Source organism: Dendrobates tinctorius, unplaced genomic scaffold (assembly GCF_039654945.1).
Source record: "Dendrobates tinctorius isolate UK_male_01 unplaced genomic scaffold, ASM3965494v1 ptg000086l, whole genome shotgun sequence".
Taxonomy (NCBI): Eukaryota; Metazoa; Chordata; class Amphibia; order Anura; family Dendrobatidae; genus Dendrobates; species Dendrobates tinctorius.
The window spans coordinates 73078864-73216806 of NW_027361754.1; the positions used below are offsets into that span (position 1 = coordinate 73078864).

Sequence of the window (137943 nt, forward strand, 5' to 3'; positions counted from 1 at the left end):
AGAATGTTTGTGTCTGTCTCTTACTCCTCCCCAGAATGTCTGCCTGCCTCTAGCTCCTCCCTAGAATGCCTGTGTCTGCCTCTAGCGCCTCCCTAGAATGTCTATGTCTGCCTCTAGCTCCTCCCTAGAATGTTTGTGTTGGCCTCTAGCTCCTCCCTAGAATCAGGGCCGGCCCGAACGTATAGGCGAACTAGGCGGCCGCCTAGGGCGCCAGAGAAAAAATAGAAAAAATTATAAAAAATCTTTTCAAAAGGCAAAAAGTTTTAGGGATGGAAAGAAAAGTGTACATATTTAAGGGCAAATATGACGCAAGAGAGGTTGGTAGGGTTGGCAACAATTTCAATAGAATCTGAAGTTGCTAAACAAATTAATCTCGGTGACTTAGTGTCATCCTTTTAAAAATAAAAAAGGCAAGGAAACAAAAATTTTAATTACCTATGGTCGTTTTTGTTTTGTGTTATTGATTACTTTGTATATATTTGTCCTATACAACTTCTCAGAAGATTAAAGAGTTAGGAGAGAGTTAATTAATCATTGTTGTTGTGGTTTATTTTGCTGGTAAATTTATATCCCAAGTTTTCATCTACTGCCAAGAATAGTAGGGGCGCAACAAAAGTTTCGTCTAGGGCGCCGTAATCTCTCGGGCCGGCCCTGCCTAGAATGGCTGTCTGCCTCTAGCTCCTCCCTAGAATGTGTCTGTCTCTAGCTTTTCCCTAGAATGTCTGTCTCTTACTTCTCCCCAGAATGTCTGTCTGCCTCTAGCTCCTCCCTAGAATGCCTGTGTCTGCCTCTAGCTCCTCCCTAGAATGTCTGTCTGCCTCCAGCTTCTCCCTAGAATGTCTGTGTCTGCCTCCAACTGCTCCCTAGAATGTCTGTCTGCCTCTAGCGCCTCCCTAGAATGTCTGTATCTGCCTCTAGCTTCTCCCTAGAATGTCTGTATCTGCCTCTAGCTTCTCCCTAGAATGTCTGTCTGCCACTAGCACCTGCCTAGAACGTCTGTCTGCCTCCAGCTCCTCCCTAGAATGCCTGTTTCTGCCTCTAGCTCCTCCCTAGAATATCTATCTGCCTCCAGCTGCTTCCTAGAATGTCTGTTTGCCTTTAGCTATTCCCTAGAATGTCTGTCTGCCTCTAGCTCATCCGCAGAATGTCTGTGTCTGCCTGTAGCTCCTCCCTAGAATGCCTGCATCTGCCTCTAGCGCCTCCTTAGAATGTGCCTGCCTCTAGCGCCTCCCTAGAATGTCTGTATCTGCCTCTAGCTCCTCCCTAGAATGTCTGTCTGCCTCTAGCACCTCCTGTTATGAACACTCTTGACCTGACTTCTGAGTTTGGGCTCCCTCTGGTGGTTGCTGCGGGTAGTGGAGCTGGTCGGGTTGACAGAAGTCCATCACCTGAAGACGATGAGTGGAAGTCAGGTGTTACAGACTGGGAAGATTTAAGTGAGCAAGCTTCCCTCAGTTGCTGCTGGTGATTTTTTTTTTCCTGTGCATCTTGAAGTCTGTCCCCTGCTTGGTCCTGCATCGTTCAGATAAGTTATTTGTTTGCTGGAATCTTTTTGCATTTGATCCAGTTTTGCCTTTCTCTGCTTTCTGCTTGCTGTGTGGGATCAGCATTGTTCCCAGCTGGGACCGTTGCTGGACCCCGTTCCATATGCCACAGCTTATGTCAGTCTGTTCAGTAATGCTAATCCCCTGTTATATCAACACCAGAATGCTGATCTTGTGGGGGAGAGGTCATGTGGCCATTTTTTAGGGTTTTTGCATGATTGCAGACAGTATCTTTTCTGTCCTGTGCTATCTAGACAGTTTGGGCCCCATCATTTGCTTACTCTATTTTCTGCCTGTGTTTGTGCCTCATCTTGTCTCACTGGCAATATATGTTCGGGGGCTATCTATTCCTTTGGGGTTCTGCTCCGGGGCAGTTTAGCTTTCCCCTTTCTTGCTTTAGGCTTAGTTAACTCTTTGGCTGTGCCAACGCGTCTAGGGCACCATAGGTACGTCCCACGGCTAATTCTAGTTGTGTTGTTAGGTTTAGGGGTCTGCAATCCGCTAAGTTACCAACCTTTCTGGTGTTCTGGTTGCCTAGCTTATTTCCCGGCTATCCTCCTCATTACAGCCTAACTAGAATGTCTGTATCTGCCTCTAGCGCCTCCCTAGAATGTCTGTGTCTGCCTCTAGCTCCTCCCTAGAATGTCTCTGCTTCTAGCTACTCCCTAGAATGCCTGTCTGCCTCTAGCACCTCCCTAGAATGTTTCTGCCTCTAGCTCCCTAGAATGTCTGTATCTGCCTCTAGCGCCTCCTTAGAATGTCTGTCTGCCTCTAGCTCCTCCCTAGAATGTCTCTGCTTCTAGCTACTCCCTAGAATGCCTGTCTGCCTCTAGCGCCTCCCTAGAATGTGTTTCTGCCTCTAGCTCCTCCCTAGAAGGCCTGTCTGCCTCTATCTCCTCCCTAGAATGTTTCTGCCTCTAGCTCCTCCCTAGAATGTGTTTCTGCCTGTAGCTCCTCCCTAGAAGGCCTGTGTCTGTCTCTAGCTCCTCCCTAGAATGTCTTTGTCCGCCTCTAGCTACTCCTACTCCCTAGAATGCCTGTTTGCCTCTAGCTCCTCCCTAAATGCCTGTTTGCCTCTAGCTACTCCCTAGAATGTCTCTGTCTGCCTCTAGCTACTCCCTAGAATGTCTCTGTCTGCCTCTAGCTACTCCCTAGAATGTCTCTGTCTGCCTCTAGCTACTCCCTAGAATGCCTGTCCGCCTCTAGCGCCTCCCTAGGCCTGTGTCTGCCTCTACTTCCTCCCTAGAATGTGTTTCTGCCTCTAGCTCCTCCCTAGAAGGCCTGTGTCTGTCTCTAGCTTCTCCCACTCTCAATAGAACTTTAGGCGCATAAACTGTCATCTTGCTCAGCAATGAGGAAATCTGTTTTCTCTGAAGATAGATTTTACCTGTGAATTATTGATCAGTGCAGAGAGGCTGGGCACTTGCTGCCCAACATATCCCACCCCTTTGTCTAGTGCAATTTTAACTGTATTCAGAGCACCTGTGAATGGATCATATAATGCATGACATGAACATCAGACTTCTTAGTGAGCAGGAGATATTGGAGGGATTTAGCGGGAACTTGCAAATATCTAAACTTGTACCAGCTGAAAGTTATTCTGACACGAAACTAAGAACACATTTGGCTGGCGTCACAGTGCATCTCTATGCCGAGGATGCAGTTGAAATAAGGTCCCTTTATAGAGTCTCCATCAGCGATCAGCTGGGGTGCTGCGGATGTTCTGTCAGAGAAGACTGGAGCACGACTGGGGGACACAGCGTTGGACTCCAGGCCAGTTACGTACAGGGTTGTTTTTGTTTTCTATAACTGACGCATAGATGAGACCATGAACTAAAGTTTGTTGGCTTCTAATTATACAATGAATAGAAGATCTAAATTCCCCTTTTGAAAAAAGTTGTCAACTACTAAAGACCCTGTCTGCACTCTGGATCAGTAAATCCATTAACCCAAACCTATTTGTGATGTAACTGTAATATTCCTCCTGAAAATGTACAAGTAGACAACTGGGTGTTGCCATTCTCTTTGTCAATCAGGAGTGTTCCTTCACACAAAGACGGTCAGGTATAGGACAGTATTTATGGGCAACAATCAAAACGTCAGCTGGAACTCTCATCATCTTAAAAGAATTGCTTTGTTGATGCAGTAGCATGAAAAGGAACACAAAAAGTAATTGAACACAGTAGAACATAAATAAAAAAGGCAGAAAATAAAGTAATATCTGCTGCGCTCCCCAGCAACGTGTTTCACACGTGCATGGTCCTTTGGCAAGCCTTAACAATGCAGGTCTGAAACACGTTGCCTGGGAGAACAGCAGATATTTCTTTTGTTTTATACTTACAAGCTGCAGGCCCGATTCTAAAGCATCGGGTACTCAAGAATATGGCCAGCGGGAGATCAAAATAAAAAATGTGATATACTTACCATCCGACGGCCCCTGGAATCTGTCCCTGCTCTCCACGCTGCCGGCGTCTTCCATTCCTAGTACTGCTTTGCGCCAAAGACCGCTGCTGACGTCCTCTCGCGAGAACGCAAAGTCATCAGCGGTATTTCGCGCAAAGCAGTACTGGGAACGGAAAATGCCAGCAGCGTGGAGAGGAGGGACAGATTCCGGGGGCCGTCGGAAGGTGAGTAGATGTAAAAAAATAACTTTATTTTAGTTCTACGTTTATGGTGCCAAGGGTCCGAAGGAGTCTCTTCTCCTCCGGACCCTGGGTACCAGCTAGCGCCGTGCATCTCCAGCTGCGTCGCTGCTGACGCCTGGAGATGACCCGCGGCAACCGTCGGGAGATCAGCGGCTAGCGCCACTGATCTCCCGACGGCACGGTAACATGCGTCCTTCTAATTGCGCACTGCTCCTGTTGCTGATTGGTCGTGACCAATCAGCGCAGCAGGATTTTGGTTACAGGCAGACATGATAAGTGTTTATATATAGATGTTCAATTCTTTTTTTTTTTTTTTTTTTTTTTTTTGGGGGCGGGGGGCTTTTTCTTTAGACTACCAAAGCAATAGAGCAAGTCTTTTAATATATGATTGTCGGCTATTGTTTTGTCATTACTGGAGTATTTTGCACATGGACAGGTGAGCTGATTGCTCCTTTTACCACACAGTATGTATGGGATACACCCAGTGGGGAAGGGGGAGAGAAAGAGAAGAAGGAAGAAAGAAAGCCAAGACAGACATGTCAGGAGTAAGGACTTGCAGACGTATTCACAGGACCCTGGTTCATACTGATCTAGTTGCTGGACTGAGGTCCTGTGACTCAATCTGCTCATCTAGGCAGGAGTGATCACTGCTCTTCTATAACAACCTAATGTGATGACCATAAGGCTGAGGTCACACTCGCACGAATCTCTCGCATCAATACCCGGCACTGCTGCCAGCACTCAGACCGGAGCGCTCAGCTGCATAGTGATACATGCAGCCGCCCACTCCGGTCCCAAATGCCAATGGCCGTGCCAGGTACTGATGTGCGAGTTTCTCGCATTGCACTCGCAAGCCTAAGTCTGGGTTTACCTGTAGTCCTATGTGAAACCATAAACACCACTTTATGAGCCCTACCATGTGTTAAATTCAGCATGTCTGAATACAGCTTAATAAAGCCAAACATTGGCCAAGGCACCCCATCAGATAACATGTAGAAGTTCTATAAAAAGACAATTTTTTTTTTTTTTTTTTTTAATAAGGTTTTTCCAGGTGAGATCATAATAAGAATTAAGTGCTACAGTTTGAGTGCAAGATCACTGGACATTTGAGATTTTGCAGACAGTATTAGGGAGGTCACAGATTATTATGTGGAACAGCTGACCTAGACACACGGATGGAAGATGGAGCTCATCTTTAATCAGGTGCAAGTCGCAGGGGTGTTCCCAGACGCTGATATACAAACTCTCGGGTAAGTAATGGGCCTAATCTTTAAGAACCAGTGGGGCCTTTACTTGCTCAGCTACATCTTTTCCAAGCAAAGCTTCCACTACGGAGAGGGCAAACTCAAAGCTGGTGCCAGGTCCACGGCTGGTGATGAAGTGTCCGTCCAGCACCACCCGGTTGTCTGAGTACTTGTAGTGATCTGAAGGGATGCAAAAGAGCAAATAACACCATTAAGTAATATATACTGTGCCGAAAGCATAAAGAATCAGCGCCAAAGACCAAGAACAACTTCTGCAACCTTTCAAGTTTTCTTACCGTCTCTGTAATAAAAAAAATTTCTACAGCTCCTACGCATGCGTCTCCATGGCATCAGTATAATCATATCCTCCAAGCACTTTCCTTGTGTATGATAACATAGTAATGAAGTATAGGCAGATGGGAGGACGGGTGAAGGAACAGAATGCACTGGGTTTTTAAGTTGGCCATTACCATGGAAACGCATTGGTCTGTGATGGAGCTGTAGAAACAAAATAGTACGTTTTTTGATTTATGACCTACAGCCAAGATGGCTGCAAAGAGTACAGATCATGGCAGTGATGGTCAGATCACCACCGATAGCTCACTAAGAGATGACAAACCACCAGATTAATTGGAGAAGCGCCATATGATTTTAGTTATATATGATGTTCCTGCTCCGCTCTGACAGTTACTGCAAGCAATGAAGGCTGTGTATAGAAACCTCTCCATCACAGGGGGAGGATGTTCACCTCCCAAAGCCATAATGTATGGTCACATGGTGCTCAGCACACAGTACCTCCAGTCATCATCTTGTCCTTAGCCAGTGGGTGTGTGGTCACACTTCGCCCAAATCCTATTCCATGGGCCAGCAGCGCGGTGGGGCCTGTAAAGAGCAGAATACACAATAACCCTCTATAGGATGTCAGGTAGGTAGAGGGGGCTTGGGTGCAAATGCAACCTCCACCTCCTGACCCCCTACGGCGACACTCCTGCATGTAGGGTAAACATTTACCAGGATGATGATTGCACACTCTTATTTTAGGGGTGGGCTTCACATCCTAGTCCTCATTTGTTTTCAAAACAGGTCTGATAAATTCCCATCTGACAACCAGAATGCCCCAAACTTAGCTCCTCTCTATTTGAGGCTGGTAGGTTGCAGAGTGGTGAATAAGCCCCTGGACCTCATCTAATTACAAATGTTCATTCTTCAGAGGGAGAAGTCAAAACTAACAAAGCATTCAGGCCCCCATATATCTGATTTTTATCATCCATCCTGTGAATAGGTGATAAGTGTATTTTGTGGGAAAACCCATAATAAATTATTAAAAAAAAAAAAAAAAAAAAAAAAAACAACCCACACACCACACTGCAGGAGCCCAGCACGTGCGCACACTGACACTGCAGCAGCTTGGCGCAAGTACACACACTCAGAATTGCAGTAAGTGACTGCAGCAGACAGGAGAGATACTGCACTGCCAGGATGCACACAGTCAAGCAAGGAGGCAAGCCATGATATAAAGGGGACAGGATGGTGCACTCATCTGCACAATGAAGGAAGATTTTGTTTTCCAGGAAACAAGCAGAGAAAACCAGAAGTAGACATGATCATTTCATAGAGGCCATGTCCCTTATGTGACCACCAGCTTAGAGTGTGGGGTGAGGGACACCTGCTATAAGACCTTGTGCATAGCTGCACCACACAGGTACATCACAATGAAGCGTCCATACCTGCACATATGGCAGCGATCAGACCCTTCTTGGCATCTTGTTCTTGTAAGACCTCTTTTACTGCAGGAGACTGGGGGGGAATAAAACAGGAGCATGAAGTGCTGAGAACCCACCACCACCATTACGTGATACGTCGTGTAGAAATATCACCTCCGACAGGTTCTGAGCCCCCAGATTACCTCCCGGGAGCACCACCACATCATAGGGGCCCTGGAAGGGAAAAAATAAATAAATAAAATGTATACATATACTCTCCCTGAGCAATGAGGGAACTGCACATCAACACTGCAGACGCCTTTATTTTGAAGGTCACTAGTGCAGACCCCCCAGCAATCACCATGTGATGGGATAATCCCTATAAAAGCATATTCTTTAAGCCTGTCTTCAGGAGCGCACCACTCCGATCTCCCGCTTCCTGGGGGTGAAGGGGCACGCTCCTCCAGGCTATGCAGCAGATAGACCCCACAGCATTGCCTTAAAATTTAAACAAGTGCATTGACGATGTACAGTAATTAAAAGTGGATGACTAAACATTGCTTTATTCACTGGGCCTCGCTAATCAATCATTGTATCCAATCACAGCTCAGCTTTCATTTTTACAGCGCGGCGTACAAACTAAAACCTGAGCTCTGATTGGCTTTGCAACATAATCTAGCTGAAGCTTAGGGAGCAGACAGGACTCGGTCTAGGCAGCCAAGCATTTCATCTAAAGACAGAATGAAGGAGTAAGGAAAGTTTGCAAGGATTTCTCAACTTTCTAAAACCCCTTCAGGCCTGACCCATCCCATATAAAATCCAGGAGTCGCTGGGTTAAATTGCAGACCAGAGAATAATTGGCAGGAGGAGACTTCCTAAATTAGTCCAAGCCATGTCAGACAGTAGAGTGCCAGAAATTCTGACCTTTAGCTGCAGCCCACACCAGTTATGTAACAGCGCAGCGCCAGTCACTACAGGCTGAGCAGCCACATTGGAGAGAGAGAGAGAAAAAAAAAAAAAAAAAATATATATATATATATATATATATATATATATATATATATATATATATATATATATATATACACACACACACACACACAAGATCCTGCCATAGGTTTGCACCAGAACTCTGCACTGTGCCCTCGTCATCCACTTTCTTCAGATGTTCCCTAACATCCCTCTGTTCCATGGGGCAGCTATACTAAAGACAGCAACACCCGTCACTCACGTCTGCTGAGCATCAGTCTGTAGGACATGGCCGTCCCATGTTCATTAGACAGATTTTCACCACTGCAGCCCTCAAAGACGACCCATGACAGCTGCAGCCAAATGTTAGCTTCAGTGGTCTCATATTGACCTCAGTGATTGGTTGCAGCGGTCTCATGCTTTATGTGGGACGTCACCACTGCAGCATTGAAAGCCCTCCAGGGAGCAGCACAAAAGGAGGCAGGATGGAAAGATTGTCATACGTTCTACTCTTCCATGGTTCTGCCCCAGTTACTGGTTACCCCTGCGAGGATGGAGCATAGGGGAATAACTACAACCCAGGTGCAGAACACAAGAAGCTACAACTGTATCCATGTGACTATCTACATGGACACTACGTGTCAGAGCCCTTTGGCAGGTGGAGTCCAGCTTCCATCCAAAATTAAGGAATTGCATTACAAGCAATTGTCCAATACAAGCTGAAAGTCACCCATAAAAGAGAGCAAGCATGAGTATGTGTGTAAAGGAAGGGCCGAATTATTAACATCTCTGAATATCCTCCCCAATAAATAAATAATTATCTTTCATGAACAAGTTCATGCCATCAGTGGGCATACTGGACAAGCCACAAGAGCCTGTAGCTGGAGGCTTCAGAGCCCAGTAACCGCCACCAGTGCTCTATGGTAAAGGCGCTGTCCAGGAAAGGAAAAACATGGCCGTTCCCTTCCATGAATAGCACCGCACCAGGCCACAGGTTGTCTACGGTACTGCAGGATCAGCCTCATTCACGTCCATGAGCTGAGCCAGTGAAGCCCTGGCAGAGGGGGCAGGTGCAGCACTTGGGCGAGTTTCGGTGCACTGGATTACCTTAGTCCGGGCTTCCTCCAGGCTGGTGTCAGGACAGATGACAACGTCTCTGCTGCACTGCACTGGATCTTTGCCCTTCAGACCTGCGACAGTCACAATGATCTGTTCATTACAGAATAGAAGCGGGAAAAAGCCCAATAAATAAGTGGTTTATACACATTACAGCACAGGGGGATCCTGCAATTGTGGTCTGTAGACGAGTGCCATCACAGCTGGGTAAGGCCCATGGTGCAGACACCACTTTGCAACAACAAAAAAATCCCTTTAAGAAGCAGCCCTTTAAATGGTCACCACAGGGGGCTGCAGGCACTGCACTGGGGGCAATAGTGGCCCATGTTGGCACTGGGGGGCTCATAGCCCCCTTATGTTAGCTCCCTGTGGTCCCCAGCCCTCTTGTACTCACCCCAGCTCTCCTCATCACATCAGTGGGGATGACCGTCTCCATCTCCTCTGCCCCTGCGGCCAGGATCACCAGGGCTCTCTTACCGGCCATACCGCTGAAGAACACGGTGCAACTGAGAACCCCTCTGTCTGCAGAACCGCTGCACCGCACGCTGTTATTCTACAGGGAGCTGCGAGGAACAAACTTCCAAAACGCGAATCCAATTATACGACTGCTGCCACCTGGTGTTCACGTGTGATTATGACACCTTCTCCATTGTTATGAGCGCACGCGTTACCTCAGGCCTCGTTCAGACGTGACGACGTCAGTGGTTTTCTGGTATGAAAATAAAAAATTCTACATGTGTTATCAGTGTATCAGAGATGATTTTCAGGTTTGGATAGATAAATACAAATTACACTAAAGCAGTGACTACAAAAAAAATTACAAATAGTGATGAATCAGGGCTGTGTAATGTTTTTTTTTTCTGTGTATGGCGCACAGTTGATTTTTCCCATAATATCAGAAATTAATGATAAATTGCTTGCTCTAGACGACGAGCACACAGTCTGCATCCCCCAGTATTCCCAGCACTAGCGGCCGATCATGTCACCAAAAGACACATACTTGCCGTCACATGCTGAATTGAGTCTCCTAATTTCGATTGTAAGAAGCGGTCGGCATGTGATGGCCCCACTGGTGTTGGAAATACTGGGGAATCGTGACACTGTGCACTGACATATTGTGACTGCAGAAAATTATCTAGAGCCTGGAAAACGCCCTTAAAAATCTCCTTGTCTTATGTCAGGGGCAGATGTATGGAGCGGGCTCAGGAGCTGAGCCCGCACCATACCTAGGAGAAGGAATATGTCTGTAACAGCAGCGACCGGAGTCGGCTCCAATCGCTGCTGTTTATCCATATAAATATCGCCAGCAATCACAGCAATATAAAATAGCGCAATCCAATCACAGATACATGTGTTTAGCATCTCCCACCAGCCACCCAATAATGCTGGCTGAAGGTCCCGACGGCTGCCATCTTTGTCCTCCTGTGAAGCCCAAGCCTGTCGTTTTGTCCATATGCTGCAATACTCTTGTGTTAGAGGGTAAAGAACAAGCAATTAAGAGATCACAAGTTACAAGTCCCCTAAAGGGACTGATGAGTAATATAAATATACAGTATATATAATTGCCTTGTAATGTTTTCATTTCCTGTTCTGTCCAGATGTCACCGTATCCCAGAATTCCAAGCAGAAGAAGTTCACCGACCGCCATATTGGGACACCCAAGTGATGGGTGTCTCAATATGGAAACTGCTGCTGGTACCAACCTTTTGCACTGAACCACCAGCAGAACACCGTCGCACCACACACACACACTCTATATGCCGTACACACCACACACACATACACACTCACACTCACGCAGCCTCTTGCACGGTACCACCAGCGGAACACCGACGCACTGCGCCTGCGCAAATTCCGTGCAGGCGCAGTGAATCATTTGGCTGACCTCGGCGGCAGATGCGCAATGTGTCTACAGGCAGAGGAAGCCGGTCACATTAAAGGGGTTTCCCACGAACGAAAGTTCATTTTAAAAATTGTGTCTGACCGTGTACGGAGCACACCACAGCTCCTGGGCAGCGGAGGAAGCAAAAGACAATACTGACATTACAACAGGGGATCACAGAGGGTTCATTTTGTGAGGTAAAATATTTCACTGACTGTTTTTACACAATATTTTACCTCACAAAATGTATCCTCTGCGATCTCCTGCTGTAATGTCAGTATTGTGTTTTGCTTCCTCCCCTGCCCAGGAGCTGTGGTATGTTCTGTACACGGTCAGACACAGGGGTGAGAGAGCACAGGGGGGAGACGGCTGAAACAGAACAGCACATGAGGGGAGAACACAGCACAGGAAGGAGAGAGACAGCAGACAAGAGGGATCGCACATGGGGTAGACAGGTCAAAGAAGAGAGCACAGACGGGAGAAGTCAGCACATGGGGAGAGAGAGAGTGGATAGGTAGGTGAGCACATGGGGGAGAGATTCTCAATGCTGCAAAGCCTGCCCTCATCGTATCATTACCGCCCTCCTGATGTAATAGTATCGGGCCTCCATCTAGTGTATATATATAATTCAATAACTCCCCTTATCCCCATTAATAATTAAGAAATAAAAAACATATATAAAAAGCATATTTGGTATCTCCTTGTCCGTAAACGTCTGATCTATAAAAATAAGAAAAATAACTGGAACTGTAAACGTCATAATGAAAAACAAAAGCAAGAATTTTGTTTTTTTTCTGGCAACTACACCACCCTAAAAAAATCTGCAACATAAAGCAATCAGAATATTGTATCTACCCTCCCAAAAAAATGTCAATATATCTGCCAGTTTGCCACCCGAAAAAAAAGCCCTAATACAAGTCCATTTATTGTACAAGTCAACTGGAAAATCAAAATATTACGGGTTTCAGAAAACGGCGACACAAACCAGTTTTTTTTACATTTTACTACTTATACACGTTTGGTGTCACTGTGATGGTTCTGACATGGAGAATCACGTTTCTGGGTTAGTTATGCCACACAATGAACAAATGAGCACTATAACAACAAAACCCAAAAAACAATGGCAGAATCTTTTTTTTTTTTTTTTAACCATTTCACTACAGGTCGAATTTTTGTTCCCATATTCCAGTGCATTGTAAGGTAAAATGAAGGGTGCCATTTAAAAGTACAGCTCATCCCTCCCCAAAATATGTGCTAAAGTGTAGTAATCCCAGCCCATGAGGATGCATTAGGTCAGGAATGGAGCCCCCATAGGTGTACACAGAACAGAAGAGTGCAATTCAAACAAAGACCACTAGATGTCACCAGAGAGGTAGATGTCAACATTGTTCCCCATAGAGAAAAAAAACTAAAATAAAATCCTTGAGTTCTAAATGCTCTGCCCGCTCTCTGGACAGGTGCCGTTTGGGAAATACTAAGGGCCCGATTCATTATTGCATGTGTGTCTTTTTTTCTCTTATTTTCGGTCTTTTTCATTTGCACCTTTTTCTTTTATTGCCGAATTTGCGCGTTAATTAAAGTCTATTTTGCATATCTATTTTTTTCATGCTCATCCTTATGGGCAGGATTTAGGGTTTACGGAAGAACGTGTTCTATTTTGCGCAAAATTCATGAGCCACTGGAATTGTGAAGAATATAGAGCAAAATAAAAAGTCAATGAATATCAGAAGAAAAATACAAACAAACAAAAAAAAGCAAATTATTTAAATTCCTTCCAAATCAATACTGAAACCATCTATTCTAGATATCTGGGCCATCCCTCTGTTATTCTTACTGATTATTTCTAAAGTGACAACTGGGCGTCACCATTTCTCTTGTCAAACATGATATTGTCAGCACTGATTGGACGGGCACAGTTAACGCTCAGGAATCAATTCATTCATACATTTCCAGGCGGAATAAAAGAGGAACGGCCCAATACAGGCCTGTATGAAGAAGTCGCTCCAGAATTGTTATTTCAAGAAGTTTTTTTTTATAAAAATACACAGTTAAGGAGTCACGTCTCCCAGCAGGGCCGGACTGGGACTGAAAATCAGCCCTGGCACACATACCAAAGCTGCGCACATGCAAATCATTGGGGTCATCACTGTGGGTGGGCACTGAATGGGAATCCTGCTGTGCATGTGGAGAGTACCATACTTTACGGTAGCCATTAATGGGTTATTGTAGTGGGTGAGAACACGAAGGGGGTTCAATAGGGGAAAATGACTTTGTAAGTGCTGCAATACATGTCCCTCTCCCTGCCTTTAAGACCCAGGAGATACAGCCTTCTGTGACTGCACCTATGAGCTGTGAGCCCCATGACTTCTATGTATGCCCCTGGCTGCAGGAGGACCTACGGTCAGGTCAGTGATTTACCCCTAAACCTAATAACTGGTTAGTCCACCCTTAGCAGCAACAACTGCAATCAAGCGTTTACAATAACTGGCAATAAGGGCGGTCTGAGGACCCAACATCCACAGATAGGGGTTGTGCTCACAGCCCAACACCGTGCAGGACGCTTAGCATTTGTCACAGAAAACCAGGATTGGCAAATTCGCCACTGCCGACCTGTGCTCTTCACACATGAAAGCAGGTTCAAACTGAGCACATGTGACAGATGTGACAGAGTGTGGAGACGCCGTGGAGAGCGATCTCCTTGCAACATCCTTCAGCATGACCAGTTTGGCAGTGGGTCAGTAATGGTGTGGGGTGGCATTTCTTTGGAGGGCCGAACAGCCCTCCATGTGCTCGTCAGAGGTAGCCTGACTGCCATTAGGTACCGAGATGAGATCCTCAGACCACTTGTGAGACCATATGCTGGTGCGGTTGGCCCTGGGTTCCTCCTAATGCAGGACAATAGGACAATGCCAGACCTCATACAAGACCTCTGTGGCTGGAGTGTGTCAGCAGTTCCTGCATGATGAAGGCATTGATGCTATAGCCTGGTCTGCCCGTTCCTCAGCCCTGAATCCAATTAAATACATCTGGGACATCATATCTCATTCCATCCACGAACGCCATGTTGCACAACAGACTGTTCAGTTCACTGATGCTTTAATCCAGGTCCGGGAGGAGATCCCTCAGGAGAACATCCGCCGCCTCATCAGGCTTTGTAGAGAGGTCATACTGGCACGTACAGGCCACACACTCTACTGAGCATCATTTCCTTGTCTTGAGACATTTCCACTGAAGTTGGATCAGCCTGTAATTTGATTTTCCCCTTTGATTTTGAGTATCATTCCAAATCCAGACCTCCATGAGATATTAATTTACAGTGGGTATGGAAAGTATTCAGACCCTTTCAAAAAAGTTCATTTTTTTTCTCATTAATGTACACTCTGCACCCCATCTTGACTGATAAAAACAGAAATGTAGAAACTTTTGCGATTTTATTAAAAAAGAAAAACTGATATATCACATTGTCATAAGTATTCAGACCCTTTGCTCAGTGTTGAGTAGAAGCACCCTTTTGAGCTAGTACAGGCATGAGTCTTCTTGGGAATGATGCAACAAGTTTGTCAAACCTGGATTTGGGGATCCTCTGCCATTCTTTCTTGCAGATCCTCTCCAGTTCCGTCAGGTTGGATGGTGAACGTTGGTGGACAGCCATTTTCAGGTCTCTCCAGAGATGCTCAATTGGGTTTAGGTCAAGGCCCTGGCTGGGCCAGTCAAGAATGGTCACAGAGTTGTTCTGAAGCCACTCCTTTGCTATTTTAGCTGTTTGCTTAGGGTCATTGTCTTGTTGGAATGTGAACCGTCTGCCAAGTCTGAGGTCCAGAGCACTCTGGATCTGGAAGAGGTTTTCATACAGGATATCTCTGTACTTGGCCGTATTCATGTTTCCTTCAATTGCAACCAGTCGCCCTGTCCCTGCATGCAGCTTAAAAACACCCCCATAGCATGATGCTGCCACCATCATGTTTCACTGCTGGGATTGTATTGGACAAGTGATGAGCAGTGCCTGGTTTTCTCCACACATACCGCTTAGGCCTCTCACACTTCAGTTTTTTACAATCAGTCACAATCCGCCAGGTTTTGAAAAAAACGGATCCTCGATTTTTTTTTGAGGATCCGTTTTTTTTCCCCATTGACTTGCATTAATGGCGGATTGTGACGGATTGCTGTCCGTTGCATCCGTTTTTTTTGAGGATCCGCCAAAAGTTGCTGTCCGGCACCATCCTCAAAGATTTCAAAACGGAGCTTGTAACGTTTTTTTCTCTGGCGGATCCTCCAGACACTCATTTAACCCGAAATTCTTTCTGGGTGCCGGACAAAAACAAATATTCTCTCTCTCTCTCTCTCTCTCTCTCTCCCCGGCCAGCGTTTCCTTTAAATTTCCTCATTTTCAGGATCCGTCTGAAAACGGATCCTGTGCCATCCGTTCACATCAGTTAAGAACGGATCCGCTTGTCTGACTTTTTGGCGGATTTGAACTGATGCAAAAAACTGAAGTGTGAAAGAGGCCTTAGAATCATCACCAAAAAGTTCTACAGTGGGGTAAAATAGTATTTAGTCAGACACCAATTGTGCAAAATAAATCTTGCCAAATCAGACAAGGTGATTTTCTGGATTTGTTTTCTCATTTTGACTCTCATAGTTGTGGTCTACCTATGGTGTCAATTACAGGCCTCTCTCATCTTTATAAGTGGGAGAACTTGCACAATTGATGGCGGACTACTTTTTTTCCCAACTGTATTGCATTCATGTTTGCTTCAATGGAAACCAGTTGTCCTGTCCCTGCAGCTGAAAAACACCCCGATAGCATGATGCTGCCACCACGTTTCACTGTTGGGATTGTATTGGTCAGGTGATGAGCAGTGCCTGGTTTTCTCCACACATACCACTTAAAAGGGGGGGGCAGTGCTCTAGAATCACTGCGTTGAGAAACACGTGATGGTGTCTCCGCAGTGTCGGATGTTGATCTCCATGAGTTCATTCATCCTCCTCTTTATAGTCTTTTTACTAGGCATTGCTCCTACCAGCCAGTTTCCTACTCCACACTGATGAGGGGCAATACCCCGAAACAGCTGTATGTGGATGGATACCATGTTTTGGCATAGGTGGTTTCCTTCATTGGAGACTGCCCTTCCCGTGGTTGTTCCTTCCCGGGCAAAGACCTGGCTGGTCATTGCTTGCGTTGAGAAACACGTGATGGTGTCTCCGCGGCTTCTGTTTTGCATGCCACAGAGAAGAGGCTTCCGTCGGGTCACTTTGCCATAAAGGCCCGACTGGTGGAGGGCTGCAGTGATAGATGACTTTGTAGAACTTGCTCCCATCTCCCTACTGCATCTGTGGAGCTCAGCCACAGTGATCTTGGGGTTCTTCTTTACCTCTCTCACCAAGGCTCTTCTCCCACGATTGCTCAGTTTGGCTGGACAGCGAGGTCTAGGAAGACTTCTGGTGGTCCCAAACTTCTTCCATTTAAGGATCATGGAGGCCACTGTGCTCTTAGGAGCCTTGAGTACTGCAGAAATTCTTTTGTAACCTTGGCCACACCATTGCCTTGCCACAATTCTGTCTCTGAGCTCCTTGGCCAGTTCCTCTGACGACATGATTCTCATTAGGTCTGACATGCACTGTGAGGTCTTATATAGACAGGTGTGTGCCTTTACAAATCAAGTCCTATCCGTTTAATTAAACACAGCTGGAATCCAATGAAGGAGTAGAACCATCTCAAGGAGGATCACAAGGAAAGGAACAGCATGTGTAATGTTTTCGGACTTTTATGCTAGATCCGTTATCTTCGCATTTAGTGTGTCGGCCATCTTGTTTCCTGGACTGTGCATTGACTTTTGCCCTCAACCAATATGGAGTCCTCAGCTTGTCGTTGGCCATCTTGTTTCCTGGCATGTGCAGTGACTTTGCCCTCAAATAACATGGAGTACTCAGCTATGATGTCCCTGCCCTGTTTCCTGCCAATTGTCCTTTTAATCAGCTCCAGCTGATTCACCTGTGCTCCTGAATCAGTTCTATTCCCAGTTTGTGACTTGGTCTGTGAAGCCTGGATCTCCTCTGCTTGGAACCATTTGTGGACACAGAACCCTTCTGCTTGCCAGCTACTTCTGACAGGAAAGTAATGGACTCTGAATATCGTTGGTTGTTTGCCTAACTCTGCAACTATCCTGCTACTGCACTACTTGTATGAAGTAATACAAGAAATGCTTAAGAAGCTTATGTCTCACGTGTCTTATTATACCCATGCGTTAGACTCTAGATAGACTGTATACCATATGACAGATTCAGGAGCCATGATAGAGTCTGCTGGGTCTGAGACACCGCTGCAACCTGTATAGAGATTTTTTTTTTTTTTTGTTTTTTTTTTGTTTTGGATCTTTGCCGTTGGGGAGCCGCTGCAGGCTGTGGATCCAAGATATCGATATATGTGATAGTGGTTGTGGCTTCTCACAACCTTTCCAGGTGAGCACATTCCCTTCTTTTAAGTCAGGAGTGTTACCACAGGTAAACACTATTGTGCTCCTTTTCTTTCTTTCCAGCCTCTCTGCCATACATCTTCGGGGAATATGGAGGACTCTGTTAAACATCTGTGCGAAGTAACCAATTCAATCCTTGCCGATCTAAAGGCAGTAAAGGACAGCTTTGCAAGTCTGCGGGATCGGAGTGATCATAATCTACAGGTGTTCGGACAGACCACTCAGGACTTACGAATTCGGATTGAGGTTCTGGAGCGACAAGTCCAAACCCAAACTTCCACCCCGGCAATGGGAATCCCCAAGCTACCACCATTCCGCTTTGGCGGTGAACGGGAAAGATTCAGAGGATTCATTAATCAATGCAAACTGTTCTTTGCGGCTCATGCGCCTCAGTTCCTTACTGCGCGATCTAAAGTATTAACAATAATTATGCTGCTCTCCAACAAAGCTCTCGCATGGGCAAACCCTCTAATTGAGACTGACGACGACTGTCTAAATAACCTTGATGCTTTCATTTCAGCTATGGGGAAGGCATTCGATGATCCGAACCGCGGTGCTACAGCGGAATCAGCTATGTTGACTTTAAGCCAAGGTAAGCGCTCAGTAGCAGAATATGCTCTGGATTTCCGGAGATGGGCCCTCGACACCACTTGGGATAGCTCCGCTAAAAGATCGGTTTTTCGGAGAGGATTATCCTCTGTAATTAAGGACGAACTTGCTCGTGTCGACCCACCTACAGCATTAGGAGATTTTATCAACTACTGTATTCGGATCGATGCTCGGCTTACTGAACGCAGACAGGAGAGGTGGTCGGAGCTAAGGCACTCTAATCATTTATTCTCTCCCTCTCCAGCCAAGGAGTCCTTGAGCAGGATTATACGAGAACCAAAACCCGAGCCTATGCAGGTGGACTCTTTACAGAGACGGGTCAGTGATGCACGTAAGGAACAGCGACTAAAGGAAAATCTGTGTTTCTATTGCGGTAAGTCAGGACATTTCATCATCAACTGCCCCAGTCGTTCTCGTAAGACAACTGCAGCCATCATACACTGCGAGTGCTGTGAGAGGGGTTCTGTCAGGTCCGCACTACAGACCCCAGAGGGAGTAGAAGATACAGACATTGATTACTCGGACTTGAACTCCGTTATCTCTGAGCCCGATGCAGGTGTTACTGCAGCAGTTTTTCCGGTCCTCTCAGCGGTTTCCCAGCTGAGCTGCAAGAACAACAATTCTCATTGCTTCGTTCCCCTCAAACTCAGGGTTCACTCCGTTTGGGTATTTACCTCCGCTATGATTGATTCAGGGGCAAGCGGCAATTTTATGGACATCTCCTTTGCCCAGAGACATAACGTACATTCAGTAAAGAAGGCTACTCCTGTACAGATGGAGACCGTGGATGGCTCACTGTTAAACTCGGGACCAGTGGACCAGGAGACGGAACCCCTGAAGGTCCTCATGGGTAATGACCATCAAGAGAGTCTGTCCTTTATGCTCATCTCTTATCCTCATTTCCCTATTATTCTAGGACTGCCTTGGCTGCAGGCTCAGAATCCTACGATTAATTGGGAGACTAAAGAACTGCACTTTCCGAAGACACAGATAAGTCCAGAAGCTTCAGTCTGCTCCATCCCTAAGGGACCACCATCAGTCTCAGAGCTACCAGCAATATACCGTGAGTATGCTGATGTGTGCGACAAAAGGAACGCAGACCTACTACCCCCTCACCGTCCAATAGACCTATTACCAGGTGCAGGGATACCGTTTGGCAAGATTTACCCTTTGGCAGGGCCAGAGCTAAAGGCGCTAAAGGACTATATAGATGAACAGCTAGCCAAGGGCTTCATACGCCATTCTTCATCTCCCGCTGGTGCACCAATCTTCTTTGTGAAGAAGAAAGACGGATCTCTTAGGCCCTGCATAGATTATCGGGAGCTCAATAAGATCACGATCAGAAACCGTTACCCACTACCTTTGATTCCGGAATTATTGGAGAGAGTACGGCATGCAAAGCTCTTTACTAAGTTGGATCTCCGTGGGGCCTATAACTTGGTCCGCATTAGACCTGGGGATGAATGGAAGACTGCTTTCAGGTCACGCTACGGACACTTTGAATACCTGGTAATGCCATTCGGTTTATGTAATGCCCCAGCAACTTTCCAACATTTGGTGAATGACATTTTTAGAGATCTCCTGGATACATTCATTGTAATTTATTTGGATGATATCTTGATTTTTTTCTAACTCCACAGAGGAACATCACAGACATGTGAAGATGGTCTTAGAACGCCTTCGACAAAACCATCTGTATATCAAACTAGAAAAGTGCGAATTCCATCGGACGGAGATCCAATTTCTGGGGTATGTAATGACGTCACGAGGAATTAGTATGGATGAGAGTAAGATCCAAGCCATTAAAGACTGGCCGGTCCCCAAGAATGTAAAGGAGGTCCAGCGCTTTATAGGGTTTGCTAATTTTTATAGGCGTTTTATCAGGAACTTTTCTGAGGTAGTGTCTCCCATCACACGGCTTACCCGCAAGAACTCTGCTTTTACCTGGACCCCCCAGGCTCAAGAAGCATTTTCCCGCCTGAAACAGAAATTCACCACGGCACCTATTCTGGTGCATCCTAACCCTGAACGTGCCTTCATAATAGAGGTGGATGCCTCAGACAGTGCCATTGGAGCTATCCTCTCCCAGAGGACAGGCGAGAAAGAAGTCTTACATCCCTGTGCTTTCTTTTCTCGGCGGTTGTCTCCTGCAGAACGAAACTATGACGTGGGTAATAGAGAATTGTTGGCCATCATCGCAGCCTTCAAAGAATGGAGACACCACCTTCAGGGAGCTGCACAGCAGATAATCGTCTTGACTGACCACCGCAATCTCGAGTTTATCAGATCGGCTAAGTGTTTGACTCCTCGCCAGGCTCGTTGGAGTCTTTTTTTAAACCAATTCAGTTTTGTTATCTCTTATAGACCAGGATCGCGTAATGGAAAGGCCGATGCGTTGTCTAGACTCTACTCAGATGAAACTATCCCACTCACGTTTCATAAGACTGTTATCTCTGATTCCAGGTTCCTGGGGGTGATCCATAATCAAGACTTGCTTAACGATATCAAGGAAGCATACCATACGGATCCCTGGTTGGCACAACCATCTTGTGAAGTAAGTCTTGTATATAGGAATGGTGTGTGGATTCAGGGGCAACGCCTGTATATTCCTGAAGCGGCCAGAGGGAAAGTACTGCAACTCGTCCACGATTCTAAAATAGCGGGGCATAGAGGAGTTCTGAAGACTCAAGAATTCCTGTCTCGCTTCTTTTGGTGGCCCACGTACAGAAGAGACGTTCTGGATTATGTCACTTCTTGTGAAGTCTGTGCTAGATGCAAGACTCCACGTTCGTCGCCTACAGGTCTTTTACAACCCCTACCCATTCCCACCCGTCCATGGGGATCCATATCAATGGACTTCATTGTGGAGCTGCCAACCTCTCAAGGGAAGAACACAGTTCTAGTGGTGGTGGATCGGTTAACAAAGGCAGCCCATTTTATTCCGTGTGTGGGTTTACCCACTGCGAAACACACATCGGACTTGATCATCCAAAATGTGTTTCGTCTGCATGGCGTACCGGATGAGGTTGTATCTGATCGAGGGGTGCAATTCACTTCAAAGTTTTGGCAGCACTTCTGTGCTGCGTTAAACATCAAAGTTAATCTATCTTCTGCCTTTCATCCGCAGACAAATGGACAGACTGAGTGGACTAACCAGACCCTAGAACAGTATCTCCGCTGTTTTATTTGCCACCTACAAGATGACTGGGTGGATTTGCTCCCACTGGCTGAATTCTCTTATAACAATTCGCAGAGCGCTTCCACTAAGTTGTCACCCTTTTATGCCAATTTGGGTTATCATCCTAACATCCTTCCTCGATTTCCCATAGACACACCTCTCCCAGCTGTAGCCGACAGAATCACATCTCTACAACAGAACCTTGATCTACTTAAGAGGAATCTGGAATCCGCTCAGGACAGGTATAAAAAAATCGGCAGATAGGTTTTGTAAACCTGCACCAACCTTCAAGGTAGGAGATTTGGTTTGGCTGTCAACTAAGAACCTTAAGATGAGAGTACCGTCATCCAAATTGGGTCATAAGTACATCGGGCCTTATAAGATTACTAAGCTTGTCAGTAACGTTGCCTGTCGCCTTCAACTGCCAAGATCTATGAGGATTCACCCTGTGTTTCATGTTTCTCTACTGAAGGCTGCAACTCCCAATTCTTTCCCTGGTCGTTCTTCTTCCCCTCCTGCTCCGGTCCTCATCGATGGCCAGGAGGAGTTTGTCGTGGAAAGGATCCTGGACTCCAGGTTGCGTAGAAACGGGGTGCAATACCTGGTACAGTGGCAAGGCTATTCTTCTGAGGACAACTCGTGGGAACCAGCCTCCAATCTCCATGCGCCTCGTTTACTCCGCCAGTTCCATCAGAGGTACCCGGGAAAGCCTGGACTGGGGCCATCCGGAGGCTGTCCTTAAGGGGGGAGTAATGTAATGTTTTCGGACTTTTATGCTAGATCCGTTATCTTCGCATTTAGTGTGTCGGCCATCTTGTTTCCTGGACTGTGCATTGACTTTTGCCCTCAACCAATATGGAGTCCTCAGCTTGTCGTTGGCCATCTTGTTTCCTGGCATGTGCAGTGACTTTGCCCTCAAATAACATGGAGTACTCAGCTATGATGTCCCTGCCCTGTTTCCTGCCAATTGTCCTTTTAATCAGCTCCAGCTGATTCACCTGTGCTCCTGAATCAGTTCTATTCCCAGTTTGTGACTTGGTCTGTGAAGCCTGGATCTCCTCTGCTTGGAACCATTTGTGGACACAGAACCCTTCTGCTTGCCAGCTACTTCTGACAGGAAAGTAATGGACTCTGAATATCGTTGGTTGTTTGCCTAACTCTGCAACTATCCTGCTACTGCACTACTTGTATGAAGTAATACAAGAAATGCTTAAGAAGCTTATGTCTCATGTGTCTTATTATACCCATGCGTTAGACTCTAGATAGACTGTATACCATATGACAGCATGTGACTTAAATATGAGTGTCTGAGCAAGGGGTTTCAATACTTAAGACCATGTGATCAGTTTTTCTTTTTTTAATACATTTGCAAAAAAATTCTACATTTGTTTTTTCAGTCAAGATGGGCTGCAGAGTGTACATTAATGAGAAAAAAAATGAACTTTTTTGAATTTACCAAATGGCTGCAATGAAACAAAGAGTGAAAAATGTAAAGGGTCTAAACACTTTCTGTACCCACTGTATATTGATCATTTTTGTTTTATTCTCAACGCATTTCATTATGTAATGAATAAAGATTTGTAACTGGAATATTTCATTCTCGGATGTGGTATTTTAGTGTTCCATTTATTTTTTGTTGAGCAGTGTATCTACAGCTCTGGCAAAAATTAAGAGACCACTGCTAAATTTTCAGTTTGTCTGATTTTTCTCTCTATAGGTATATTTTTGAGTAAAATGTAAATCGCTCTTTTATTCTATAAACTACTGACAACATGTCTTCAAATTTCCAAGCCTAAATTTTGTATTTATTTTCAGAAAATGAGAAATGTTCAAGATAAGACCTCAAATAATGCTAAGAAAACAAGTTCATAATCATTTAGAAACAAAAAATACTAATGCTTTAACTCAGGAAGAGTTCAGAAACCAATAATTTGTGGAATAACCATGATTTTTAATTACAGCTTTCATGCGTCTTGGCATGCTTTCCACCAGTCTTTCACACTGCTTTTGGGTGACCTTATGCCACTCCTGGCAAAAAAAATTAAACAGTCCTTTGTTTGATGGCTTGTGACTATCCATCTTCCTCTTGACTACATTCCAGAGGTTTTCAATGGGGTTCAGGTCTGGAGATTGGGCTGGCCATGACAGGGATTTGATGTGGTGGTCCTTCATCCACACATTGATTGACCTAGCTGTGTGGCATGGCGCATTGTTCTGCTGGAAAAAACAGTCCTCAGAGTTGGGGAACATTGCCTGAGCAGGATTCAACTGTTTTTCCAGGATAACCTGGTATGCGGCTTGATTCATACGTCCTTCGCAAAGATTAACCTGCAATATTCCAGCATGGCTGTAGCATCCCCAGATCATCACCGATCCTCCACCAAACTTCACAGTAGGTGCAAGACACTGTGGCTTGTACACCTCTCCAGGTCTCCATCTAACCATTAAACAACCAGGTAAAGCTGAAAATTAGACTCATCAGAGATTACCTTACTCCAGTCCTCTATAGTCCAATCCTTATGGTCTTTGGCGAACTTCAGCCTGGCTCTCCTTTGCTTCTCATTGATGAAAGGCTTTTTTTCTAGCTTAATAAGACTTGAGCCCTGCCCCTAGGAGCCTGTTACGAACTGTTCTTGCCGTGCACTTCACCCCAGCTGCCATTTGCCATTCCTCTTGTAGGTCACGTGATGTCATCCTGCGGTTGCTGAGTGACATTCAAATAAGATGACGGTCATCCCAGTCAGTGGAGTCTTTTTCACCCTCTGCCGTTCTGTAACTTCGTTGTCCCCAATGTCTGCTGCTTGACCTTGTTGTAATGGACTGCCATCTTAAATTTTAAGGATGGAGGCAACATGACGTTCATTTTGTCCCTCTGCTAGTAAAGGCAGAATTGAGCCCTTCTTTTCCTCACTCAAGACTTTTCTTTTCAACTCCTTTGGCATGGTTAAAAGTTATTTTTTTCATTCCTTTTACTTTTGGGATATTGCTAGCACTTGTTTTGCCATCCAGCTTGTCCTAGTGCCAGAGGATTGTAAACACCACAGCAGGGTTTTTTATACTTTCCTTTGTTAAATGGATTTGGTACAGGTGAATGAGGTGTACTCTGGTTGGAATTCAACTGACACTGGAATGGAATGGCTGTCAGACATGTAGAGAAGCTGATTTTTATAAAACTGTGCAGTGGTCTCTTAATTTTTGCCAGAGCTGTATGTGTGTATTTCTATAATATAGCTGGATATGTGTCCTTCTGTCCGAAGCCCCAATGCATGCCAGGACATCGGTTGGAGTGTGTTACTAGCGGTAATGTTTGAGACTGTGGTCCCAGCTCTCTGAGGTCATTGACCAGGTCCTCCTGTGAAGTTCTGGGCTGATTCCTGACCATTCTCAGAATCATCCATGCGAAGCGAAAGCTTACATGAAACCCCAGACTGAGGAAGAATGACAGTCATCTTGTGTTTTTTTTCCATTTTTGAATAATTATGCCAACAGTTGTTGCCTTCTCATCAAGCTGCTTGCCTACTTGTCCTGTAGCTCATCCCAGTCTTGTGCAATTTTGTCCCTGGTATCCTTAGCTCTTTGGTCTTGGCCATGGTGGAGAGGTTGGAGTGTGATTGATTGTGTGGACAGGTATCTTTATACAAGTTCAAACAGGTGCAATAAATACAGGTAATGAGTGTAGATTAGGATAGCTTCTTAAAAAAATACTAACAGGTCTGTGCGAGCCAGAATTCTTACTGGTTGGTAGGTGAGCAAATTCTTAATTAAATTGCATCTTATTGCATGAAATAAATAAAAACCATACAATATTATTTTCTGTTTTTTATTTTTAGATTTTGTCTTTCATAGTTGAAGTGAACCTACAGTAAAACTTACAGACCTCTCCATTCTTTGTAGGTGGGAAAACTCAAAATCGGCAGTGTATCAAACACTTATTTTCCCCACTGTATCTATAGATTATATATTTATTAGTCTGGTATTTCAGTGCAATCCTATTCACTTTATTGGAGACAAGCTGCAATACCAAACACAACCCATGAGTAGGGGGGGGCGCTGTTTCAGGAGAAGGCAGACAGTTTTCCGATACTGGGCAACCACTTTACATGGAGTTATTTAATTAAAACCAGTTTAGCTGGGATGCAGTGGTGAGTTGATTTTCAGACACCTGCAGCCAGATGCAGCATACGCTATGACCCCTAATGCATTAGGCTGGGGTGTAGCAACCCTCTCTTATCTGCCACAAATGTCCTTACCACGGTGTTGTCATTTTTCATATGAAACCAAGAAAATAATCAGTACTATCCATCCGGTCTTTAAACTTTATCCAAGAAAACATCCTGATGTCAGTGAACTCCCTCCATGTACTGCACTTCGTGCCCCATTACATCAGGGGGTCGGGCTCTATTATGCCTTCCTCTTCAGCCTCCACCAAGCTCTGTTATGCATCATGCAGGAACCGAGGGGGAGGAGCATGACACAGATCATCTTATTGGTGACGTCCGGCTCCGCCTCCTCAGTCTCTGCACTGAACATAACACAGTGCAGATTTATTAATCTGGTCCTAAAGAGAAAAAAGAAAAAAGCTAGACCATATGGGCAAAAGCTGCGCAAGATTAATCTCAGTCGCTCACGTTGTGTATTAAAGGGGTCGTCCTTTAAATAATTTAATAAATATATGATCTTTGGGTGTCTGCCCATTTTGGGGGTTTTGTGTGAAATGATGTTCAATTTGCCGTTTTTTTTTTGTATTGAGCCAATACGCACAAAGGAAAGAAACATATGTAATTGCAATAAGTTTCTGGGAGAAATACTTAATTTTGTAGAACAATTTCAAGGGTGCCAACACTTTCGACCATGACTGTGTATCAATTTTGCTTCCATGTGTTCCCCCGAATTATGCTACTGCTGATCTGTTTTGCTATGGGTATTTTCTGGACAGAATCAGTCTCCTCCTCCCACTGGCATCTGAATTTATAACCAATTTTTATCTACTCTCTAAGAGTATTTTCAGCTATCCTACCATGCTACAGCAGATAATCTTCTGCTTACCTGACAAGCAGGACGGAAAACTGTTTCTCTTGGCATCCGGCCATGCTCCAACACCATTAGGTGGGCCTGTGCATGGCTATGCCCCATGAACACCAGGTGGTGCCCTACTATGCAAAAATGTAGGGTGGGTTTTTTTTTATGATAAACTGAATAGGAAAAATAATGATGGGACGGCCCATGAGGAACGCCCAAACAGCAGCAATGACTACGACCTGGAAAAGCAAGTTACAGGGCTGGATCAGGTTGGTCCAGTGAAGATTTGGTACCCTTACTGATGAATTTTCCTTCTAAAACAATCAAATAAACCCATATAAAAAAAAAAAAACAAAGACAACAGCGTCAAGTATCTGAGGATAACTTCTTTACAGCCTTGAAGTGCTGGAATGAAAATATTTCTCTAAAAGCTTGCCCCACACTTTAGAGAATTTTGGGAATGGAAATCAATATAAGTTTGGGTTACGCTGTATTAAGTGTCTAGTGATCACTACTCCTCTGCTTCAGACGGAAGCGACCAAAACTAAAACTGCAAGAAGTTCTATAAATAAAAGAGACGCATTCCCCTGTGTGTGAACTAGAGTTCATCGTGGTAAAAGTGCTCGTCTTGGAGCTGCCGCCCGTAGTCTGTGGCTTCGCTGGTTAAGAAAATGTCTCTGTTATGCAGAATTTCTGCTTCTGAAAGTCTCCCATCGCCGTCATTGTCAATGGACTCGATCAGGTGATTCGCCTGTGGAAAAGAAGGCAAGGTACAAATGAGACCAAACGAAAAATTATTGACAGTGAGGTTCCTGCTAGTCTTTCCAGATCCCCTCCATCCAGGGCCCTGGCCACCATATTCTTTTTTTTTTTCTCTAGGTAATGGGATTAGAAGTGTTAGTAGATCGGGCTGCATGTAGTATGGAGAAATTTTTAATTATATAGTGTGTACTTCTTGTTGGTCTGGTTACCGACCACCACTGCAGTCTATCAGTGGGCATAACAAAGTCATCTTCTTTCCCGTAGACTTGAAAATACTTTATAAATATATATAAATTTTGTCCCAAGTAAAGAGCCTTACCTCTTCCTCTGACACGCCGACATTGTTAGGGACAATCCAGGAAAGCAATTCCGTAGGGTCCAGCTTCCCATCACCGTCCTTGTCATAGTCGTTCTCAAAACGATCTCTTTCAATGATTAACCACTGCGGATCTTCAGTAGCTTCTTAAGGAAAGGGTAAAGCAATGACTTCTTTCCCGACAATCATCCACAAACAATAATGGGCAAGGCTGATTTCAGATGTTTCACTGCCCGAGGAGTAGCGCCTGCAGGACTCCTGACCCAAACTCAACAGCCTCGTATGTATGCCTTTAGGGCGGTTGCGTTCAGGTCAGGAGATCCATGCGCAGTCCTGAGAAATCAAGGTCCACCCTTCTCAGAAGTCTGCACTGAGCTTAAAGGGAACCGGACATGTCATCTTGTCCTACAAAACTTCCCCCATTGTGGTATAGGTCATGTAATGTGAATCTGTAAAGCTATAACACCCCACTATACAAGTTAAAAAAAAAAAAAATTACCCTTTATCCCCCTTAAATCTTGGGTTTTCTATCATGTGGGTGGTGCTGGATATCAGTCTCACTCCTCGTATAAGTAGTGACACCCACCACCATAGTTTGACGACCTGGACGTCAAGCCGCTGTCTGAAAAAACCCTCTCCTGGGCGCTAACGGCCGGCTAGCTGGTCATGTTAACTGAAGCTACCCAGCTCCTTTTTCAATCTGCGCATGCTGCGGAAGCTGTACGTCCAGCTTCAATGTGCATGGCTTGGTAGCTGGATGTCAATGCGCAAGCACTTGATTTCTTCAGCGAGAAGCGTGACATAGGGCCAAGCCAGGCCATCAAACTAATGGATGAAGGAGCATCACTGATTCAGCATCCATCGCCAGCCTCATGACTGGAAGCCAGGGATCTACATAGAAGGGTACTAAAGATTTAATTGTGTGGATGATTAGTTGTAAGAACCATTTTTGGGGATGATCATCACCAAGGGGTCCAAAAAGCTTCTCATCTTGGAAGGGCTATGCTAGGACTTCTATACAAAAATTCCTACTTTCCCAGTATATGATATAACATGTAGGACACAATATACCTGGATCCTGTGAATATTCGCCAAGATATTCATCTAAACTAACAAATCCATCACCATCCTTGTCGTGTTCTTCTAAGGCTCCTTCGATGACAAATTCCTAAGGAAAAGGAGATGGAAATTAGGGGACAATGATCCAAATATACTTGTACTTGATGGACAATTCCTATTTAGCGACATACAGCAGACAATATGCCGTAATAGGGTGTCATGCCCAGTCCAACATTCCCCCATCACTTAGCACTGAGAGGCAGGAGACACAATGAATGGCCAGCCTAAGTGCAGCATGGTGGAGTATCTCATATAACACATTGCTAGTACGCTCTGCTTCTTTACTCCACATTTTCATCTTACCAGCATATAATCAGTTTCTTCGGGATGTTCAAAGTCTGTAAACTCGTGTAAACTTAATCCAGAATTGTTATCCTGATCTGCACGCTCAAAACGCTTCTTGTCCTTCATGTGGATCTTCAGGAAAAAAAAAAACATCTTATAAATTAATATAGCGTCCGATGCCTTCCGGAAAATGACAGCACTGAAGAGAAGAGATATGGGCTGCAAACTAATGCAGGAGTACAGGAGCTGGAAAGATAAAGAAGATCTATACGTGAAGAAAATATTGCCCCTCGCTTGCTTGTTTGTCTGGTGAAATGAGCATTGTTCTCGGCAGCACATCGTCCTGTGTAAACAGGAGAAGTGCTGCCGAGAACAATGGCAGGCAATGTGCACCGAACAATCCATGACATATCGTTCAGTGCACAACTGAAACATGGTTTGCCTGTGCAAAACAGGCTGCTAAAAGGCCCCCGATCAGCAAACATGCTGCTGTCTGCTAAATAATGCGCACAGTGCAATGTAAATGGACCATAAAGGGAACCTGTCACCTGATTCATGCTGCGGGCAGCATAAATCAGAGTTTGGCTGCATCATTTAAGAAGACATAATTTGAAGATGTAGATTTGGATGGGGACCATAGCCGGAAACCAGACTAGTCTAGCTGACTTTTCCCAGTGCTGCCAGAGGTGATTGACAGGTTTCTTGTTATAAGAGACACCTGTCATTCACCTCCAGTGGCGTTTGGACAAGCTATCTGAATATTTCTGAGATAGTTTGGGCAGTATGGATAAGGTGACGCTTTCCCTTAAAGCTGATTTGGTTATTATTACATGCATCATCCCAGACAATCTCCGAGCCCGGCTGTGTGTCCACCATGTTCATGCTGATGATTGAGTAGGTGCAATGACAGAACCCACAAAACTGTTTGACGTGCATAGCCATCACGCAGCACTAACATTTATGTATAACAAATATGCATATTTCTGAGTGTTAAAGAGTAACTTGACTTTGAAAGTGTTTGTTTGTTTTTTTTTTCTCCATACTTGGCAGGCACTTTAATTGCCTGCAGATCGATAGGGTCTGGGTCCTGAGACTGCCAGTGACTGCTTAATAGACCCCAGAAGAGTGCACAGCTTCTGCCTGAGCGCACACACAAAGAGGGGTATAAAACCATAGACAAAAAAAACCTATGTTTTCTATTAAATCCATACCCTGTCTTATGAACACCAGACAGGAGCTGAGCTGAGCTCCTGTCTGCTGTTACACACTGTTTGGAGATCTACTGAGTAATCCACAGGGGTCTCAGGAACTAGACCCCACTGATCTACAGTCAATTAAAATGACTGGCAAACAGGTAAAAAAAAAACATGTTCAAAGTTTAATTTAATGCAACCTACGAATATCGGCAGAATATTTTGGGCATAGAGCCGGAGTATTGTCCCTCTAATGAATGGTAGCAATCTCCAGCTTCTCACCAGACGGAAAGATTCTTCCTCATCATCTTCAAGTATAGTATCTTCAGAATAGTCGATGATGCGATCATACATGTGGATGTTGTATTCCTCCCAGGTCACGGTACCATCCTTATCCAAGTCCACTTCTGCAAACTGCTCCTTGGTGTCTTCTAAAATGTAATGCTTAAAGGACTTCTGAATCCACAAGCTCAGCTCATCTTAGGGAACAAGAGTATGGGAAAGCTGAAAGAAACATCCTTGTCCCCCGCTAGTTAACTCTGGCATGTGACCACTGCAGCCAATCATTGGCTGCAGCTAACAAATGAAAACCACAATGGAAGAGACCAGTAGGAAACACAGTAGGAAACACGATGTGCGAGGCAGAGAAGCTCCAGGGGATAGATACGTTATTATATGTCATTTCTTATTTTATATCATACTGGGTTCAGAAGAAAACTTACAGAAAGAGACGCCGTTAGAACAGGCATGTTTCCAAAAACCAGCCGCCACCCACTGCCGTTAACCGATGCTGGCTCCATATGTGTTGTATTACTTCCATTCACTTCAATGGGAATAGGGAATGAATGAATGAATGAATGAAGCATGAGCATGTGCACTGCCGCTCTAAACTAACGGGTATAAAAGTGTCCCATTCTTTTGTTTGACCGGAGTTGTGAACGCCAGGACCCTTCCGATCAACAAGTTATCCTCTATCCTGTGAGCAGGGTATAACTTTTTTGCCCCCACTGGACAGCTACTTTAAGAACTGAATGAATAGCAGACAATTGCAGAATTAGACGATGGTGAAATCTTGTCATATGAGCAACAAATTCTCTCCATAAAATACAGTATTTTTCGGATTATAAGACGCACCCCAAATTTTGAGGAGAAAAATAGGAATATTTTTTATTTTTTTTTTTTAATAAAATGGTGGTGCTTCTTATAATCGATGTGTCTTATTGTTTACCGGTCTGGTGGCTGCGGTGAAGCAGGGTCCCAGGGTCACTGCTGGAGGAGGCAGGAGTGGGGTGACGCTGCAGGCCGCAGGCTTGGATGAGGGGGTGATCCGATGTGCGGTGCGTTGCTGCGGGGTTCTGACGACATTTTGTGACAGGCCAGTGTCCCCCGCAGTGCCATGGTTTCCTGTGCGGTGGCCTCTGGGAAAATGGTCGCCGGGGGAGGCGCATGCGCAGATGGAGATCTCAACACCAAGATCTCGGGAGAGGAGATCTCAGCGCTGAAATCTCATCTAACGAGATCTTGGTGCCGAAATCCCCATCTGCGCACCGCAGAGGAAACCATGGCACTGCGGGGGACTCTGGTCTTTCACAAAATGTCGGCAGAGCCCCCAGCAGCACCGGAGACCCCATCATCCCAGCCTGCAGCAACGGTACCAGTAAGGTATATCCACATTATAAGACTCACCCCTATTTTAACCCAAAATTTTTGGGGAAAAAAAAAACAAAACAGTAATTGAGTAAAAAAACGCCACACCAGGTCTCTCCTACCTACTGTCAGGTAACCGTTGGCATCAATGTCAATCTTTCTAATGATAGATTTCAGTCTTTTCTGTTGCTCTTCTGGACTCAGCTCTGCAAAATCGTCAGCTTCTTCCTTACAGGAAAACAAATGGTAGAACATTGCTTTACACACAAGTCTGCAGCTATGTTACTTATTGGCTACAAGAAGAAAGTGTGCAGGGAGGATCAGACTAGACAGGGATTGGATTTAATTATGGAGACACGCAGGTAAGCATACAAGCTGCATACACAGAACAGTAAAGAATTCTAGAACAGTGAAGCCTACGTGTATTTTCAAAGATTTACTATAGCCGTACAGAATGACATCTATGGTCGGAGCGACAACTCCCCGGTCATAAGGACAAGGCAGAGAAGCGCCTTAAATCTCCCCTAGAGGACAGATGGATCACACAATCTGAAGCACCAGAAATGTGCAGCGTCTGATCACATAAAGGCAGATGTGGAAATAATGATAATGGAACAGGGTTCCGTAGTCCAAGGGGACACAGGCCCTATAGATCAGGGGGGTCCTGCACACAAGGACCTGACACTAAGCACAATAGCAGGACTCTGAAGCCCAGAGAGAAGAGAGAAAAGCACATTCCTGTTTCTGTGTGATTTGTTACATCTCAGTTCTGATTCATTTGGGAGTCTTGGTTTAATTCATTTTGGGATCTGGTTTGGTGTTAGATCTATGGGTCTGGCACTGAATCTGATTAATTCACAGGTCGGGTGTGGGGTCTGAATTAAAGGGTTATTCCCGATATTGCGATGTACACTCTGTGCTCCGCTATCTCTGGCAGTGTCACACAGCGACATTGGCTGAGACGCACATTGCACTGCCATACGGCACTCTACATCGCACTGGCATGTGAGTGAGATCACGTTGCGAGCAGCCACCTCCCTGACTCGAGAAGAGCACAGAATCCAGCACGTTGCAATTTCTTCTGACTTGATGGCCGCAGCACAACCGCTTTCACTTACATTATCGCGAGACATAACATGTGGGCTGATCTAGGTCAGAGCAATGCGTGTAGTGATCAAAGTCACAGAGTAGCCCCTGCTTTAGACATCCAGATTAATTTGGGGGTCTGATCTGAAGTCTGAATTAATTCAGGGAGACCTTTGTGTCTGAATTCACTTATGGATCATGAAGACTGAATTTTGGGATCCGATCTGGACGTCTCACGTGCCTGACTCCCATTACTACTTAGCGACATCACCTGGCGTGCAATGTACCCTCACCCTAAGCCTTGACACATGGAGAGCATGGAAATTGCACAGCCATCCCTCGAATGGAGCTGATTGATCTCTACCATACCTCTCCTCCCAGGAACATCTTCTTGTCATAGTCCGTGTTGTGCTCCCCGTTTTCGTAGTGGCCATCGGGATGATTGGGAGATACGTGCAAGTGGGATGCGCTGAGGGTCAGGCACGCACACAGGACCAGCAGTAACGCTTCCATCTTCATCCCTGATGGATGGAGCAACACGATCGTCATTCCTATATTGCTCAGTACGACATGCAATAAAGCATTTACATTAATGACATGCGTTCATCAGAGGGATAACCCCACCACCCAGGCACAACCATTTGTGCTTTCCTAATTCCTCTCCTCTTCTTCCAAAAGCCATTACTTATTTATTTTCCCATCAATATGGCCGTGCAGGTCTTGTTTTTAGCGGCATGAACTGTAGTTTTGGATGACACCGTTCATTTTACCATATAATGTACTGGAAAACAGAAAAAAAATTCTAAGTGCGATGAAATGGCAATTCCTTTGTTGTTTCTGGGTCTTGTTTTTACGGCGTTCAGTGTGCAGTAATGATGAACTACGAATAAGATTCTGTACATGGGTAGAAAACTGACATACCAAATTTATACAGTTTTTTTATCATTATTTCTGTGGTAAAAAAAAAAAAAAATCAGAAATTTGTAAAAATAAATAAATTGCTTTGTGCTGCCATTTATTGAGACCTGTAACTTTTTATTTTTTACTTTTATTACGTCGATGGAGTTGTGCAGCAAGCTTTCACTTTTATTTATAATATTTGGGTTATACACAATATTTTGATCACTTTTAATGCATTTTTGCAGGAGGCATGTCATTTTTTATGCTCTAAGGTGATTTAATGTATGGGTTAAATAATTTTAGATTTTGATCAGGATTTTACAGATGCAGAGATATCAAATATGTTTATTTTTAATTAGTTAGAAAGCAGCTGGTGATTACCTTTTTTATCTTTTAATATATATAAAATTTATATATATTTTTTTTTAATTTTATTTTTTCCTGTCCCTCTTGGGGATTTGAACCTGCAATCATCTGACTCATCATTGTGCTATACGGGCAAAATCACTGTCTAATATGAACCCTGGCTGCTAAACTCAACCGTACCCCGCGATAGTGTGGCATTTAAAGAGTGTTAGGCCTCGCTCACACGAGTGTATAACGCTGCCGAGTGCTGTGCCATGTTTTATCTGATGGTACTCGGCCCAATGTTATACTGTAAGGCAGAGCAGATCTGCAATTATTTTTTTTCTTGTGCCGATTCACATGATAAAACAAATCACAGCGCTTAAAGTAATCCAGGGAAGCGCCACAATAAATCTAGTCACAGTACACAAGCAAAAGACACAAAACAAAGGCTGTCTTCCTAATAAAATCTACAAAGGAGACCGCCAGAAACGCAACCTGACCATAACCAACCCCAGGAACAATGAGTAATAATTCAGCCACGTGATCCTCTGCCAGTCCCGCAGGCCACGCTCACGTGGATGGGCCGTCCGCAGCCGAGGGGACCGGGACTATACAATCTGGAGACCATTTTCTGTACCTGCATTACCGTACAAAAAACTGCAGAGCAGGGCTAGATTGCTGATTTTTACCATCCAGAACGCTTGTTTTACCGTAGCAGAAACATAAAGAATCCACAGGTGAACATATTTGGTAAGGCACAAGGTACTGATCTATAGGACAGGACGCTGCTATCAGGGGTCCGACACCCCCACTCTTCAGCTGTCCGCAGCAACAGATATAGACCTTACAGACCACCACAGCTCCATACATTGTCTACAGCTGATAAGCAGCAGTGCCCGGGGTCAGACCCCCACACACGTGATATTGGGGAGATATCCTAAGGATAGGTGAATAATGGGGAACCTACTGTGACAACTTCAAAGTACGTGCCTGAGGATTGGTAAGATAAGTAGGGAAATAATGGGAACAACACTGACAACTGGGGAACTGATGTGACAACTGGGGAACTCGGAGGGGCTGCTGTGACAACTGGGGATCTCGGAGGGGCACCTGTGACAACTGGGGATCTCGGAGGGGCACCTGTGACAACTGGGGATCTCGGAGGGGCACCTGTGACAACTGGGGATCTCGGAGGGGCACCTGTGACAACTGGGGATCTCGGAGGGGCACCTGTGACAACTGGGGATCTCGGAGGGGCACCTGTGACAACTGGGGATCTCGGAGGGGCACCTGTGACAACTGGGGATCTCGGAGGGGCACCTGTGACAACTGGGGATCTCGGAGGGGCACCTGTGACAACTGGGGATCTCGGAGGGGCACCTGTGACAACTGGGGATCTCGGAGGGACACCTGTGACAACTGGGGATCTAGGAGGGGCTGCTGTGACAACTTGTGTAAGAAGAGGGCTACTGCTACAACAGAGGGAGGAGGGTCCTGGGGTAACCCCGGGGGCATCAGAGGGGGATGCTGCAGCGTTGACTTTTGCTTTTTTTCTAAGAAGCATCCTGGTAAAATTACCAATTGTTGTAAGGAAAGTGAGAGGACTCGGACAGGAGCCCGTGCACACGGGGCAGGACGGCCTACACGGACACATATACTAACAGATCACTCAGCACAGGCTATAAGCGGGGGTCTAACCAGAAATCGCCCACAATCCCCCGGGAGGAGGAGCACTGCTGCGCCATTCAGAGGGGAGCGCAGGAGCCAGCACCCTCTGACCTGTCTTGGGAGGCTGTGACAGGTCGGTTCCCACCATGTGACCTCCGGGGTCCTGTAATCATTGTGTGAAGGTAGGAGCACAGGCTGGAGGTCCTGATACACTGGAAGCCATGAGAGGGGAGAGCATAAAAAAGACGTTGCCCATGGCAACCAATGGATTTAAAGGAAGAAGCTAACTGGTTGCCATGGGCAACAACTCCCCTCTGCCAATCTATGTAGAGGAGTATGGAGTCTGAGGGTCTCCAGCTGATGTGAGACCATAAGTCCCAGCAGAGCGCAGGTGTAGGTTTATAACAGCAGTATGATGGAAAACTACAACTCCCAAGATGCCACAGGCTGCAGACCACCACCACATGCAGTGCAGAGAGGAAACCGCCACACGTGGCGCAGCTCCGTGTCCCTACCGTCAGCCATCTCTGAGAAGTCCAGCAAACTCCCACTAATGCCCCCACATCAAGCTCCGGGCCACGAGCGCCATGACGCCTACGTCATACATCACGCCCACCTCTGCCGCGCCGTCAAACGTGACGTCACGCCCCGTAGTGATTGGAAGGCGTGGGATCGCAGTGGGCGGGGTCTGGAGTTCTCGCTGCGCAGTTCTTCATGGGACCCTTCCGCCAGTCCGGTATTTAACCTCTTATTCCCCAGAACATTTATGGAGGTTTTCTGGTTTCGGTAACCCCTTGTTTCCCAGCTACGCCTTCCCTGCCCTCCCCGGGTCCAACACTGCGTCTGCTCTGCTGCTCCCGGTGTTTGCAGTGCTGCTGACCATGTTGTTAGCACTGGAGCCAATGACTGAGCTCAGTGGCTCTACCTGGGCTGACGGCACAAGCCGCTGAGCTCACTGATTGGCTGCAGCGCTGTCGACATGACATCAGCCAATAACGGTGAGCGGCAGAAACTCCAGGCCGGACCTGGGGAGGGTGAGTAAAGGATGTGGGAGAGAGGGGTCACGTGCCCGCCTGCTGCCGACACCGTAGAATCCTGACAGTGTGCACACTGCACATAGTGACTACAGACTTGTACTCTACACCGGCCAACTCCTTTGTCCGCCTCGTGACTGGAGCTTTTTTCGTTTTTGCGGTTTTGTTTTTCGCTCCCCTTCTTCCCAGAGCCATAACTTGTTTATTTTTCTGTCAATATGGCCGTGTGAGGGCTTATTTTTTGCGGGACGAGTTGTACGTTTCAACGACACCATTGGTTTTACCATGTCGTATTCTCGAAAACGGGAAAAAAATCAAAGTGCGGTGAAATTGCTAAAAAAAAAAGTGCAATCCCACACTTTTTGCTTGGCTTTTCTGCTAGGTTCACTAGATGCTAAAACTGACCTGCCATTATGATTCTCCAGGTCATTACGAGTTCACAGACACCAGACATGGGTTCTTTTTTATCTAAGTGATGAAAAAAATTCCAAACTTTCCTTAAAAAAAAATTGCGCCATTTTCCGATACCATCTCCATTTTTCATGATCTCGGGTTGGGTGACGGCTTATTTTTTGCTCGCCGAGCTGATGTTTTTAATGATGGCATTTTGATGCAGATACAATCTTTTGATCACGCGTTTTAATGCAATGTCGCGGCGAGCAAAATAACGCAATTCTGGCGTTTTGACTCTTTTCTCACCGTTTAGCGATCCCATTAATCCTTTTTTTTAGTGATAGATCGGGTGATTCTGAACATGCTTCAATAGTCTCCATAGGAGACTAGAAGCTGGCACAACTCGATCAGCTCTGCTACATAGAGGCGATGATCAGATCGCCTCTATGTAGCTCAATTACTGACTTACTATGAGCGCCGACCGCTGGGTGGCGCTCACAGCAATCCAGCACTGACAACCATAGAGGTCTCCAGGAGACCTCTGGTTGTCATGCCGACACACCGGGGACCCGCGATCACGTGACGCAGGTCACCGGTGTGCCTAATTCCAATTGCAATTGCTGGAAGCATCATTTAAATGCCGCTGTCAGCATTTGACAGCAGCATTTAACTATGTAATAACCGCGGGTCTATCGTGATTACACCTGCAGCTACAGCGGGCACATGTCAGCTGTTCAAAACAGCTGACATGTCCAGGAAAGATGTTGGCTTACTGACGGAGCCCACAACAAAGAGAGGGATACCGACACCGGCATACTATTACGCCTGATGTTGGTAAGGGGTTAATAATTTTTGCTTTTTTTTTTTTTTTTTTATACATGGGCACTAATTTTTACACAATTTAAATATACAGTGTATAAAGTCTGTAACCGAAATCCTGCTGCGCCGATTGGTCGTGGACGCCAGGCCGCGACCAATCAGCGACAGATGCAGCTGTTTGTAACGGTAAGCTGTGCCTGCCGCTCAATCTGGCGCAGTGCATCTGTAAAAAATAGAATTAAAATAAAAAAGGTTATACTGACATTCCGACGGCGTTCGATCTCCTCCTTTCCATGCGCCCAGCCTCGCGGTCCCAGTAATGCCTTGCGCCTTAGACCGGAGATGTCACTCTCGTGAGAGTGCAACGTCATCAGCGGTGTTTCGCGCAATGCATTACTGGGACCGCGAGGCCGGGCGCGTGGAAAGGAGATCAGACGCCATCGGAAGGTGAGTATATAACTATTTTTTTATTTTAACGGCGACCATACATACCAGCAAAGGGGGAGGACCATGCATACCAGCAATGGGGGGGAGGAGGACCATGCATACCAGCAATGGGGGGGGAGGGGGACCATGCATACCAGCAAAGGGGGGTGAGGGGGACCATACATACCAGCAAAGGGGGGGGGAGGGGGACCTTGCATACCAGCAAAGGGGGGTGAGGGGACCATGCATACCAGTAAAGGGGGGGACTATGCATACCAGCAAAGGGGGGTGGGGGGACCATGCTTACCAGCAAAGGGGGGTGAGGGGGACCATGCATACCAGCAAAGGGGGGGGAGGGGGACCATGCATAGCAGCAAAGGGGGGGAGGGGGACCATGCATACCAGTAAAAGGAGGTGAGGGGGACCATACATACCAGCAAAGGGGGGAGGGGGACCATGCATACCAGCAAATGGGGGGTGAGGTTGACCATGCATACCAGGATATAGGGGGTGAGGGTGACCATGCATACCAGGAAAGGGGGGTGAGGGTGACCATGCATACCAGGATAGGGGGGTGAGGTTGACCATGCATACCAGGAAAGGGGGGTGAGGGGGACTATGCATACCAGGAAAGGGAGATGAGGGGACCATGCATACCAGGATAGGGGGGTGAGGTTGACCATGCATACCAGGAAAGGGAGTTGAGGGGGACCATGCATACCAGGAAAGGGAGGTGAGGGGACCATGCATACCAGGAAAGGGGGGTGAGGGGGACCATGCATACCAGGAAAGGAGGGTGAGGGGACCATGCATACCAGGAAAAGGGGGTGAGGGGGACCATGCATACCAGCAAAGGGGGGGTGAGGGGATCATACATACCAGCAGGGGGGGGAAGGGGGACCATGCATACCAGCAAAGGGGGGTGAGGTTGACCATGCATACCAGGATAGGGGGGTGAGGGTGACCATGCATACCAGGAAAGGGGGTTAGGGTGACCATGCATACCAGGATAGGGGGGTGAGGTTGACCATGCATACCAGGAAAGGGGGGTGAGGGGGACTATGCATACCAGGAAAGGGAGATGAGGGGACCATGCATACCAGGATAGGGGGGTGAGGTTGACCATGCATACCAGGAAAGGGAGTTGAGGGGGACCATGCATACCAGGAAAGGGAGGTGAGGGGACCATGCATACCAGGAAAGGGGGGTGAGGGGGACCATGCATACCAGGAAAGGAGGGTGAGGGGACCATGCATACCAGGAAAAGGGGGTGAGGGGGACCATGCATACCAGCAAAGGGGGGGTGAGGGGATCATACATACCAGCAGGGGGGGGAAGGGGGACCATGCATACCAGCAAAGGGGGGTGAGGTTGACCATGCATACCAGGATAGGGGGGTGAGGGTGACCATGCATACCAGGAAAGGGGGTTAGGGTGACCATGCATACCAGGATAGGGGGGTGAGGTTGACCATGCATACCAGGAAAGGGGGGTGAGGGGGACTATGCATACCAGGAAAGGGAGATGAGGGGACCATGCATACCAGGATAGGGGGGTGAGGTTGACCATGCATACCAGGAAAGGGGGGTGAGGGGGACCATGCATACCAGGAAAGGGAGGTGAGGGGACCATGCATACCAGGAAAGGGAGGTGAGGGGACCATGCATACCAGGAAAGGAGGGTGAGGGGACCATGCATACCAGGAAAGGAGGGTGAGGGGACCATGCTTACCAGGAAAGAAGGGTGAGAGGACCATGCATACCAGGATTGGGGGGTGAGAGGACCATGCATTCCAGAATTGGAGGGTGAGGGGACCATGCTTACCAGGATTGGGGGGTAAGGGGTACCATGCATATCAGGATTGGGGGGTGAGAGGACCATGCATATCAGGATTGGGGAGTGAGGGGGACCATGCATACCAGGAAAGGGGGGTGAGGGGACCATGCTTACCAGGAAAGAGGGGTGAAAGGACCATGCATACCAGGATTGGGGGGTGAGAGGACCATGTATTCCAGGATTGGAGGGTGAGGGGACCATGCATATCAGGATTGGGGGGTGAGGGGACCATGCATACCAGGATAGGGGGGGAGGGGTACCATGCATATCAGGATTGGGGGGTGAGAGGACCATGCATATCAGGATTGGGGAGTGAGGGGGACCATGCATACCAGGAAAGGGGGGTGAGGGGACCATGCTTACCAGGAAAGAGGGGTGAAAGGACCATGCATACCAGGATTGGGGGGTGAGAGGACCATGTATTCCAGGATTGGAGGGTGAGGGGACCATGCATATCAGGATTGGGGGGTGAGGGGACCATGCATATCAGGATTGGGGGGTGCATTATTGCATTATTATTAAAACTTCTTAAATAAACTACATATATATTCTAGAATACCCGATGCATTAGAATCGGGCCGCTATCTAGTATATATATATATATATATATATAGTTGATAGGAATACAAAAGTGCACTTTAAATTGTGCTCCATATTCCGTAAGAATTATTCTTGTGTATCAGACAAATTTTTTTCCCCCGAAAGAGGGAAGTCTAGAAGCAGACTTGCTTCCTTTTTTTTTTTTTTTTTAGGGTTTTTTTGCTTTTTTTTTTTACTGTTTCACACATTGTGGCTCCTATGAGATCATAAAAAACTTTGCGGGCGGCATTTCAGCATTTATTTATTTTCTTAATGTCTGATTTCCTCTGTAACTGAGGCTGTCAAATTAGCCCCAATTACAGGGAAAATTCAGCCTTTTGGCTGTACTGTAGAGCTGATCCGAGTTTGTTAGGACCCAGCAGCTCCTGCGTCCTTTCGGCGATCACATGATCGCTGGGTTCAGAGAGGAAAACACTGTAAGTGGGTCCTAATCTGTATACACAGTACTCGTTCAGCTCTGTATCTACAGCGATCAGGAAGACAGAGATGGTAATATACAAGGAGTCTATTAATAGAAGCTGGATGAAACCAGATGGCATGTGACCACTAGTATGCAAATCGCTTACATGCGGTTCCGTGACTGTCTATTTGCAGAGGAAATATATGGAAATCATGATAGTATGCACATCACTCACTGTCATGCTTTGGTAGTTTACAGTCAATGAGTGATTGCAGACTTTTATTTTTAGACCGTAAAACCCTTTTAAAAGGGTAGTCCCTCACAGCTCACTTCTGCATTGGGAGGTGGGCAGGACTGAAGACGATGATTCTGCACAAACAGTGCCAGGTACCATGGGACACCAGTATGAGCTACTCAAGCTACATGTCTATGAGCTGCAAGGTATTAAGTCGGAGATTTGGTTATGGCCGATCGGTGGAGTCTGCACATGACGTTATCAATTGGTATTGTGGGAAAGTCCATATCACACAACAAGGAAACCATTCTGGTTGTGAAATGCTTTTCTCATAACTATGATGTATTAGTTTACTGAGCTCTTTGTTGTCATCGGGACTTTTCTTGGGCGTTAGTTGTTGGATTTTTATGGATTTTTCCTAGAGTAAATTACAAGTATTAAATGTCAGAAAGAGAGTCTCTTTCTTTTTTCACTTAAGTTTTTGTTTTTAGATAAATAATGCAAATGTTGACTTGTAACTGATTATATTTTCTTCTTAAAGGGGATCTTTCTCTGAATTTTTGTAAATGTAAACTGAGTACCTCGTCTATTTGCTGCTGCTCAACTGATTCTGGAACAGTTTTTCTTTTTCTTCTGTGCCCCACCGTTCCAAAGAAATGTCCTCCCGGAAATAATGGTCGTGTACCACAGGACACCTCTTTGGGCGTGGCCATGTTTTCATTAGCCAGTGTCACAGGAGAAAAGAACGAGAGGCTCAGGACCCTCATCTGGTGATTGTGGGGGTCCCAGCAGTGGGGGGTGCGGAGCAATCACTTATCATCCTTCCTGTGGATGGCATTAAATGACTATTGTGGGAAAACCCTTTTGATGATGATCTCTTTGCAGAAGTCGTATTACCCAAGCTCTAGAGATAACACAAGTAGTGGTTCCCCAGTCTCCCATTAAGTTGGATGGCACATTGTGATACTACATTTCCTATGCACTGAGAAGGGGATTGACTAGAGTCGAGGAAAAAGATTCACCCTGCCGATGTCCAAGACCGGTTTTCAGCTTCTTGGTCTAAGCCATAGCCTACGTCAATTCACAGAGATTCTGGAAGTGGCAAGAAAATGAAATGTCAACTACATTGAGCTTTATTTATGTAAAACCGGGAAGCCCTTTAAATTCTAGGAACAAGGACTAACTAAGCATGTGGATAAGCACATTCATCATCAGTGTTTTCTTGAATCTCTAAGTAAACAGAAAATTCCCTGGCACGTCGATGTGTATTACTTTTTATTCATCATCCACTTTGTGTAAACGGCTACACAGCCTGTGGCTCTTGGGCTCGCGTCCCACTATATCCTGGTGGCCATCTTTAGCTGTGCGCGTCAGTCTTACTGGAAAGTATAGCCTGGTCACCCTAGGAACCGGCAGACAGGAAGGCATGTTCTGATCAGTCTGTGGTCACTGAAGGTTCTTCTACTCATACACGTGGGAGGAATCGGGACTACAGACTGTCAGGGTTTCCTCAGCTTTTAAAGAGGAACAGCCCAATGGTGAGTGGCACATATGAATTGCTTGATCAGATCCATGTACATGAAGCATTAAACAACCACCAACCAGCTACTTGTTTGCCGATTGGTGGTTGGTTTATTTGCTTGTTCGCACAGGCGGACTGTTCTTAACTGTGATAGGTCATTCAGTCTGCTATTGTTCTCGGCAGCACAAGTTCTGTTTACACAGAACAAAGTGCTGCCAAGAACGATCATCTTTTGAACAGCTCAAAAGGTCATTGCACCCAACAAACGTGCATTTTGCTCATTCGTCCAGTGATCGGTAGCCTGTTTACACTGCACAAATATTGCAAAATTACCAATCCTGAGAACCAAAATACTGCATTGTAAATGGACCTCAACTTATACGTGGGGCAAGGAAATTGCAGAACACTACCCTGTGCTCTTCATAGACCGCTCATTGCTCCAGAACACAGCAGTTGTGTCATTTGTGGAGACAAGATTACTGATGTTGGCAAGCATTACACCTTTACTCGATTCTGAACTTTCATCTAACAAAACACATTTTCTTATATTGTTATCATTGATACATTATAACTAAGCAAAGAGGAAATCAGAAGGGGAGAAAGAAAAGAGTGGAAGAAAAAAAGCGAAAAAGAAAGAAGAGTGGGATTTTGCTGTGCCTGTCATCCAGAAGGAATCATCATTTCATACAGAGGTGATGACTATTGTGCTTCTAAACACTGTCCTGAGAAACTATGTCTTGCAAAAACCTAAATATCCTGTTTGGTTGATGAAAGTTACTTTGTATTGAAAATTGAGAGCAAGTATTGGGGGTGTAAGGGGACTTGCATGACTTGAAAGAACTTTCCTGATCCCCATCCCAACGTACTTTCACATCTGGGTTTCCCAAAGACCCCACCAAACAAAGCATCATGCCTTGTTCTGAATTGCAGCAGAAATTAGACATCTGTTTAGAAGCGGTGTAGGAGCGATAGAAATCTGTTCCATCTGGAGATGATGTTGAAGTTCATTTCTTGAAGCCTACTGAAGATGAAAAGTTTGTAAGATAGGAGAAAAGTTCTATTCCAATCCAATGGAAAAAAACTGTGTCCTCAGATCCCTGTCTCATTCCTCTAAATATGCAAGCAAGCTCATATAGGGTATGGATGCCAGCAACAGTCTGGGAACTGAGACTTCTAAGATCAACCATCTGTAGACACATCTCCTCAAATTCCGTGATGGATGAACGAGGGCTGGGAAGGGCAAATGCTTGAAAAAAGTTCTTCAGATGACCATAGTCATACCATGCATCCCTGGGAGCAGGAACTGATTGGAAAAAAAGGAATTTAAGTGTACGCCTTGGTGTAATGCATGTTTCCATTGGAAGTCGTAAAAGGATCGTTTAGTTGCACATACAGGAGAAAAGTAAATGATTGGCAAGGATAGGCGCTAATAGGCTCGCATAGGGGGAAAAGCGAACTCCCTTCATGTTTTACAGATGGGGAACTAAAAAAGAGGTGTTAGAGGAGCCTGAGACCTACCTACTTTAGATCACCTTCATAATCTGAAGGAAAAATTTTAAAATTAATAGTTACAGATCCTTTCAAACTATGAAATTGTTATTCTTGTATTAGTTTACCAGACATGTTGAAAGAGCAGCCTGTTGAATACTAGGAAATGTGGCATACATAAACCTCCCCTAGACAAATTTTGCCAGTTTATTGTAAGATCAGAAACCCTTCCAAATGAAGGGAAACAAAAGAATAGTGAGATTGAGCAACTGGGAGATTCTAAATTCCAAACCTCTGTGAATGTTACTGAATGATCTATCCTGTAAGAAGTAACATATGCAAGCGAAGCACCTGCAAAAGTGAACATTTGTGGGAAAAAACATGTTGTAAAACCTTGTATGTCCAGAGTGCAATGGTCAGTGTTTCCATTACCTGGATATTGTAGAGTAATGATACTGTGAACATTCATGTTGCTTCCCATTTTTTCTGTAGTCATAAAAGCATTCCATTGATATTGACTTTGACCAATGAAATAGATTAAAGCTTAAATAACTAAAATTCGAGGCAACAAGCTTTGACCCATACCCACTAAACAGATAACCCCACCTCACTCTCAAAAACTTAATTTTCATCATCGGACATAACGAGGTCCTCCACAGGCAGGTCACCTTGACCAGAGTCATGGTCTTTCGGGTGGTGTCCCAAGCCTCTCTACCCAAGACAAATCCATTATAGAAGGGGGCAAGGGCAGTAAGTGCAAGGCCAAGATCTTTAAGTAGACATTAAGGTCTATAGCTTCACGAGAAATAGTTTTAAAGTTACTACAGTGTAATTTGTCTCCAACTGGTCTGGGAATAATGAAAATCTGCACTAATATGATTTATGAATGATTGTGAATTAATGTGACCTTTGCATAATGGGCTTTTTTTTTTTACCTTCTAGGGGGAGCTAAAGGAGGGGTGCTGTACATCAAAACATGTTATCCATTGGACTAATAAAAGATTGAAACACAAGCTTTCATACAACTCTATTGACCAAAAAATACTAAAAAAAATTATGGTTCGGAATATGGCGACTGAAGACCATTTTTCTCCAGGTTTTTTTTTCTATTTTTAAAGTAGTATGCAATTTTGGTATCACCATAACCATGCCAGTTCTTTTTTACCACTAAGTGAGCATCATAAAAATAAAACAACCCCAAAAAATGGTGGAATTTTTTTTTCAATTCCACCCCATGTCGACATTCTTTCTTGTTTTTAGTACATTATATTGTAAGCTGAATAGTGTCATTCAAAGCTACAACTCACCCCACAAAAAAGAAGCCCTGTTTCGGCTAAGGTGTTATGGTCTTTGGAAGGCGAGAATGAGAAAAACAGAATTTGACATAACGGCCGCTTCTCCAAGGGTTTAGCAGCACTTGGGGTATGTGCTCACTTTGCGTTTTCGTCTCGTTCTTGTTATGTATTTTCTTGACAGTTTTGTCACAAAAACTGAAGGATTTCCTAGTACACAGCAAAGTGAATAAGATTCCTGAAGTCTCATACACACTTTGATTACCGTAATTTTTCCTTCCAGATTTAAATCTGCAGCATGTCAGTTCTTTCAGCGTTTTTGGTTCAGATTTTACCCATAATAGTAAGTGGGGAAAAATCTGCAACAAAAACGTATGTAAATGTAAAAAATGCTTAAAAAAAAGCAACAAAAACGCACATATATTCCACATAGCTTTTTTGCTGCCAACTCATCAAGATTTGCAGCAGAATTTTCTGCGGCAAATTCCGAAAAGGTGCATTTAGCCTTAGGCTATGTTCGCACGTGGTGTTTTTGATGCATTTTGTAATGCAAATTTTCTGATTCGTTTTACAGTACCAGAAAAGTCTGAGATTTCAGAAATCTCATGCACACAGCTTGTGTTTTTGTGCTCCGTATTTTGTACTTTGCTTGTTTTTTTGCAGAATGCAGCATATCACTTCTTTCAGCGTCTTTTCAGTGGTTTTCACCAATTAAAAGTAATGGCTCTTCTATATACCAGCGCATGCACATGCCATTCTGCCCTGTTCAGAGAATTGGAAACATCTCTGCAACGTGCATGCTCCGGCCTTGCGCATGATAGATGACATAATGTTAGCTATTTACATCAAGTAACGAAAGCGGGCTGGATTTTGAAAGATCAGCACCATCTGGCAGCAGCGTTGGACTGGGGTGCCAAGGGCCCACTGGTAACATTGACTCTGGAGCGCCTATGGTTCAGATAGATGCAAATATTACCTGACCCTTATTCACAAATGTTCCTGTGCTTCTATCTAATATATAACGCTCAGGTGTGTGTATGTATGTATGTGTGTGTGTGTATGTCCGGGATTGGCATCCGCACCGTCGCAGCTACAGCCACAAAATTTGGCACAGTCACACGTCTGGACCCCGAGAGTGTCCTAAGCTATGTTGTGAGGCGAAATTTTTACCCCGCGTGTTCCAATTCACCAAACAATTTAGCCCCTATCTACATAATGGGGAAAAAGTGTGTGTATCAAGCCCCGCCCCTCATTATGATGTCATAATGGTTGCCATGGCGACACTGATGTCATCATAGGTTGCAAGCCCCGCCCCTCATTATGATGTCATAATGGTTGACTATGGGATGGAGGATGTGTGATGGGTATATGGGCACTGGACTATGGGATGAAGGATATGTATGACGGGTATATGGGCACGGGACTATGGGATGGAGGATGTGTGATGGGTATATGGGCACTGGACTATGGGATGGAGGATATGTATGACGGGTATATGCGCACGGGACTATGGGATGGAGGATATGTATGATGGATATATGGGCATGGGACTATGAGATGAAGAATGTGTGATGGGTATATGGGCACTCGACTATGGGATGGCGAATATGTATGATGGGTATATGGGCATGGGACTATGGGATGAAGAATATGTATGATGGGTATATGGGCATGGGACTATGGGATGGAGAATATGTATGATGGGTATATGGGCATGGGACTATGGGATGGAGGATAGGTATGTTGCGTATATGGGCACGGGACTATGGGATGGAGGATATGTATGATGGGTATATGGGCACGGGCCTATGGGATGGTGGATATGTATGATGGGTATATGGGCACGGGACTATGGGATGGAGGATAATTATAATTTGCTATAACTAACCACAGTTAGTTACTATGCCCGGGCAGCGCCGGGCTCTTCAGCTAGTATAATAATAAACTAGATAGTTTCTTAAATTAATAATTAGATGCTGCCTTTGTCTATAAATTGTGCCAACTACTGTTCATATGCAGGATTATTGTCCCTATAAGGGCCCACCGGGGAATTCACCTGTTCCCCCGATGGGCCAGTCCGAATCTGTCTGTCAGAAACTTACATACAAGACAGGGAATTTTAGGCATTCTGTACTGAGGTGGTGGCGTAAAGCACATTTTAGAAATCAGAATACAGCAGATGGAGCCATTTTTAATAGGGAGACGAAAACACAGGGTTTCTTTAATTTAATTGATTGGGATGCCTACTTTGATATATGACCGGCTTTGGGTACAAGAAACTTTATCCTGCTCCTTCGAAGTTTGAAAAATGGAGAATAAAAATCTCATTCAGTTAAATTATAGCATAATGTTCAGTTCAGCCGCCCGCACAAATATATCCGCTTTCTTCTTTGCCAAATTTCTGGATCGGGGCACACAATGACTTCAGTCACCTAAAACACCCTCCGGGAATAAGACTAAGGAACGAGGGGAAACTCTGCCGTACAATAGGGCTGTAAATAATACAAGACCCATAACTGGAAATGGCTTGTATCGTCCTGTTCCCTTTTACAGTCTTATACCAGTATAATGATATTCTAGCAACCATCATTCTTCATTGAGTTTCCTAAAAAAGGAAGATGCAAAATATAGCTTTTCTTTAGAAAACCCAATGAAGAATGACGGATGCTCTAATATAATTGGACTGGTAAAAGATAACAAAAGGTAAATGCTAAACTACTACTAGGCCTCATTTCTCAAAACTGTGTTGCCAATAGCATCCAATCAGAGCTCAGCTTTAATTGTATAACCTTCTCTGGAAAAATGAAAGCTGCATTCTGATTGGTTGCTATGGGTAACAAGGACACTTTTACTGTTAGGCAGTTTGGATAAATTAGGCCTTCAGTGTGGTGGCTAAAGGCAGAATCTAAATTCATACAAATGATAAAAGTAAATTAAAATTTCTGTAAAGCAGAACTGATTGAACATCAATTACTGACGAAAATACTCATATTTAAGGAGAATATAAGTAATGAATATCAACATTCAGCAATCACAAGTGTCTGATACTTAGCCCTAGCGTAATGCAAACCACCATACTAATACTAACTGCCTAACTAGGATGGAAAAGGGGAAAGAAATCCAAGATTAAGACAAGAGGACTACGTGACTGCAGACTTGTGAATCCTTACTGCGGGCTGTCAGGAATCTCTGGGAGCAGGCGGGCGCTCGACAAGTATGGGATTTGAAAAAATGCGGTCACATGCAGACTAGACAAGCGCGGCCTGGCTCAATGGAAGTGACACATCTAGACGTAATGTGGCTAGAAGTCACATGACCGCCCGCTCCCAACACCAGAGAATACTGACAGCACACCCTGAGCGCTAGGAGGATTCACAAGTCTGCAGTCACATAAATTGATGGCAGACTTGAACCTCAAGCCTGAACAACTCTTTTAAGTTGGCCATAAACATTATTTAGCTGTCTCCAAAAAACCCCAGACTCCCCTATAGACAGAAGCATTCCTGTGGTTTTTTTTTCTTTTTTATGGAAGAGTCCCTGCCGGATTCATCTGTCATTGACTTATCTCTCAGACAAATTAACATTTCAATGGTCGAATCTTTCTTTCCTTGACGTCCTTAGATGATCTGTTGACCTTTCCAAAATTTGCAGGTTTAGGCCACTTTTATCCAATCTTTTTTGTCTTTCCCATGCAGCCTGAAATAAGGGCACAAATGCAAGAAAGTCTTCTGGACCCTATGCAATAGGGAACATTGTAGGAAGATTGTGATTCTATAAAGGGGTGAGGCAGTGACTTAATTATCGTCTTTGTACATCAGTGAAATTTAAGGATTTCATTTTTGTTAACAAAGAATCCATGAGCCCGCCATTACTGTCTCATTGGTGTTTGTAATTTGTAACTCTGTTATCTGTCTTTTTCCGAGCTCCTTTCAGCTGTTTTATGACCATAGACCACAGCAAAGTTGAATGTACAAGGAAATAAAAGGGCTGTAATAGCCAAAAGGTACAAAAATTTTTACTGAACCCAATTGCAAATATTATTTTTTTATTTGCATGCATTTAAATAAAAATAAAAATTGTTCCCAAGGTGGAGAACCCTTTTTGGCACCTTAGTAATACGTAATAGCTTTTTGGCCTAATTTGGTAAGATATCTAATAGGCATGTTGTCAGATTTGTGCAATTGTGTAAATTTTCATGAGTAGAACAATTATATGGAAATACTTGGATTGCCGTAGCGGAAGTGTGAAGATAAATAGACTATTCAGCTGTAATGGGAAGTATTAACGTGATTCAGTTTTATAAGTTTGCCTTTTAGACATGTGTCCTAGAATATAGCTTTCTTTTATCACTTGTAATACCCTTTGATGCCACTATGTGGCAAGATCTTCAAGGATGGTCTAAGTAAGGTTTCTTTTTTTTTAAGCTAGAAACTCATGAATAATAATAGCAGGGAGTCCTGCGGCTCAGATCCCCAATGATCAAATCTAATCTGTGTAAGGATAAGAGGATATATCTATTTGGATGACATTAAGCTTATAAGATCCACATGTTAATTGGTGGTCTCAGCTCAGGTTTTGATAACGGATAGTCAGATCGATGGGCATCTGACGATCCCTAGAATAAAGTGGCAGTGCTAATGGAAACATGGTACCATTTCTTTATCTGACAGCTCCACTTGGCTTCTCTAGATTTTATATGGTCATCCAGTGACTAAGGCGAAACAACAGTGCAGCCTCTGGAGAAAGCCAACGGGGCGACACAATGCTTTCCTAGTGATACAATCATCAATGGCCAGACCTCTGATTGGACATTCATTGCATATCCTAGCTTCAAAATGTACACTTTTTTCTTTTTTTTAATTTGGGGAAATTTTTCTTAAAGAGAACCTTTCCGCTAATTCATGTTGTCCAAACCTGGGGCAGCATGAATAAGTAAAGACTGCAGCCAAGTATGAGGAGCGTTCCAAAGAAAATATTTTTTTGAGATCCAGCTGGGGACGATAGCAGAAGACAAGACTAGTCCTGCACAATCCTCTGCCAGATTCTCCCGGCACTGCTCCAGTTGATTGACAGGTCTTTCCCATGTGTGTACACAGAGCGACACCTGTCAATCTTAGGGAAAAGAAGTCCAAGGGCAGGACAAGACAAGTCTCTTATTTCTTTCTAATCCCCAGATCTTTAAACTATATATATTTTTAAATCACCAGAACATTTCAGAGAAAAATAAACCTGGTTTTAATCGTGCGGCCAGGTTCTCATTCATGCTGCATACAGTTTGGGCAGCATGAACCTGCTGACGTCTTCCCTTTAAATGTACCTAATATATAATCTTCTCAACGAAGTGGTCTTTGGAAGAGAAGGCAACGGATGGCAGCATAGATTAGGGACAAAGATTTTAGCACTAAGTTGCCAAGCACTGTGATCTCAGGAGTCCTCCGTCCTCATGAAGTGCTAGCAAGCCCCACCCACCCAGTGGTGATTGACAGTTTTCTCCCTGGTATTGTGCATAGGGAGTAAGCTCATGAATACTGGGGAATCAGGAGTTCATAGTGTTCGACTCACTGCAATTGTGATTTTATCAAAAGTACACAATTAAGTGACACATCACTGAAGTCCGAGTGCTTGTCACTACTTTATGCTAATGCATTTAATGTGGGAAAGATTCCCTTTAAACTGATTGCTCACTGATTATGTTGCAGTTTATAATTCTTAGGTAATCCTGGAAATTAACGTCATCTTCAAAGAATAAAAATTTTTAAAATGTTTTGAGATGAGCTAGTGATGAACGTTACCTTCCTTTTGCTTTATAGGGATTGTTTTGGAAGGAAATAAATGTGCCCAGAGGAAACCCCCATGATGACCATGCGTAAAGCATGCCTACATGTGTAAGAGATGATGATTAGGATATGAGCTTTCACAATGGAAAAACCCAATTGCTTTGGTGAGGGTAGGTCCATAACATGAAAATTGGTGGTGTTGCATTCAACAAATTATCACAAAATCAAGTTTTTTTGTGTACTGAACTGTAAAGGGAAATGTTGGTAAAATTATCCAGAAAGGAGGAATTTAAAGTCCCCAGTAATTTTTTTTCTCTTCCCTCTGGTTAAATAATTGGTCAGGGACCAATAACAGGTCCACAACACCATTTTGAGACCACCTTTTCATTGGTTGATGGGCATACATGAATTGGCCAAATTATGCGCTAAGCGTCTCATTTTTTCCTAGTATTTAGAAGCAGTATTGCTATTCATATTTCATTTCTTTCACATTGACATGCTTTAGCACTACATAGTGCAACTTTTTTGTTTATTGTATACGGAGGTAGCGCTCCTAATTGGCACCTATTCACATTAGCTTGGAAGTGCCAGTCATTCTTTTTGTCATTGTATATTAGCTCTCTGACCGAGCACTCTGCCCTTCACCATGTGGTGGATTTTAATTGCAGCAGGGTCCTACCTACCCATAAAATCAAACTTAGAAGAGAGTTATTCACATCGACCCAGGAATTCAGACTTTAGTCTTAGACAGGTATTTAGGACCCATCAGTTTTGAGACCACCTTGTCGTTGGTTGATGGGCAGGCATGATTTGGCCAAATTATGTGCTAAGCGTCTCATTTTTTCCTAGTATCCAGAAGCAGTATTGCTATTCATATTTCATATATTTCACATTGACATACTTTAGCACTACACAGTGCAACTTTTTTTTATTTTTTTCTATTTAAGGTCCACAACACAAGATGTGAGTGACAGCACAAGATGAGTATTGGCGTCGCTGATGTGACGGGTATATAGACGATGTTCCTAGTTTAAGATATGACAAAGTCAGTCCCAGGAGAAGACCATCGCATTGGAATGAAGGGTGATGTATAGTACATATGGGGGGTTTGCAGAAAAAAAGTCAATTTCCTATTAGAATCTTTTAATCTTAATCAATGAACATGTTCCCCTACAAGCACCATTTGCAAGAGTCTGAAACTAGCTTCATTTTTTACATGTAAAAGTTGAACAAAGACTTATTTTTTTTTTTTTTTTTTAATTTAATAATTTTTAAAGGATTTTTAAAAAAAATCTACGGATCTGCAGCACCCACCTAGATCCAGCGCAGGTCGTTCCATGATCTTTGGTGATGTCACTATTCCTCAAGCCACCAGACTGCTGCGATCAGTCCTTCTGCTGATGGCACTGTGACATCAATTCTTCCTATCTCTGCGCAGATCATGGGGAGAACTGCGCTGGATCCAGGTGGGTGCCAGTTGGCAAATATGGTGGATTTTGTTATCAAAGAAGCACTCCTCCTCCTCCCATCAAACTTTTTATCCTCTCAATATATTACAATCATCATATTATACAGCATTGTGCACTTACAATTGCTCATTTTGCCTTTCTACCCAGATAATTCTTCTCTTTTCTCTGCTCTGTGTAGAAACAGGAAGTCTCTTTTCTCTGCAGAAATCATTCCCCTCTTCAACTCCTGACCTAGCTGCTCCACCCCTCCCCCCACCATTGATTTTAGCAGTGACTGATGAGTCATGAAGGAAAAATTGACCTCCTGTTTCTACATAGAGCTTAGATGGATTCAGCTGGTTTGTTTTTAATCATGTGATGTCATAGACCTAATGGAATTGTAAGTGCACAGTGCTATATAATATGATGACTGCAATATAAAAAATAAAGGGAACACTAAAACAACAGAATATAACTCCAAGTAAATCAAACTTCTGTGAAATCAAACTGTCCACTTAGGAAGCAACACTGATTGACAATCACTTTCACATGCTGTTGTGCAAATGGAATAGACAACAGATGGAAATTATTGGCAATTATCAAGACACCCTCAATAAAGGAGTGGTTCTGCAGGTGGGGACCACAGATCACATCTCAGTACCAATGCTTTCTGGCTGATGTTTTGGTCACTTTTGAATGTTGGTTGTACTTTTACATTCGTGGTAGCATGAGATGGACTCTACAACCCACACAAGTGGCTCAGGTAGTGCAGTTCATCCAGGATGGCACATCAATGCGAGCTGTGTGAAGAAGGTTTGCTGTGTCTGTCAGCGTAGTGTCCAGAGGCTGGAGGCGCTACCAGGAGACAGGCCAGTACACCAAGAGACGTGGAGGGGGCCATAGGAGGGCAACAACCCAGCAGCAGGACCGCTACCTCAGCCTTTGTGCAAGGAGGAACAGGAGGAGCACTGCAAAATGACCTCCAGCAGGCCACAAATGTGCATGTGTCTGCACAAACGGTTAGAAACCGACTCCATGAGGATGGTCTGAGTGCCCGATTGTGCTCACAGCCCAACACCGTGCAGGACACTTGGCATTTGCCACAGAACACCAGGATTGGCAAATTCGCCACTGGGGCCCTGTGCTCTTCACAGATGAAAGCAGGTTCAAACTGAGCACATGTGACAGACGTGAGTCTAGAGACGCCGTGGAGAGTGATCTGCTGCCTGCAACATCCTTCAGCATGACCGGTTTGGCAGTTGGTCAGTAATTGTGTGGGGTTGCATTTCTATGGAGGGTCGCACAGCCTTCCATGTGCTCGCCAGAGGTAGCCTGACTGCCATTAGGTACCGAGATGAGATCCTCAGACCACTTGTGAGACCATATGCTGGTGCGGTTGGCCCTGGGCTCCTCATAATGCAGGACAATGCCAGACCTCATGTGGCTGGAGTGTGTCAGCAGTTCCTGCAAGATGAAGGCATTGAAGCTGTGGATTGGCCCGCCTGTTCCCCAGACCTGAATCCGATTGAACACATCAGGGACATCATGTCTCGCTCTATCCACCAACGTCACATTGCACCACAGACTGTCCAGGACTTGGCGGATGCTTTAGTCTAGGTCTGGGAGGAGATCCCTCAGGATCATCAGGAGCATGCCCAGGCATTGTAGGGAGGTCATACAGGCACGTGGAGGCCATACACAATACTGAGCATCATTTCCTTGTCTTGAGGCATATCTACTGAATTTGGATCAGCCTGTAATTTGATTTTCCACTTTGCTTTTAAATATCCTTCCAAATCCAGACCTTCATGGGATATTAATTTTGATTTACATTTATAATTTTTATGTTTTCTTGTTCTCAATGCATGCCACTATGTAATGAATAAAGATTTGCAGCTGCAATATTTCATTCAGTAATATCTACAATGTGGTATCTTAGTGTTCCCTTTATTTTTTTGAGCAGTGTATAAGAGGATAAAAACTTTGATGGGACGAGGTAGGCTACTTTCAATGTCCCATCCCCTGGAAAAAAAAATCTTATTTTGCCCGGACAACCCCTTTATCTAATACTAGCTGAAGAGCCCGGCGCTGCCCGGGCATAGTAACTAACTGTGGATAGTTATAACAAATTATAATTATCCTCCATCCCATAGTCCCGTGCCCATATACCCAACATACCTATCCTCCATCCCATAGTCGAGTGCCCATATACCCATCACACATCCTCCATCCCATAGTCCCATGCCCATATACCCATCATACATATTCTCCATCCCATAGTCCCATGCCCATATACCCATCATACATATTCGCCATCCCATAGTCGAGTGCCCATATACCCATCACACATCCTTCATCTCATAGTCCCATGCCTATATACCCATCATACATATCCTCCATCCCATAGTCCCGTGCCCATATACCCATCATACATATCCGCCATCCCATAGTCCCGTGCCCATATACCCGTCATACATATCCTCCATCCTATAGTCCAGTGCCCATATACCCATCACACATCCTCCATCCCATATTCCCATGCCCATATACCCATCATACATATTCGCCATCCCATAGTCAAGTGCCCATATACCCATCACACATCCTTCATCTCATAGTCCCATGCCCATATACCCATCATACAAATCCTCCATCCCATAGTCCAGTGCCCATATACCCATCATACATATCCTCCATCCCATAGTCCCGTGCCCATATACCCATAACACATCCTCCATCCCATAGTCCCGTGCCCATATACCCGTCAGCATCACACCTCTTGCCATGTTAACCCTCAACACACACACTCCTCTCACCTTTCACCATCTCCACTCACTCTTTCACTCCACATACGACCCCTTCTCTCACGCCGTCTCTCATACTCACGCCGTCATCGCCGCTGCTCCACGATCCCCGACATCATCTTCCGCCGGCGCCATCCTGGATCCAGACGTTGTCCACGCCGGCGACATGTTCTTGCGGCGACGCCATCTTGAGTATCGTGAAATCCCGCGATACTCAAGATGGCGCCGGCATGGACGACGTCGGGATCCAAAATGGCGTCGGCGAATGACGGCGTGAGTATGAGAGACGGAGTGAGAGAAAGGGTCGTATGTGGAGTGAAAGAGTGAGTGGAGATGGTGAAAGGTGAGTGGAGTGTGTGTGTTGAGGAGGAGTGGTGTGTTGAGGGTTAATATGGAAAGAGGTGTGCGGTGACATCACCGGTTACAACTGGACGGAAGTTGTTACAACCGGAAGCTGCCTAGGGCATTTATTATTATAGATATAAAGCTCAATGTGGATATGTATGTATGTATGTATGTATGTGTGTATGTCCAGGATTGGCATCCGCACCGTCGCAGCAACAGCCACAAAATTTTGCACAGTCACACGTCTGGACCCCGAGAACGTCATAGGCTATGTTGTGAGGCGAAATTTTAACCCCGCGCGTTCCAATTCACCAAACAATTTTGCCCCTATCTACATAATGGGGAAAAAGTGAAAGGAAAAGTGTTGGAGGCAAATTGACATCTGCCAGATGTGAACTAGGGGTTGACTTAAAGAATGAGAGCGATGGCGCCAAAGAGTATATACCGTACAGTTGCTAAGGTGGGGCCCTGACATGTCAATGTGAAATATATGAAATATGAATAGCAATACTGCTTCTGGATACTAGGAAAAAATGCATACACGCACATGCGGCGCGTCTTTCCAGACCGTAGCTTGTCTATCCCATAGTCCCGTGCCCATATACCCATCATTCATATCCACCATCCCATAGTCGAGAGCCCATATACCCATCACACATCCTCTATCCCATAGTCCCATGCCCATATACCCATCACACATCCTCCATCCCATAGTCATGTGCCCATATACCCATCACACATCCTCCATCCCATAGTCCCATGCCCATATACCCATCACACATCCTCCATCCCATAGTCGCATGTCCACAACACCATTTTGAGACCACCTTTTCATTGGTTGATGGGCATACATGAATTGGCCAAATTATGCGCTAAGCGTCTCATTTTTTCCTAGTATTTAGAAGCAGTATTGCTATTCATATTTCATTTCTTTCACATTGACATGCTTTAGCACTACATAGTGCAACTTTTTTGTTTATTGTATACGGAGGTAGCGCTCCTAATTGGCACCTATTCACATTAGCTTGGAAGTGCCAGTCATTCTTTTTGTCATTGTATATTAGCTCTCTGACCGAGCACTCTGCCCTTCACCATGTGGTGGATTTTAATTGCAGCAGGGTCCTACCTACCCATAAAATCAAACTTAGAAGAGAGTTATTCACATCGACCCAGGAATTCAGACTTTAGTCTTAGACAGGTATTTAGGACCCATCAGTTTTGAGACCACCTTGTCGTTGGTTGATGGGCAGGCATGATTTGGCCAAATTATGTGCTAAGCGTCTCATTTTTTCCTAGTATCCAGAAGCAGTATTGCTATTCATATTTCATATATTTCACATTGACATACTTTAGCACTACACAGTGCAACTTTTTTTTATTTTTTTCTATTTAAGGTCCACAACACAAGATGTGAGTGACAGCACAAGATGAGTATTGGCGTCGCTGATGTGACGGGTATATAGACGATGTTCCTAGTTTAAGATATGACAAAGTCAGTCCCAGGAGAAGACCATCGCATTGGAATGAAGGGTGATGTATAGTACATATGGGGGGTTTGCAGAAAAAAAGTCAATTTCCTATTAGAATCTTTTAATCTTAATCAATGAACATGTTCCCCTACAAGCACCATTTGCAAGAGTCTGAAACTAGCTTCATTTTTTACATGTAAAAGTTGAACAAAGACTTATTTTTTTTTTTTTTTTTTAATTTAATAATTTTTAAAGGATTTTTAAAAAAAATCTACGGATCTGCAGCACCCACCTAGATCCAGCGCAGGTCGTTCCATGATCTTTGGTGATGTCACTATTCCTCAAGCCACCAGACTGCTGCGATCAGTCCTTCTGCTGATGGCACTGTGACATCAATTCTTCCTATCTCTGCGCAGATCATGGGGAGAACTGCGCTGGATCCAGGTGGGTGCCAGTTGGCAAATATGGTGGATTTTGTTATCAAAGAAGCACTCCTCCTCCTCCCATCAAACTTTTTATCCTCTCAATATATTACAATCATCATATTATACAGCATTGTGCACTTACAATTGCTCATTTTGCCTTTCTACCCAGATAATTCTTCTCTTTTCTCTGCTCTGTGTAGAAACAGGAAGTCTCTTTTCTCTGCAGAAATCATTCCCCTCTTCAACTCCTGACCTAGCTGCTCCACCCCTCCCCCCACCATTGATTTTAGCAGTGACTGATGAGTCATGAAGGAAAAATTGACCTCCTGTTTCTACATAGAGCTTAGATGGATTCAGCTGGTTTGTTTTTAATCATGTGATGTCATAGACCTAATGGAATTGTAAGTGCACAGTGCTATATAATATGATGACTGCAATATAAAAAATAAAGGGAACACTAAAACAACAGAATATAACTCCAAGTAAATCAAACTTCTGTGAAATCAAACTGTCCACTTAGGAAGCAACACTGATTGACAATCACTTTCACATGCTGTTGTGCAAATGGAATAGACAACAGATGGAAATTATTGGCAATTATCAAGACACCCTCAATAAAGGAGTGGTTCTGCAGGTGGGGACCACAGATCACATCTCAGTACCAATGCTTTCTGGCTGATGTTTTGGTCACTTTTGAATGTTGGTTGTACTTTTACATTCGTGGTAGCATGAGATGGACTCTACAACCCACACAAGTGGCTCAGGTAGTGCAGTTCATCCAGGATGGCACATCAATGCGAGCTGTGTGAAGAAGGTTTGCTGTGTCTGTCAGCGTAGTGTCCAGAGGCTGGAGGCGCTACCAGGAGACAGGCCAGTACACCAAGAGACGTGGAGGGGGCCATAGGAGGGCAACAACCCAGCAGCAGGACCGCTACCTCAGCCTTTGTGCAAGGAGGAACAGGAGGAGCACTGCAAAATGACCTCCAGCAGGCCACAAATGTGCATGTGTCTGCACAAACGGTTAGAAACCGACTCCATGAGGATGGTCTGAGTGCCCGATTGTGCTCACAGCCCAACACCGTGCAGGACACTTGGCATTTGCCACAGAACACCAGGATTGGCAAATTCGCCACTGGGGCCCTGTGCTCTTCACAGATGAAAGCAGGTTCAAACTGAGCACATGTGACAGACGTGAGTCTAGAGACGCCGTGGAGAGTGATCTGCTGCCTGCAACATCCTTCAGCATGACCGGTTTGGCAGTTGGTCAGTAATTGTGTGGGGTTGCATTTCTATGGAGGGTCGCACAGCCTTCCATGTGCTCGCCAGAGGTAGCCTGACTGCCATTAGGTACCGAGATGAGATCCTCAGACCACTTGTGAGACCATATGCTGGTGCGGTTGGCCCTGGGCTCCTCATAATGCAGGACAATGCCAGACCTCATGTGGCTGGAGTGTGTCAGCAGTTCCTGCAAGATGAAGGCATTGAAGCTGTGGATTGGCCCGCCTGTTCCCCAGACCTGAATCCGATTGAACACATCAGGGACATCATGTCTCGCTCTATCCACCAACGTCACATTGCACCACAGACTGTCCAGGACTTGGCGGATGCTTTAGTCTAGGTCTGGGAGGAGATCCCTCAGGATCATCAGGAGCATGCCCAGGCATTGTAGGGAGGTCATACAGGCACGTGGAGGCCATACACAATACTGAGCATCATTTCCTTGTCTTGAGGCATATCTACTGAATTTGGATCAGCCTGTAATTTGATTTTCCACTTTGCTTTTAAATATCCTTCCAAATCCAGACCTTCATGGGATATTAATTTTGATTTACATTTATAATTTTTATGTTTTCTTGTTCTCAATGCATGCCACTATGTAATGAATAAAGATTTGCAGCTGCAATATTTCATTCAGTAATATCTACAATGTGGTATCTTAGTGTTCCCTTTATTTTTTTGAGCAGTGTATAAGAGGATAAAAACTTTGATGGGACGAGGTAGGCTACTTTCAATGTCCCATCCCCTGGAAAAAAAAATCTTATTTTGCCCGGACAACCCCTTTATCTAATACTAGCTGAAGAGCCCGGCGCTGCCCGGGCATAGTAACTAACTGTGGATAGTTATAACAAATTATAATTATCCTCCATCCCATAGTCCCGTGCCCATATACCCAACATACCTATCCTCCATCCCATAGTCGAGTGCCCATATACCCATCACACATCCTCCATCCCATAGTCCCATGCCCATATACCCATCATACATATTCTCCATCCCATAGTCCCATGCCCATATACCCATCATACATATTCGCCATCCCATAGTCGAGTGCCCATATACCCATCACACATCCTTCATCTCATAGTCCCATGCCTATATACCCATCATACATATCCTCCATCCCATAGTCCCGTGCCCATATACCCATCATACATATCCGCCATCCCATAGTCCCGTGCCCATATACCCGTCATACATATCCTCCATCCTATAGTCCAGTGCCCATATACCCATCACACATCCTCCATCCCATATTCCCATGCCCATATACCCATCATACATATTCGCCATCCCATAGTCAAGTGCCCATATACCCATCACACATCCTTCATCTCATAGTCCCATGCCCATATACCCATCATACAAATCCTCCATCCCATAGTCCAGTGCCCATATACCCATCATACATATCCTCCATCCCATAGTCCCGTGCCCATATACCCATAACACATCCTCCATCCCATAGTCCCGTGCCCATATACCCGTCAGCATCACACCTCTTGCCATGTTAACCCTCAACACACACACTCCTCTCACCTTTCACCATCTCCACTCACTCTTTCACTCCACATACGACCCCTTCTCTCACGCCGTCTCTCATACTCACGCCGTCATCGCCGCTGCTCCACGATCCCCGACATCATCTTCCGCCGGCGCCATCCTGGATCCAGACGTTGTCCACGCCGGCGACATGTTCTTGCGGCGACGCCATCTTGAGTATCGTGAAATCCCGCGATACTCAAGATGGCGCCGGCATGGACGACGTCGGGATCCAAAATGGCGTCGGCGAATGACGGCGTGAGTATGAGAGACGGAGTGAGAGAAAGGGTCGTATGTGGAGTGAAAGAGTGAGTGGAGATGGTGAAAGGTGAGTGGAGTGTGTGTGTTGAGGAGGAGTGGTGTGTTGAGGGTTAATATGGAAAGAGGTGTGCGGTGACATCACCGGTTACAACTGGACGGAAGTTGTTACAACCGGAAGCTGCCTAGGGCATTTATTATTATAGATATAAAGCTCAATGTGGATATGTATGTATGTATGTATGTATGTGTGTATGTCCAGGATTGGCATCCGCACCGTCGCAGCAACAGCCACAAAATTTTGCACAGTCACACGTCTGGACCCCGAGAACGTCATAGGCTATGTTGTGAGGCGAAATTTTAACCCCGCGCGTTCCAATTCACCAAACAATTTTGCCCCTATCTACATAATGGGGAAAAAGTGAAAGGAAAAGTGTTGGAGGCAAATTGACATCTGCCAGATGTGAACTAGGGGTTGACTTAAAGAATGAGAGCGATGGCGCCAAAGAGTATATACCGTACAGTTGCTAAGGTGGGGCCCTGACATGGGATACTCACCACACACGGGGATATGAACACACACACAAAATGCGCCACACACTACCACGTGCTTCAACACATATACCACCCTCAGCACACATTTCACCACACATACACCAACCTCGCCACATAAAAGTCGAAACACAAAAGTCGCCACTCAAAACTCGCCACGCTGTCCCAGAGCTGTTTAAAAGATGAAAACTGAGCTGTGATTGGTTGCTATCAGCAACAGTTTTCTTTGTAGACAGTTGTGGTAACTGAGGCCTATTATTCTTATCATTTCTATGGTGTTATCGTCCTTCTGTAAAGCTGGAAATAACACAATTTATTACCGTGCCAACACAGACCACCCTCTGACACAGACTGCAGGGGGAGCCCAGTATCACACAGGATAGGATTAGATACACGGCTCAGCAGTCAGTATCACACAGGATAGGATTAGATACACAGCTCAGTAGTCAGTATCACACAGGATAGGATTAGACACATGGCTCAGCAGTCAGTATCACACAGGAGAGGATTAGATACGCAGCTCAGCACACAGTATCACACAGAATAGTATTAGATACACAGCTCAGCAGGCAGTATCACACAGGATAGGATAAGATACACAGCTCAGCAGTCAGTATCACACAGGAGAGGATTAGACACATGGCTCAGCAAGCAGTATCACAAAGGATAGGATTAGATACACAGCTCAGCAGTCAGTATCACACAGGACAGGATTAGATACACAGCTCAGCAGATAGTATCACACAGAATAGTATTAGATACACAGCTCAGCAGTTAGTATCACACAAGATAGGATTACATACACAGCTCAGCAGTCAGTATCACACAGGATAGGATTAGATACACAGCTCAGCAGTCAGTATCACACAGGATAGGATTAGATACACAGCTCAGCAGTCAGTATCACACAGGATAGGATTAGATAGACGGCTCAGCAGTCAGTATCACACAGGATAGGATTAGATACACAGCTCAGCAGTCAGTATCACACAGGACAGGATTAGATACACAGCTCAGCAGTCAGTATCACACAGGATAGGATTAGAGACACGGCTCAGCAGTCAGTATCACACAGAATAGGATTAGTTACACGGCTCAGCAGTCAGTATCACACAGAATAGGATTAGATACACAGCTCAGCACACAGTATCACAGAATAGGATTAGCTACACGGCTCAGCAGTCAGTATCACACAGAATAGGATTAGATACACAGCTCAGCAGACAGTATCACAGAATAGGATTAGATACACGGCTCAGCAGTCAGTATCACACAGAATAGGATTAGATACACAGCTCAGCACACAGTATCACACAGAATAGGATTAGATACACGGCTCAGCAGTCAGTATCACACAGGATAGGATTAGATGCACGTTTTTTATGTGCAATATAATCATTATAATTTGTTATAACTAACCACAGTTGGTTACTAGGCCCAGGCAACGCCGGGCTCTTCAGCTAGTTGAACATATATTCCATTATTGCTACAAACATAAAAATTAAGTTTAACTGTTTTCAATCAAAAAGTGTATAAGCCATCCACTAAAGACAAGGTAACCTCATATGGATGGACCCCAGAGCTCCTGAGTCAGCTGTGTCTATGCCTAAAGACCTAAAAAGTAATGGGGAAGAGAAACCTGTCTGGAAAAGATGGGTTGATAAGGGTGCACACCCATCAATGCACAATGCAGGTTTTTCCTGTATATTTTTTGCATAGTAATGTAAGTGGGGAAAGAGATATGACATCTACTGATACCTGCTGGGACCTGTGTGCAGTCACGAGGAATCGTGCACTTTTCCCATTAATCAGAATAAGACATGTCCCAGCAATTATCAGGTCGGGTATGATTACGGGGATACCAAGATTGCAACGACTTTTGTTTTATTTAGTGACAAAAATTCAGAAGTTTGTACAAAAAAAAAAATTGTTTTGTGTTGCCATTTTCCAAAACACTTTTTTATTCTTCCATTGACTGAGCTGAACGTGGGCTCGTGTTTTTTTTTTGTTTTTTTTTGTGGCGAGCTGATGATTTTGTTGATACCAATTTGAGTTCATACAAAAGTTTTAAAGGTATATTCCCACGGTCAGTTAACGCTGGTGGATGGACGCTGCATGCTTCCGCAGCGTCCAACCCGCAGCGGCCCGATGTTACAGCATAGTGGATGGGATTTCATGAAATCCCATGTCCACTATGTATGCAGGGAGGCGTCCCTGCATACACGCACATGCGGCGCGTCTTTCCAGACCGTAGCTTGTCTATCCCATAGTCCCGTGCCCATATACCCATCATTCATATCCACCATCCCATAGTCGAGAGCCCATATACCCATCACACATCCTCTATCCCATAGTCCCATGCCCATATACCCATCACACATCCTCCATCCCATAGTCATGTGCCCATATACCCATCACACATCCTCCATCCCATAGTCCCATGCCCATATACCCATCACACATCCTCCATCCCATAGTCGCATGCCCATATACCCATCACACATATTCGCCATCCCATAGTCGAGTGCCCATATACCCATCACACATCCTTCATCTCATAGTCCCATGCCCATATACCCATCATACATATCCTCCATCCCATAGTCCCGTGCCCATATACCCATCATACATATCCGCCATCCCATAGTCCCGTGCCCATATACCCGTCATACATATCCTCCATCCCATAGTCCAGTGCCCATATACCCATCATACATGTTCTCCATCCCATAGTCCCATGCCCATATACCCATCACACATAGTCGCCATCCCATAGTCGAGAGCCCATATACCCATCATACATATTCTCCATCCCATAGACCCATGCCCATATACCCATCACACATATTCGCCATCCCATAGTCGAGTACCCATATACCCATCACACATCCTTCATCTCATAGTCCCATGCCCATATACCCGTCATACATATCCTCCATCCCATAGTCCAGTGCCCATATAACCATCATACATATTCTCCATCCCATAGTCCCATGCCCATATACCCATCATACATATCCTCCATCCCATAGTCCCGTGCCCATATACCCATCATACATATCCGCCATCCCATAGTCCAGTGCCCATATACCCATCATACATATCCTCCATCCCATAGTCCCGTGCCCATATACCCATCATACATATCCGCCATCACATAGTCCAGTGCCCATATACCTATCACACATCCTCCATCCCATAGTCCCGTGCCCATATACCCGTCATACATATCCTCCATCCCATAGTCCAGTGCCCATATACCCATCACACATCCTCCATCCCATAGTCCCGTGCCCATATACATATCCACCATCCCATAGTCCAGTGCCCATATACCCATCATACATATCCTCCATCCCATAGTCCAGTGCCCATATACCCATCACACATCCTCCATCCCATAGTCCCATGCCCATATACCCATCACACATATCCTCCATCCCATAGTCCCATGCCCATATACCCATCATACATATCCTCCATCCCATAGTCCAGTGCCCATATACCCATCACACATCCTCCATCCCATAGTCCCATGCCCATATACCCATCACACATATCCTCCATCCCATAGTCCCATGCCCATATACCCATCATACATATCCTCCATCCCATAGTCCAGTGCCCATATACCCATCATACATCCTCCATCCCACAGTCAACCATTATGACATCATGATGAGCGGCGGGGCTTGCAACCTATGCTGACATCAGCGTCGCCATGGCAACCATTATGACATCATAATGAGGGGCGGGGCTTGACACACACACACTTTTTCCCCATTATGTAGGTAGTGGCAAAATTGTTTGGTGAATTGGAACGCGCGGGGTTAAAATTTCACCTCACAAATAGCCTAGGACGCTCTCGGGGTCCAGACGTGTGACTGTGCCAAATTTTGTGGCTGTAGCTGTGACGGTGCGGATGCCAATCCCGGACATACACACACACACATACATACATACATACATACATACATACATACATACATACACACCCACATTGAGCTTTATATGTTAGATTGATACCAAATATGTCTATTTTTTTAATTTTTAATAGGGGAAAAAGAGGTCTCCTGAGTCCCGTCCACACCCTGACACCCCAGCGCCAACATACAGTATATAGATACATCAATTTGCGTTAATGAGGTAGAGAGGTTGTCCACTTCTTAGACAACGCCTCAATCACTATGTTGGCCACATATAAAATACTAATACCTCCGGTGCCAATGCCGTTCCAGCGGTGTCAGCACTCTCTTTCCTGGGGTCATGCAACCTCTGCAGGCAATCAGCGGTGGCTTCACTACCCTCCTTCAGACATAGCTGACATCCGGAGGAAGTGAGGGTTGCAGCTGCTCTCACTTCCTCCAGATGTCTGATTTGTCCAAAGGAGGGTAGTGAAGCCACCACTGATCGACTGCAGGGCTCACGAGAACCAGTGTCGACACCAATGAAACGGCGCCCGCACTGGAGGTGAGTTTAGGCGTTAGCATTTCATAAGGGACAGAACATAGTGATTGGTCTGAAAGCAAAGCAAAGGGTCTGAATACTTATGACCATGTGATATTTCAGTTTTTCGTTTTTCTACATTTCTGTTTTTTTTTAGTCAAGATGGGGTGCAGAGTGTACATTAAGGGGAAAAAATGAACTTTTTTGAATTCACCAAATGGCTGCAATGAAACAAAGAGTGAAAAATTTAAAGGGGTCTGAATACTTTCCTTACACTCTGTATAAAATAATAATAATCCACAGTATATCTACATTATACAGTCGTCTCAAAGAATATCGAAACATAACAAATATTTAGGTCATGGGATAGGCAAATAGGAGGAGAGGAAATTGGGGAAAAAATCCTGGTAGGGTGGCAGGTAGAACCAGGGGTGCAACTACCGCGGTCGCAGCAATCGCCACTGCGACCGGGCCCGGGGGGAGTCAAGGGCCTGGCAGGTCAGACCATGATATCTCCCAACCGTCCCGATTCTCACGTGACAGTCCCGTTTTTGACCCCCACCACGTCCCGTCCGGGAGTCTATTCTTCCTGCACTGCACTTATCCGCCACGACCCCCCACGCACCCTATCCTCGCCCTCCCAGATCGACCCACCACAGCCTGCAATGACGTCGCTAGGCTGTTCTTTTCTGTGCGCACAGGACCTGTGATGAGGTCACAGGAGGGGAGGAGTCAGGGGTCAGATGATCAGGGGCCTCGGTGTCTGCAGGACTCTGCTGTGCTGGTTGTCATGGTCCTGGATGAGGTGAAGTTTCTGTGTGGGGTCGGGGGGGTTTATAGTGTGGATGTAGCAGAGCTGTGTGTGTACAATTTTGGACAGAGCAGAGCCGTGTGTGTACGAGTTGTACAGAGCAGAGCTGCGTGTGTATGAGGCGTACGGAGCAGAGCTGCGTATGTACAAGGTGTACTGAGCAGAGACATGTGTGTACGAGGTGTACTGAGCAGAGACGTGTGTAAGAGATGTACTGAGCAGAGCCGCATGTGTACGAGGTGTACTGAGCAGAGCCGCATGTGTACAAGTTGTACGGACCAGAGCTGCGTGTGTATGAGGTGTACGGACCAGAGCTGCGTGTGTATGAGGCGTACGGACCAGAGCTGCGTATGTACAAGGTGTACTGAGCAGAGACGTGTGTACGAGGTGTACTGAGCAGAGCCGCGTGTGTATGAGGCGTACGGAGCAGAGCTGCGTATGTACAAGGTGTACTGAGCAGAGACATGTGTGTACAAGGTGTACTGAGCAGAGACGTGTGTACGAGGTGTACTGAGCAGAGACGTGTGTACGAGGCGTACTGAGCAGAGCCGCGTGTGTATGAGGCGTACGGAGCAGAGCTGCGTGTGTATGAGGCGTACGGAGCAGAGCTGCGTGTGTATGAGGCATACGGAGCAGAGCTGCGTATGTACAAGGTGTACTGAGCAGAGCCGCGTGTGTACGAGTTGTACGGACAAGAGCTGCGTGTGTATGAGGCGTACGGAGCAGAGCTGCGCATGTACAAGGTGTACTGAGCAGAGACATGTGTGTACGAGCTGTACTGAGCAGAGCCGCGTGTGTACGAGGTGTACTGAGCAGAGCCGCGTGTGTACGAGGTGTACTGAGCAGAGCCGCGTGTGTACGAGTTGTACGGACCAGAGCCGCGTGTGTATGAGGCGTACGGAGCAGAGCTGCGTATGTACAAGGTGTACTGAGCAGAGACATGTGTGTACGAGGTGTACTGAGCAGAGCCGTGTGTGTACGAGTTGTACGGAGCAGAGCTGCGTGTGTATGAGGCGTACGGAGCAGAGCTGCGTATGTACAAGGTGTACTGAGCAGAGACGTGTGTACGAGGTGTACTGAGCAGAGCTGCGTGTGTATGAGGCGTACGGAGCAGAGCTGCGTATGTACAAGGTGTACTGAGCAGAGACATGTGTGTACGAGGTGTACGGACCAGAGCTGCGTGTGTATGAGGCGTACGGAGCAGAGCTGCGTATGTACAAGGTGTACTGAGCAGAGCCGCGTGTGTACGAGTTGTACGGAGCAGAGCTGCGTGTGTATGAGGCGTACAGAGCAGAGCTGCGTATGTACAAGGTGTACTGAGCAGAGACGTGTGTAAGAGATGTACTGAGCAGAGCCGCGTGTGTAAGAGATGTACTGAGCAGAGCCGCGTGTGTACGAGGTGTATGGAGCGGAACCGCGTGTGTACGAGGTGTGCGGAGCGGAGCCGCGTGTGTACGAGGTGTACTGAGCAGAGCCGCGTGTGTACGAGGTGTACTGAGCAGAGACGTGTGTACAAGGTGTACTGAGCAGAGACGTGTGTACAAGGTGTACTGAGCAGAGACGTGTGTACGAGGTGTACTGAGCAGAGACATGTGTACGAGGTGTACTGAGCAGAGACGTGTGTACGAGGTGTACTGAGCAGAGACGTGTGTACGAGGTGTACTGAGCAGAGACGTGTGTACGAGATGTACAGAGCGGAGCCGTGTGTGTACGAGGTGTGAGGAGCGGAGCCGTGTGTGTGTACAAGGTGTGCAGAGCCGCGTGTGTACGAGGTGTGCGGAGAGGAGCCGCGTGTGTACGAGGTGTGCGGAGAGGAGCCGCGTGTGTACGAGGTGTGCGGAGAGGAGCCGCGTGTGTACGAGGTGTGCGGAGAGGAGCCGCGTTTGTACGAGGTGTGCGGAGCGGAGCCGCATGTGTACAAGGTGTGCGGAGCGGAGCCGCATGTGTACGAGGTGTGCGGAGCGGAGCCGCGTGTGTACGAGGTGTGCGGAGCGGAGCCGCATGTGTACGAGGTGTGCGGAGCGGAGCCGCGTGTGTACGAGGTGTGCGGAGAGGAGCCGCGTGTGTACGAGGTGTGCGGAGCGGAGCCGCGTGTGTACGAGGTGTGCGGAGCGTAGCCGCGTGTGTACGAGATGTACTGAGCGGAGCCGCGTGTGTACGAGGTGTGCGGAGCGGAGCCCCATGTGTACGAGGTGTGCGGAGCGGAGCCCCATGTGTACGAGATGTACAGAGCGGAGCCGCGTGTGTACGAGGTGTGCGGAGCGGAGCCCCGTGTGTACGAGGTGTGCGGAGCGGAGCCCCGTGTGTACGAGGTGTGTGGAGCGGAGCCCCGTGTGTACGAGGTGTGCGGAGCGGAGCCGTGTGTGTACGAGATGTACAGAGCGGAGCCGCGTGTGTACGAGGTGTGCGGAGCGGAGCCCCATGTGTACAAGGTGTGCGGAGCGGAGCCGTGTGTGTGTGTGTACGAGATGTACAGAGCGGAGCCGCGTGTGTACGAGGTGTGCGGAGCGGAGCCGCGTGTGCACGAGGTGTACGGAGCGGAGCCGTTTGTGTGTACGAGATGTACAGAGCGGAGTCGCGTGTGTACGAGGTGTGCGGAGCGTAGCCGCGTGTGTACGAGATGTACTGAGCGGAGCCGCGTGTGTACGAGGTGTGCGGAGCGGAGCCCCATGTGTACGAGGTGTGCGGAGCGGAGCCCCATGTGTACGAGATGTACAGAGCGGAGCCGCGTGTGTACGAGGTGTGCGGAGCGGAGCCCCGTGTGTACGAGGTGTGCGGAGCGGAGCCCCGTGTGTACGAGGTGTGCGGAGCGGAGCCGTGTGTGTACGAGATGTACAGAGCGGAGCCGCGTGTGTACGAGGTGTGCGGAGCGGAGCCCCATGTGTACAAGGTGTGCGGAGCGGAGCCGTGTGTGTGTGTGTACGAGATGTACAGAGCGGAGCCGCGTGTGTACGAGGTGTGCGGAGCGGAGCCGCGTGTGTACGAGGTGTACGGAGCGGAGCCGTTTGTGTGTACGAGATGTACAGAGCGGAGTCGCGTGTGTACGAGGTGTGCAGAGCGGAGCCGCGTGTGTGCGAGGTGTGCGGAGCGGAGCCCCGTGTGTACGAGGTGTACGGAGCGGAGCCGTGTGTGTGTGTACGAGATGTACAGAGCGGAGCCCCGTGTGTACGAGGTGTACGGAGCGGAGCCGTGTGTGTGTGTACGAGATGTACAGAGCGGAGCCACGTGTGTACGAGGTGTGCGGAGCGGGGACGCGTGTGTACAAGGTGTACGGAGCGGAGATGTGCGTGTATTTTGGCATGGGGGGCCCCATTTGAAAGTTCGCATCGGGGCCATAACTTTGTAGTTACGACACTGGGTAGAACAGAATAACATTTTAAATGAGGTTTGCAGGGACACACAATTTAGGATCATGCATGGAGCATTCTTGGCCTTTAATATACCAATATCCAAAAATCTGAGAAATCGTCTGACACATTGTCCAAAATGCAAACTTAGGGTAGAAGTCAACACTGGAAATATAAATAGTATATCCTGTTTTTTCTTATTATTTTGTTTGTGATCCTTTTAATTTGAAAATGGAAGAAAATAATCTAAATCTGAGCGTTTGCAGACTAAATGTACATAATTTTATTGTATAATTACAGATGTTAAAAATCAATAAAAAGTATTGTTAAAAAAAACATAATAATCGTCATTCTTGTATTGTCCAATTAACAAAAGCAAACATCCATATTTTCATTATGTTCATCAGCAAAGATGAAGATGAAGAACAGCAGCTTCTACATACGGACAATGAGGAACAACGCTGCCATAAAAAGGACAAACCTAAAAGAGGAAACAAAAAGTTCTACCCAATTAGCTGTGATGTCTGTCCGCCGACATATATACAAAGGCAACAAAGAAAAGGGACATAAACAGAAGTGTCCCCCCTGCTTCCTCATAGACTGTAAGTTCTTGTGATCGGGGCCCTCACTCTTCTTGTTTGAGTTGTTGTTCTGTAATGTCTGATATTATCTGTACAAGGATCCTCTTATTTGTAAAGTGCTGGGGAATTTGTTATCACTATAGAAATAAATTATTTATTTTGCACCCCTAGGAAATAAAAAACAGTCTGCATCTGAAATAAGCAGACCCCATTGTAAGGGTGAAGGCTTACTGATCGGTGCCCTATTTGGATCCAGAGGATGTGAATATTTCCTCTCCTATTTTTCAGTAATGCGGTGAGAGTTTCTGTACAGCTGACCTTTGTTATAAGAGTTTGTGATTCGGTGTTTCATGGAGGGCTAGGTTATGGAAGACGGCGGTTTCTCTTAGTTTTCCAAGGTTAAGACGCTTTCAGGAAAACGCCGGTTGTGCTGCTGTAGGGATATGTAAGAAAACCTATGTTCCTTTAAGATTCACATGCTCCCAATGTGTGTGTATATATATATATATATATATATATATATATTGCTACGTGTTATCTTCATCCTTAATGTATTGTGATATAACATGTATATTTCATGCTGCTGTTTAATCTATGTACATATTAGGGATAGTGTTATTAGTGTTATGGTCACTAGATGGGGGCATAGAGTTTGTTACATTTTTAGATGGAGATATAGGGGTTAATAGGAGGGGTTAGCTGTATAGGGATAGAGGGGGACTTCCTAGGTAGAGTTAGTTAAGGCAGGGTGTTTGAACCCTGTAGAAAGGCTTAATTGCCCGGGGTGTTCAAGATTTAGGACTCAAGACAAACTGCCAGCAACGTTAAAGCATAGTGCTCAGCTATCCAGTAAAAAAAGACAAGTATAGCAGCAATGTCAGGGGAATAGAGTTCCCCATTGAAGAATTGAAAGAAGCAATGGGCAGACAGGCGAGTGTTTATCATGTGGCGTCTCGCAGCCTGGACACATTCTCTAGGAGCCGGGGCAAAACTGCAAATGGAAGCACCAGTGATAGTGAGTACGGACAGGAAGAATACCGGTAATTTGCACAAGTGGGTACGACATGACCTTGTGCTCCATAGGAAAAGAGCAAAGAAGGGAAAGCTGTTATGGGGTGTAGCAAAGATTTTATTGTCCACCATGTTTGTAATCTGGATGAGCTATGAAAAGGCATCAGTAAAGTTCTGCATTGTGAGTTAAACCTGGACTCTGTCTTTATTTGCATGCAAGTGACTGAATATAGTCCTGGAAGGCAGAAGGAGGACTCTGCCAGCACCGTGAGTACAAGTCGTGCTATGCGGAAAGTGTATCTTTATCCTGTGAGGGGAGGCCCGGGCACAACAGTACCGAAGTGTTCGGCCATGACTACGGCCTGGTGCCTACCTTACACTGTTGCCAAAGCATCCTCGTTGGCGTCTTTCCTGGTGTCTTGCGGAGGCTCCTCTGTCTTTCTTTTGTGAAGCCACCCAAAAAATTAACATGCGACTTCTTGGCTTTCGAAGCCTAAAACGGGTAAAAGAAGTGACAGAAGACAAAACATGTACGTGGCAGCTGTTTGTACATTGCTGTCCATTATGTTCATTTTTGTAGCATTTTTTAGGCTAGTTTCACACTAGCGCTTTTGAGTGCAGCGACGGCCTGCGCACGGCCGCCGCTAAGCCCCGCCCCCTGACGCGCCTCCGCCGGTAGCTCCGCCTACCGGCGCATGACGCTGCATGCGCCCTGCGTCCCCTATCTTTATCTTTCACTGGGGGCGCAGGCCGTGCGCAGTATGCGTTTGGCGGCGCATGCGTCCTTTTGACAGTGCGCCGACCTGCGCCAAACGCAACCTGCTGCAGTTTGGTTGCGCCGGCGCACTGTCAAAAAGGCGCATGCGCCGCCAAATGCATACTGTGCACGGCCTGCGCCCCCAGTGATAAAGATAGGGGACGCAGGGCGCATGCAGCGTCATGCGCCGGTAGGCGGAGCTACCGGCGGAGGCGCGGCAGGGGGCGGGGCTTAGCGGCGGCCGTGCGCAGGCCGTCGCTGTGCTCAAAAGCGCTAGTGTGAAACTAGCATTAGCCTTTTTTTCAGGCAGGTTCTAGGTGTAATCTGCCTGATCAAGAGATTGAGTGCACATATCCTATGTTGTCTCCATTTTCTAGCTATCAGATAGCGTGCTTCCATTACCATTTGCAAATGCAAGTTGTGGGGTTTATGACTCGGTCAGAAAGGAGACATAATGAGTATGTAATATTTAGGAATCACAGGTATATACATACACATCATGAATAAAGATCCACAACCTCTTGATTTTGGCATATGTCCAGAACAAGTGAGGCATAGTCAACTACCCCATCCATGTCTTTATGGACTTTACTTTGTGCACTGGGCACAGTCATGGGGAACAAAAAAGGGCCTTCCCCAAACTATTTCTACAAAGTTGGAAACTACAATTGTTCAAAATGTCTTGATATCCAGAAGTATTAAGATTTCCCTTCACTGGCACTAAGAGGCTTACCCCAACCCCAGAAATAATAATAATAATAAATTTTATTTTTATAGCGCCGACATATTCCGCAGCACTTTACATTTCAGAGGGGATTTGTACAGACAATAGACATTACAGCATAACAATAATCACATACAGTAGATTATAACAAATACCAAGAGGAGTGAGGGCCCTGCTCGCAAGCTTACAGTCTATGAGGAAAGAGGTAGACACGAAAGGTGGGTGGTAACAGTTGCCCTGATTGTATGGACCAGCCATAATGTTAAGTGTGTAACAGTACAGACACAGAGGGCTAATGGATGCATAAAGCATGTGGGAACATGATGCTGGGAACCTGGTTATGGTAAAACTTTTGGCTCTGCCACACAGGGATAGGTTAGGTTAGTGTGTTGAGGCGATAGGCCAGTCTGAATAAATGCGTTTTCAGGACACGCTTAAAATTGTGGGGATTGGGGACTAATCGTATTGACCTGGGAAGTGCATTCCAACGAATTGGCGCGGCACGTGTAAAGTCTTGGAGACGGGAGTGGGAGGTTCTGACTATTGAGGATACTAACCTCAGGTCATCAGCAGAACGGAGGGCGCGGGTAGGGTGGTATACTGAAACAAGGGAGGAGATGTAGGGTGGTGCTGAGCCATGGAGGGCTTTGTGGGTGAGGGTAATAAGTTTATACTGAATTCTGGAGTGGATGGGTAGCCAGTGTAATGACTGGCACAAGGTAGAGGCATCGGTGTAACGATTGTGAGGAATATGATCCTGGCTGCAGCATTCAAGACAGATTGGAGAGGGGAGAGTTTGGTAAGAGGGAGACCGATTAGAAGAGAGTTACAATAGTCGAGACGAGAATGAATAAGAGAAACAGTAAGAGTTTTTGCAGAGTCAAAAGTAAGAAAAGGTCGAATTCTAGAAATGTTTTTGAGGTGCAGATGACAAGAGCGAGCCAGTGATCGAATGTGGGGGGCAAAGGAAAGCTCGGAATCAAGTATGACCCCAAGACAGCGGGCATGTTGCTGGGGAGTAATAGTGGAACCACACACGGAAATGGCAATGTCGGGTGTAGGTACATTAGTAGCGGGAGGAAACACAAGGAGTTCAGTCTTTGACAGGTTCAGTTTCAGATATAGTGAGGACATGATATTAGACACAGCGTTTAGACAATCGCCAGTGTTTTCTAGAAAGGCTGGCGTGATGTCAGGAGAAGAAGCGTATAATTGGGTGTCATCAGCATAGAGATGGTACTGGAAACCAAATCTACTGATTGTTTGACCAATAGGGGCAGTGTACAAGGAGAAGAGGAGGGGGCCTAGAACCGATCCTTGAGGAACCCCAACAGTAAGGGGAAGGTGAGAGGAGGAGGAACCGGCAAAAGAAACAGTAAAGGAGCGGTCGGAGAGATAGGAGGAGAACCAGGAGAGAACGGTGTCCTTGAGGCCAATGGAATGGAGCATAGTGAGGAGGAGCTGATGATCCACAGTGTCGAATGCTGCAGAGAGATCCAAGAGAATTAGCATGGAGTAATGACCATTTGATTTAGCTGTTAGCAGATCATTAGAGACTTTAGTGAGGGCAGTTTCAGTGAAGTGTAAAGAGCGGAAACCGGATTGGAGAGGGTCGAGAACAGAGTTTTCTGAGAGATAGCGGATAAGACGGGAGTGGACCAGGCGTTCCAGGAGTTTAGAGATGAAGGGAAGATTAGAGACAGGTCTATAGTTAGCGGCACAGTTTTGGTCGAGGGACGGTTTTTTAAGTAGTGGATGTATGATGGCATGCTTAAATGAGGAGGGAAAAATACCAGAAGAGAGAGAGAGGTTAAATATTTTAGTTAGGTGAGGGGTGACAGCAGGGGAAAGGGACTGGAGGAGATGTGACGGAAATGGGTCACTGGTGCAAGTAGTTGGGCGAGAAGATGCAAGGAGCCTGCTTACTTCTTCTTCTGTGACTGGTTCAAAATCAGAGAGTGAGTTAGATGCAGTGGGGGAGGGAGGACAGTGCATGGTATGAGGGGATTTGGAGATAATTTCCTGTCGGATCTGGTCAATTTTTTCTTTGAAGTAATTGGCCAGATCGTCAGCTCGGAGCTCTGTGGTTGGGGCCTGTACTCTTGGATTGAGTAGAGAATGAAAAGTGTCAAAGAGACGTTTCGGGTTATTGGACAGTGAGATGATGAGGGTGTTGAAATAGGCTTGTTTGGAGAGGTGAAGGGCAGTGTTGTATGTCCTAAGCATAAACTTAAAATGGATGAAATCTTCGTGTAGATTGGATTTTCTCCACAGACGTTCGGCGCACCTGGAGCACCGCTGCAGGAAACGTGTTTGCACCGTGTGCCAGGGTTGTCGCCGTCTGCGTTGTGGTGTTCTATTTATAGGGGGTGCAAATTCATCCAGGGCACTTTGAAGTGTTTCATTGTAATGCTTCAATGCAGAATCAGGACATGAGAGGGAGGAGATAGGGGCCAATGAAGACTGCAAGTTCTTCAGAAGTTTCTGGGTGTTAATGGCCTGTATGTTTCTATAAGTCTGGACAGTGGGGGAGACCTGAGCAGCCTGGCAGTTCTTGATAGAGAATGAAAGAAGATTGTGGTCAGAGAGCGGGAGAGGGGAGTTTGCAAAATCATCCACTGCACAAAGCCGAGAGAAGACCAAGTTGAGGGAGTTTCCGTCTTCATGCGTTGGAGAATTAGTATGCTGCGAAAGCCCAAACGAGGAGGTTAGAGATAAAAGGTGAGTAGCAGATGGGGAGAGTGGAAGAGCAATGGAGACGTTGAAATCTCCCATGATGAGGGTAGGGATGTCACAGGAGAGAAAATGTGGAAGCCAAGTGGCAAAATGATCCAGGAACTGATGGGAGGGGCCGGGAGGACGATACACCACCGCCACTCGCATGGAGAAGGGGAGAAAGACATCTCCATAACATTATCCCTCCTCCACCATATATTACAGTTGGCACAATGCAATCAGGTAGGTAATGTTTTGTCCTCACTGAATGAAGCAAACTTATACAGACAGCTAAACCGCTGTAGGTTGAGTCTGTGCTTTTATTGAACGTGATGATATATTGGAGCGGTGAAACTGCAAGCAAACATTATATATACAATCAGTCAGTACGGGGTACAACAGGAATACATATTATACATAGTACTCTGTGAATGAACATTTATACACTAATAGCTGACCAGGGGCAGGACTAACTAAACCAGGCTAATATAGGACAGGAATTAGCTAAAGAAAGCATGAATACGTAACAGCGATGCAATCACAAGGGGAGAAGAGAAATGAGACGCTTCCTGAATGCAGGCTGAAGGAAAATGGAGAACTGGAGGGAAAGTACCATAATCCTTTGCAAAAGGCTACAAGAATGCACTGCAAAGCTTACCATAATGCATTGCAAAAGGAGGGAAAAAATTCAGACATAAGGAAATGAAAAACAATATAAGACTGCGAATATGACACTGGTCATTAGAGGGAGCCAAAAACACTGAAAACAATACAGTCTATGTACATTTAGATTTGTCCATATTCTCACCAGTAAATTATTGGAAATATAAACAAACAGATAATCAAAGATTATGAATAAGATGTCGGAGACAGAGCAGGTAACGTTCTCCTGACATTTGCCAAATCCAGACTTGTTCATCAGATGCCAAACAGAGAAGAATGATCCATCACTGGACAGAACATGTTTCCTCCAAAATCCAGGGATATCGGCTTTACACTACTCCATCCGACGCTCGGCATTGTGCTTGGTGGTGTAAGGCTGCATGCAGCTGGTCGGCCATGAAGCTCCTGGTAGAAAACTTTGTGCTGATGCTAAAAACAGAGACGGTTTGCACTCTGCAATTATGAAGTCAGCAGAGCGTTGGTGACTTTCCTGCCCTCTGCGCCTCAACACACGACCCCCCTTTAACGCTATGGAGTTTCCAATTTGTAACTGAGTTGCTGTGCTTCCTTTTACTTCTCAATAATATCACTTACAGGTGATGGGGGAAGATTTAGGAGGAAGAAATGTCATGAATGGACTTGTTACACCGATAGTTTCTATTACAGGATCGCATTGGTATCAGTGAGCTCTGCACCACCTATGCCGTCTATCACGTTAGTAAAGACAGACGGCATAGTGGGGGGGCTGGAGGTTATTCACTGGGGGGCGAGGGGCTGGATGCTACACATCAGGGGCGAGGGGCCAGATGTTATACAGCGGGGATGTTGGGCCAGATGCTATCCACTGGGGGCAATGGGACCTTGAATGATTATGACATGTGTAGCAATACTTTTGTCCATGTTGATGGCACGGTGGCTCAGTGGTTAGCTCAGTACTATGAATAGGGCAGCACTGTGGCTCAGTGGTTGGCACTGTACTATGTATAGGGCAGCACGGTGGCTCAGTGGTTAGCACTATACTATGTATATGGCAGCATGGTGGCTCAGTGGTTAGCAGTGTACTATATATGGCAGCATGGTGCCTCAGTGGTTAGCACTGTGCTATGTATACAGCAAAACAGTTGCTCAGTAGTTAGCACTCCAGCTTTGTGGTTTTAGGTTCAAGTCCCACCAAGGACAACATCTGCAAGGAGTTTGTATGTTCTCCCCATGTTTACGTGGGTTTCCTCCCGCACTCCAAAGACATAGTGATAGGGAATCTAGATTGTGAGCCCCAATAGGGACAGTGATAATGATGGCTGTAAAGTGCTGTAGAAATTAATGACGCCAAATAAGTGAGTAAAAGAATGAATTACAATGGATATCTGGAAGGAGACGCCGGGTGGAACAGACTGTCTGCTCGTTCTCAGTTGACGCCGTGTGGCACACAGGATGAGAGATGATTTCTATTACAGCAAGAGAAGAACAATTATACAGTACAGACTTCTACATCCCTAAAAGACAAAATATCAGGTAATTGCAGAATAGATGTCAGGGGAAGAGCTTAGAGGGTCGACAAATCCGAGAGCTTCTTAGTCACTTGTACTTTCCCATAGGGGAGGAGGCCACAAGTTACACATCTATCAGCACTCATCCGAGAGAGGAACCGAGCAGCAGCAGCTCTGCTCCCCAGCCGTACAGTAAGAATGTTATCTTTTACGCTCATCTGTGGTCGTGCGGGGTGAGATCTACGGTCACCGATTATAGTGTGCGAGAGATGCAAGTCCTTCATCACTATGGTACCATGCCGTGATCAGGGGCGAGAAATGTTATACAACTTATATTCTTATATTCTGACTTTGTGGTCCTGTCACTTCCAGATATTGGATTTATCCAGCACAGAAGAGAATACCCCGGCACAGTCTAGAGACACTCCTCCAACACTGTAAGTCATATTGATGGCTGTACATTATTTGTAACATCTCATATTCTAGCATAATGGGTGCGAATTGTCTATTACTGGTATGATTTTACTGTTTATGACAGTCCTGCTTGTAAAGGTAATTGATAATTACACTATTAAATACTGTTACCTATTCTTGTAATCAAGCTAAGGAACCTGGCATTGATGGCTCCAATGCAACTGAAAGTAGATATTGCCACTTATAGCTCCCAATCATTAGCCATAATAAGTTCTACAGGTTACTACGCCTATGATATCACTGCAGTGAATTTGTAGAATTGTTCCTGTCATATCAGTTCCCTTTGCAGAATAGGTAGCCATGTATGTACAGGAAGAAAAACACTATTTCTGCCTGCATTTGTCACCAGTTTGTCCTTTGAAGGCTCTGCCTCTGATTTTCAGTTGCCTCGGAGTTAGTGGATGGAGACTAACTGCTATGATGTCTCCTTCCACTAAGAGACTTGAGAGATTCCTGTTCTCCAGTCTTTCTGTAGCCCATTCTCAGAAGCAGCAGCAGTATATTGGACATTATACAGTAGTACTGAAAAGTGTAGTTGTGAATCCAGCTCTGTGATGAGATAAAACACTTACTAGAATAGTGGAGATAGAAGATATTGTACATTACTAATGAATTGTGGAGTTGTGAATCCAGCTCTAAAATTAGAAGAGAAAAACACTTATTAGAAAACTGCAGTGTAAAGGACTTTATACAGTTGGCTGTACACAGATAAAAGTTAAAATGGCAGATTTTAATATTTTCCATGTGCAAATGATCATCAGTGATGATCACCCACAGCTTGTTTTGTCTACCCTTCTTGACACTGTAGATGCTTTTCCCCTCTCTCCACACTGTGGAGATCTGTGTGCAACTTCTTCCTGCTGATACCTCTAATACCAAGAGGAGGAAGGAAGAGAGCAGAGAGAGCCATCAGAGCCAGAAAAATAACTTTTTGTGACACTTTTTCAGAGTAGTCAGCTAGGTGAAGTAGTTAACAGGAGTGTCCAATACTTTAATATTGATGGTCTATTCTTAAAATAGGTCATCAGTAGTAGATCAGTGGGGGTGCAATACCCAACACCTCCATCGCTCAGTTGTTGTCATTGCCAGTGGCTGCCAGATGTGCTTAGTGGTAGAGCTGAGCAGCATAGTTCTGTCAGCTGCATAGTAGCTGTAGCGGGGCACTGCAGATCCATCCTCATTCATTTTAAAGTGCTGCTGCACCTGGCCACAGCCACTATACAGTTAACGGAGTTGTACTGTGCAGCTCTGCAATTGAGTATATGAGGCTACCATCATAACCTGGAGCAGCTGATCAGCAGAGGTATGGGTGTCGCACCGACGCCAACCTCGTACTGATGACCTATCCTAAGCATAGCCCTTCAGTATTAAATACTGGATAACTCCTTTAATTAGACACTCAATAAAAAGGTGTAAAAAAACGTTACGTATATGACAAGCTTAAAGTTTGAGACAACTAATTGTGGAAGTTCTCAGCTCTCTAATTTGCTGGGGTGACTACTACCAGAAAAGAGAGGGACTGATCATTTTTTAAAGAACTTAGGGCCCCGTCACCCATAACGACTCACCAGCGATCCCGACAACAATTTCAACTTGTCAGGATCGGTGGTGTGTCGCTATATGATCGCTGGTAAGCTGCCAAACAGGCAGCTTCACCAGCGACGACGAGCGGGCGCGTCGCTGTGTACCATAGTTACCAGCACGCTGATACAGGAACTGGTAACCAAGGTAAACAGCGGGTTTCTAAGTGCCACACGGCACTTAGAAACCCGCTGTTTCCCTTGGTTACCAGCTCCCTGCACCAGTGCGCTGGTAACTAAGGTACACAGAGGGTTTCTAAGCGCCGCACGGCGCTTAGAAACCCACTGTTTACCTTAGTTACAAGCTGCTGCTCGCTGATCGCTGGTCTCCCGCCTGCCACAAGCAGCGATGCGTGCTGGCCAGCGGGAGACCAGTGACCAAAAAAATGTCCAGAGCTTTCAAGAACGATCAGCTATACCCGACAGGGGGGGCCGGTCGCTGACAGATGTCACACACAGCGATCTCGCTGGTGAGATCGCTGTTGCGTCACAAAACTTGTGACTCAGCAGCGATCTCGCTAACGAGATCACTGTGTGTGTGACGGGGGCTTTAGGATGACTCCAATGTTGATATGCACCACCATGAAGGACTGGCAGTGCAACATAGTCAGTGACCATGTAGTCCTTCTAGAAGCCAGATTGTGCTACCAGAATGGTAGAAGTTTGATCCTTTTTGGAAGGCTGTTGATGCCACCAACACAGCAAAGGTTTTATACTTAAGGAAAGACTGCTGGAGCCAGCAGCTAAATGAAGGTTTAATCACTTGTGACGGTCTGCTGGTGCCACCTAAGTAGCAAAGGTTTGATTATTTGGGAAGGATGGCTGGTGACGCCAGCACAGTAGAGGCATGATCCATGTTGGATTATGATGCCACCAACACAGCAAAGGCTTTATTTTTAAGGGTTGTTTCTTTGAGAAGGATGGCTGGTGATGCCAGCATAGTAGAGGCATGATCCATGTTGGATCTTAATGCCACTAACGCAGTAAAGGTATTAATCTTAAGGAATGACTGCTGGAGCAGCTAAATGTAGGTTTAGTCACTTGTGAAGTTTGGCTGGTGCCACCAACACAGCAAGGGCTTTTACCTTTGAGAAGGATGGCTGGTGATGCCAGCACTGTGGAGACGTGATCCATGTCAGATAAAGTGATCATGATATTCAGAACATATGATAGCTCTCCATACATGGTCCAATTATCATAGTGTGTGGATGGCCATGAGATAATGCAGACCTGACCTAGAGCAAGAAACAGTATCAGGCAACAATCAGCCCATGCACTGGGTCCTTTATAGTGGTCATTAAAAGAGCAATGTGTCTGTAAAGTTCTTCATGCAGTTAAGGTAACACCCTGGCAGTTCACTAGTGACTAATTACAATACTCTCCTTCTTTCCTGAATGGTCAGAAGTGACATACCGTGACCTTTAAACGTTCTTTACAACCCACAGCTGACATTTTGTGTTAACCTAGGAAATTACACTATACGTGAGCTAAAATGATCCTCATATCTTTACTGTACTCTATAACAACCCACTTATTCAATTCAGGGACTAGGAGCCACAGGAGCCTATAGATTTTTCTAGATATGAGCAAGACAGTTTAAAAAAACATCAGTAAGTTCTGTAAATTGCCAGCAGGTCACATTTCCTGAACTCGGTGCACTCTGTCTTGTATAGATAGGATCTGAACTACATGATCCTGGCAGCTATGGGTTAACGGGAATGCTGGCATTTTTACAAGAGAGTTAGAAACTTTCTTACACTTTGCATAATATACAATTTACTGACATAAAAACAGCATGAAATTGACCCAAAACACATAAGCCATACAGATAAAGCAAGTTCTTATGTATAGAAGTCAGAAAGCTGTCCTCACAGGTAAAGAGGAAAACAGTACATATGGTGCTGGAGTGTACTGTAGGGCAGATATTACGGGATAGGTAATCAGGGCATGCACTTCAGTATTACATGTGTTCTACCAGTGAAATGCTCATGCTGATTGGCTAGAGTTTCTAACCAATCCCATGTGCCCAAAATATGGATTTTGGCACTGTACATTGAATAGATAGATGATAGATAGATAATAGATAGAATGCAGTAAATTTATTTCTTAAGAATGTAACTAAGAGTTCACTAGAATTTTTATCTGATATTGCGGTTTCATGATCACGTGCCGAAACCGTCAAATTAAATATTGCAAATTGTGGTCACAGCTAGAAGACAGTTCTGTATGTCACCACTAGGCGGCTCCGTTCTCTGTGTTCTTGGATCATGTTTCTTCTTCCTTTTGTTTTCACTCTCTCTTTTTCTTTCATTCTTACATTTCTGTGAAAACGGAAATCATAACGGAAAATCCAAATAATCCCCATTAGAATTACAAAAAAATACATGTAAACTCCATACAAAAAAAAAAAAATACCTCAACTTGTGATTTGGAAGACAATATTTTATATCCTTTGTTCTCTTTTTCTATTTCTATAGTTCCGTTGAATACACAGAGAAAATAATTTAGATTCTGGAAATCATTAGAATATTTTTACTGAAAAATGAAGGAAAATGAAAAGGGTTTCCAATGGAAATCTATTTTCTTTGGACTATAACCATATACATTAGGTCAACCCTTGCTCCATAAACTGATGAAGTAAAATATTAACCGGTAAGTAACATCGATCTTGTCACAATGGGCCCAGACAAGGATTGAGATATAAGGCCCCCAACACCTTAAGTAAAAGTTGACCGAACCCAACAATTTCCATGGGATCGGCTGACTATCTGATGTGTAGGGTGGCCTCCTGACTGTCCTCCGAGAGATGATGTCCTGACCTTCTGAATTTCAGGGCCGATCCCATCCTTATTGTTTTGTGCAGAGATAAGCCACTGCCAAATAGAGGGCAGAGTGGTCTAAAGCATAGGAGTTCGGAGAGATCATGTCAGTCAAATAATCTGTATATGGGAGTCCAAATGTGATGGCTAAACGGCTGGCTCAGAGCATCTCCAAAACGGCCGGGATGTTCCAAGCAAAGAGTGGTCACAAAGCGTCTATAATGGTCACGTCAGAATCAGAGCAATCCAAGAAGGTTGTGTCGTCTGATGAATGTGGACGGCAGCGGCATTTGACTCACTTACTGTACATGGGGAATGGATAGCATCACAAAACACTTTGGAAGTAGTCATTGTGGCATAGAAAATATGATCCTCTGGGCAACCTTGAGTCCTCACCTTCATGTGGATGCTACTTTTACAAGTGCAATCTACCTAGTCTTTTATGATAACCAATTTACGCTCCCTTGTCGTACTGCAAAAAAAAATTGCACAGTAATGGCTTTAGGAACTTGTCAAGGAGCTGAAGGTGTTGGCCTCAATCCCATCGAGTATTAATATGCTAAAAAACTAAACATGTCCTGTCCACAGAGGCCCACCGCAACTTACAAGGCTGAAAGGGTGTAGGGATCCACTCACTCTTTGGTAGTGTTTCTGGTAGTCACAGGCCCAGAGTCTCTTGGTGCAAACCAGAGATTTATTTTAGTCCACAAATCACTCCAAGATAAATCAACACAAATAAATAAATAAAAAACAGTCGATATAAATTAATTAAACTTTGCAGACCTGGTCAGCGTCTTACAGAGCTGAACAGTACACTAGAGGGGTTTCCACCTCAACCCCCAGCACTATAAGGCTGTGTGCACATGCTGCGGATTCTGCTGCGGATTGATCCGCGCGGATTTTGCAAAATCCGCAGGTAAATCCGCAGTTTTGACCTGCGGTTTATCTGCGGATTAGCCTGCGGTTTATCATCTCCACAGTGGAGGAGATGGCAAACCGCAGCGGAATCCGCTGAAAGAATTGACATGTCAATTCTTTCTGCGGATTAGAAACCGCAGCAAATCCGCGCGGAAAATTCTGCACCGTCTGCACTGCGGTTTCCATTTCCCATAGGATATTATGGTACTGTACACCGCAGCAAAAACTGCTGCGGATCCACAGGGCCAAACCCGCTGCAGATCCGCAGCAGAATCCGCAGTGTGTGCACATAGCCTAACAGGCAGCTGAACTGACTGCCTTCTTTAGCCCATTCCAAGCCCTGGAACTGAAAGTAAGGGAATAGCCAGTCCCTCCAAGCTCTATGGCCATTTCTGAAACCTGGACCCAAAATCCCGGCCCATTAAGAAGCACCGCTCCACACTATACATTTTGGAGCCTGCTTCTCTGGGTCCTACACAACCAAAGCTTGGCAACTCTGTTACACACACCTCCCATCCATGAGCTATCGAGCTGCCACCGTACAAGGGGTAATCTCAAGTTTGAAAGCTATCTCCTTCTCATGTGCCAAAGATCAGCTGAGCGGCAGCACTTGGCAATCTCCTATGGTCCCATTAAGTGTGAATTGTGTAGCACATGATCGACTTCTGCTCCATTCAGCTGAGACTCTTCAGGGCCTTGATTCTCAGGATGGGAGCAGCTTCAGTGGTCGGACCCACACCGATTGGAACTTTATCCTCTATCTGTCTACTCACAGACTAGTCATGAGACAGAATAGTCAAGAGGTCTAAGGTCAAAAGCCAGAAAGTTATGTCAAAGGCAAAGGGATAAGACAAACGGATAGTGAGGGGCAACGTCTGGGGTCTGGTAACTAAGGTCAGAATGTGTCAAAGGCAAAAGCAGTTATACAAACAGTAGTCAAAAGGCAAATTCGATGTCCGGCAACAAAAGATTAAACACATCACTGAGCTGAAGCTGCTATTGGCAATGACCTAACATTTCCAACCAGTTAAAAAGCCTGGCAATGATACGGAAAGAAATACACCTGAAGGAAAACCAAACACTATACTGACAGCCCAACATGCCCCTACCATCCATAGGGCGGCTGAGCCATCAGTCACAGCACTGACAACCTAACTCGCCCCTGTTATCGATAGGGTGGCTGAACAGTCACTCATATAGTCTCTATGACACAGCGAGTGGCGAGATTGTGAGATTATCCTATGGAAAGGTTAGAACTTCCAAACACTGGAATACCCCTATAAAGTGGTTTTCCGATACTGTGATATCACCTTATCATGCTTTACATTGGTTGCACAGTGTCTCATTCTGTTTTTTGATTTGGCATCGGGAATGGCGAGACGTTAACAATGAGTAGAATATTGGCCAACAATGGCCATTTGCCAACTGTCTGTCACCCAACAGGTATCATACTTGTTCAGGCTATTATGGAAGATGCATGATACCTGCCCGGTATCAGAGCATGCTCCTAGCATCAATGCAGTGACTGTTCCTTACTATGCTGCTATTAGCATCCGCATGACCTTCCTCTAGAGTAATCCCTTTTTGCCAGGTGCTGTTCTCTACAATATGACCTAAGTCCAGCAGAATTTCTACAGGAAACACATTCCTCCATGCATACTTTTGCCTCCTATGTTATCCTCATTGCTCCAGTAATTTATAAACATTGACTTTTGCTTGCAAAGACATAGATGTGCACTCTGCATGCGATAATATATGACTCATTTGCCACAGAGGTGATGAGCATTTCTGCCAAACCACCATAAATGTGTTACAGATAAAAATAGTTCCATTACCTTCTGCCTGTGGGCGGCATGGTATAGAGCAGCAGGATGCTGAGGTAGTCCTATTCACTCATTAGGACCGCCCACTGGACTCTTAACACCTGAATGTGCATGGATTTCAATGCATAAACTACAAGTCATACTGAATCTTTACCCACAAACCAACAATGGGGAAAATAAGTATCTTATACACTGCCATTTTTGCAAGTTTTCCCACCTACAAATGCTCAGTGTCCACAGAAAGCTGCCAATCAGTGGTGTGTGCAGGGTTATACAGAGCTCCGCCTTCAGAGACCTGGTACACTGCAGCAGAGTTAATAGTAATTTTCTCAAAACAGCTCATGGCTGGAATCAGGGTCTCTGCCCCTTCATCATGTTGCTCTCGGATGGGGCACAAACAGCCAGGTGACAGATTCAAATTTTAAAAAAAGATAATACCCTGATATAATAAATAGAATCCTCTTTTTAAAAGAGAAGGTCTGCACCAAGGAGGAAATTCTAACTCAGCATTAGTGACTTGTAACACTTTTCCCCTCTGTAGACACGCTTATCAAACCATGACATCTTGATATCCAGATAATATTATGTACAGTCTCCATTGACGTTCATTGTATTTATCCAGTACAGCTGCGGGATGTTTCCTAATTCTTCTCGTCTTGGTTTTTTTTTATTGCAGATTTTTAACCGCTTTCTAGCAGGATTTTACCATCTTTTTGGGAGTAGGAATATTAAGCTGCACAGAATGGACAGACTGACATGGAGTTTGGTTTCTGGAGTTTTCCAGGTCTTGTACCTTCATGTTGTTGTTGGCAACAATTGCTATAATTTTACTGGAAGTTGTTGTTCACACTGTAACCCCGGTAAGTGCTTTTTTTGTTAGCTCAGTCAGTGACACAGAAAACTAATATGTTGCATTTCATTAAAGGGGTTCTCCAAACACATCATAGTGCTGACCTATCCTTAGATGTGTCTATCAGCAAGACACCCGGGATTCTATGGATAGGGGATAACTTGATTTTGTGGAAATACCCTAATCCAGCGCCATTTTTAATTTATGGCACAGGATTAAAATTCCTGTAGAAGCAGATCCTGACACAGCTGAGGACTTCACTAAGAAGAAGACAGAGATGGTTTATTACCACTTTTGTCTTCTTTTTTTGCCTGCTACATAGCACTTAAGGGGCACTGTGTAGTGAATAGAAGCAATGGCACTGCCAATGCCTCTGTTAGACCCAGGTGTCTGCCTAGTATGGCTGAGCTCCTGGGGCCTAGGAGACTTAAGTCACGTCTGTCACTGTAGAGATCTGTTTTCCCCTGTAACAAGGGACCATATAGATGCCAAAGTTAAAGTGGAATAAATGCGCCATAAAGGAACAAAAAAAATATCAGACACCTTATATGATCTCTTGGAGAACAAATTATGTAAAAGAAATATGTAAAACATCTGGAAACTATAGTAAAATATAGGAGACCCAGGTCACTTCTGCCAGTGACTTCTGTCATTGTAGGGATCTGTTTTCCTCGTAACTAGTGACCCTATAGTTGCCCCAGTTACAGAGGAATAAATGTACCATAAAGGACAAAAAATATATGATACATCTTTAATGATCAAAGTATTTAAAAGAAATACACGTAAAACATCTGGAAAATATGGTAAGAAATTAAAAATCCCGACTTAAGAAAAATACAAAAAAATCAATACTTTTTTTTTTATAACTATGTAACAACCCCCCCTCCTCCAAAAAAAAAAAAAGCAAAACGCAAAATACTCGATTAAGGATCCACTCTTAATATCTTAATATTTTCTAGTGAATTCATTCCACAGGGTGTATGTTGCAGAATATTTTTCACCGTGAAAAATGTAAATAATATTAAACTAAACCAAAAATGGCTTCTTGCTGTATTTATAATGCAAAACAAATTGAGTAAATTAGTCATATGTCCCTCCCAAAATAAATAAAATAAATAAATAAATTGGCTGGTTATTAAGACCCTTCCTGGCCTGGTCACAAAAGAATAAAAGGGGATTCTGCCTTAATGTAAATGAAAAATTAACCAACTTTCTAGACTTCTTTGTGAGTCAATCCTGATCCGTGTACAAGTTATGTGCTTGCTGTCAGTGAATAATAACACTGTCTTACGCACCTACTGTCCCAATGTTTCCTTCCAACAGAGATGAGAAGTTGGTGAAAAACTCAAAACATATATTCAGCAGGAGGAGGGTTAGAAAAAGAGTGATTTTTCTAAATTGCGACATACAAGAGATTTTTTTATCCAGTAGATCCCAGTAATTCTGGGACGATTTGTAAGGTGCCCCTCGAATATGTGGGTGCTATGTAATGCTGTATATTACACCTGGTTACTATATGTTTGCTGGCATTCTGTTGTACTCTCATTTTATGTAATTATTATTTAATAACCATTTCCCTTTTTTCCATAGGTTTTTACCTGACCCAAAAATGTGGGAGGTGCGCCCAATGTCCTGAGGACGGCTATGCAGATAAGCCAAACGATAGATATAGCTGTAAGCTTTGTAATCGCTGTGAAGGTAAAGTGATCAAGTGTGTCGCAGCCAAAATGTGGTTACTGATCACTGGGGGGATCCACTTAAACTGCAGGGGGTCTGAGTTATGTTGCAGTAATACAAACCCTCAAAATGCAGCATTATTAGAGCAGTGTGAAAGCAAGCTAAAGCTTTACTAATGGGATCGATCCGCCTGGAATTTACCTTCCATGAAGCAATGGGATTTCCAATGTCTCAGCAAAAATTTATCCTGAGATCAATCCTGTACAATTCTGCAGGCTTCAGAGATGAAATCTCCCATTGCTTAAGTTTGTTACACAGGTGATTTCCATTCTGGGAAATGTCAGCCTTACACTGTAGGAAAAAAAACAACTTTTTTCTTGCATCATAGGAGAATATGCTAGTGATGCTTCTGACAAAAGCAGAATAATGGACTTCAGTTCAGGATTAGTAATGTACTCTACAAGCAGAAAAGTGAGTACAGCTCTGGGGTATAATACAGGATATAACTCAGGGTCAGTGCAGGTTCAGTAATGTAATGTACAGTTGTGGCCAAAAGTATTGACACCCCTGCAATTCTGTCAGATAAGGCCATGTGCACACGATGCAGATTTGCAGCGTTTCCGCAGCGGATTTTACCGCGCAGAAACGTTGCATATCCGCATTGTGATGTACAGTACCTTTAAAATGAATGAAAAAAAAAAACGCTGTGCAGACGCTGCGGATTTTTCCGCGCGGTTTTCCTGCGGTACAAAATCCGCAGCATGTTACTTCTTTTGTGCGGTTTTCTATCTCCCCTGTTACCAAATCCGCAGGGGGAAGACCGCAATGGAAAACCGCACAAAAACCGCGTGAAAAATGGAAGAAATCCGCAGGAAAAATGCAGGTCATTTGACCTGCGGTTTTCTTCCATTCTGCACGGAAAAATCCGCAGGGCTCAAAACTCCGTCTGCACTCAGCCTAATACTCAGTTTCTTCCTGAAAATGATTGCAAACACAAATTCTTTGGTATTATTATCTTCATTTAATTTGTCTTAAATGAAAAAACACAAAAGAGAATGAAGCAAAAAGCAAAACATTGATCATTTCACACAAAACTCCAAAAATGGGCCAGACAAAAAGTATTGGCACCCTCAGCCTAATACATGGTTGCACAACCTTTAGCCAAAATAACTGCGACCAACCGCTTCCGGTAACCATCAATTAGTTTCTTACAATGCTTTGCTGGAATTTTAGACCATTCTTCTTTGGCAAACTGCTCCTGGTCCCTGATATTTGAAGGGTGCCTTCTCCAAACTGCCATTTTTAGATCTCTCCACAGGTGTTCTATGGGATTCAGGTCTGGACTCATTGCTGGCCACCTTAGAAGTCTCCAGTGCTTTCTCTCAAACCATTTTCTATTGCTTTTTGAAGTGTGTTTTGGGTCATTGTCCTGCTGGAAGACCCATGACCTCTGAGGGAGACCCAGCTTTCTCACACTGGGCCCTACATTATGCTGCAAAATTTGTTGGTAGTCTTCAGACTTCATAATGCCATGCACACGGTCAAGCAGTCCAGTGCCAGAGGCAGCAAAGCAACCCCAAAACATCAGGGAACCTCCGCCATGTTTGACTGTAGGGACCGTGTTCTTTTCTTTGAATACCTCTTTTTTTCTCCTGTAAACTCTATGTTGATGCCTTTGCCCAAAAATCTCTACTTTTGTCTCATCTGACCAGAGAACATTCTTCCAAAATGTTTTAGGCTTTTTCAGGTAAGTTTTGGCAAACTCCAGCCTGGCTTTTTTTATGTCTCGGGGTAAGAAGTGGGGTCTTCCTGGGGCTCCTACCATACAGTCCCTTTTCATTCAGACGCCGACGGATAGTACGGGTTGACCAGGGCCGGACTGGGACAAAAAAGCAGCCCTGCCACACAAATCTCACCAGCCCACATACTAGAACACTCCCCCCACACCCGATCAGTGGATTTTACTATATTTTGTTGTGCCCTTCAACACGCCTCTTAAAGGCGTTATTTGAAGAGCCATGTGTGAATGCCGCCGGAGTGCGCATGATCGACCTCTTTTTTAGAGTGCTGGTTCTCATGATCATGGGGGTCCCAGAGGTGGGACCCCAGAGACTACATAGGTCTCATGATAGGGGATTGCTTGGCATAATCCCTATCCTGGTATACATGGCTCCCTCATCCCTATCCTGGTATGCATGACCCTCATCCCAATCATGGTATGCATGCCTCCTCATCCCAAGCCTGGTATGCATGGCCTCCTCATCCCTATAATGGCAGGAATAATCGCCCTCATAGCTATCCTGGTATGCAGGGCCCCACCTCGTCCTAGTATGCATGGATCCTCTTCCTTATCCTGGTAGGAATGGTCCACCTCATCCTTATCCTGGCAGGAATGATATCCCTCATCCCTATATCGGTATGCAGGGTCCCCATCTCGTCCAAGTATGCATGGCCCCATCCCTATCCTGAAATGCAGGGCTCCATCCTTTACCTGTTTATTATTGACCCCCATCCCAGTCCTGGTATGCATGGCCCCATGCTTATCCTGGTATGCCAGGGATGAGGAGGCATACATACTATGATGGGGATGAGGGCCATGCATACCAGGATAGGGATGGGGCCCTGCATACTAGGACGAGATGGGGCCATGCATACCAGGATAGGGATGGGGCCATGCATACCAAGATAAGGAAAGGATCATATCAGGATAAGGATGGGGCCATGCATACCAAGATGGGGGTGGGGGCCAATCATACCAGAATAAGGATGGAACCAATCTTACCAGGACAGGGATGGGGGCAAACCATACTTGGTTGCTAAAAAGAAATGAATATTCATTGCCCTCCATGCCCATGGGGGTGGAATGCAGTGAAAATTCTTTTCTCTTTAGCAGCGGGTACTGTTGTGAGTTCATTTTCCCCTTCACCATTGAGGTCTGATGAACTCCCTCTTCTGGTGAAGGAAGGTAGTGAGGCTGATTACCAAGCACCTGAGCAGGATGATGATGACTGGGTGACTGGAATTGCTGACTGGATATAAGGCAGCCGACGCCCTTCTGCCTGGCTGGTGATTTCTCTGAGGGATTCTAGGAGACCAGTCTGATTCCTGCTCCTCAAAAGCTAAGTTTTCTGCTCTGCTTTTTGCATTTGTCTTTTGGTTTTGTTTTGCCGGATTTCTGCCATTCCCTGTTGGGGTGAGCTGAATTCCTTTTTGCTCTGTCTTCAGAAAATACCTGAGTACTGATATAGTCTTTTTGAAGCCTAGCGTCTTCAGGGCTTTTTTCCCTATCAGTCTGTTGGCTCTTGTTTTGATAGGGTTTTGGCGGATTGCAAACAGCAGCTTTTCTATCCTGTCCTATTTAGTTAGCTTGGGCCCCATCATTCGCTCAGCCTATCTTTCTATCTGTGTGTTTTTTCATCTTGCTTCACCGTCATTATATGTTGGGGGCTGTCTATTGCTTTGGGGTCTGCTCTGGGGGAGTTTAGATTTCCCTTTCTGTCTTTAGGCTATTTAGTTCTCCGGCTGTGATCGAGGGGTCTAGGGCACCGTAGGAACCCCCCACGGCTACTGCTAGTTGTTGATAGGTTCAGGGGTCTGCAATCCGATAGCTGCCAACTTCTCTGGTTTTCTGGACTTAGCTAATATTTCTGTTTTGCCTCCTACGGTGACTCATTCATAACAGGGCACAGGAGTTAGCCACAGCTGCCAGCTCCTGCCTCTGTAACCCACTGCTCCTCCGATGCCGCTCCCCCACCTCCCCACCACAACCGGTTCATCCGGACTATAAGACGCACCCACATTTTGGGAGGAAAAAAGTGTGTCTTATAGTCTGAAAAATACAGTATTTTTTATTTTCCCCATAGTATTCCTGAAAATAATAAACCAATATTAACCCTCCCAAAGACCAATGTCACCTCTCTAACAACAGGAAAGGAGCGGTACTGTGCAGTGTATATATACAGGACAGGAAAAGTGGTACTGAGCAGCAGGGCTGCCATTAGGAATTTCGGGGCTCCATACTGGCAAAATTTTCGGGCCTCCTTGAGACACCGCCCAGGCTCTACCCCAGCTCCACCTCCACCCTTCGAACCTTCCACAGTCCCACGGCTCACTCTTGGAAAAACTCAACTTCTCCACCACATCATCCTCATCAATCAGATATTAACAGTTCCCATCAAACACCAGATCACATACAAAGCCAGCAGCTTTTGTTCTGGCCAAAAGATTTTTTAAGCCACCACCACGACACGGTAGACTCTTTAGGCCAGACCCTACTCGATTCTAAGTGCCCCGTCACACATAGCGACGCACCAGCAATCCCGACAATGATATGACCTTGTCAGGATCGCTGGTGTGTCGCTACATGATTGCTGGTGAGGTGCCAAACAGGCAGCTTCACCAGCGATCAGCACCAGCGACACGCGGGTAACAAGCGACGCACGTCGCTTAGTTACCCACTGTGTACTGTAGAAACCAGCGTGCTGGTGCAGGGAGCTGGTAACCAAGGTACACATCGGGTTTCTAAGCGGCGCACGGCACTTAGAAACCCGATGTATACTTTGGTTACCAGCTCCCTGCACCCACGCTGGTAACCAAGGTACACATCGGGTTTCTAAGCGATGCGCACCGCTTAGAAGCCCGATGTGTACCTTAGTTACCAGCGCCAGCTTGCTGATCGCTGGTCTCCCGCCTATAACACGCAGCGATGCGTGCTGGCCAGTGGGAGACCAGCGATCAAAAAAATGTCCTGGCCATTCCAGGACGATCAGCGATACCCAGCAGGGGGCCGGTCCCTGGTAAGTGTCACACACAGCGATCTCGCTGGTGAGATCGCTGTTGCGTCACAAAACTTGTGACTCAGCAGCGATCTCGCTGTGTGTGACGGGAGCTTAACTTATTAAATATAAATGTATCTTTATGTATTTTTCTTTAAGGGAATGAGTTACATACATCTTTTTTAAATGACCATTAATACAACATACAAGGGACAAATACTGGAATAAATTCTTGGACTTTTGTGCGCTACCAGATAAATTCACCAATCCAATATTTACGAGAAAGATTAATCCATTTATTTCCCAACGCGTTTCGAAATGTGTACCATTTCTTCTTCAGGGGATGACCTGAAGAAGAAATGGTACACATTTCGAAACGCGTTGGGAAATAAATGGATTAATCTTTCTCCTAAATATTGGATTGGTGAATTTATCTGGTAGCGCACAAAAGTCCAAGAATTTATTCCAAAATCTGATGTGTAAGCGATCGCGGAGCTGACCTTTGGACGTGCAGCAAGCAGATTACTGATCCTACATGCCTGAACCTCTCCTAAAAAGGGTGAGTATAATCTAATCTACTTCTCCAGCATTAACCCGGATAAGACCCTATTGCGCTTTTTTGTTCCTTTAGTTTTGACACAAGGGACAAATACTGTGACACCATGACCAGACCACATAATGCCACCACAAAGTGACCTATAATACCACATACAAGGGACAAATGCCATTACACCATGACCAGACCAAATAATACCACATACAAGGAACAAATATCACCACACTATGACCAGACCACATAGTACCACCACATAGTGACTGAATACTACAATACTGGTCATTAATAAAAAACAAAACAAAAATACTAAGTGACATTATACACAGGAATTCTGTATTTACTGTCAGTGTACAGGTAATACAGTTATCACCAGTGATATTATACACAGGAGATCTGTATATAGTGTACAGTGTACAGGTAATACAGTGATCACCAGAAACATTATACACAGAAGCTCTGTACATAGTATACGGTGTTAGTGTACAGGTAATTCAGTGATCACTGGTGACATTATACACAGGAGCGCTATATATAGTGTACAGGTAATACAGGGATCACCAGTAACATTATACACAGGACCTCTGTATACAGTGTAAGTGTACAGATAATATAATTATCACTGGTGACATTATACACAGGAGCTCTGTACAGAGTATACAGTGTATAGCATTAGTTTACAGGTAATGCACTGACTCACCAGGGACGTCTCTAGCTGAAGTCCTTTAGCTTTACTTTTCTTTTTCATGCAGCGCAGACCGCCATCACCTCTTCCAGCCAAGACTCATCTCTGCATAAAATAACACATAGTTACCTATTGCTCGGCTTCCAGAGCACATTCCCCTCTTTTTTCCTTTCTTCTACACTACACATCTGAATACAGATATGCACCCACCATTAATACATAATTGGTTATTATGCAACCCACCATTCCAAATATAAATTATAATATGCCACTGAGCCCCTTCTAGCTATACATAGCCACTTTCCCCACATAATAAATATATTAATTAATTAGCACCTGTACTCTTTCCCCCAATTCATTACCAGTCACTGTGTTGGAATAATGCATATTGATCTGTATGCATTGCAACAACTACTACTGTACTGTTTGATATATTGTGCATATTGTGAGATTGTTAACAAAGTTCAGTGAAAAAAAAAACAGACAGGATGCCCCCCTCCTTCTCTTCCCTTCTTGTTGTTGTAATGCTCCCATGCTGCAAGCCACAGCAGATACCAGACTGATTACATTTCATGCTGTAAGCTGTTCAACCTGGATATGAATAAATCTACGTTCTGTGTTGCTGACTCTGGATGTTACGCTGATTAATCCGCTGCTAATGTTACGCTGATTAATCCGCTGCTAACAGGTTATGGGCCCAGAGTCCTAGAGTCCCAGATCCCCAGAGCACAGAGAAAAGAAAAGAAAGGAAGACGGCAAAGATGGCCACCAGCAGCAGAAGGAAAAATCACAAATTAACTTTACCAGCTTAAATGCAAAGAGTGTGTGTACACTGCTCAGGAAGAAAGGCACAATAACTGCATTCATGTATGGCATAGGCGCCTAGCACACAGAGACCCAGAAGCAATAAGGAAGTTAGTTCAAAAGCAACTAGCTGAGGACATTACAATTGATCTATGTAACCAGATAATGAAATGTACTAGCTGCATCAAAGGGGAAATGTCTAGAAAAGCTTTTCCTAAGAGAAGTACTACAAGAACAGAACAGACACTAGATTTAATACATACAGATGTCTGGTCCAATGAGCACTCAGACTCCTGGGAAGAAGAGATATTTTCTCACATTCATTGATGATCATTCAAGATATACAGTTGTCCATCTGCTTCACAGCAAGAAAGAAGTTCCAGAGAAACTTGAAGTATACAGTGGGGCAAAAAAGTATTTAGTCAGTCAGCAATAGTGCAAGTTCCACCACTTAAAAAGATGAGAGGCGTCTGTAATTTACATCATAGGTAGACCTCAACTATGGGAGACAAACTGAGAAAAAAAAATCCAGAAAATCACATTGTCTGTTTTTTTTTTCATTTTATTTGCATATTATGGTGGAAAATAAGTATTTGGTCAGAAACAAAATTTCATCTCAATACTTTGTGATATATCCTTTGTTGGCAATGACAGCGGTCACACGTTTTCTGTAAGTCTTCACAAGGTTGCCACACACTGTTGTTGGTATGTTGGCCCATTCCTCCATGCAGATCTCCTCTAGAGCAGTGATGTTTTTGGCTTTTCGCTTGGCAACACGGACTTTCAACTCCCTCCAAAGGTTTTCTATAGGGTTGAGATCTGGAGACTGGCTAGGCCGCTCCAGGACCTTGAAATGCTTCTTACGAAGCCACTCCTTCGTTGCCCTGGCAGTGTGCTTTGGATCATTGTCATGTTGAAAGACCCAGCCACGTTTCATATTCAATGCCCTTGCTGATGGAAGGAGGTTTGCACTCAAAATCTCACGATACATGGCCCCATTCATTCTTTCATGTACCCGGATCAGTCGTCCTGGCCCCTTTGCAGAGAAACAGCCCCAAAGCATGATGTTTCCACCACCATGCTTTACAGTAGGTATGGTGTTTGATGGATGCAACTCAGTATTCTTTTTCCTCCAAACACGACAAGTTGTGTTTCTACCAAACAGTTCCAGTTTGGTTTCATCAGACCATAGGACATTCTCCCAAAACTCCTCTGGATCATCCAAATGCTCTCTAGCAAACTTCAGACGGGCCCGGACATGTACAGGCTTAAGAAGTGGGACACGTCTGGCACTGCAGGATCTGAGTCCATGGTGGCGTAGTGTGTTACTTATGGTAGGCCTTGTTACATTGGTCCCAGCTCTCTGCAGTTCATTCACTAGGTCCCCCCCGCGTGGTTCTGGGATTTTTGCTCACCGTTCTTGTGATCATTCTGACCCCACGGGGTGGGATTTTGCGTGGAGCACCAGATCAAGGGAGATTATCAGTGGTCTTGTATGTCTTCCATTTTCTAATTATTGCTCCCACAGTTTATTTCTTCACTCCAAGCTGGTTGGCTATTGCAGATTCAGTCTTCCCAGCCTGGTGCAGGGCTACAATTTTGTTTCTGGTGTCCTTTGACAGCTCTTTGGTCTTCACCATAGTGGAGTTTGGAGTCAGACTGTTTGAGGGTGTGCACAGGTGTCTTTTTATACTGATAACAAGTTTAAACAGGGGCCATTACTACAGGTAATGAGTGGAGGAAAGAGGAGACTCTTAAAGAAGAAGTTACAGGTCTGTGAGAGCCAGAAATCTTGATTGCTTGTTTCTGACCAAATACTTATTTTCCACCATAATATGCAAATAAAATGAAAAAAAAACAGACAATGTGATTTTCTGGATTTTTTTTTCTCAGTTTGTCTCCCATAGTTGAGGTCTACCTATGATGTAAATTACAGACGCCTCTCATCTTTTTAAGTGGTGGAACTTGCACTATTGCTGACTGACTAAATACTTTTTTGCCCCACTGTATCTAGCTGAGGTATATAATAAATTTGGGAGGATAATGGGACTGAATACACAAGTAATGAGACACAGAGCATTTTAAAGAAAAATGGAATCCTATTTCAGACCACTGTACCGTTCAATCCTGAGCAAAATGGTGTCGCGGAAAGAAGGAACCGAACACTCTGTGAAAGTGGAAGAAGTATGTTGTTTGATGCAAATCTGCCCACAGCATATTGGGGTGAAGCAATCATGACAGCTTGCTATCTTCAGAACAGACTACCAGGTAAAGCTACAGAGAAAACTCCGAACTTTTCGGATTTTGGCGCGCACGGCGCACCGTCAAAAGTGCGCAGCGCAGGTCAAAGCGCAACTAGCGCACGGCCTGCGCACGATCTGCGCACCCTATGCTAAAGATAGGGTGCGCCGATCGCAGGCGCCGCTGTCCGCTAGTAGGCGGCCCTACAAGCAAGGGGCGGGCACGCCGGGCAGAGAGCCGGCTCGGGGGCGGAGCTACCCCCGGCCGTGCGTGCGCTGAAAAAGCGCTAATGTGAAACCGGCCTTACAAGACAATAACAAGGAGGATGTAGAGGTCTGGCTGGATTCTTCAACCACTGAAGGAACAACAGAAAAATCAGGTGAATCTGAAATCAGGAGATTGTCAAGATCAAACAGAGGCGTACCAGCTAAACGTCTATCCTACATAGTCAAGACACTACCTGAATCAGAGCCGCAGTCATGGGATGAAATGCAAGAACTACCTGTCTATGAAAGAACAAAGTGGATCAATGCTGCTAATGAGGAAATCAAATCGCTTCATCAACTTCAAACTTGGAAACTCACCAAGCTGCCACAGGGCAAAAAGGCAATCAAGTGCAAGTGGGTCTTCAAAACCAAATATGACTCTGAAGGTAAAGTCCACAGATTTAAAGCAAGGTTGGTGGCAAAAGGATATTCTCAAAAGTATGGCAAAGATTACGATGCTACATTTGCTCCAGTCGCTAAACAGACCACGTTCAGAGCTTTGTTAGCTGTAGCTGCTGTATAAAAGATGAATGTCAGACATTCGGATATAAAAACTGCCTTTTTAAATGGTGACATTATGACAAAGCCATTGCCACGAGCCAGGTTCCAAGAATTGAGAACCACACTGGGACTAAGAGGATAAGTAGTTGTTGAGTGGGGGTGTTGGAATAATGCATATTGATCTGTATGTATTGCAACAACTACTACTGTACTGTTTGATATATTGTGCATATTGTGAGATTGTTAACAAAGTTCAGGTAAAAAAAAAAAAAAACAGACAGGATGCCCCCTCCTTCTCTTTCCTTCTTGTTGTTGTAATGCTCCCATGCTGCAAGCCACAGCAGATACCAGACTGATCACATTGCATGCTGTAAGCTGTTCAACCTGGATATGAATAAATCTACATTCTGTGTTGCTGACTGGATGTTACGCTGATTAATCCACTGCTAACACACTGCATACTCAACGTCCCCACTATGTACCTCCTGATCCCCCGACTCATATTTACATGCCCCTTCCACCCCAGTTCATTGTCATTCTCTCTCCCACCCGCTATTCATTATCAACAGCTCTACCCCCATATTCAATACATCATTTACTCTCTCAACCTCAAAATTCATTATTATTTGCTCTCCCCAGATTATCATTCGCTCTCCCCACCCTCAATTCAATTGCTGTCCCTCTTCCCTCACTCTCAATTCATCATTTGCAGTCTCCCGTCCGCTCCCCCCACTTCATCATGTGCAGTCCTCTTTACCCCCCACTTCATCACGTGCAGTCCCCTTTACCCCCACTTCATCACGTGCAGTCCCCTTTACCCCATGTCATCTTTTCAGTTCATTTTAACCCCCACATCATGTGCAGTCCCCTTTACCCCATGTCATCCTTTGCAGTTCCTTTTAACCTCCCTACCTACATCATCATGTGCAGTCCCCCTTTAACCGCCCACATCATCATGTGCAGTCCCCCTTTAACCCCCTCTCCACATCATCATGTGCAGTCTTCTTTACCCCCATGTCATCCTTTGCAGTTCCTTTTAACCCCCATATCATGTGCAGTCCACCTTTAGCCCCCATCATGTACAGTCCCCCTTTAACCCCCTCTCCACATCATCATGTGCAGTCCCCTTTACCCCATGTCATCCTTTGCAGTTCCTTTTAGCCACCACATCATGTGCAGTCCCCCTTCAAACCCCCCTCTCACATAATGTGCAGTCCCTCTTCAACCCCCCCACATAATGTGCAGTCCCCCTTTAACCCCTCTCTCTACATCATTATGTCCAGTCCCCATTTAACCCCCCTCTCCACATCATGTGCAGTCCCCCTTTAACCCCCACATCATCATGTGCAGTCCCCCTTTAACCCCCCCTCCCCACATCATCATGCGCAGTCCCCCTTTAAGCCCCCCTTCACATATCATGTGCAGTCCCCCTTTATCCCCCCTCCCCACATCATCACCTGGAGTCCCCAGTCCCTGTTGTATATACATCATCAGCCCAGGCAGGCGGCGGCCCCCCAGCCCCTGTATATACATCACATCAGTCATCAGACCAGACAGGGACCCCCATGTCTCTGTATATACATCACCAGCCCAGCCATGCCCTCAGCCCCTGTATATATACACACATCATCACCAGCCCAGCTATGCCCCCCAGTACCTGTATATATACACATCATCACCAGCCCAGCTATGCCCCCCCCAGCACCTGTATATATACACACACATCACTATCCCAGCCATGCCCCCCCAGTCCCTGTATATATACACACACATCACCAGCCCAGCTATGCCCCCCAGCACAGCTATGCCCCCCAGCACCTGTATATATACACACACATCATCACCAACCCAGCTATGCCCCCCAGCACCTATATATATACACATCATCACCAGCCCAGCCATGCCCCCCCAGCACCTGTATATATACACACACATCACCACCCCAGCTATGCCCCCCAGCACCTGTATATATACACACATCATCCCCAGCCCAGCTATGCCCCTCTAGCACCTGTATATATACACATCATCACCAGCCAAGCCATGCCCCCCCAGCACCTGTATATACACACACACATCATCACCAGCCCAGCTATGCCCCCCAGCACCTGTATATATACACACACACATCATCACCAGCCCAGCTATACCCCCCAGCACCTGTATATATACACATCATCACCAGCCCAGCTATGCCCCCCCAGCACCTGTATATATACACACACATCACCAGCCCAGCTATGCCCCCCCAGCACCTGTATATATACACACACATCATCACCAGCCCAGCCATGCCCCCCCAGCACCTGTATATATACACATCACCAGCCCAGCCATGCCCCCCCAGCACCTGTATATATACACACACATCATCACCAGCCCAGCTATGCCCCCCAGCACCTGTATATATACACACACATCATCACCAGCCCAGCTATGCCCCCCAGCACCTGTATATATACACACACATCATCACCAGCCCAGCTATGCCCCCCCAGCACCTGTATATATACACACACATCATCACCAGCCCAGCCATGCCCCCCTGCACCTGCATATATACATACATCATCACCAGCCCAGCTATGCCCCCCAGCACCTGTATATATACACACACATCATCACCAGCCCAGCTATGCCCCCCAGCACCTGTATATATACACACACATCATCACCAGCCCAGCCAGGCCCCCCCATCCCTGGTCCCTGCATACAAATCATATCAGACCAGGCAGCACCCCCCCAGCCCCAGCCTTTATAACTCACCCCCGGCCACACTGCTTACTTAGTAAACCGTCCCTCTCAGCCTGAGCTGGCGTGCGTGGGTAGGAGACTAGAGCTCCTCCGGATTCCTGGATGACGGTCGGTGATAGGTCAGTGCTGCCTGCCTGCAGCCATTGGGAAGAGAAGAGCAGAGCGCGCTCTCTCCAGCTCTCTGCCCTGAAAGAACGTCAGATGATGTGCATCATCACGTCGCGGCGCTTTCTGAATCTTAACCCCTAGGGTGCCAAAAGCCTTGTTGCCACAGTGCCACTGACTGATGCGCGCGTGCTGCGTGCACCTGTAAAACCGCCGCCGTGCCACAGATTTAAAGGGCCGGCGGCAGGAAAAATAGCTGATGCGGCGCCGGCGGCCACCAGCCTGGCAAGCGGCCCACAAGTTATAGCAGCCCAGCGGGAAAATGCCCAGTTGGGTACATTACCAATCCGGGCCTGGGGTTGACACTGTTGTACCCTAGGACTGCAGGGCAGCTTGAACTTGTATGGATGTTAGTCAAGGTTCTTTATCCAACATCTGCACAATCTTGCATTGAAATCTCTTGTCAATTTTTCTTTTCTGTCCACATCTAGGGAGGTTAGCCACAGTGCCATGGGCTTTAAACTTCTTGATGATACTGCGCACGGTAGACACAGGAACATTCAGGTCTTTGGAGATGGACTTGTAGCCTTGAGATTGCTCATGCTTCCTCACAATTTGGTTTCTCAAGTCCTCAGACAGTTCTTTGGTCTTCTTTCTTTTCTCCATGCTCAATGTGGTACACACAAGGACACAGGACAGAGGTTGAGTCAACTTTAATCCATGTCAACTGGCTGCAAGTGTGATTTAGTTATTGCCAACACCTGTTAGGTGCCACAGGTAAGTTACAGGTGCTGTTAATTACACAAATTAGAGAAGCATCACATGATTTTTCGCACAGTGCCAATACTTTTGTCCACCCTCTTTTTTATGTTTGGTGTGGAATTATATCCAATTTGGCTTTAGGACAATTCTTTTTGTGTTTTTTCATTTAAGACAAATTAAATGAAGATAATAATACCAAAGAATTTGTGTTTGCAATCATTTTCAGGAAGAAACTGAGTATTATCTGACAGAATTGCAGGGGTGTCAATACTTTTGGCCACAACTGTATGTACACAGTGACTCCACCAGCAGAATAGTGAGTGCAGCTCTGGAGTATAATACAGGATATAATTCTGGAATGCTTAAAGGAGTTGCCCACTACTAGGACTGCCCGTGCTTAAACCAAATGTTCAGCCCCCATAAAATAATAAAGCCTATACTCACGTTCTGTGCCCATGGTGTCAGCACTCTTTTCCCCCCGGGCTGCGATGTGGTGTTGTGACACATGGTGTCCGGCGGCCAATCAGCACTGGTGTCGCTGTCTCCGCCTTTGGACAAACTGTACATGAAGAGGAAGTCCAGGCTCCAGCTGATCCCTGACTTCCTCTTCATGTTCAGTTTGTCCAAAGGCGGAGACAGTGATGCCAACACTGATTGGGTGCTGGGGTCACGTGTCACAACACCGTATCACAGCCACGGAGAGCTCGAGTGCCAGCACTGCGGGAACAGCAACCTGCTCGGGAAGTGAGTATAGGCTTTATTATCTTATCAGGGCCGAACATTTAGTTTAAGAAGGAGTTGTCCTAGTAATGGACCATTGACGTAAGACAGGCGTGCTGAGTTAATACAATGTAAATCACCTTAATTCAGCACGCCTGCACCAAGTTGGCAGAGGGCAGTTGGCTGTCAGTCAGCATGATGTTGTCATTGACGCCTTGTCGACAGATCAGAGTGGAAAAGAAGGAACTGCTCTGTCAACGTCATATCACAGGAAGAAGGGGAATCACCACTAAGAGCAGTTCTCTGCCGGGAGAGATCGGCGCTGAAGAAGAGCCAGGTAGTTAGGCCGGTTTCACATTAGCATCTTTGTGCACTGCGTTAGCGGCGCATCCATGCGCATGCGTCATCCACCCCTATCTTTAACATGGGGGGGGCGCATGGACATGCGTATATATGTGTTCGCATGCGTTTTCGAATGCATGCATCATCTGGGCGTGTGCGCCGGGGCGCAGCTAACGCAACATGTTACATTTTTCTGGTGCCGATGTTCCGTCTAAAAAGGCATGCGCACGCTTGTACACGGAATGCGTCAAAAGAACGCATTACAGTCCATGGGAATGCATATGTGCGAAAGCACATGCATTCGACTCCGTTCGCGTGCGCATGCGTTGCAATCCAGGAACTTGTTTTAAAGCCACCCACCAAAAAAAGATATATAAAAATAGGGGGTGGGCATTGCTGCAAGAGGAGACCAGCATACTTCCGTTCTTCATGACAAGCAACAGCAAAAGCAAGAAACAAGCTGACATCCAAAACCAGATTGCGGTACAAACTGTCCATCCAAAGATCCATCTTGACGCAGGATACAGGAGCAAAATGGGAGGATTTCATCTCTGCAAGGGTATATATACAGAAATTGTCATGGAATTTTTTCTGGAATTTTTTTTTTCCAATCGAACACATGCGCATAAAAATGCAAACGCATGTAAACGCAAGCGTTTTTAAGTACATGCAGTAAGCACATGCGTCTAAAAAAAGTGTGCGTTTACATGCGTTTTTGCATGCGTTTTTAGGTGTGCACGAGACGCTGCGCACTTAGACGCTAATGTGAACCTAGCCTTAGCGAGTACCTACTGATAAATGCATAGCCCCATAGGAGAAGAAAATAACCCCTTTCAGTGATGGACACCAGTTTCATATTTTGCAAGGTTGACCATGCCAAGCAGTTGTGTCTATGACAAGTTCCGGATCTTCCACCACAGTCTGCGCATTCAGTGCATATTTATGTTTTGTGTTTTTTGTTTTTTTTCCCCTTTTACTACTAATCTAGTATATTATTATATATAGAAAAACACAAAAAAAATCATACAATATGTCATAAAAAAATCATAATGAATGTATAGGGAAAAACCTTGACCCTTGATTTTGCAAGTCATTTTGTATACTTCACTCGGGGGATCCCCCCGGCTGTCCCCTTTCCCCCTGGGAATTTACCTCCCATGAAGCAATATAAAGAGTTATGAGTTCTAGCCGCAGCACAACACAATGTTATATAAGTGATCGTAATGTGGAAAACACATAAGAAACCACTTAAAAGAGGAAGTGAATGACACACATGAAAATATTCTCAAGTTTTCCCACAGTTCTCATACTTTACGATGGTTTCCTTATCAACCAAAATATTTTTAGATCTTCGCTGTCCTCAGCTGACTTTATTATTGTTATAATCATAGTTAAAGGGATATTCCAGAGTTATTTATTGTTTCTAGTCAAGATGTCTGCTTACCAATATTGAATGGACAGCCTCTTTATTGCCTGACCCGGTCATGTGATGATCACACCGGAGTATGGCTCATTTCAGAACGGATATCAGAGTTGTGACCCTTTGTGATCGTCACACGTTCGGATTGGAAGGTAAACATTGAAAAATCGTTGATCGAAAACCAGAAAGAAATTTATAGATTATTTTAGAAAATTGTGTCACTTTTTAATATACATTGAATAAACTTTATTTACCGATGTTCTATTTTTAAAGAGAACTTAAAACATCCACTTTGTAGTGCGGTTTTGCTAAGCAACACCACTTTTGTGATCCTAAAATCATTTATCAGATCTTGAATAAAAGATTCAAGTTGAAAATTGTGCAATTTGTTGAGAACAGAACGATAAATCAATGGTCAGTGGACACCCAAATTATCAACTAACTGAATGCCGGATTCCAAATCAGCCCAAAAATCAAAGCCAAGATTGGGAATTACAAGAGGATCTAATCTGCGTAAATTTTATCATGACAACTCATAATGTGACTCACGTGCCTGTGTGCTCCTGACTTGTAGACATGCTTCTTATGAGACAGCTTATGGTGTCCTGGTGGATCTACTCCTAGACCTGAATCAGGGCATCAGTGGCTCCTGGACAGTCTATGGCATTAATTTGTGATGTTAAATGCGTGGATATACAATGTCTGAGAGGTTCTAAATTGTATCCATTATCAACAAATATCTGCCGACAGCACTTCAATGTGGAGATGCACGTTCTGGTCCAATGACCCAATTGGAGCATATATCACTAAGTAGAAAAAAAGAACAGCATCCCTTCCAGGTCATTAGAAATTTCCAAAAACTTTATTCTGCCAAGATGCAACGTTTTGACCTTTGCAGATCTTTGTCAAGCATGACAAAGACATGCAAAGGTCGAAACGTTGTAAATTGGATCCATGCCTGGGGAACGTGAATGCCAGTCACTGTCAGCAAGGCCTTCAATACAGGAGCTGCCAATACTCTTCCCAATGAGCCTGACCATTCTCCTGAGCCAAGAATAGCTCAGGTACACTGTACCAGCGTAAGGTCTTGGTTAGGTACAATGGCTCTTGAGGATTTTATCACGATACCTAACAACAGTCAGGATAATGTTGGCCATCACAAGGATAAGCCTCCCAAGACCATCGCTCACTCACCGACAATCCGGTCATACTGGATGATATTCACCACAGCATCTCCATGCTCGTTCATGTCTATCTCATCTGCCAAGTGTGAACTTGCTCTTATTTGTGAAAATAATGAGGCGTCAATGATGGACCTACTACTTCTGGTGTTCTCTGACAATCGAGCTGGAGGGTACTGGGCTGTAAGATGAGGTCCCGTTATAGGATGGTAGAACCACACCATTATCCCATGAGACAACATTTTATAGGGCAGTGTTCCTCCCATTCCCCCTTACACACAGGAACTCATAGCAGTCCTGCTATTGGGTTGATACTCAACTACAGCTCTATAGCCCAACTCTCCTGTAACGGCCATGTCCTAGTGACTGCTCCATACTCTTGAGACCTTGCTGGGAGACTCAACAAACCTTTTCTGCGGTGGCACGTATGGATGTATGGATCGACAAGGAGCTGGAGTACCTGTGCAACCAAAATTGACTGCAGATACCTCCTCCTGCTAGGAGTAGTGAGAAGGACACCAGCAAAACGAGGGAAGAATCAGTCTGGAAGGATAAGGAGAAAGGAATGGTCTGTGGCCACCAATTGCGGAAAAATTCCCTTTTTGGAGTCATCTTGGTGTTCCTCTCCAGTATTCCTGTTCTTTTTTTCATTTTCACCAAAGCAGGTGACATTGAGTCATAATCCCATACACATTGTATTTTCTAACTGGACAGATTCCTTGGAGTATAGATATATGTATGGGAAACTTTCATGGGATTGTTGTAGATTTCCTAATTGTATGGGCTTTCATGTTCTAAAATAACTGAATTTGCCAGAATATAATGTATATGATTTTTCACAATCTTTTACAGGACCGTTTACCTATATATCCATGTGTACATCTACGAGAGACGCTGTATGTACATGTACAGCCGGGAAGAGATGCAAAGATGAAAAGTGCTCGCAATGCACAAAAGCCCAATGTCCCGCGGGGCAGCAGCGTGTTGGAGACAGTAAGTGCTCGTTTCTACACAAGCCTAGTATTTTCTAAGAGGTTATGTCCCAGTGATAACCCTTCTTGTCCCAATGATTTGCCAGGCATGTGTAATTTTGGGGACAGAAAGCCCCATACAAACCTATGAGAATTTTTCCAGCAAATGGAAAAAATGAAAGGAGAAATCTGATGTTTGGTTTTTCACATTTTTTAGCTTCAGTGTAGGTCTGATGGTTCACCTTAAAATCATCAATTGGGGGAGCTCACGCAAGTCGATTGATTATAGAGTTTAACTGGAGTTATCTATGTCTGTCTTCAGTAACCCCCCCTAGTGGTGGCTGCAGAGAGATACAAATGTTATAATTGACCTCTATGGTTGAAGTTAAGAGTTTGGTGGCAGAACAACAGAGCTCAGTCCTCTAGAAAAAATTGGATGAAATTACTCAATTCTGAACTGTGGACTGATTTGAGATTCACTCTTGATAATCATATCTGTTAGGTTGTAATAAAACCCGCTAAATGTTTCTTTAATATTATTTTCTCTTACAGGCTGCAATAATTGCCCCCCGGAGACCTTCAACGACGGGAAGGTACCAAAATGTACACCATGGAAAAAGTAAGAACTGCTGGTTTATCTGTATGGCAATATATATCTCCACAATGGGGGTCTTCATAATAACAGGGGTTCCCTATCCATCGTGTGCATGGATCAGTAATGTACACGTGTGACCAAGGCTCATTTCACTATGTGAGCATTTGTCACCCATGCGCACTACTTTCTCCTATATTCTCCTATAGACCCATAGAAGTCAATGGAGCAGTGTCAACCATGCGCTCTACTGTGATCCCATAGGCCCATTGAAGTGAATGGACTGGGGAGGTGACTCATTGTCACTACTTTCACCCATGGACCCATAAAAATGAATGGAGCAGTATTCACGCATATACAATGCTGTCTCACATAGACCCCTAGAAGGGAATGGAGTGGTGATCACGTATGCACACTAGTACTCCCATAGGCCCATAGAAGTGAATGGAGCAGTGTTCACGCATGTGCACTACTGTAGAGTAGGAGAAAAAAAGTGTGTATAGAATGGTAAGGATCACCGTTACTAATAAAATAAATCAGCATTATTTAGATACAACTATACAAACAGGACAGAAAAACACGCATTTAAAACCAAAACAATTAAAAAGCCATTTGGGCTAGTGTGGAAAAACACCTGGGAGGCCAGATAAGGACCAACCAGACTCCTCCATTGTGTGCACCTGGTATAACAAAAGTTAATTCCCAACAATAAGCAAACCTGAGTATAGTAAACTGTGCAAGAAATATAATAGTAGATCTAATACATAAAAAACACAAGGGTATAATTTGAACAGTAAAAAGAAATAGTGCAATACCAAAAAGCCCAAAAGCCAAATGCAAACCCCAAACAAAAAAGGGGTTAAATCAAGTGGTATCCTATATATGAAAGATATGGAAAAGATACAACACAGGCTATAGGCAGACAAAAAGAGGACCCAGGAGAGAAAAAGGCTATGTAAAACCTGTAAGTAGATGCGATAAATATGAAACACCAGGTCACAACATGATTTGTGGAGGGAGTAGCCCCACACGTATCGCCACAGAGCGTGGCTTCCTCAGTGGAGAAGTGAGGGATGGGGTTCAATGTCAAGTTTATATAGTACAAACAAGTATTAAAAACGCGCCAGCAACGCTTAAACACAATGTGGGCACACAGCCTTACAGATGTGTTGCAGATTACTAAAGCAAAAGGACATAACCAAGAGTATCAGAATTAAAGATTTTGACAATGTAAAATAGTAAGTAAATTGAGGGTGCTGACACTAATTTCAGGAGGAAAGGAGGGTCCGTTTTTTATGTATATGAGCATCCTCTATAAAAGGGAAATGTTCAAAGACATCCACACCCATAGGGCAAGACAAAAGTGTTAGATGTGCACTACTGTCTCATAAAGACCCATAAATGTGAATGGGGTGGTGGTCATGTATGCACACTACTGTACTCCCATAGAAGTGAATGGAGCAGTGTTCACGCACGTGCACTACTGTCTCATATAGACCCATAGTCTATAGAACATTGTGGTGGTCACGCATGCACACTACTGTACTTTCATTGACCCATAGAAGTGAATGGAGCAGTGATGATCACCTATGCCCACTACCAAATCAGGCAGTATCTTATCTGTACACCGTGCGTGCGCCATTAACCATATCGCCTAGATTTTGGCGGTAGCACTCAAGCATCCATATGACAGTGTGGAGTTAGACGTCAGTAGCTTGGGTTGAAATCACTGACATTCACTGTAAAATGTTATGTTTATATGCAGGTTGTGTGTAGATTCCACTAAGAGACTTTGTAACAGTTTATTGTACATTTGTGGAGTTAATATTTTTGTGTGCACACAGTTGCTCAGCCGTTGGAGAGGAAATTATCACTCATGGAAACCTTACATCAGATGTGGTTTGTGGTCCCTACAAACCCAAGGTCACACAGTCATCATCATCATCTGCCACTACCACTCCCAGCATCACAACGAGTGAGTCCTGGTAACAAAGTATAAGATTGACCAGGGGAAGGAGAGTACCATACTCCATGAGCACAACAATGTATTTGTATTAGGAATATTCAGAAAATCTGTAAATATCTATTCCTTCAAAATGAGGAAATCTGATATTTGGCTACAACCTGACCTTCCAGGTCCTTCCTAAGACCCCATATATATTAGATAAAAGTTGGCCGAGGATCAGATGGCTAGAATTCAATTACCCAATCTTTTTGTTTGGTGGGGAGATAAGCCAGAAACTCTCACATAGAGAACCCAGAAATGCCCTGTAACTGCTAGGAGAGATAATGTCATAAAGTGCCCAAAATAGTGGCTACACCATACACCAAGGTGTACTGGGAGCTGATCTTTGGTAATGTCATTAGGCTACTTTCACACATCAGTTTTTTGCCGTCAGGCAGGATCCGGCTATTTTTAGAAAAAACGGATCCGGCGTAAATTTTGGAGAACTGTAGAAGCGGATCCGTTTTTCTGCCGGATCCGTCTAGCAGGTTATATCTGTTTCCTGGGGGCTGGCCAATTGGATCTGAGCATGCGCAGACTTAAAAAAACGGATCCGTTGGCTGGATCCGTCTTTTTCTGGATCCGGCGCATTCCGGCGCCCATAGACTTTCATTGTGGCAAAAAGCCAGAAGCGTCGGATCCGGCGCTTCCGGCTTTTTCGCCGGAGACAAAAAACGTTACAGTAGCCGTTTTTTCCAGACGCCGGAATGAGACAAATAGCCGGATCCGGCAAAGAACGGACGAACCGCAATGCCATCCGGCGCGATCTGGCACTAATACAAGTCAATGGGGAAAAACCGGATCCGGCATTGCATTTCGCCGGATCCGGTTTTACAAAAAAAAAAGCCGGATCTCGCCTCACGGCGCAAAACGGATGTGTGAAAGAGGCCTAAGAGGAATGTTCTGGCAGGGCAATATCGTTTATAGTGATTTCATGGAGAGGAACGTCCTGGCAGGGCGCTATCAGAATATAGTAAAACAAAGTCCAGCTCACCGTAGTAGACCTCTTGAAGAGTTCAGAGCACGGAAACGCTGTGTCAACGCGTAAAGCAATCAGAATGAATAGGGGATCCAGCTCAACGAAGTAGTGAAAAAAACTTTTCTTTATTCACTACAAAACATGCTCAGTAGAGGATGAAAACATCAGCGTAAGCAATTCATAAGATGCGATAGCGACGTGCTTCTGGTGACAAGACACCCTTAATCATGATTAAGGGTGCCTAGTCAAAAGAAACGCGTCGATATCGCATTTTATGAATTGCTTACGCTGATGTTTTCATCCTCTACTGAGCACGTTTTCTAGTGAATAAAGAAAAGTTTTTTTCACTACTTCGTTGAGCTGGATCCCCTATTCTTTCTGCTGTCTGAGTGTGTCTATAGTGATGTCATGGAGAAGAACATCCTGGCAGGGCTATACCTGAAGATGTCTTGTAAGAATCATGTGGAAATAGTGGATGAGGGCAGGTATATCTCACCCAGATTCCTTTCCTATGTGGCCTAGTCTGGTCAGTATCGCACCTGCTTACTAATGAATAATGGGAGGCGGATATAAAAGGATGTCAGGTGGTTGTGTGAGTCTCTCAGCCTGGGAACACAGAGAGTCTGTCTGTGTGAGAGACACACGTGAGTGAAAGCAGTGCCCACTGCAACTGTGGTTTGGCTGGACGGGAGAAGCCCGCCAGTTGGTAGTTAGGTTGTACTTTGTTTAGTTCAGGGTTCCCCAACTCCAGTCCTCAAGGCCCACCAACAGATCATGTTTTCAGGATTTCCTTAGTATTGCTCAGGTGATAATTGCTTCACCTGTGCAATACAAAGGAAATCCTGAAAACATGACCTGTTGGTGGGCCTTGAGGACTGGAGTTGGGGAACCCTGGTTTAGTTAGTGCCGGACAGGCAAGGATTTGTTTTATGTTTTATTTCTTTATGCATTGCTTTCACCATTAATAAACCTGACCCAGTGTCAGTTATACCCGAATCCCAGCTCTGCGCCTGAGTTTCATGCTGAACGCACGTGACCTTTGACCCCAGCAAAGGGGATCCCGGAGTGTTTTATCACATTGTGGTGGAGAACGCGGGCATCACGTTGCAAGCATGAGCATGGAGGACGTGGTGAAAGCGCTGATACAGTCCACCGCCGTCCAGCAAGAAGCTAATCGGGTGATGATGGCCCAGCTAAAGGAGTTGGTGGACATGACAGCTACCGATCGTTCGCTTCTCCAGCAGGTGGCGCAGCACTTGGCAAGCTTGAGGTTAACCTGGAAGCCAAGTCGAGAGTGATTCACGTGAGTCGGTACTGGCAGAAGATGACGACCGAAGATGACGTCGAGGCGAAGATGACGTCGAGGCGTACCTGACCACGTTTGAACGGACGGCGGTGCGAGAAAAATGGCCGAAGGCACGATGGGCCGGCCTGATTGCCCCGTTTCTTTCCGGTGAGGCCCAAAAGGCTTATTATGACTTAGAGCCTGAAGCTGCGCAGGACTTTGACAAACTGAAAGCCGAGATCTTGGCCCGGCTGGGAGTGATGACCGCTGTCCGTGCACAGAGAGTGCATCAATGGACTTATCAGCCGGATAAACCACCGCGGTCACAGATGTTCGACCTGATCCACGTGACGAAGAAGTGGCTACAACCCGAGGTGCTGACAGCGCCAGAGATAATCCAGAGAGTCGTCATGGACAAGTACCTGAGAGCTCTACCGCCAGCCCTGAGGAAGTGGGTAAGCCATGGAAATCCTACGACAGCAGATCAACTGTTGGATCTGGTTGAACGTTACGCCGTGGCAGAAGGACTCCGAGACGACGCTACCCCACCTCGTTCTTCATCGTCTCCACGTGGAACCAGTAAGACTGTTCCAGGGAGTAGGGGAGATGGAAAAATCCCTAAGACAGTGGGGGAGGAAAACGGGACTGCCCGCACTGCGAGGCCGAGAGTAACGAACTATGGCCTAAGCAAGGGGCCCGTTAGGTGTTTCCGCTGCCAAGAGATGGGACACATTGTTGCGAACTGTCCGCTCACTACTGAACCCATGCAGTGCGACGTCACAGACTCTAAAAACCGCATGTCTATAGTTGCACGGGTAGTGAGTGTGAATGCCGGTCAAAAGGATGTGGAAAAACACTTGTGTGATTTAACTGTTGATGGCAAAAAGGTGGTGGCATTGTTAGACTCGGGAAGTGTGGTGACTCTGGTGAAGGCCAGTCTGGTGTCAGCCCCGACTGGACCATCAGACAAATTTCCTGTAACGTGTGTGCATGGAGACACCTGTTCGTACCTCACCACGGTCGTATGCATTACTACTTCCTATGGGTCTGTGCAACATAAAGTGGGACTCGTCCCGGCGTTATTGCATGATGTTATCCTGGGCCGGGATTTTCCCCACTTCTGGCAATTGTGGGAGAATCAGTTGATACCCCAGGGTAATAGTGTACATGATTCTTCTCCCCGGGCGCATGTGGGTCCCGAACCCCTGGAAGAGGTCTCCCCGGAAGACTCGGGGGAAGAGTCTGCTGGAAATGACCTACAGTTCCCGTTTTCAGTCATGGCGGGTGATACGGAGGAGACCGGGGAAGAGGAGGAGGCCGACAGCCGTCCACCTCCCCGTTTGCCGGATTTAGAAGTTCAGAAAGATGACTTCCAAAGTGAGCAAATAAAGGATCCTACCCTTTCTCAGGCTAGGACAAATGTAAAAGTGATAAATGGGGTACCCGTAGAACCTGGCTCTAGGCTGGCATATCCTTACATGGTTCTGGAGAATGATTTACTCTGTCAGATAGAGAAAAAGGGGGAAGACCCGGTGCAACTATTAGTCGTGCCAAAACCCTACCGGCGGCAAGTGCTGGACCTGGCCCACGGACATGTGATGGGAGGTCACCTGGGTGTCCAGAAAACCACCGAAAGGATATTACACTGTTTTGTTTGGCCACATGTTCGTGTATATTGTGAGTCTTGTCCTGACTGCCAAGCCTCTGCACCTAAGCCCCGGTTCTGTAGCCCTTTGGTACCCCTACCTATTATTGAAGTCCCGTTTGAGAGGATTGGGATGGATTTAGTGGGGCCCCTTCCACGGTCTGCACGTGGACACCAACATATCCTGGTCATCTTGGATTATGCCACTCGTTACCCGGAGGCCATACCTTTGCGTAACACGGCCACCAAGACGATTGCCAAGGAACTGGTGCATGTGTTTAGTCGGGTCGGTATACCAAAACAGATTCTCACCGACCAGGGGACCCCCTTTATGTCCAGGGTAATGAAGGAGCTCTGCCGATTGTTACAAATCGAACCGTTACGCACATCCGTGTATCACCCTCAAACAGATGGGTTGGTCGAACGGTTCAATAAAACTCTGAAGCAGATGCTGAGAAAGGCGATAGACAAGGATGGGAAGAACTGGGACTATTTACTTCCGTATTTGCTTTTTGCCATCAGGGAAGTGCCCCAGTCTTCCACGGGGTTCTCGCCTTTCGAGTTATTGTACGCCCGACGTCCTCGCGGACTGTTAGACGTTGCAAAAGAAACCTGGGAGGGTCAGGTCACTCCGTTTAAAACGGTGATAGATCACGTCACACAAATGCAGGACCGTATTGCGGCTGTTATGCCTATCGTCAAAGAACACATGATGCAGGCTCAAGGAGCCCAAAAAAGAATCTATGATAGGGGCGCCAAGATCCGTACGTTTGCACCCGGAGATAGGGTGTTGATCCTGGTCCCCACGGTGGACAGTAAGTTCCTGGCAAAGTGGCAGGGCCCCTTTGAGATTAAGGAAAGAGTTGGTGAAGTAAACTACAAAGTATACCAGGCAGGTAAACGGAAACCAGAACAGATTTATCATGTAAATCTGATAAAACCCTGGAAAGATCGGTCTGCCTTGTCAGCGGAGCTGGCCCGTCCCGTCTGCTCGCATAACGTACCGGAGGTACGGGTTGCAGAGACTCTCTCGGAGCGGCAAAAGACTGAGGTCAGGCAGTTTCTACTTCACAACCAAAAGTTTTTCTCAGAAAAACCCGGGCAGACTACGCTAATGAAACATGACATCGTAACGGAACCTGGTGTCACTGTTCACGTGAAACCCTACAGAATTCCGTAAGCGCGCCGTGAAGCAGTTTCCCGAGAAGTGAAGGCAATGTTAGAGTTAGGTGTCATTGAGGAATCGCACAGTGCGTGGTCCAGCCCGATTGTGTTAATTCCTAAACCGGACGGCACAATCCGGTTCTGCAATGACTTCAGGAGACTGAATGCGGTCTCAAAATTTGATGCCTATCCTATGCCCCGGGTCGACGAGTTAATAGATCGGTTAGGGAAAGCCCGGTATATTACGACCCTAGACCTAACAAAGGGGTATTGGCAGATCCCTTTGGCGGAGGCTGCCAGAGAAAAGACGGCATTTGCTACGCCGGAAGGTCTATTTCAGTATGTGTATATGCCGTTTGGACTGCACGGAGCACCGGCGACCTTCCAGAGACTGATGGATCGAGTCCTGAGGCCGCATAGGCAGTACGCTTCGGCCTATTTGGATGACATTGTCATTAACAGCTTGGACTGGGAGACTCATCTCCAGAAAGTACAAGCTGTGATTGACAACCTGTGGGAGGCAGGTCTAACCGCGAACCCCAAGAAATGTCATATCGGGCTAGAAGAAGCCCGGTATTTGGGATATGTAATTGGGAGGGGTGTTGTTAAACCCCAGGTTGATAAGATTCAGGCGATTCAGGACTGGCCACAACCTGTCAACAAGAAGCAGGTGCAAGCCTTCCTGGGGATCGCCGGCTATTATCGCCGGTTCATACCCAATTTTGCAGCCATCGCTACCCCCCTGACGGATCTTACAAAAGGAAAAGACTCCGTCATGATTAAATGGAGTTTAGCGGCTGAAGAAGCCTTCCATAGCCTAAAACGGGCACTTTGCTCTCAGCCCGTACTGGTGACTCCGGACTTTCGCAGCGAATTTGTGGTACAAACGGATGCCTCTGATACCGGTATCGGGGCTGTACTCTCACAAGTGAGGGACGGAGTGGAACACCCAGTCCTCTATCTCAGCAGGAAGCTGAATAAACACGAGCAAAGGTATGCAGTCATAGAAAAAGAGTGCCTCGCCATTAAGTGGGCTCTAGAGGCCCTCAAATATTACCTGGTGGGCCGAAAGTTCAGGCTGATCACTGACCATGCCCCTCTCAAGTGAATGCACTTGAACAAGGAACGGAATAGCCGGGTGACCCGGTGGTTCCTTGCCCTGCAGGCCTACACTTTTACGGTGGAGCACCGCCCAGGGGTACAGATGGGGAATGCAGATGTCTATAGTGATGTCATGGAGAGCAATGTCCCAGCAGGGCGCTTGGCTTTCAATTTCTCACTGACAACCAGCCGAACTGCAGGGACATTTCTTTTTTCACACTTTTGTCTATTATACAAATATATAGTGTGTGAGCTATGTATACAATGTATATATTATGTAATGCATGGTCCATTCAGCTGTCATATAAGTGTATTTTTCTCTTCATTATTTTAGACCTGGGAAAAGTTATGAGACCACCATCTGAAGAAAGTAATTTACAGATTATCTATATTGTCATCACCTCATCACTCGGGTTGCTTCTTATAGTCATTTGTGTCGCGTGCCGGCAGAAATTGATGGAAAAAATTAAACAAGCTTGCCAAAAAAGTAAGTGAATTATAATAACTGCCCATCAGAAAATGCAATATGAAAGTAAATAATATTTTATAGGATCATTTTGTACAAATGTTTGACTAATCCTGCTATCAGCAGAGTGTGAGGAAACTCAGTTTGAATTATGTTGAACCTCTGAGCTTTCTAGAACCTGGCTAGGAGTTTCCCCAAAAGAAAGCAATAACAAGCGCTGTCACTTTAAGAGTAAGCATGGGGTAGTCATAAGATTTCACTCATGGTATAAAAAAAGGAATTACTGACATTCTGTTCAATAAAACACCATCAACAATTGCTAGGGATGACCTCCTAGTAGTTGAAATGAGGGCAGTTAACCCCTACCTTGAATTTTGAGTTATTTTTCATGTTCTGAACTGGAGCCAGTTTGGAAAAGATACCTTTAGTTCATGTCAAATAGTAGTCCTCCACAGTGATTGCTGCGACCTGATTAATGCATATGGGCATTGCTCTCTGTTAAGGGCTGGTGAGGTGTATTCCCTAAGCTGTAGTTCATGGTGAGCAGCACAGACCAGAGGTGATGGAGCAGGTCTTACCAGATGGCACATGGATCAGCGAGGACCAGTTCAACAGGATGTGCAGGATGGGAGACATAGAAACAGAGCAGGAAACATTAGCTGAAGCAGAGCCAGGTTTTGAGGATACTCATGGAAAAAGTAGATTTACTGTGTATACAAACTGGTAACTTGCTTGCACTGTTATGGTTAATAGTTAATGTATGCATCAGTAACTTATAACAAGAAAATAGTTAACTGAAGGATAGTAGAAAAGTATTGGCAAGTTGAAAACTTGCTTGCAGAGATGCAATACCTTGATTGCAGAAACCGAGGTATGAACATCACTGACAACAGTAACAAGAAGTTGGTAATCTGTAAACTTGATTGCAGAATGATAGGTGTTCACAACTCCTAAATAAGCTGGACTGATATAGGAAATAAACTCTAGTAGTTGAATGTAAGGCAGAGTACAATGCAAGAAACTCGCATCAATACCCGGCACTGCCGCCAGCACTCGGAGCGGAGTGTGCGACTGCTTGTATTTCTGTGCAGTCGCACGCTCCGATCCGAGTGCCGGCGGCAGTGCCGGGTATTGACGTGCGAGACTCGGCCGAGTTTCTCGCATGTGAGTATGAGCCCTTAGTCATATTTCTGACTGCCTGAACCAAACTTAAAAAGCCTTAGTTAATGGTGTTGGAGATGTTTTCTGGGATACCACAGCAATCCGGCATGGACTAGTTCATAATGGCCGGGCGCCTGACCCAGGACAAGTGAGTAACAATTTCTGCTGTAATTTATGGTGGAGTAACTGAAATAGAGGTACTATTACCTGTAACCTCCGTGAGTAATTTGTAGCTGTGAAATTTTTTTTCTTGATGGAACACCTACAACTACACCAGTCTTTATAAAAAAAAAAAATATTGCCTTCCAGGGAACCCCTGACTAGGTTCACAAGTGTACATACTGATACCAGAAGCATGCATACTAATCCTAGATCCTGTATAAAACAGCCAACACACGGGGTAGAGAGCATGCTTAGCGCATGATACCACCCCATACAAAACTTCCAAACTTCTGCCGTACATACTGTATAGGGTGAATGTCCTGAAAAATGCATGGATACTGGGCAGGGGGTGGGGCACCCCTCGTTCATGGGACTTATGTAAGTTGTGTGACCTGTCATAATTGGCAGCATACCACTCTATATGCTATTTTGGGTTTTAGCACTTTTTTGTTAAATGGGTTATGATTGCAAAAAGTGTTTGCTTTTACACAAAAATCCAATAAAGTTAATGAGCTGAGCTGCAATACCAGACACAGCCTACATATAAGGTGGCGCTGAAATTCTGGGCAGCTGCTTTAAGAATAGCTATACAGTATGTAATGAAGCGCAAAATGGTGTTGCTTTATAGATAATTTTAATCATAAGTCTTTGTTTTATTTTTTCTTCATTAGTTCCAAAACCTGTAGTGAAACAGGCAGAAGAAGAAGATGGCTGTAGCTACCACTATCCAGAGGAGGAAAATGGAGGAGAAAATGAACCCATGACCCTAGAAGCATAACACTATCACAAATCCATTTCATAATATGGACAGGATCCGTTTTCTCCTACAGCGTTACACAGGATTTCTTCTTATTTTGCGCGGAAGTTTCAGTAATGAAGGATTCAGAAACCTAAGGAATGAGACAAATATTAAGAGAAATCCTTACAAACCAATAAATCATGAACCCAAAACCTTTATGGTATGAACTTCACTGCGCAGAAGATACATCCAGAGGTATACGGGTCGATAAAAAATGGTCGATGCTTGAAGGAGCCCTGGAAAGAAGATATTTAAGCAAAATCTAGAGCAACTTGTGTCCAACCCCAGAGCTGTACTTAAAGTGTTACCGTCAATACTACATGTGAAAATAAGAAACTGTGTAATATAGCTTATTATAGAAATCTGCTTCTTTCTCTTCCTGGACTGATATTTCATTCACAAAATTCTAAATTCATGGGTAAAATTTGTCTTAAGTGAATACAGATTTTCCTATTACTGAGATAGGAAATGACAAATGTTGCTGATAAAGTTATATGTAGAACTGTAACTGTTGTTCTAGGAGTCGTTATTAAAATGTCTGTGTCTGCTTCTAGCTCCTCCCTAGAATGTCTGTGTCTGCCTTTAGTGCCTCCCTAGAATGTCTGTGTCTGCCTCTAGCGCCTCCCCAGAATGTGTGTCTGCCTCTAGCTCCTCCCTAGAATGGCTGTGTCTGCCTCTAGCTCCTCCCTAGAATGTCTGTGTCTGCCTCTAGCGCCTCCCTAGAACGTGTGTGTCTGCCTCTAACGACTCCCCAGAACATGTCTGCCTCTAGCTCCTCCCCAGAATGTCTGTGTCTGCCTCTATCTCCTCCCTAGAATATTTATGTCTGCCTCTCACTCCTCTCTAGAATGTCTGTGTCTGTCTCTAGCTCCTCCCCAATGGAATTTTCAAAGCATCAACTGTCTTCTGTGTAATGGGAAAGTCTGCCTTAGCGCAATACAGATTTTACCCTTGAAATGAAATTGAAAGTCCAGTCCAGGAAGAGAAAGAAGTAGATTTATCTGATAAGATATACAATTGTGTGAAAAAGTATTTGCCCCTTCCTGATTTCCTATTCTTTTCCATGTTTGTCACACTTACATGTTTCAGATCACCAAACAAATTTAAATATTAGACAAAGATAATACAAGTAATACAAAATGCAGTTTTTAAATGAAGGTATTTATTATGAAGGGAAAAAACAAACAAACCAGAGCCCTTTGTGAAAAAGTGATTCCTCCCCCCACCTTAATTCATAATTTAACCGTGATTTATCACATCTTTGGGAAGCGGAGTTCAAATTCCCTAGCTACACCCAGGCCTGATTACTGCCATACCTATTCTCAATCAAGAAATCACTTAAATAGGACCAGCCTGACAAAGTGAAATAGACCAAAAGTGCCTCAAAAGCTAATCATCATGCTGCGATCCAAAGAAATTCTGGAACTAATGAGAAACAAAGTAATTGAGATCTTGAAAAGGTTATAAAGCCATTTCTAAAGCTTTGGGATTCCTGTGAACCACAGTGAGAGCCATTATCCACAAATGACAACCGGGGTGAACCTTCCGAGCAGTGCCGGCCAACCAAAATTACCCCAAGAGCGCAGTAATGACTCATCCAAGAGGTAAAAAAAAGACTCCACAACAACATTCAATGAACTGCAGGCCTCACTTTCCTCAGTTAAGGTTAGTGTTCATGACTCCACCATAAGAGACTGCGCAAAAATGACCTGCATGGTAGAGTTCCAAAACGAAAACCACTGCTGAGCAATAACAAAGGCTCATCTCAATTTTGTTAGACAACATCTTGATGATCCCCAAGACATTTAGGAGAATATTCTGGACTCAAGAATCAAAAGTTTAACTTTTTGGAAGATGTATGTCCCTTTATATCTGGCGTAGAAGTAACAAAAGCATTTCAGAAAAGGAACATCAACAGTAAAATATGGTGGTGGTAGTGTGATGGTCTGGGGCTGTTTTGCTGCTTCAGGACCTGGAAGCCTAGATGTGGTAAATGGATGAATTCTGCTGTCTACTAACAAATCCTGAAAGAGAAAGTCCAACGATATGTTCATGACCAGAAGCTGAAGCACACTTGCATTATGCAACTGGCCAGTGATCCAAAATACACCAGCAAGTCCACCTCTGAATGGCTTAAGAGAAAAAAACAAACACTTTGAAATGGCCTAATCAAAGTTTTGACCTTAATCCAATTGAGATGATGTGACTTGACCTTTAAAAGGCGGTTCATGTTCGGAAACACTCCAATGTAGCTGAATTACAGCAATCATGCAAAGATGAGTGGGTCAAAATGCCTCCAGAGCATTGTAAAAGACTCATTTCCAGTTATCACAAATGCTTAATTACAGTGGTTGCTGCTAAGGTTGGCCCAACCAGTTATTAGGTTTAGGGGGCAATCACTTTTTTTTTAAATTTAAAAACTGCATTGTGTGATTACTTGTGTTATCTTTGTCTTTTAATTAAATTTGATTGCTGATCTGTGACAAACATGCAAAAGAATAAGAAATCAGGAAGGGGGGCAAACACTTTCACATAACTGTGTTACAAAGTTGCTTATTTTCATGTATACTATTGATTAATGCTATATAAATTAAAATGATGTTTACACTTTAATAGTTCTGTATCCAAAACCAGCTAACATTGGTCAAATCAAACTCCCGACCAAAGAACTAGCCCTTGGGCACGAGTTGTAGAATAAAGGCGTCCATGAACTGTGGCCAAATCCCATAGAGCAGGATACATAATGTTGGGTTTTATGATGACATATATATATTTTTTTAGAAATAATTTATTAGTTCATGGCCCATGTGCAATTATAGTAGCTTTATGATTTAAAGTGAATGTTTAACTTTCTAATCGAATTGTTTAGTATATGATAAGTTAAGCATCTTTACTAACAAGTTTTTTTTAATTAAAATCTTTTACCATTTTGTATGTACAACTCCAAAGCCAATGACCTGTGTGTATATACTGATATGATCCTCTTTCACTTGTACTCCCTTCCATCCATACTTTACTTCTTACTATCAGTAGCTTGACAAGTTGGAAATATGACTACAAATGATATGTTTGTAGTCTGTTGCCATGGTGACACATTACTTTGCCGAGAAGCTGTAAGCAAAACGGTAATAGATTATTAATTCTGACTATATGAAAAGTTGCCTAATTTGGTGCAACTTTAGATTGCCGTGAAGGTGGACATGGCCTATATCTAAGAGGGCCATTTACGTCTGTATGGAAGACCAGTACTGGTCCATCGTCTATTTATAGTAGAATCCAGTCTATTTTTTTGTTATTGTAAAAAACATTTTTATATTTTGACTATTGTATAAAGCTGTTTACATTTGGGTTTTTTTGTAAAAAAAAAAGAGCTACATGTTGAATACTACGAATAACCATTTGATAAATGGAAAAATTGTTCTATGTACCGTATTTGCTTTTTCCTAAAAATTCCCAATCTCTTCATTTCTTCTTAAGTAGAACTCAGGAATTTTTATTTATTTTTTCTTCATTTTTTTAAATACATTAATTTTTTTTCTGTTACAAAGCTTAGGTTAGCAGGGACATAGCAATATCAGGGATTCTAAATTAATAGAGGGTGATCTGCTATTTGGGGGCCCATCTATTAGCCACACAATAGTTATAAAGATCATTTTATGCATAAAAGGGTTGAATATGTCCACGCATTACATGGGCAGGACATTGATTTCAACAGTCACAATATACAGCAATACATCATTTCCATCGTGGTAGTATATGGCCCCCCTGCATGGGGGCAACAGGTATAATCGCCACTTAATTTTCCTTTTTTTTTTTGTCAAATATATATTTTTATGTATTTTTTTTTTTTTTGTACACGTATGTAATAAAAGTAAAGCACAAAATTTCTTTCGTCAATTGTTATTTCTGAATTTTAGTGGAACTCTGCACAGTATTTTGCTTTGATATGAATTAAATCAAAAGGCAAACTAAGTAACTCCACCGGCCAAAAGACCTCTGACCTCTTGAGGCGTAAGCATTACAAGACGTCTGAAGAAGTCATGTGGTTCTTCTCCCGGAAGTCTGTTTAGAGAGAATTTTCCAGTTCACATTTCAGTGGTTTTCAAGTTCAGGTAAAGTTTGGTCCAGGTCCAGAACTTTGGACATAAAGTGTAGTCAGGTACCAGAACTCTAACTTCCATGAGTGCTGATCTTTTGTCTCCTCTTTGATGTAATTTGGGGCCTCCATATATCAAACTTATTTCAGGACATCTCACAGGTGCATCACATTGCCTTCGCCGGCTTCCCAATCCTATTTCCAAAATCAGCAGCCCTCCGCATGATGCAAAAGAAAACATGAACAGGCCACCTTCTTCCATTCTGATGTTCCCTTGCCCAATGTAGGTGCTATTGGAGGTAGACAAAGATCGCCATGGGCTTGCGGCTGGTCCCACATAGTGCAATGCATGGTATGTTCGAATTAAAGTTGGTCCAAATCAATTCACAGGACCCCGTCCTTTGACAACGTCAGTAATCTGTGGCTGCTGGATGGGAGACCTGAGAATCTTCTCCATCTTGGCATCCCCAGCTCTTATTTGGATTAGACAGCCTGATACGATCTCATTGTTGTAGTATCACACACCTGTGATGTCACAGCAGATCAACTAGACGGTATCGTCTTCCGATATCTTTCCCTCCTCATTTTAGCATGCCATCATCCAGCCATTACTTGAAAAACCATCCCTCGACCAAAACTGTCCCGCTAACTATAGACCTGTCTCTCATCTTCCCTTCATCTCTAAACCTCTGGAATGCCTGGTCCACACCAATTTATCTGCTATCTCTCAGATAACTCTATTCTCGACCCGCTACAATCCGGTTTCCTCTCTCTGTACACTGTACTGAAACGGCCCTTGCTAAAGTCTCTAATTATCTTCTAACAGCTAAATGCAATGGTCACAACTCCATGCTAATTCTCTTGGATCTCTCCGCAGCATTCGACACTGTGGATCATCAGCTCTTCCTCACTATGCTCCGCTCCATCGGCCTGAAGGACACCGTTCTCTCCTGGTTCTCCGCCTAGCTCTCTAATTGCTCCTTCACTGTATCTTTTGCTGGCTCCTCCTCCTCCCATCTTCCCCTTACTGTTGGGGCCCCTCAAGGATCGATTTTAGGCCCCCTCCTCTTCGTATACTGCTCCTATTGGTGAAGCAATCAGTAGATTTAGATTACAGTACCATCTCTCTGCTGATGACACCCAATTATACACTTCTCCTGATATCATGCCTGCCTTTTTGGAAAACACCAGAGATTGTCTTACCACCATCTCTAACATTATGTCCTTCCTCTATCTGAATCTGACCCTGTCAAAAACTGAACTCCTCGTGTTTCCTCCCTCTACTAACCTACCTATGCCCGACATTGCCATTTCTGTGTGTGCTTCCATGATTACTCCCCAGCAACATGCCCGCTGTCTTGGGGTCATACTTTATTCCGAGCTTTCATTCACCCCCCCACATCCGATCAATGGCTCGCTCTTGTTATCTACACCTCAAAAACATTTCTAGAATTCAACTTTTTTTTTTACTTTCGACTCTGCAAAAACTCTTACTGTTTCTCTTATTCATTCTCGATTGGACTATTGTAACTCTCTACTAGTCGGTCTCCCTCTTACCAAACTCTACCCTCTCCAATCTGTCTTGAATGCTGCAGCCAGGATCATATGCCTCAACAATCGTTACACCGATGCCGCTACCTTGTGCCAGTCCTTAAACTGGTTACCTATCCACTCCAGAATCCAGTACAACTTATTACCCTCACCCACAAAATACTCCATGGCTCAGCACCACCCTACATCTCCCTCATCTCAGCCTACCACCATACCCGTGCCCTCCATTCTGCTAATGACCTGAGGTTAACATCCTCAATAATCAGAACCTCCCACTCCCATCTCCAAGACTTTTCCTGTACTGCACCAATTCTTTGTAATGCAATACCCAGGTTAATACGATTAATCCTCAATCCCCACAGTTTTAAGCGTGCCCTAAAAATGCACTTGTTCAGACTGGCCTACCACCTCAACGCATTATCCCCTAAATATCCCTGTGTGGCCCATTAAAATTTTTTACCATAACCAGGTTCCTTACATCATGTTCTCACATGCGTTATGCATTTAACAGCCCTCTGTGTCCATACTCTTACATATTTAGACTGTTAGCTGGTTCATGCAGCCTCACAGGAACACCCGATTCTTACACTATGGCTGGTCCGAACAATAAAAGCAAATTGTTACCATCCACATTTCGTGTCTCCCCTTTTTCCTTATAGATTGTAAGCTTGCGAGCAGGGCCCTCATTCCTCTTAGTATCTGTTTTGATCTATGTGTTTATTGGTATGCTGTAATGACTATTGTCTGTACAAGTCCCCTCTATAATGTAAAGTGCTGCGGAATATGTTGGCGCTATAGAAAGAAAGTTATTATTATTATTAGAGAAAAGAACCATGAATGTCAATGTCATGAATGTCAAGAGGTAGGAGATAATTCTCAGGTCTCCTGTCCACTGGCCAGATATTAGTGACGTGGCCCACGGACAGGGTCCTGAGAAGGGATTCACACCAACTCTAGCCAACTTTTTCAGAAGTATGTGTAGATCTCGAGTGGGAACAGACCAAGCTGGGTTATTCTTGGGTTCTTATGTGCATAATTAATCCTAAGGATCTTACGATCCTGTAGATAGTTCACCACTTGTCCTTCTTTGGATTACTTCTTTCGCATACCCAGAAAAATCCCCAAACATCTGCCATTGTGTTGTCCAGCTATTTCTATTCGACACCTTGTTACACTTGCACATTTTTCCTGAACAATTTTTTTCATAGTATAGGTCACCCGTCAGGACGCATTTTATCAAAATAATTACCGGTAATGGTATTTACTTAGCCAGGTATTTTTAATGTATCAGTCAGTCAGTCTCTGACGCAGTCGCATGTGACTTGCATTGAGGTCTACGGCAAGGGAATCTCATGCAACTTGCAACCCGTGGTAAGAAATACAACCAATTTGGGAACTGTCGCAGCAGGTTGCAAGTCAAGAAATGACACCATAGAAAATCGTACGTCATATCACGGTCGCGCAACATTTTAGGAGGAGACAAGCTTCCTATGAATGTGTAAGGTCTTCTGAGAGACTCCGGGACTAAATAAAAGCCCCAGAGTTGCTAAATTTTACTGCTGCCACATAACTAGATCCCTAGCACATGACAAAAGATACAAGACGTCATAGTGCAGCTGACGTGAGAACCGAGCGATAAGTTGGTCGTGAAATACGCGGCGGAGTAACAAAAAATGGACTTTCAATTCCGTCATTCATTGAAAGACTGAATATATGAGAATGGATGAGCTAATCATAGCTGTGTGCAGAGCAGCTGTAGTAAAGGGGAAACCACAAATTTACACCATGTCACATAGCTGTGCGCGCGCGTGACTGCGCGGCTTTGTAGGTCTCTTACAGCAGACGTGGGGCTGGTCTGTAGGAAAGATTTGACATTTTCTCCATTTCAGTGGTTTTTATGACTAAAGTCGTCATAATGATGGTGAAGTGTTGCAAAATATTCTGAATATCACTCTCAGCTTTCTCTCTCCCCAGCCCTTTGCTTCACTTTGCGGGTCGGGGGGAGCGGAGGATGTTGGCGCTATCATTGCTTTGAAGCCACTGCCCAGTAATCATCTCTGCATCGAAAACATCCCTTAAAAGATAGCAGTAATATCCCCAAGAAATATCCGAACAGGGTACACCAATTAATATCACCAGGCACCCATTCATTAAGATTGGCACTCCATGGTAGCAAAAGTGCATTAACCCCTTCAAGCCGCAGCCAATTTCCATTTTTTCCTCCCCTTCTTTTCCCAGAGCCATAACTCTTATTTTCCTAACCACGTGGACAAACGAGGGCTTGTTTTTGCGGGACGAGTTGTACTTTTGAAGGACCCCATTCATTTTATCACATAGTGTACTCGAAAATAGGAAAAAAAAATCCAAATGCAGTGAAATTATGAAAAAAAAAAACCAAACAATTCTGACATTGTAAAAACAATTCCCAAAAAACAAAGTACATTGTGTGGTAAAAATAGAATTCTCATCAATATGATTACAGCGATACCAAACACGGCAATTTTTTTACGTTATTTTAGTAGTGAAAAGAAATCAGAAGTTTTTAAAAAATAAAAAAATTTGGGGATTGTGTTGGCATTTTCTGAGAAGCGTAACATTTTTATTTTCAAACGATAAAGCTACATGATGGTTTATTTTTTGCAAGGGGAGATATTGTTTTTATTAGTACCATTTTGGGATACATGTCGCTTTTTGATCACTTGTTACATCATTTTATTCGTGGAATTCTGCAACCGAAATAAATGTAATTTGGGCATTTTTGAATTTTGTTTTCTGTTTTCGCTGTTTACCGCTCGGGTTAATTGTTTTAATACTTTGATAACTCGGACTTTTCTGAACGCAGCGATACCACATATTTAAAAAATACATATGTTTATTTTCAGTGTGGGGAAAGTGAATATTTCAAGTTTTATTTTTTATTTATTTTTTTTAAACTTTTTACTGATCTTGTTAGCCCCCTTAGGGGATTTAAAGATGCAACTGCCAATCACTTGTGTGATGTGCAGTGATGCAGGAGAGGACACTGACAGCTTGGGTTCACTATGCAAGAAATGTGTCTGGGCCCCCCTCCTTTTAAGGCGACAGAGCTACAGATAGAGATCTCTATCTCTCCATCTTACATAGCAGGGGCGGGCTGGGCAGAGTGGCAGGGAGGCAAATGCCCCCCTGGGCCGCTTCCCCAGCAGCTGTGCAGGGCCAGCTGCCTGATGGCCCTGCACAGTGAACTGCGTGCGACCATGTCTGCTGTGCTGTGGCCGGCAGCAGACACGGCCACGCACTTGTCTGTCTTAGGCGCGGTCTGCAGCTTTAAGCTTATGAGACAGACTGTGCCATGACGTCATTTTCTCGCGCCGCTCTACAGGCCGGAAGAGGACACAGAGGCCGCGGTGCCGGGAATCAGGATGAGGTGAGTATAAATGTTATTTTTATATGAATGGGCTGTGGGGCCATCATACTATATATATATATATATATGGGGTTGGGGGCCATCAAACTGTATATATGAGGAAAATGGGGGCCATCATACTGCATATATGGGGGCTGGGGCCATCCATCATACTATATATATATATATGGGGAAAACTGCAGCCATTATACTGTATATATGGGGGGGGGGGAACTGCTGCCATCCTACTGTATATATGGGGAGAAACTGCGGCCATCCTACTCTATATATGTGGGGGAACTGCTTCCATCCTACTATATATATATATGGGGGGGAAACTGTGGCCATCCTACTGTTTATATGGGGGAAACTGCGGCCATCATACTGTATACTTTATATGGGGGGGGAAACTGCTGCCATCATACTGTATATATGAACGGGCTGTGGGGCCATTATACTGGATATATGGGGGGAAACTGCGGCCATCATACTGTATATATGAACGGGCTGTGGGGCCATCATACTGTATATACAGGGGAAACTGCGGCCATCATACTGTATATATGAACGGGCTGAGGGGCCATCATACTGTATATGGGGGCTGGGGCCATCCTATGTATATGGGGTGGAACTGGGACCACCATAATGTATATATGGGGGCTGGGGCCCTCATATCTAATATATAAAGCTCAAGTGTTTGTGTGTGTGTGTGTGTATGTATGTGTGTGTATGTGTGTGTGTGTGTGTGTGTGTATACATGTCCGGGATTCTCATCCGCACAGTCGCAGCTACAGTCACAAAATTTGGCACAGTCACACGTCTGGATCCCGAGAGTGTCCTAGGTTAAGTTGTGAGGCAAAATTTTAACCCTGCGCGTTCCAATTCACCAAACAATTTTGCCCCCATCTACATAATGGGGAAAAAGTGTGTGTATCAAGCCTGCCCCTCATTATGATGTCATAATGGTTGCCATGGCGACGCTGATGTCATCATAGGTTGCATGCCCCGCCGCTCATTATGATGTCATAATGGTTGACCATGGGATGGAGGATGTGTGATGGGTATATGGACACTGGACTATGGGATGGAGGATATGTATGACGGGTATATGGGCATGGGACTATGGGATGGAGGATGTGTGATGGGTATATGGGCACTGGACTATGGGATGGCGGATATGCATGATGGGTATATGGGCACGGGACTATGGGATGGAGGATATGTATGATGGGTATATGGGCACGGGACTATGAGATGAAGGATGTGTGATGGAGATATGGGCACTGGACTATGGGATGGAGGATATGTATGACGGGTATATGGGCACAGGACTATGGGATGATGTGTGATGGGTATATGGGCACTCTACTATGGGATGGCGAATATGTATGATAGGTATATGGGCATGGGACTATGGGATGGCGAATATGTATAATGGGTATATGGGCATGGGACTATGGGATGGAGGATGTGTGATGGGTATATGGGCATGGGACTATGGGATGGCGAATATGTATAATGGGTATATGGGCATGGGACTATGGGATGGAGGATGTGTGATGGGTATATGGGCATGGGACTATGGGATGGAGGATATGTATGATGGGTATATGGGCACGGGACTATGGGATGGAGGATAATTATAATTTGCTATAACTAACCACAGTTAGTTACTATGCCCGGGCAGCGCCGGGCTCTTCAGCTAGTTATATATATGAGTGAACTGGGGCCATCATACTATACAGTGGGGAAAAAAAGTATTTAGTCAGTCAGCAATAGTGCAAGTTCCACCACTTAAAAAGATGAGAGGCGTCTGTAATTTACATCATTGGTAGACCTCAACTATGGGAGACAAACTGAGAAAAAAAAATCCAGAAAATCACATTGTCTGTTTTTTTTTCATTTTATTTGCATATTATGGTGGAAAATAAGTATTTGGTCAGAAACAAAATTTCATCTCAATACTTTGTGATATACACTCACTGGCCACTTTATTAGGTACACCATGCTAGTAAGGGGTTGGACCCCCTTTTGCCTTCAGAACTGCCTCAATTCTTCGTGGCAGAGATTCAACAAGGTGCTGGAAGCATTCCTCAGAGATTTTGGACCATATTGACATGATGGCATCACACAGTTGGCGCAGATTTGTCGGCTGCACATCCCTGATGCGAATCTCCCGTTCCACCACATCCCAAAGATGCTCTATTGGATTGAGATCTGGTGACTGAGGAGGCCATTTGAGTACAGTAAACTCATTGTCATGTTCAAGAAACCAATCTGAGATGATTCGAGCTTTATGACATGGCGCATTATCCTGCTGAAAGTAGCCATCAGATGTTGGGTACATTGTGGTCATAAAGGGATGGACATGGTCAGCAACAATACTCAGGTAGGCTGTGGCGTTGCAACGATGCTCAATTGGTACCAAGGGGCCCAAAGAGTGCCCAGAAAAAATTCCCCACACCATGACACCACCACCACCAGCCTGAACCGTTGATACAAGGCAGGATGGATCCATGCTTTCATGTTGTTTACGCCAAATTCTGACCCTACCATCCGAATGTCGCAGCAGAAATCGAGACTCATCAGACCAGGCAACGTTTTTCCAATCTTCTACTGTCCAATTTCGATGAGCTTGTGCAAATTGTAGCCTCAGTTTCCTGTTCTTAGCTGAGAGGAGTGGTACCCAGTGTGGTCTTCTGCTGCTGTAGCCCATCTGCCTCAAAGTTCGACGCACTGTGCGTTCAGAGATGCTCTTCTGCCTACCTTGGTTGTAACGGGTGGCAATTTGAGTCACTGTTGCCTTTCTATCAGCTCGAACCAGTCTGCCCATTCTCCTCTGACCTCTGGCATCAACATGGCATTTCCGGCCACAGAACTGCCGCTCACTGGATTTTTTTTCTTTTTCGGACCATTCTCTGTAAACCCTAGAGATGGTTGTGCGTGAAAATCCCAGTAGATCAGCAGTTTCTGAAATTCTCAGACCAGCCCTTCTGGCACCAACAATCATGCCACGTTCAAAGGCACTCAAATCACCTTTCTTCCCCATACTGATGCTCGGTTTGAACTGCAGGAGATTGTCTTGACCATGTCTACATGCCTAAATGCACTGAGTTGCCGCCATGTGATTGGCTGATTAGAAATTAAGTCTTAACACACAGTTGGACAGGTGTACCTAATAAAGTGGCCAGTGAGTGTACAGTCATATGTAAAAGTTTGGGCACCCCTATTAATGTTAACCTTTTTTCTTTATAACAATTTTGGTTTTTGCAACAGCTATTTCAGTTTCATATATCTAATAACTGATGGACTCAGTTATATTTCTGGATTCAAATGAAGTTTATTGTACTAACAGAAAATGTGCAATCTGCATTTAAACAAAATTTGACCGGTGTAAAAGTATGGGCACCCTTATCATTTTCTTGATTTGAACACTCCTAACTACTTTTTACTGACTTCCTGAAGCACTAAATTGGTTTTGTAACCTCATTGAGCATTGAACTTCATAGCCAGGTGTATCAAATCATGATAAAAGGTATTTAAGGTGGCCACTTGCAAGTAGTTCTCCTATTTGATTCTCCTATGAAGAGTGGCATCATGGGCTCCTCAAAACAACTCTCAAATGATCTGAAAACAAAGATTATTCAACATAGCTTTTCAGGGGAAGGATACAAAAAGTTGTCTCAGAGATTTAACCTGTCAGTTTCCACTGTGAGGAACATAGTAAGGAAATGGAAGAACACAGGTACAGTTCTTGTTAAGCTCAGAAGTGGCAGGCCAAGAAAACTATCAGAAAGGCAGAGAAGAAGAATGGTGAGAACAGTCAAAGACAATCCACAGACCACCTCCAAAGACCTGCAGCATCATCTTGCTGCAGATGGTGTCACTGTGCATCGGTCAACAATACAGCGCATGCATAACGCCTTTTTGTATGACCAAACAACTCAATCTTTGTTTCATCAGTCCACAGGACCTGCTTCCAAAATGTAACTGACTTGTCCAAATGTGCTTTTGCATACCTCAGGCGACTCTGTTTGTGGCGTGCTTGCAGAAACGGCTTCTTTCGCATCACTCTCCGATACAGCTTCTCCTTGTGCAAAGTGCGCTGTATTGTTGACCGATGCACAGTGACACCATCTGCAGCAAGATGATGCTGCAGGTCTTTGGAGGTGGTCTGTGGATTGTCCTTGACTGTTCTCACCATTCTTCTTCTCTGCCTTTCTGATATTTTTCTTGGCCTGCCACTTCTGGGCTTAACAAGAACTGTACCTGTGTTCTTCCATTTCCTTACTATGTTCCTCACAGTGGAAACTGACAGGTTAAATCTCTGAGACAACTTTTTGTATCCTTCCCCTGAAAAGCTATGTTGTATAATCTTTGTTTTCAGATCATTTGAGAGTTGTTTTGAGGAGCCCATGATGCCACTCTTCATAGGAGAATCAAATAGGAGAACTACTTGCAAGTGGCCACTTTAAATACCTTTTCTCATGATTTGATACACCTGGCTATGAAGTTCAAAGCTCAATGAGGTTACAAAACCAATTTAGTGCTTCAGGAAGTCAGTAAAAAGTAGTTAGGAGTGTTCAAATCAAGAAAATGATAAGGGTGCCCATACTTTTGCACCGGTCAAATTTTGTTTAAATGCAGATTGCACATTTTCTGTTAGTACAATAAACCTCATTTGAATCCAGAAATATAACTGAGTCCATCAGTTATTAGATATATGAAACTGAAATACCTGTTGAAAAACCAAAATTGCTATTAAAGAAAAAAGGTTAACATTAATAGGGGTGCCCAAACTTTTACATATGACTGTATCCTTTGTTGGCAATGACAGAGGTCAAACGTTTTCTGTAAGTCTTCACAAGGTTGCCACACACTGTTGTTGGTATGTTGGCCCATTCCTCCATGCAGATCTCCTCTAGAGCAGTGATGTTTTTGGCTTTTCGCTTGGCAACACGGACTTTCAACTCCCTCCGAAGGTTTTCTATAGGGTTGAGATCTGGAGACTGGCTAGGCCACTCCAGGACCTTGAAATGCTTCTTACGAAGCCACTCCTTCGTTGCCCTGGCGGTGTGCTTTGGATCATTGTCATGTTGAAAGACCCAGCCACGTTTCATATTCAATGCCCTTGCTGATGGAAGGAGGTTTGCACTCAAAATCTCACGATACATGGCCCCATTCATTCTTTCATGTACCCGGATCAGTCGTCCTGGCCCCTTTGCAGAGAAACAGCCCCAAAGCATGATGTTTCCACCACCATGCTTTACAGTAGGTATGGTGTTTGATGGATGCAACTCAGTATTCTTTTTCCTCCAAACACGACAAGTTGTGTTTCTACCAAACAGTTCCAGTTTGGTTTCATCAGACCATAGGACATTCTCCCAAAACTCCTCTGGATCATCCAAATGCTCTCCAGCAAACTTCAGACGGGCCCGGACATGTACAGGCTTAAGCAGTGGCACACATCTGGCACTGCAGGATCTGAGTCCATGGTGGCGTAGTGTTACTTATGGTAGGCCTTGTTACATTGGTCCCAGCTCTCTGCAGTTCATTCACTAGGTCCCCCCGCGTGGTTCTGGGATTTTTGCTCACCGTTCTTGTGATCATTCTGACCCCACGGGGTGGGATTTTGCGTGGAGCACCAGATCGAGGGAGATTATCAGTGGTCTTGTATGTCTTCCATTTTCTAATTATTGCTCCCACAGTTGATTTCTTCACTCCAAGCTGGTTGGCTATTGCAGATTCAGTCTTCCCAGCCTGGTGCAGGGCTACAATTTTGTTTCTGGTGTCCTTTGACAGCTCTTTGGTCTTCACCATAGTGGAGTTTGGAGTCAGACTGTTTGAGGGTGTGCACAGGTGTCTTTTTATACTGATAACAAGTTTAAACAGGTGCCATTACTACAGGTAATGAGTGGAGGAAAGAGGAGACTCTTAAAGAAGAAGTTACAGGTCTGTGAGAGCCAGAAATCTTGATTGCTTGTTTCTGACCAAATACTTATTTTCCACCATAATATGCAAATAAAATGGAAAAAAAAAAACAGACAATGTGATTTTCTGGATTTTTTTTTCTCAGTTTGTCTCCCATAGTTGAGGTCTACCTATGATGTAAATTACAGACGCCTCTCATCTTTTTAAGTGGTGGAACTTGCACTATTGCTGACTGACTAAACACTTTTTTTCCCCACTGCGTGTATATATATATATATATATATATATATATATATATATATATATATATATATATATATATATATATATATATATGAACTAGGGCCACCTTATTATATACATTGGGGAAATGAAGCCATTCTACACACACGCACACACAGTTGTGGCCAAAAGTATTGACACCCCTGCAGTTCTGTCAGATAATACTCAGTTTCCTCCTGAAAGTGATTGCAAACACAAATTCTTTGGTATTATCTTCATTTAATTTGTCTTAAATTAAAAAAACACAAAAGAGAATGAAGCAAAAAGCAAAACATTGATCATTTCACACAAAACTCCAAAAATGGACCAGACAAAAGTATTGGCACCCTCAGCCTAATACTTGGTTGCACAACCTTTAGCCAAAATAACTGCGACTAACCGCTTCCGGTAACCATCAATGAGTTTCTTACAATGCTCTGCTGGAATTTTAGACCATTCTTCTTTGGCAAACTGCTCCAGGTCCCTGATATTTGAAGGGTGCCTTCTCCAAACTGCCATTTTTAGATCTCTCCACAGGTGTTCTATGGGATTCAGGTCTGGACTCATTGCTGGCCACCTTAGAAGTCTCCAGTGCTTTCTCTCAAACCATTTTCTAGTGCTTTTTGAAGTGTGTTTTGGGTCATTGTCCTGCTGGAAGACCCATGACCTCTGAGGGAGACCCAGCTTTCTCACACTGGGCCCTACATTATGCTGCTAAATTTGTTGGTAGTCTTCAGACTTCATAGTGCCATGCACATGGTCAAGCAGTCCAGTGCCAGAGGCAGCAAAGCAACCCCAAAACATCAGGGAACCTCCGCCATGTTTGACTGTAGGGACCGTGTTCTTTTCTTTGAATGCCTCTTTTTTCTCCTGTAAACTCTATGTTGATGCCTTTGCCTAAATAGCTCTACTTTTGTCTCATCTGACCGGAGAACATTCTTCCAAAACGTTTTAGGCTTTTTCAGGTAAGTTTTGGCAAACTCCAGCCTGGCTTTTTTATGTCTCAGGGTAAGAAGTGGGGTCTTCCTGGATCTCCTACCATACAGTCCCTTTTCATTCAGATGCCGACGGATAGTACGGGTTGACACTGTTGTACCCTCGGACTGCAGGGCAGCTTGAACTTGTTTGGATGTTAGTTGAGGTTCTTTATCCAACATCCGCACAATCTTGCGTTGAAATCTCTTGTCAATTTTTCTTTTCCGTCCACATCTAGGGAGGTTAGCCACAGTGCCATGGGCTTTAAACTTCTTGATGACACTGCGCACGGTAGACACAGGAACATTCAGATCTTTGGAGATGGACTTGTAGCCTTGAGATTGCTCATGCTTCCTCACAATTTGGTTTCTCAAGTCCTCAGACAGTTCTTTGGTCTTCTTTCTTTTCTCCATGCTCAATGTGGTACACACAAGGACACAGGACAGAGGTTGAGTCAACTTTAATCCATGTCAACTGGCTGCAAGTGTGATTTAGTTATTGCCAACACCTGTCAGGTGCCACAGGTAAGTTACAGGTGCTGTTAATTACACAAACTAGAGAAGCATCACGATTTTTCGAACAGTGCAAATACCTGTTTGGTGTGGAATTATATCCAATTTGGCTTTAGGACAATTCTTTTTGTATTTTTTCATTTAAGACAAATTAAATGAAGATAATAATAACAAAGAATTTGTGTTTGCAATCATTTTCAGGAAGAAACTGAGTATTATCTGACAGAAATGCAGGGGTGTCAATACTTTTGGCCACAAATTATATATTTATATATATATATACACACACACACATACACACACATACACACACAATTATATATATATATATATATATATATACATAAATAAAATTAATTATATGAGGGAACTGGGGTCATCATATATATGGGGTGAGCTGGGGATATCTTACTATATATATATATATATATATATATATATATATATATATATATATATATATATATATATAGGGATAACTGGTGCCTCCATACTATATATATATGGGGCTGTGGGACCATCATACTTTACATATGAGGAAACTGGGGTCATCATACTATATATATGGGGGAACTGGGACCATCCTACTATATACACGGGGGCCATCAAACTATTTATTTGGTGCAGTGGGGACCTTTATAGTATATATACAGGGCAGTGGGGCCATCATACTATACTATTGAAACTAGAAGTTTCCATACACTATATAAAAAGGCACATCTGACCTAAAACAGGAAAGGTTTATTCTGATTTCATGTCAGATAGAGAAAAACATGCAGATTTGTATTTTTATACAGTATAAAGTAGATATAAACTTCTGGTTTCAACTGTATATACATAGGGGGGCAGTGGGGATTTCATACTATATACAGGGAGCAGTTGGGACCTTCATACTATATATAGGGGGAAGTGGGGACCTTCATACTATATTTAGGGGAAATGAGAACATCTTATTTTATATAGGGGGTATGTAGCCATTTTACTATATATAAGGGCTTTGGGGACCATCATATTTTGTTTAGTGGTATGTAGGGCCATCATTCTGTATATTCAGAGCTTTGTGGGCACTCAGAAGACATTATTTGTTATAAATGGGGAGATTGTTAGTTTGTGATGGGGCACACAGGTTCCATTATTTTTTTCTTAGGGCTCGGTTCTGCTCACATATCTCTGTAGTAAGCTTGGTTCTCCTTCCATATCTCTGTAGTAAGCTCGGTTCTGCTCCTATATCTCTGTAGCAAGCTCAGTTCTGCTCCCATATCTCTATAGTAAGCTCCGTTCTGTTCCGATATCTCTGTAGTAAGCTCCGCTCTTCTCCTATACTTCTGTAGTAAGCTCAATTCTGCTCCCATAGCTCTATAGTAAGCTCCATTTTGCTCTTATATTTCTGTAGTAAGCTCTGTTCTGTTCCCATATCTCTGTAGTAAGCTCGGTTCTGCTCCCACATCTCTGTAGCAAGCTCTGTTTTGCTCCTATATTTCTGTAGTAAGCCCTGCTCTGCTCCCATATCTCTGTAGTAAGCTCAGTTCTGCTCCCATATCTCTAGTAAGCTCAGTTCTGCTCCCATACCTCTGTAGTAAGCGCTGTTCTGCTCCCATGTCTCTGTAGTAAGCTCTGTTCTGCTCCCATGTCTCTGTAGTAATCTCTGTTCTGCTCCCATGTCTCTGTAGTAATCTCTGTTCTGCTCCCATGTCTCTGTAGTAAGCTCCGTTCTGCTCCCCTATCTCTGTAGTAAGCTCGGGTCTGCTCCCACATTTCTGTAGTAAGCTCAGTTCTGCTCCCATAGCTGTATAGTAAGCTCCGTTTTGCTCCCAAATCTCTGTAGTAAGATCGGTTCTGCTCCCATATCTCTGTAGTAAGCTCCATTTTGCTCCCATATCTCTGGAGTAAGCTCCGTTCTGCTCCCATATCTCTGGAGTAAGCTCCATTTTGCTCCCATATCTCTGGAGTAAGCTCCGTTCTGCTCCCATATCTCTGGAGTAAGCTCCATTTTGCTCCCATATCTCTGGAGTAAGCTCCTTTCTGCTCCCATATCTCTGTAGTAAGCTCCAGTTAGTTTCCTTAATCTTGGTTCCGGTCTCGTGTCTATGTAGTCAGCTTGCTTCTGTTACCGTATCTATGTAGGCAGCAAACTTGGTTCTGCTTCCATATATATGCAGCTAGCTCCGTTCTGTTCCCATATCTATGTACCAACAGCGATACCAGATTTATATCTTTTTTCATGTTTAGCTTCTATCACACACTAAAAGACGCTTTTTTTGTAAGAAATTTTTGCATCACCGTATTTTGAGAGCTATAATTTTTCCGTACTCCGGCCGACAGAGTCATGTCGATCGCTTTCTATTCCGATTTTTGTGGAGGCAGAATGAACAAAAATTAAAAAAAAAAAAAAATTCAGGAATTGTTTTTTTCCCTCTGTTCTGCGTGTGGTAAAATTAGTATGGCAGCTTTATTCTTTGGGTCACTACGATTACAGCGATATGTCATTTGTATTTTTTTTTTGTGCTTTGGTGTTTTTTGCACAATAAAAACTTTTATAGAAAAAAATAAGTATTTTTGCATCACTTTATTCTGCGAGCTTTAACTTTTTTATTTTTCGCTGATGGAGCTGTATGGTGGCTTGATTTTTGCGGAACAAGATGACGTTTTCAGCGGTACCATGTTTATTTAGATCAGTCTTTTTGATCGCGTGTTATTGCACTTTTTCCAAGCGGTATGATGATACCGTTTGGAAAAAGTATAATGTGCTACTTTGTGGGGGGGTTTTACACCGTTCACTGAAGGGGTTAACTAAGGTGACGCTTTTATAGATGGACGTGGCGATACCAAACATGTGTATTTTTTTTTTATTTTTTTTACATAAAAATGTGTATTTTTAGGGGATTTTTTAATGCATTTTTTTAACATATTTAGGCTGGTTTCACATTCGCGCTTTTTAAGCGCACGCACGGCCGGGGGTAGCTCCGCCCCCGAGCCGGCTCTCTGCCCGGCGTGCCCGCCCCTTGCTTGTAGCGCCGCCTCCTAGCGGACAGCGGCGCCTGCGATCGGCGCACCCTATCTTTAGCATAGGGTGCGCAGATCGTGCGCAGGCCGTGCGCTAGTTGCGCTTTGACCTGCGCTGCGCACTTTTGACGGTGCGCCGTGCGCGCCAAAATCCGAAAAGTTCGATTTTGGCGCGCACAGCGCACCGTCAAAAGTGCGCAGCACAGGTCAAAGCGCAACTAGCGCACGGCCTGCGCACGATCTGCGCACCCTATGCTAAAGATAGGGTGCGCCGATCGCAGGCGCCGCTGTCCGCTAGTAGGCGGCGCTACAAGCAAGGGGCGGGCACGCCGGGCAGAGAGCCGGCTCAGGGGCGGAGCTACCCCCGGCCGTGCGTGCGCTTAAAAAGCGCTAATGTGAAACCGGCCTTAACAATTTTTTTTTACCTTGTCCCTTCATGGGACTTTCACATTCACTTT

At 44.8% G+C, this 137943-nt stretch overlaps 3 protein-coding genes and 1 long non-coding RNA gene across 12 annotated transcripts; 2 read left to right on the forward strand and 2 right to left on the reverse strand.

The window, feature by feature from the left end:
- Nucleotides 1-4481: 4481 nt before the first annotated feature.
- PARK7 (Parkinsonism associated deglycase) lies at nt 4482-9808 on the reverse strand. The gene is made up of 6 exons (XM_073585600.1): nt 9616-9808; nt 9213-9314; nt 7311-7370; nt 7161-7230; nt 6229-6315; nt 4482-5613 (listed from the first exon to the last, which is right to left on the reverse strand). Exons 1-6 carry the CDS (start codon nt 9703-9705, stop codon nt 5453-5455), a joined length of 570 nt encoding a protein of 189 aa, XP_073441701.1. The 5' UTR covers nt 9706-9808; the 3' UTR covers nt 4482-5452.
- Nucleotides 9809-25169: 15361 nt separating this feature from the next.
- Nucleotides 25170-36435, reverse strand: RCN2 (reticulocalbin 2). 4 transcript variants are annotated; one of them, XM_073585604.1, is made up of 8 exons: nt 36323-36435; nt 33160-33311; nt 31827-31932; nt 30340-30536; nt 28883-28996; nt 28532-28628; nt 27464-27606; nt 25170-27133 (listed from the first exon to the last, which is right to left on the reverse strand). In XM_073585604.1, the coding sequence occupies exons 2-8, from the start codon at nt 33307-33309 to the stop codon at nt 26981-26983; spliced, it is 960 nt and encodes a 319-aa protein (XP_073441705.1). In that variant the 5' UTR covers nt 33310-33311; nt 36323-36435; the 3' UTR covers nt 25170-26980. The 4 variants fall into 4 exon arrangements, with proteins under 4 accessions (XP_073441705.1, XP_073441704.1, XP_073441703.1 ...); XM_073585603.1 differs by having other exon boundaries at nt 36222-36357; XM_073585602.1 differs by lacking the exon at nt 36323-36435 and adding an exon at nt 35818-36021 and having other exon boundaries at nt 27464-27603.
- On the forward strand, nt 36351-72036 carry LOC141098013 (uncharacterized). 5 transcript variants are annotated; one of them, XR_012234116.1, is made up of 4 exons: nt 36351-36442; nt 45402-45881; nt 70661-70855; nt 71006-72036. It is a non-coding gene; the product is annotated as an uncharacterized lncRNA (long non-coding RNA). The 5 variants fall into 5 exon arrangements; XR_012234118.1 differs by lacking the exons at nt 70661-70855; nt 71006-72036 and adding exons at nt 51562-51698; nt 52476-56046; XR_012234117.1 differs by lacking the exons at nt 70661-70855; nt 71006-72036 and adding exons at nt 51562-51692; nt 52476-56046.
- Nucleotides 72037-76040: 4004 nt separating this feature from the next.
- Nucleotides 76041-121647, forward strand: TNFRSF9 (TNF receptor superfamily member 9). Of its 2 annotated transcripts, XM_073585606.1 has the most exons (10): nt 76041-78216; nt 78300-78383; nt 78564-78628; nt 86482-86665; nt 88246-88353; nt 106294-106434; nt 106965-107031; nt 108849-108979; nt 115518-115670; nt 117644-121647. In XM_073585606.1, exons 4-10 carry the CDS (start codon nt 86548-86550, stop codon nt 117748-117750), a joined length of 825 nt encoding a protein of 274 aa, XP_073441707.1. In that variant the 5' UTR covers nt 76041-78216; nt 78300-78383; nt 78564-78628; nt 86482-86547; the 3' UTR covers nt 117751-121647. The 2 variants fall into 2 exon arrangements, with proteins under 2 accessions (XP_073441707.1, XP_073441706.1); XM_073585605.1 differs by having other exon boundaries at nt 76041-78482.
- The last annotated feature ends 16296 nt before the right edge of the window (nt 121648-137943 follow it).

What these genes read in the sequence shown, in the direction of transcription:
- PARK7 (XM_073585600.1), bottom strand. Translation starts at nt 9,705, where the DNA reads ATGGCCGGTAAGAGAGCCCTGGTGATCCTGGCCGCAGGGGCAGAGGAG. An exon ending in GATCGCTGCCATATGTGCAG is followed by an intron (nt 6,316 to 7,160) that starts GTATGGACGCTT and finishes TGCTCTTTACAG; the next exon opens with GCCCCACCGCGCTGCTGGCC. An exon ending in GGACAAGATGATGACTGGAG is followed by an intron (nt 5,614 to 6,228) that starts GTACTGTGTGCT and finishes GCATCCCTTCAG; the next exon opens with ATCACTACAAGTACTCAGAC.
- RCN2 (XM_073585601.1), bottom strand. Translation starts at nt 35,854, where the DNA reads ATGGTGGGAACCGACCTGTCACAGCCTCCCAAGACAG. An exon ending in CAACGGTTACCTGACAGTAG is followed by an intron (nt 30,537 to 31,826) that starts GTAGGAGAGACC and finishes TTGTTCCCTAAG; the next exon opens with ATGAGCTGAGCTTGTGGATT. An exon ending in AAGAAACTGATTATATGCTG is followed by an intron (nt 28,629 to 28,882) that starts GTAAGATGAAAA and finishes CCTTTTCCTTAG; the next exon opens with GAATTTGTCATCGAAGGAGC.
- TNFRSF9 (XM_073585605.1), top strand. Translation starts at nt 86,548, where the DNA reads ATGGACAGACTGACATGGAGTTTGGTTTCTGGAGTTTTCCAGGTCTTG. An exon ending in GCTTTGTAATCGCTGTGAAG is followed by an intron (nt 88,354 to 106,293) that starts GTAAAGTGATCA and finishes AATCTTTTACAG; the next exon opens with GACCGTTTACCTATATATCC. An exon ending in CACTCCCAGCATCACAACGA is followed by an intron (nt 108,980 to 115,517) that starts GTGAGTCCTGGT and finishes TCATTATTTTAG; the next exon opens with ACCTGGGAAAAGTTATGAGA.